The 144,179-nt window shown below is 37.6% G+C and overlaps 4 protein-coding genes and 1 long non-coding RNA gene across 9 annotated transcripts in view; 3 read left to right on the top strand and 2 right to left on the bottom strand.

The window, feature by feature from the left end:
• cnksr3 (cnksr family member 3) overlaps nt 1–59,575 on the top strand; it is a 69,574-nt gene extending 9,999 nt beyond the window's left edge. The window contains exons 2-23 of the mRNA XM_082147765.1: nt 1,943–2,106; nt 9,295–9,497; nt 9,980–10,067; nt 11,493–11,534; nt 13,430–13,549; nt 13,638–13,697; nt 13,882–13,950; nt 16,059–16,205; nt 18,998–19,125; nt 19,627–19,814; nt 20,869–20,955; nt 22,365–22,650; nt 40,424–40,460; nt 44,829–44,865; nt 45,142–45,311; nt 47,933–48,006; nt 50,002–50,073; nt 55,308–55,369; nt 55,505–55,590; nt 56,560–56,698; nt 57,312–57,493; nt 58,598–59,575. Coding sequence (XP_082003891.1) covers nt 1,943–2,106; nt 9,295–9,497; nt 9,980–10,067; nt 11,493–11,534; nt 13,430–13,549; nt 13,638–13,697; nt 13,882–13,950; nt 16,059–16,205; nt 18,998–19,125; nt 19,627–19,814; nt 20,869–20,955; nt 22,365–22,650; nt 40,424–40,460; nt 44,829–44,865; nt 45,142–45,311; nt 47,933–48,006; nt 50,002–50,073; nt 55,308–55,369; nt 55,505–55,590; nt 56,560–56,698; nt 57,312–57,493; nt 58,598–58,843 — 2,687 coding nt within the window. The 3' untranslated portion in view covers nt 58,844–59,575. The remainder of the gene's footprint in view (nt 1–1,942; nt 2,107–9,294; nt 9,498–9,979; nt 10,068–11,492; nt 11,535–13,429; nt 13,550–13,637; nt 13,698–13,881; nt 13,951–16,058; nt 16,206–18,997; nt 19,126–19,626; nt 19,815–20,868; nt 20,956–22,364; nt 22,651–40,423; nt 40,461–44,828; nt 44,866–45,141; nt 45,312–47,932; nt 48,007–50,001; nt 50,074–55,307; nt 55,370–55,504; nt 55,591–56,559; nt 56,699–57,311; nt 57,494–58,597) is intronic.
• Nucleotides 37,013–39,995, bottom strand: LOC309482902 (interferon-induced protein with tetratricopeptide repeats 5-like). The gene has a single exon (XM_082148502.1). The coding sequence runs from the start codon at nt 39,410–39,412 to the stop codon at nt 38,021–38,023; it is 1,392 nt and encodes a 463-aa protein (XP_082004628.1). The 5' UTR covers nt 39,413–39,995; the 3' UTR covers nt 37,013–38,020.
• Nucleotides 59,576–69,228: 9,653 nt separating the features above from the next.
• tiam2b (TIAM Rac1 associated GEF 2b) lies at nt 69,229–122,639 on the top strand. Of its 2 annotated transcripts, none has more exons than XM_082148446.1 (26): nt 69,229–69,463; nt 94,133–94,344; nt 94,543–95,658; nt 96,027–96,471; nt 96,669–96,841; nt 96,950–97,174; nt 97,909–98,094; nt 98,251–98,400; nt 100,934–100,993; nt 102,761–102,931; nt 103,157–103,261; nt 103,692–103,770; nt 106,137–106,226; nt 106,326–106,541; nt 108,474–108,559; nt 112,748–112,921; nt 113,051–113,119; nt 113,212–113,337; nt 113,608–113,716; nt 113,833–114,012; nt 114,776–114,894; nt 114,970–115,078; nt 115,185–115,240; nt 116,029–116,119; nt 116,405–116,492; nt 120,031–122,639. In XM_082148446.1, the coding sequence occupies exons 3-26, from the start codon at nt 94,549–94,551 to the stop codon at nt 120,572–120,574; spliced, it is 4,761 nt and encodes a 1,586-aa protein (XP_082004572.1). In that variant the 5' UTR covers nt 69,229–69,463; nt 94,133–94,344; nt 94,543–94,548; the 3' UTR covers nt 120,575–122,639. The 2 variants fall into 2 exon arrangements, with proteins under 2 accessions (XP_082004572.1, XP_082004573.1); XM_082148447.1 differs by having other exon boundaries at nt 69,230–69,463; nt 102,764–102,931.
• On the bottom strand, nt 76,211–88,750 carry LOC309482933. Its single transcript, XR_014200443.1, has 3 exons — nt 82,556–88,750; nt 81,126–82,506; nt 76,211–81,074 (listed from the first exon to the last, which is right to left on the bottom strand). It is a non-coding gene; the product is annotated as an uncharacterized lncRNA (long non-coding RNA).
• A 3,597-nt stretch (nt 122,640–126,236) lies between the features above and the next one.
• cldn20 (claudin 20) lies at nt 126,237–136,148 on the top strand. Of its 4 annotated transcripts, XM_082148115.1 has the most exons (5): nt 126,237–126,776; nt 128,869–128,916; nt 131,538–131,617; nt 132,261–132,318; nt 132,831–136,148. In XM_082148115.1, exon 5 carries the CDS (start codon nt 132,967–132,969, stop codon nt 133,834–133,836), a length of 870 nt encoding a protein of 289 aa, XP_082004241.1. In that variant the 5' UTR covers nt 126,237–126,776; nt 128,869–128,916; nt 131,538–131,617; nt 132,261–132,318; nt 132,831–132,966; the 3' UTR covers nt 133,837–136,148. The 4 variants fall into 4 exon arrangements, with proteins under 4 accessions (XP_082004241.1, XP_082004242.1, XP_082004243.1 ...); XM_082148116.1 differs by lacking the exon at nt 128,869–128,916; XM_082148117.1 differs by having other exon boundaries at nt 132,261–136,148.
• The last annotated feature ends 8,031 nt before the right edge of the window (nt 136,149–144,179 follow it).

Here is a 144,179-nt window from a genome sequence, read left to right as displayed (position 1 = left end):
GAAAATGCAGCTGTTGTCTCTCAGTGGGGGTATTCAGGAGTCCCTAACTCTGCCCTTTGACCCCTCTTTGCCTCCTTTTCTCACTTTCTCTTTGATTTTAAAAGGGGCTTCTACCCCCCACAAAGAGCCACTTTTATACTGCGGTCCCGCAAACAGAGGACAGAAGGCTGTTTTTAGCTCACCTCCCCTTCAGACAAGAGTTTCAGCTAAAACTGAGAGGGCGAAAACTTTAACTGTTTCTTTTCCAGACTTGGTTTGCAAAAGCCTTCCAGTGAAATGCATTCAAATGAGTCAAAGAGTGAAACTTACCCAAACATGTCCGGGTCATTTCTTTCCAAGATAGAAAGAATGGTAACACTTTAGTTTAGGGTCCAATTCTCACTATAAACTAGTTGCTTATTAGCATGCATATTACTAGGATATTGGCTGTTATTAGTACTTATAAAGCACATATTAATGACCATATACTACATCCCTTAATCCAACCCAATACTTAAACTTAACTACCTTACTAACCATTAATAAGCAGTAATTAGGAGTTTATTGAGGCAAAAGTTGTAGTTAAGACTATAGTTAGTTAATTGTGAGAATTGGACCCTAATCTAAAGTGTGACTAAAAGAATATGTAGAAAATATGCATAAAATGCATAAAGCCTAAGTTGTAATGAAGCCTAAGCTGCAAAAAAAAGGTGTAGGATTTATTTTGAAATGGTTTTCATTCAGAAATTGCTATAAAACAAACGACTACAAAGAAACGGCAAGTAATGCATTGAATTAAGCGTGAAATTTTGAAGTTGAAAGACTGAAATAGTATTATCTTGTAAAACATATTTCAATAATCTTTATTTTCAACAAATAAAAAAAATGTTGCAGTGTTTTTTAAGGATAATTTTGCTTTGTGACGAGCAGTCAATCAAACTTTAAACAAATTAATACATGATATGGCGATTAATTTGATTACTGTTTAATTAAATATGATGGTGGAATTTCAAGCATTAATTGCTCATTTGGTAAGAAAATTCCTTATGGAATTTACGCACAGGTCAGTGGGCACGATTTGCTTTAGGATTGTTTTGTAATTCTAACAATTTTGAGCAATGATTCTAATGACTGTAATACAATATACTATATTTAATTGAAATCAGCATATAACATATACAATGATGAACATTTTACAATATAAATCTTATTTTTTGCATTACAGTTATAAGTGTGAATTTTATATTTTATAATATAATTTTTAAATAATTGTATAATATTTTTATAGTTACATAAAATTGTATATTATTATATATATGTATTATTTAATTATTATTATTATTAGCTTATATACTTTTTTTTAAATTATTAATATAAAATGTAATTTCTTATTACTGTCGTTTTGACTTTTAGGTGAAATATGGCCAACTCTGTGATATTTGTTTGTGATATTCACCCATTTATGCCAACCCTTATATTTATTATTTTTCCTCTCATTTCAGCTGTACATGAGATCATATGAAAGGGTTAAATTGACATAATTTTCTCTGGGAAGTCACAGGCAAAGTTGCCAAGAGACGAGTTTTTCAGCAACATGCTGTGCCGTCTGTCAGACACAACTCATGTGCCGATTGTGTGTTTGTGGAAGTAACGCCAGCATGGCTGCATTTTCTCACACACATGGAGTTCACTCACATAAACCACAGGACAGTGTGATCTTGCTTTATTCCTTTACTCCTATATCACAATGATCTGATCTCAGATCAGCTAACTGGCACTTGTACATGAGAAACACTGAGAAGCGGGACTCTTCAGACTAGTGCAAATGTCTTATATTGACTCAACGTCTCAATGTTTGCACAGACACTTGTGGTGTCAAAACACATGCGGATCCACGCTCACTCCCTGAAAGAGTTTCTTTGTGTTCTGTCGCCCTCATTCTCACTTTCTGTCTGTCTGTCAGGGCTGGACGACAGTCTCCAGCAGTATGTTTCTAACTTCGAGAGAGAGAAGATCGATGGAGAGCAGCTTCTGAAGATTTCGCATCAGGATCTGGAGGAGCTGGCGGTGACCCGTGTAGGACATCAGGAACTGATTCTGGAGGCTGTGGATCTCCTCTGTGCATTGGTCAGTACTTTATCTGCCCAACAGCTCACTCCTGTCCAATCAGATGTTGTTTTCCTGCCACACATCCAATTAGATTTCTCAGAGAGATGGTATATATATATATATATATATTCAGCATTTTCACTGGCCACAATTTTGACATGAGGGGCTTTTTATAGATCTTAGAACTATTGGCGGAAGTTCCCGTTTTTGGCATGTTCGCACCGCAGGAACTAGGAACGAGTTTAGTTCTAGGAACTCCTTTTGGAGTAACTAATTGAGCTCCTACTTCAGAGTAGAGTCTAACCCAGCACTATAGGAACTATCAGTTATGTTAGTGTACACTGATTGGCCGAACGCACGCGAAACACCAGCACCCGCCATTTTTAAAAAGGCAGTGTAAACACTCAGATTATAGCATATATATATATATATATATATATATATTTACTCTACGAACTAACTCTGCGAACATGGAAAACAGTGATAGATGGACCTCTCAACCTTAAGGAGAAAATCCAACACAACTTTGGACCAAGCAAAACATGATTATGAATTTCTGCTCTGTTAGCGACATTGGACATAAACCACACGGCATGCGCTAATACCTTTGCAATGGAAGTGAATCAATCAAAACTAACTTTAGCTGGACAATAACTTTATTCTAGAGCTGCAGTAAAGCCTAAACAATCTGTTACAGTAATTTCCTATTATCACTGTAAGCCTCTTTGAAACAATCCATATTGTTAAAAGCGCTATATAAATGAAAGTGACTTGAAAGTAACTGTTATACAAAGAAAGTAGACAGTATATCTAATAACGTATTTGACAGGACTGTTAAACAGATCATAAACTGATGGAGAATGTGAGTGCTGCATGCTCAAGCTCTGGCGTTCTTAGCGCCGTCAAAATAAAAGTCCCCCTCACGGTCAAAATAAAAGTCACAATAACAAGCGCGGCTTACATCACAGCGGTGTGAATGCAACCAGGAAAATGGCCCTTGGACCTAATGGCCCTAGGTAGATCTGAGTTCCTAGATCTACCTGGTGTGAAAGCCCCTATATACCATGGGGAAAAACTGCCATATAAATATTTTTAATATAATTTGGCAGCAGGTATATTAGGCTGTCACTATTATACCTGCTGTCACTTTAAGAGCTGAAGCATGGATCCATTATACTGTTATACATGCATTTGCTTTCTCAACTGTTTCCATTCATATAAATCAAAACTGACTATGTTTACATAAATACTTGCCAAGACAGGCATTTTGACATTATTTTTTGTATATTTAACTGTTTAAGCGCAAAAAGCAGCGGAAAATAAATCAGTTTAGTACTGAGAGAAACGAAGAAATGAATTATTATATTGTGTGCATGATTTACTTAAAATGAGTGAACCAATTAGTAAAACGCGCGGACATATTAGTAAGTCCTGGGAACGAATTGTTCATTTGTGGCCTCTATACTTTTTTTCCCTGCGTGTCATGCGCTTCAGTATATTTCTGCCTCCGCATAAAAATATAAAAAAGCTAATTGTGACTTTTTATCTAACAATTCAATTTCTGACTTTTCTCTTGCAATTGTGAATTTGTGAGTTTATATCTCGCGATTCTGACTTTTTCCCTCAGAATTGTGTTTACAATTCGAAATTCTATTTTCACGAATTTTTAGACAACTGATCTGCCCGCACACACATGCAGAATTCTGAGTTTAAAAAAAGTCTGAATTGCCAGATGTAAACTGAGAATTGTAAGAAAGAATTTTCAGAGTTACATCTCGCAATTCTGAGAAAGAATCATTGAATCATTGGTCAGATGTTCTTTTGTGTGTGTGAATAATTAAAAGGATCGTCATATGTTTGTGAGTTGGACTAAAGTGGTTGAGCTAATTACAGAGCCTAACTACAGTAAGTCACATGCCTCTAAAATGACCGTATTTTACTGTTAATCAGGCCACATAAATCTGTTGACAATAAACAACTGTTTGAACACAAGTAGCTTAACACAAATGGCCTCATCTAACATTCAAGAGAACTTTCTCGCCAGCGTGAGCTGTGTTATAGGTGGAGACTGCCATGAACAGGAAAGCAGAGATTTCCCAGGCATTCCGATCAGCTGTTCGCTCTCGCTTCCTTCCCTAAATGTCCTCTTGACTTCCCCCACTCTCTTTTTTTCCCCTTTCAGGCAGTTTTAATGACCAGAAAGTGCACCTTAAAAACACATGGTGGACTAGATGAACATTCAGCCTATATTAAACTGAGGATGTGTGTGGATCGTTGTAAGTTGTAGGCAGTGCTGATTCTTATCGCAGAACCCGTGCTATAGCTGTCGCTCTGTCCCAACATTGTGCTGGATATGAATAGGGAGGGTCAGTTGGAACAAATAGTGTCCACTGTGTCCATTCAGAGACCACTCTTTCAGGACAGGAGACTGACACAGGACTTTATAATAGGAGACTGCACCATGAAGAGACACTGATTAGACACTTTCTATTCTATCTCAATTTTTCTGTGCAATTTGTTTGTACGTTCAAATTGTACTTTTTAAATAAGGAAGCTTATATGTAACACTATCAAATGTGTCTTAAAGGGAAAGTTCACCCACAAATTATTTACACACCCTCATGAAGTGATGCACAATTAAATAAAATGTAGCCTATAAACATCCAATTTTGACTAAAAGTTTTTAACATTAACAATAATCAATATAATACCAAACAACTCAGTTTGACTATGATCTCTTTTAGTGCTCCACAGAGGAAAGAAATGCAGGTCATACAGATTTTGTATTTAATAGTCCACTTTAGACATTCTACTGACCATAAGTAACTTTGCAACTACAGGTCAACTTATTCTACTAACCCGAACCCTAATGTCTAACACTTACCTAACAATACCCTAATAAGAGTTAGTTGACATGTAGTTGGAAAGTTACTTATAGTTAGTGAAATATCTAAAGTGGACCAGTGATAAAGTGTTACCTAATAATTGAATAACACTTTTAAAACGAATCTAGAACTAACTAATAATCTTAGAGTGATGCATATTGGTCATGGCATATTTTTTTATTTTAATTTTTTTATTAACTGTTTGCATCTATGTCTGATTTTATTTAAACAATCATTTATTCAAAATGCTTTTATTCAAATGGCTTAGAATCAGCATAAATCTGTTTGTTGTGAAAATTCAATTTATTCAGTTTAAAAGTATAAACAGCTTGCTGTGAAACCAGCAGTATTTATAAAGTTAAAATGCATGAGATTGAAATAATTCATATATATATAAACACTGTGATTGTGTATTTAAAACACATTCCATTTATTAGTACTATTGCAGAACTCTTATCTGTTTCATACCCATTTCATTCATGTATGACTTATAAATATGCATCACATTAAGTGGAATCCAAATATATAAAAATGTAATATGCAATTTAAATATTTTGGGGGGTTTAGTTTTAGTGCTTTATTTTTAATTTGTTTTGACGAAGTAGTATAGATCTTTAATATAATAATATCATAATCAAAATGCTTACATAAAAAGAAGATGAGTGACAAATAAACGATCAGGAAAACACAACCACCAAAGTTGTTTTGTTGACCTTGCTTAGATTCTTAAGTTTTTGTCCAAATGTTGTCCCAACTTACCAAATTGAGTTATCTGAACTGAGGGAAATTGAGGGCTTAAATACACAAGGAAAGATAATCAACGGAACAGGGAACAGGTGTGAACTAATCAGGGAACCATGACAACTAATTAATGAATGGGAACTCAGGCGAAACCACTAGAAACTAAACAGACCAAGACAATTAAACAGAACATGACTATGAATTAAACAAAACATGACCATGACAACATTGATGGACCATTATTTGATGGTGTTTTTTTGGAGTTTATGTTTGGAACCACATGAGGGTGAGCAAATGACAGTGGGTGAACTAATCATGAACTAGGCGAGCTATACATCTCTCCATAATTGCACAAAAGGTGTGTTTCTTTGTAAGAATATGCCTGCAGCAAAGAGTAAAAGGAAGGTTTGTATGTCGGAGCTCTACCTGTTAGACCGGGTTGCTGTTCACAAGGATGTCGTTGAGAAAAGTTTGACCGTTTTTCGTTTATATGTCACCTGTTCTAAGCAGTGGTGAGCGGAGAACCACAGAGGAGCTGTAGCATGAAGGCTGTAACAGACATTGCGGTGTTGACTTTGTGAGAGGTCAGCTATAGCACTCCTGGGTAGGGTGTTCTGGAAGATATCTCCTGGAGAGCAGGAAACAGATGTGACCCACCCACCTGTCAGAGAGCCCCCCCCCCGCCCAGCTCACGCACACACAAACTCATACAGACAAACACACAGTAAGCTAGTGCAGGAAAATATGTCACGCCATTGTTCCAGTAGTTTCCGCCGAGCGGATTGACTCAGCCTCATCTTAGCGCTCTGTATCTGTTTGGTCTCTGGTTATTTTTAAAAACAGCTTTCATAAGCGTTAAGGACGTGCTAAACTCCCCAACTCTCTCTGGCTCGGGTCCACTGCAGGAAAGTACCATGGTTCTTAGGATACGGTATTATGTTTATTAGGCATTGTAATTTCATAGTGTCCTTTGAAGAACCATGGAGTCGCATGTAAATACCATGATGATATAAATATGTTTAATCGGCATCACAGTCATGTTTCCTTTAGGCTAGTAGGCTGCGCATGTGCATGACCACATACTTCTGATGTGGCTCCTGCACAGACAGGGAAGTTTCCGAATAGAAGCAAAAAACTAAAATATATTCAATCCATGGACACCATTTCATCTGGAATCTATTGCGTGTCTATTAATATAAGAGTATGAACAATCCATTCCAAACCAAAGAGAAAAATAATGTTTACAAGCATACAAAAACTAGTTTTTCTCAACAAAACAACTAACAGCTCACCAATAATAAATAACATGGTTAACCTGAATATTTGTATTTTTGTCCTTTTATATATCACAATTTCAACTATATGTAACAATTGCAACTTTATACTGTTACAGCTGCGACTTACAATTACGACTTTTTATATGTCACAATTTCAATTATATGTAACAATTGCGACTGTCACATTGCAAATTTAAATATATCAATTTCAACTATATGTAACAATTGAGACTATACGTCACAACTGTGACTGTCAAAATTGCGACATTTTATAAATCACAATTTCAACTATGTGTAACTATTGTGACTATCACAACTGCGACTTTGTAACAATTACTTTATGTCTCACTAGTGCGACTTAATGTCTTATATTTTCAAATTTACACATCACAATTGGTATTCACTATATTTCTCGAATGTATTTGTAGTTCACAATTGCGAGCTTATCTCACAATGTAACTTAACATCTAACAAAGGTGACTTTATTTCTTACAATGTGACTATATTTCTCATAATTACAAATACAGCAGATGGCTGAGAAAATCTGCCGTGGGCCAGAATCACGCCCGACATCTGTCTTGATGATAACACACCTCATGAGCTTTGAAAGAATAGTTCAAGAACTCGTTCAACATTAAACACACCCAGGAGACTGTGATCCAGGGGAGATTCTGCTTTTACGGCTAATTTCTAGCACAGTTATTTCTCCTCATCTTTGAGGGGGGCAGCATGAAATGAATATTTGGAGGATGGATTACCCTTTATTATTGCTTTAAGAATTCGGACATTATGAACTCATCATAGCTAAAGCTTCATCATTATACAAAAACAACAGGGGGAGATTCCAGAAGTGCACCCATATCATTCCTGAACTCAGTGCTGGTTAATATGTCTCTCAAACACCTGTATTCTGTGTTGTTGTCACTGACCAGGCCAAAGTCTCTGCACTTTTTGGCGGACTTCAAGTCCATGCAAACAGTCAGTCGGTCAGTGTCTGGCTGGGTCTAGAGACGGCTTTCAGGAATTCTTTTGAAGTCGAGCAGTGACCATGTTCATGCGTCGGCTCTGACCAGTGCAGTGGAATGTGATGGGATTTTTTAGCTGGAAAGGTTGTGAGAATGACCCATGTGCTGTAGACATTGTCACATGGCATTACAAATACCAGATACTTCATTTCATATCACTAAAGTCAAGATAAACAAATGGAAACTGCTTTAGCACTTGATAAGCTTGGCATTTATTAGTGGTACTATTAGCATGACTATTATTATAGCTATATTATAGCTTATAGTGTGGTATTTTAACAAACCACTAAGTTATAAACTTCAGCTTGACAATAAAATGGTTAAAAAAAAATACTGTAAACTTACACTGAAGGAAAGCCCCTTGTGCACTTAATTGTATTGAATGTTCATTTGTAGTAAACACAAAACACTGCACTTGCAAATAATATAATATTAATGAAATGAAAGGCCACTTACACAAACCTTAGAGGACACACGTTCACGAGTTACACTTTATTTAATGGTGTCGTTGTTACAGTGTAATTATATGATTAAGTACTAAGCAATAATAATTAACAACATGTACCTACTATAGGGTAAGGATGAGTTTGATTTGTGTTTAGTTGCTTGTTATTATGCATAATTTACTGTTATTACTATAGTAAGTGCATGCAGCAAGGACACTGTAAAATAAAGTCTTAACTTGTCAAAAAAAAAAGTTTCACTTTAAAGTACAAAAAAAAAAGTTTTTTGTGTTAACTAACTAATTTTAACAATGGCGTTATTCAATATTATTTTGAAGTTAATTTGTACACTAAACTGCAACTTCATCATTACAAGTGTGTTATACAAGTTTCAATAAGATGACATTAAAGTATATTTCAGTTACCATAAATGCTTGTCAGTTCATTTGGCGGTATCATTATGAAATGATATAACCCTCAAGTTCTTTCAAACCTGTATGAGTTTCTTTCTTATGCTGAACACAAAAGAAGATATTTTGAAGAATGTCGTTAACCAGACAGTTGGTGGATGAGTAAATGATGACAGAATTTTAGTTTTTAAGTGAACTTTTCCTTTAAGTCCTACTTAAGTGGGTCAAAAAAAGCACTCTTAAGTTTAACTAATTGCATTTAATATACATTTTAAGTATAACACATTTTCATTTAGTTGCAATTAAAACCTGAATAGCAACATGCTAAAAACATCCAGTATCCTAGCATTGTGTCAGTAACCTTTGAACGGAAAAGCACCACTTTCTTTAGAAACGGTAAAAAGTCAATATTTTTTTCTTTGCAGAACTGTGGTGTGGAGACTGATAACTTGAAGACTCTGGCAGGTCAGATGCGAGCAGCATCCAATAACTTGCACAACTGTGCATCAGAACGGAGGAAAAATCCTTCTTATGATGGAGTAAGCCCAAACAAACCACCTAACGTGTTCCTCACCGCTGTGGTAGAGCTGATAGCGGCTGCCAAGGGCATGCTGGCCTGGCTTGACAGGTATGTGAGATTTACACAGACGCACGCACACACACACACACACACACAATTTCTTTCTCTACAGACTCTGTTAGCATTCGGAGCAAATGTTCTGAAAATAACGTTAAAAGAAATTCTACTCACGTTAGGAAAAGTGGAAATTTTCACTGGGAAAGTGGGAATTTGCTAGCTTGACATAATATTTTCTTATTAGCTATGAATTGTAGTACAAGGGTCATTGACAGCGTTTTTAAACACCATAACGGCAAAATAACTTCAGGGTCATTTTTACTGGCAGCTGTCTCACCAACTATTGCTTTGGTTTTGTGCTCCAGTCAAAACACCTTAAATCTTTCCTCGTGACGTCAGACAGACTGCTGGCATTCAGACACACACGTACATATATACTGCACTGCATGTTTGGGCTTGAAACGACACATACCAGAATTCACGAACATTTGATCACGTCGGATGAGTTACACTTCTATTGTCTTTGCATGCAGGACCCCCCTCACAGGAATCAGTGATTTCACCTCAACCAAGAACAAGATCATTCAGCTCTGTCTGGAACTGACCACAACTGTCCAAAAGGTTTGTTACTGTGTTAATGATCCATTCATCTCCTAGTCAAAGCTCTTACCATTAGACACATTCAACAAGTCTGCATTAAACCAGTCAAAAGTACAATCAAAAACATTATTAATGTTACAATTTATCATTACTGTTGTTTGAAATAGAAATGTTTATTTTTGAATTTAAAAAAAATAATGTAATCATTCAGTCTTTATCGAATGCAGAATTTCTTTTCTTTTTTGGTAAATATTGTGTAAAATATTATTACATTTAATGCACATTTTACCGAGGTCATTATTGTTAACTAAAACTAAAACTGCAACCATAAAAAAAAACATTTTCTTTACTTCTGAATTTAAGGTTAACTGAAATAAAATATAAATAACCTTAAACTTATTTTATTTCAGAGAATTGCTGAAGTCAAAATTTTTCATTTTCGTTTAAGCATTTAATCTCATTGTTGAAGCAGTAAAACAAACGAAACTAAATTAAACAAAAATAATCAATTAAAATGAATGAATACTATATAGACTTTTTTTTTTAATGACAACACACAACAAAACTGCTAAAACTTTAAACTTTCTTTAAAACGTTCTTAAAACGGAAAATATGTATAAAAAAACTAATTCAAAATATGAACAAAAATATAACAGTATGTCAATGAAACTAAAAATAATATTGCAACTTGCACAAAAAATATATATATATGCAGAAAAACGATTATTTTCAACCTTCATTCTGTGTAGACAGCGTCAGTGATTATAATGGGTTTTATTTGCTTTTGATGTGACGCTCATATCCATTGTAGTCAAACATCAGCTCTTAAGTGACTGAACGCCAGTGGGTGGGGCGAAAATGTATTATTATTCGTTAATGTCTTGCTCTGGAGACAGGAATATGCAAATGTATTTGCGAGTGTGACGTCACAGGTCACCCAGTATCAAAACAAGCTGTTTTTGGAGTTTGATTAAATAAACGCTTTGTTTATAATCAGGATGTTTTAAGCTATTAAGTTTGCAGGATGTTTAATGATACAAAGAGTGTATTAAGGTATGTCTTTATGAGCTCTTTACACACAGACGTCTCCTGAAGCACAGAGAAACATATGGTTTTACTGAGGCTGTCTCAGTGGGGATGGGCGGCTCATAACTGTGATCGATGTCTCGGCTCTGTTTTTGCTCTTCATAGTCTCAAAGCTCTCAAACACCACAATCCAAACTCTGCAGCAATTATCCCGTCAAACGTGTCTTTAAACCATAATTAAACACAGGCGATAGGCCCTTCTCCATCTATTTGTCAGCACATTCCAGATTTCGAATCCTTATATTACATTTCTTAAATACTTTCTTTGGTATTTTGATTTCATGTTTACCATTCCATATTTTCCTGTGGGAACTCAACATAATGTGGTGTCTCATACGAATCCTCCCTTTTTAATTGCAGGACTGCACTGTGTTTGAAATGGAGGAGAAGATATTAGAAGTGGTAAGTAGAAAGTCTTGGCGTCCGTCGTTTTACAAACAGTATATTTATGAATTCCCATGAAGCAGCAACATTATTCAGGCAGGCAAACTTCTCTCAGGTCAGAGATTCAGCTGTTATCTGTGATGCATTTGGGTTCATTGTAAGTGTGGAGATGTTATCCTCAGAAACCACTGGAGAATCCTGTGTATAACAGTCTCTCACAGTCTTCATCAAAGGAATGTTCTGGATGCAATACAATAATTTGGACTGTTTGTAAAAACTAGCATAAATTGCTTGTGCACTTGAAGTCTATGGGGCAAGGCATTACAAAAAAAATTATAAAAAAAATACACATACAAAATACATTCTCCTACTTTAGCTTGATATGCAAGTGTGTTCAAGTGAAATATAATCAGTGAGAAATTATATTAGCAATACTTCATTTTATTCTTTTGGGATTTGATTGGATGGGATTTGATAAGTTTTGATTTTTGGTTAATATCATTTATCCAGTTCCTCAAGGCCATGGTAATGTCAACAGAATAGAAAAACAGTTTCAGTAATCATGCACAATAAAGCCATGTCACTCCAAAATATGTTGCCTTTTCAATATGTTGACCAACTGACTTTCATTAACTGAGGAAAAACATTGTCACTCACCCAACATTTAATTTCCCAACTGCCGTGAACTAACCAACATAATAAAACCATATTCAGATCAAACTTTAAGCACCACTTTGAAAGCGTTTGCAAAATATGTAGTCTCAGCCTCAGATGTCACGGACCGCTGGCTGAACATCTGATGTCTAAGGCACACAAAATGGGAAACACTTTGGTAGTTTCTAAGTCGTCCTCTGATTGGTTGAATCATCTAGGATTTCCGGAAGATGTGTGTGTTGCGTTCATGAAGACAAACCCCCTCATGGAAAAAGAAAGCCGCCGTGTTTAACTGTATCAATGAGCGCTTATCAGGATCAACTAAGAAGTCCGATGCGCCATTGTTGCAGTAAACTTGCACAATGTTCTTAAATTAATCATTTATTAGATGCACGCCGGTCTGTTATCCAAGGGACATCGACTTAATGATTGGTTGCTTTACATGTCGGTCAGATGTCCTGTTGGGCGGTCACTTGGCTAATGAAAGCTGCGATGGGTCCAGGGCTGTGTTCGAAATCGTCCCCGATACCCTCATTCACTATTCCCTACATTACTCCACTAATATAGTCCACTTGAAGGAGTGAATGAAAACGAGTGAGTGAATTCGGAGACTGAGTTCGCCGGAAGGGATGATGCTTTTGCATAGTTTGTGCTTGCAGTTTAATAATAATTTGAAGCTTAGCAAACTGGCAGCTCCAGTAGTAATGAAACCATTTATCTTGAACTCTGTCATGGAAACTAGCATGTATAAACCTTATTAAACAATTTAATAATCAATCAAAAAGCAATTTATACCTGTAGGATATTACCCTCATTGGACCAGTGGTTTGGAAAATGGATGGATGGATGATTCAGCTGCAGATGCCATCTTCTGGTCAGACGCGGGAATTCATTCGACATGACCCTCAAAGTGCATTATGGGTGTAATGTAGCTGCTTAGCTTGCATAGGTTGTACGCTCGTTATTGCAGTGCATCATGGGATTGAATGAGTGTACTCGATAACGTCCGCTAGGATTTCGGACACCACTACAAATGGCTGTTCCCACAAAAAGTGTCACAAAAAGGGTATAGGGGGTGATTTCGGACACAGCCCAGATCTTCTGCCATCAATCTGAAGGTCTGGGAACACAAAACTACGAAATATGCATGAAGCAACTTAATATAATTTTGCAAAAATGTCGCCATCGTTCTGGATACGTTATCATAACCAAATGATGGATTCTAAGTACCACAACACTGTTCTTTCTGTTTACTTAAGGCACGGGTTTTGACTGGCATTTGTGACTCCACCATGAGAATGACCTCTGACCCCTTGAAGACTCACATGACCATTTTGGAGGAAGTCCCCATCCCCAATATCAAACCAGGCGAGGGACTGGTGAGTGTCAACAGTCTTTGCACACGACCCGCTGGTATGTTTGTGCTCGTTGTGTAACAACTGCATGTTATTTGCTTATTCTTTGAAGGGGATGTATATCAAATCCACTTACGATGGACTTCACGTCATCACCGGAACCACAGAAAATGTGAGCTGAGCTTCTTTAACTCACTATAGATCGCTGTGACTTGTTTTGCTGTTAATGCATTAATGTCCAGCATCATTCACGTCACTTTATAGTCTGTGTATAATAGATTGCCAAGATCCACAAAACAAGAAACAGAGCATTACTTCAATTGATTAATAATGTCTGTCTCTGTTTCACTCCTCAGTCTCCAGCGGACAGAACTCAGCGGATTCATGCAGGCGATGAGGTGATACAAGTCAACAGACAAACAGTGGTGAGCCCATCCATCTGTCACATGATAGTGAGGAGGATCATGGGTAATAATCTGCTCTAAAAGAGTGAGAGGAAGCAAGCTTTTGTGTTGGACTGAGTAAACCTGATCCATGGGAGAGAGAGATATGTCAGTGCTGAAAAGCCTTTTGGATAACCATATTGTTATGGACTCCTTTATCATTGTTTTGGATCAGTGCTGTTTTTTATTCACCTCATATTTACAGTGAAAGCACTGGTGCCGAACCATTTGTGTTTGTACAGCATAAAGCCATTCAGACTGCATTTGTTCAGCTACAGTAGGATCAACTTTCCCCCATTTATGGTCATTTCTGTCCAGGTTGAATTTCCAGTCCAACCTTGTGAAAAAGAAGTGCACTTAATTGTATTTAATGTGCCCTTGTAGTGTACTTCAAATCTTAAAACTATAGTTTTAAAAACTGTACTTGCAGGTAATATAATATTAATGAAATAAAATGTCACTTAAGTCAACTTAGAGTACACTTTCATGACTAACACAACTAAGTACACACTTTAAACATTCACTTAATCTTTTGTCGTGTTTTAAAGAACCGCTTATTTTGATTAACATACTAAAGCATGTGTAAAGTAGTTGATTGAGTACATACTATTTTAACTGTAGTGTGTTATTTGATATTACATTATTAAAGTAAATTTTTTTTTTAAATGCATTAAATTGCAACTTCATCATTATAAATGTGTAATTGTAAATACACTTAAATACATGACATAAAAGTTTCAGTTGAAATTACATGAAAGTATATTTTAGTTTACCATAAATGCTTGTTGGTACATTGGCAAGATACTCTTATATAAACATATTTAAATGACAATAAAAGTAGTTATGAAATATAAATATGTTCTATTTATATATAAATATGTACTTAATCCCACTTAATAGTACTTAATAGTCTAAAAGCTGTTAAGTTCAACTAATTGGATTTAGTATTAATGTAAACTATAATACAATTAAATTTAATTGAGTCAAAATCATTACTTTTTTTTTTGAACAATGTGTTTATTGTTTTTAAAATCATTACATTTATTTCACACTTAAGTATTGTAATGATTATCCACTGAAAACATGAAACAAGAGCAGACGTGACAAATATTTTCTTTTCAAGTATATTATTTCCGTAATAAGCACTCTTTTTAAAAGTATGCTAAAGTTTCCTTTTTGTCACAAGGGTATTTCCGCATCACAGCAAAAAAATAAATAAAATAAAAAATACATAATTGTGAGATAAAGTTCAAAATAAGAAATTAAGTAAAATTTTGAGACATGTCACAATTAGGAGAAATACAGATGTGAGAATTAAAAAGTAAACAATACAGTATGTAATTATGAGAAAGCATAAGTAGAGAAGTTAAGAAATTAAGTCGTAGTTGCAAGAGATAAAGGCACTAAACAAAAAAAGTCAGAATTATTAAATACATTTAATCCCAAAATAATTATAAAAAATCTTTACATTTACGATTTAAATAATATTAGTGCTGGGCAAAGATTAATCGTGATTAATCGCATCCAAAATAAAAGTTTGTGTTTGCATAATATATGTGTGTGTACTGTGTATAATTATATTGTATATATAAATACACACATATGCATGTATTTATTTAAGAAATATTTGCATGTATATATTGTATATACATTTATACATAATTTATATTATATATAAATATAAATAATTTATATATACATTTTTAAAAATCTTAAATATATACATGCATATGTGTGTATTTATATATACAAAATAATTATACACATATATTATGCAAACACAAACTTTTATTTTGGATGCGATTAATCGCGATTAATCTTTGCCCAGCACTAAATAATATATAATTTATTTATACTGCATTACACTAATGAGAATGCATTATGGTAATGAGAAATGTGTGCGATTTTTATGAACGTCGTTCCCCATTGCAAATAAATCTTATTGTCCTAAATTGGTACTGGAAATAGGATTCATTTTCATTAAGTGAATTATAATTTCTTATTTCACAGTTTTGATTTTGGGGTGAAATATGATCTGGACATGTTTTTGACAGGTTTTGTGAGAGTAAACTGATGTAACTTCTTCTCAGGTGGGCTGGCATTTGAAGAGTCTGGTGGAAAAGCTCAGGGAAGATCCTCAGAATGTGACACTGATGGTGAAGAAAAGACCATCCGGCACCTGTGGCTTCACACCCGCACCACTGAAGAACATGCGCTGGAGACCCCCTGTCGTCCAGGTACTGCCCTCGCTCTCCTATAGATAGCTGTCTCTGTCTGTTTAGATTTGGGCTGGATTCCAATTAGCATGCTGTAGACATCAGGATTGTTGAAAAGTAGCCTTTTTGCATGGTTCTGGACTAATATTGTCCACTCTGAGTGGATCCATTATGTCAGCTTTAACCCAGTGACATCAGTTTGATGCTGGATGGGCTGTTTTGTATGCTTTAGTCAGATGAAAATTACACACTTTATTAAAGCTAGGGTGTGCAGTTTCAGAGAGGCTAGCAATAGCAAGCTAGCTTTGAAAGCATACGATACTGATTGCTGTTTTACTATATTTTTGATCAAATAAATACAATTGAGCATAAGAGACAAAAAGATTTAAAAAATGTTACCTGACCCCAAACTTTTGAACACTAGTGTATACTGTTACAGTATGCAAATAGTCATAGCTTGTGAGGTATTTTACAGTGTTTCTCTGTTTCACATTTGCACAAACTCCTTGAACTTTCATTGTTTCAACATGAGTGGATGGGTTTGTATGGGTGTTGCAGGACTAAAACAATGAAACACTTCTTCCCCTCCACATACACATTAACTTGCCTCTGAAAATGCATGTAGATTTCACAGATCTTTCACAGCTGACTTGTGTTGATTATCAGTTCAGATTGCTGGACCAGCAGCAGGGTTTCACATCAGGATGTGTGTTTCCACTTGATTAAACTCCCGGTCCAAATGTCACGCAGCCATTGATTTTAGAAATACTGTAGCTAATATTAGTCCATATGGACTCTCCCAAACCCCTCGCCATTCTTTTTAAAGGTCAGACCATAGACTATAGCTCAAGACAAGCGATTTCCATTTGATGATAAAACATTAATGTAAAAATCCATGAGAAATAGTTTATGTATTTGTGGGGTTTTTTTGTGTAAAATGGAGATTGCGATTATCCCACAATTCTGAAGAAAAAACATTAGACAACCAAACAAAATAACTTGCAAACTAGAGGTTCTGACAGATGGTTCATTGCTTTAGTGTATTTAAAAAATATATAAATTTGAAAGAAATTATGTAAAAAAAAGATTTGTGTTGTGGTAAACAAAGTGTCTTAATGTCTCATTCATAAAAGACTTTCATTATTGGATGAATCGGTGTTTATTAATATATCTTTAAAATGAATGATTCAATGACAAAAACTTTTTACCACCTCCTGGCGTAACAATAAGCAATAGGCTACAATACATACAAGTGTCAAAATACTTTAAAAAGATGATTTACTGTTTATACGCAAACTATAAACTTTACACTTTTATCCCCTGTTATTTAAATATTTGTAACACATAAATAATGATAATGTGTGGTTTGATAAGACTGTTTGTAAAGCTGCTTTATACTGTACATTTACATGGCAGCTGCTCTCTCCTGATCAGCGGCAGCGCGAACGCAGATTCAAATGTTGCAGTGTGATGACTGTACTTTCAAAGGTTAACCAAAGTCCCTAAAGTCTTTGGTTTAAACAATTTCACATTGTAAGCGTCAGCGGAGCGTGAGCAGCATGTGTTTTGTCGTCGCTGCCCATATCAATGAATGACAGCATTCACGTCGGAAGTATGACGGCCAACCGTCTCATTCATTAACATGGGCAGCGACAAATTACGAGTTTTTTTCGTTATTTTTTTCACTGACGCTTGCGATGTGAAACAGATGTAATAGACAAAGCGGAATCGTTGTAATTTAGGAATAAGATCGCGTGGGTGTTTGAATCGAGATCGTGATCTTTTTAATTAATCGTGCAACTCTACCTGAAATCAGGGATTTTTGCCTGAAAAAATGAACTAAAACATTAAGTAACAACTAAGCAACCACCTACAAACTCATAGTACCATCCATAATTGTGGTGATGAGTTTTGCACAAACAAATGTTAATGGTCCTACTCTATCTGCTCCGAGCGGGATTCGAACTGACGTCTTCGGCATGGGAGGCGGGTGCGCTAACAATGACGCTGAAGACTGCAGTCACTAGTGTGCCTCTTGAGATCAGCGGAGTGAGGTTTACTCACACAGCTCTAACTAGCTTGCCTCCGTTACACTCACCCCCTAAACTTTACTCCCATACGGGTCACGGCACCAAATGTAACCCCTCTGGTTTTCGAACTGGCATGGGATGCAGGTGCGCTAACAAGAATGCTAAAAACCTAGCGTCAGTTGCTAGTGCACCATTCAGGCCAGAAGAGCAGAGTTTACACACACAGCTCTTACTATCTTGCCTCCGTTACACAAGCACCACTCACATTTCAGAAAGTGTAAAAATCTAGTTTACAAAATGTACCTTTTAATTAATGAAAGGCCTGCTTGCCAACAAATGTTCTTTTCAATATCTGTTTATGCAATTCATATAATCCATACAGGAACTTAAGTGTAAAGACTATTACCGGTTATTTTAACAAAAGTTGAACAGTACTTTTGGAATGATGTGGACTTAAGTTAATTCTTGCCCTGGCAAAGTCTATGATTAAAGGCTTAAAGAAAGTCTACATTCAACAAAAATTGGCATGTCTTAACAAACAAAGCAAGGCCTTGAGATAAAAAATATATATAAAAAAAATCACTATAAAAGTATGTTATTGTAGTGATTTGGTGTTGAGATCAAAGATTGATGGATTGAAATGGAGTTAAATTGATCCAACTGTTAATCTCATTAAAAAAGATTATGCAAGATGTAATTTAGCAAGGTTTTCTTCACAGTTATCATATGCAAACATATCTTAAACATGGCAGAATGAGGGATTAATAACTTTGTTTGTTTTAGAGCCCATCGTATGTGCCTGCCGCCCAGTCATCCAGAAATCCTGTGCAAATCTCCATCAAGCGGCCGGAGAAACCTGCAATTTTAGATCTCTATATTCCTCCTCCTCCTTCCATGCCATACAGCCCACGGTCAGTATCTATTTCTCTGATAACGTATCGCCATCATATTAAATCAATTACTCTGTGGCTCTGTTTCAAAACATAGTGAATTGTCTTACTGTACTTCCTGCATAGGCAGATGCTTTCTTAGGCATAATAAGCGCTACAAATGATGCACTCTTGATTAATCATTTTGTAGAAGTAGAGTTAAAAAATCTTGCTGAATTTTTTGTTGAAAAGGTACATCTTACTCCAACCAAATGGTCTTGAACGCATCATAAGTCATAATTACACCTTCTCAACTCTTACATACAAACTTCCCAAGAGAACTTAAATGCACCATTAGCTCGAATAAGCACAGAAATGCATAGTGAACATGCACCAATATTGGGTTGAACGGTCATTTTTATTTGTAATTATGAACTTTTTACCTATAGGCCTACTATACTTCATTCACCATCTTAGAGAATTTTAAAATGCTGTCTTGTATTGTTAACACTATAATGCTTCTTTATCTCTGTATGTCTGTAGAGATGCAGAGACGAGTGAATGTGTAGGTGTGAAGATGAGACCAAAAGGTTCAGAGTCGCCAAATTCGTCTCTGGATTTAGCTGGTAGACGGCGTTCAAATGTCAGCGACTACACCAGCAAACCTAGCGTAAATCCAGCTGAGGTCGTCATCCCACAAGCAAGACTGAGACAGCGGACTCCATCTAGAGGTCAGTACCTGTTTAACAAACAGTACTTTATTTTGGCAACATTTCTAAAGTATTGTCAATTAAATTATTTACTCACTCACAAGCCATCATAGGTGAATATGACTTTCTTCTTTCGGCCAAACACTAACGGAGTTATATAAAAAAATATCCTGGCTCTTCCAAGCTTTATAATGGGGGTGAGTAGAGTTTTTGAATCCCAGAATAGCACATCCATCCATCCATCATAAAAGTAATCCATACGGCTCCAGGGGGTTAATAAAGGCTTTAGTTAAGGGTCAGAGGTCACTCATCCGCCAGAACTAGACTTGCGTATGGCCGTTACCGGAAGCCAGTGATTATAGTTTATAAAGTTATAAATATGGATATTTTTATTACAAGAACCCATCGCTTTGCTTCTGAAGGCCTTTATTAACCCAGCGCTTTTTGGGGTTTTAAAAACTTACTAAAGAAAAGAGAAGAAGAGAGTATAAGATATATATATAAAAAGAAGAGAGTCATATATACCTAGGATGGCTTGAGGGTGAGTAAATTATGGGATAGTTTTCATTTTTGGGTAAATTAACCCTTTAAGGCTTTTTTTTTTTTGCGTATCCAAACTTATTAGTTTTGTAGCATGTAGTCTGAACAGCAAAAAAAATTAAATAAATATGAATCCAATGCAAACCAAATTAATATTTCAGATGACAAGTTTAGTCCAGTTCATTATATGAGCCGGTTCTGTTAATAAATGGTACAAAAAGACTCACAAAATCACGGTGTTATTAAAATCAGTCTGACAGTTTAGTCCAATTCATGGATAAATGACTTTTATGAGCCAGTTCTGTTAATAAATGGTTCAAAAGACTCACAAAATTAGAATCAGTCTGACGAATCATTCACTGAATGAACTTACTGAATCAACGAGACTCACTTAACGTACCGTTATCATTACTTTCATTCCGTCTGAATTACACACGTTGTTAGTGAAAATTAAATGACTAAATAAATGTCTTAGCCAGCATTCCTCAAGCAAGGACTCAATTAGACTGATTCTGTCTTTTTGCACATGCTTTAGGAAAGCCACGTCCCATGTCCATGCCGGTAGACACTTGCCTGGGCGCGTCGGACTCTCCCTCCAGACCCTGGGCTCTTGGAAGGAAAGGTAAGGGCAACACCTGCCTGTGTGTAAACTACAGCTGAAACATGTTAATCTCCAGCTGTCAGCGTAAACATTTCGAAAGCCCAATTACATGGGCAGAAGCAGACATCAGTAAACATTTGGAATGTTTTTGCGGATTAGAAATACATGCCAAGTTGTTTTCCTGTTTTACTGAAGAATCTGAACTAAAGTCATAGTGATCATGCAGCATCATGAATTTTCTTTTACACTGTTGCAAAGTTTACTACTGTTACACTTAAAGTATACTTAAAAGTATACTTTTATACATTAAAAGTGGACCAAATTAGTCCCAAGTAGTATTGAAACAGTAGACTTACAAGTACATACTACTAGTACATTGATAATAATATACTTACTACATAAAGTATACTTAAAAAATATACTTGAACTGTTCATAAGTATACTTCATAAAATTTACTTGAAGCATACTTGCTTTTTCATGCATACAAAAAGTACAAAAGTAACAACACATTTCTCTCAGCTTTCAATAAAAAGAGTTGTCCAGCCTGTAATGTTATTTTGTGTGGCATACATAGCTCTAGGGGTCAAGAAATATTCTAAGTATTCAGAATATAGTGTTTTTAAAAGAAAATGAAGGTGTATGTTATTATATAAGAAACTATGTTGAATGCATTACTGTGAAACACTTGCACAAAATAATTATGTGAAAAGTAAAAAAACAACAAAAAAACACACATGCAAGGCCTGGAAGAGAGTGAGCCTCAGCCAGGAGAGACAAAGTAAAGCAAAAGTAATGTTACTAGTTACTTTTTTAAGGAGTAATGCAATTTTGTAACTTTTAAAAGTAACTTTCCCCAAAGCTGAAGGTTTTCCCCTATAAGGGCTTTCGCACCGGAGGAACATTTTCATAGTTCCTAGAACTATTGGCTGAAGTTCCTGTTTTTGGCGTGTTCGCACCGCAGGAACTGGAAACTATTTTAGTTCTAGGAACTCCTTTTGGAGGAACTAATTTAGCTCCTACTTCAGTGTCGGTCTAAACCAGCACTATAGGAACTATCCATGACATTAGTTAGGCTGATTGGCCGAACGCACAGTGTGTTTATCATCTTCAAACCAAACTTGGGTTTAAATCCTGTCGGGCTTCTGCACTTCCGATAATGTTTACACGTTAGCTCAGTAGGCAGAGAGTAGACAGTGTTTTGTGGCTGTTTGAACGCATTTGATCACATGAGCGTTTACGAAAGAATTGCGTTTTCAACTACTTCTGGAAGTGGTCGAAAGTGGACAATTAAGCTCAAATTGTTTTAGACACCATTCACACCTGTATTTAGCGTCGTCCACTTGTGATCCGATCGACCAAAACGCATTTTAATACCAGCTGTAAACGGCCTAAAAGTGTTTAATCCTTGATGTGTCTCGTCTGTCCTCAGGTGAGGAGGTTTTGCACAGGTATCTGAGTAACGAACAGATCCCCACCATCTCAGAAGAGTCGCCCTGTTACCCACTGCCCTACCGGCCCACAGGCGAACGCCAGCTCGTCCGAGGGGTCGACCACATCCGTGGCAGCCAGTGTTTCATCAATGCAAACCTACACGACAGCGCCACCATACCCTACCAGGAAGCCATGGCACGCAAGCCTGCGCCGAAATCTCCCAAGAGACCCCCGTCTGAACCCTCTCTGCTCAGCAGCTGGATCGCACGACTCAAGCTGCTCACGCACTGAAGGCTGCTGGGTGTCTGCCATCCGTATGCAGTATTATCTCTTAAAATCTGGAACGTTCCATAGGATCTGAGACCAGGATCTGTTGAAATTCAGCTCGGCCAGTATTAAAGACCTCCTCGGTGGAACACCTGTTACTTTTCATTAAGACACTACTGAAAACTCTATTTCTCTGATTAATCAGGTCTTTAAAAGGATTTTCACTTGGAACTGTGTTATAAGTTATTAAATTTGTGCATATATTGTATATTATAGATACTGGTCCAACTTATTTTCCACTTGCTAAATAGCTTTCTATTTTAAACATATGCCTCATGCAAGTTAAAGCTATTTCATCTCTGAAATATAGAGAAGAGAAGATAAGAGCAAGAAAAAGCGAAACAAAAAAAGTTATTTGTTTTTTTAAGTGTCCCTTATTTAATAAACATTTCACATTGACATGTTTATAAGGCACTTCAATTCCTAATCATGTTTGGGAAATTTTCAGAATTTAAAACTGACTTCCTTTCAGTTCAGTTCGATTTGGCCATGCCTCACAGGAAGTTGGAATGGACTTTGAGTTGGAATGCCAGGAAGTTGAGTTTACTAAAAATGCAAAGTAATCATTTCAATGGTCCAAGACATTTTGACTAATTATGCCTGATAAGTAGAATCTATACGTTATTCTCAACTGATTAGACATATTTCTCAAAACTAAGTTCAACACTTCACACTCTCAACAGTCAACAGACTCTAACAGTCAATTTTTGATATTGTGTCATAGAGTACCACTATATTGAAGTCGGTAAGGTCTGTATTTTTTTAAAGGAAATTAATACTTTTATTCAGCAAGTATGCAATAGATCAGTCAAAAGTGACAGTAAAGACCTTTTCATTGTTACAAAAGACTTCTATTTAAAATAAATCAAAGATTTCTGAAAATAAATATGTATCTCTGTTTTCACAAAAATACTAAGCAACAATTGTATTGTTATTAATTGTGATAATATGTTACCAAATCAGCATATCTGAAGGATCATGTGACTGAATATTGGAGTAATGATGCTGAAAATTCAGCTTTGACATCACAGGACATTTTAAAATAGTTATTTAAACAGTTAAACAGTAATTTAATATTGTAAAAAAAAAAAAAAAAAAGTATTTTGATTGTTGTAAACTGCATTTTTACATTTTATACCACCAGACCCACCATAAACAACCCTACCCAGCCCCAACAGAGCAATCCCCAATTACAACAACAGGATATCTGAAGAGGGGAGGACAAAAATTCAATAAAAATAAATTACATACATGCATAAAAGCAAAGACACATGCATAATTGAGATGATGATAATATTAATATACAAATATTACATATAAATACATATATACATATATACCCCCACTCAATCCACGTCTAAGGTTTGTAAATCATTAGCCGACCACAAACTTTTGAATGGTACTGTGATGTGTATATATATTTTTTAATATATATATTTATTAAATACAACACCAATAGCAGTTTATTCTGTTCATTCCATTTGAATTTGACTTCCTTAAATTCATATTTAACTTAGCCTACATAGGCTGTTTCAGCATCCTGTTTGCTACCTCAATTCAAATTCAGGAATTGGCATTCTGAACTCAACTCTGAAGGGCAGAGAACCCTGGTGAGAAGATTTAGCTATTTCATAGCGTGAAGTGTCTGCTACATGAGCACAATATAAAGTCTGAAAGCCTTTTTACTATACATTTCAGTGTGAAAATAACTAACTTTCTTAGATAATTTAAATGGTATTCTCTTGTGAACGTTGTTCATGCTTAAATCATTTCAACAGTAACAGATGCAAACAAACTGTTAAAAACAAGAACACTTCTCTTTGAGTCTTAAAACCAGGCTACTGTAACACTAGAGCAAGTCTTAATTTTGAGAAAGATAGGATACTACTTGATACTTGTTTATGTTGTCAAGCACTGTTAATAAAGAATGCTATAAATGGAAAAATCCTCTCATTCCATGGATTCTTGTCTGGAGCAAATGTGGTCAGCTTTTCTATTATGTTTTTCCTCCAGGGGGCGCTCGCGGCTCGGAAAGACAACTTGAGTTTTTTTGTGTATCAAAAAAGTAGTCTATAATTGTTTAAATCTTATCATTCAAAAAATGTCTGCGTAAAATAAAAATAAAAACATTTAAATCTATTAATTCCAACTATTTCTACATAAATAATCTATAAAATTGTTTATTTGTTTAAAAAGGTAATCTTATCACAAGTCATTAATATTTGAGAATGATTCTATTTTTCAAATATCTTACCTGTCTTTTTATCAGTCAGCAAATACAGATATAATAAAATTATCTCCGTCTTACCTGTCTTACTATATTACTATATACTGTATATAACTATATACAGAGTATATCAAACAATATACAAAGAACAGCAAAAATATAAAATGACCAAATAAAAGAATAAATGAATAAATAATAAAAACGGCCTGCAAATATAAATAGGTTTAAAGAAATAATAATAACAATAATTCATTACATTTATATAGCGCTTTTCTCGGCACTCAAAGCGCTTTACAAGGGGGGAATCTCCTCAACCACCACCAATGTGCAGCATCCACTTGGATGATGCCACGGCAGCCATATTGCGCCAGAACGCCCACCACACACCAGCTTACTGGTGGAGAGGAGACAGAAACTAATGGGGAATCTTGAAAAAAGCACTACAAGTGTTGGTATTTTTTCGATACAGAGAGCGTTTCAAAATATTGTTGCAACTTGAGAAACGCCTTGAAATGTGGCTAATGATTGGAGGATTTGCACTTGTGAATATAGGAGTAATCCATCCATCCATCCATCCATCTTCTTCCGCTTATCCGGGGCCGGGTCGCGGGGGCAGCAGTCTAAGCAAAGATGCCCAGACTTCCCTTTCACTAGACACTTCCTCCAGCTCTTCCGGGGGGACACCGATGCGTTCCCAGGCCAGCCGGGAGACATAGTCTCTCCAGCGTGTCCTAGGTCTTCCCCGGGGTCTCCTCCCAGTGGGACGTGCCCAGAACACCTTCCCGGGAAGGCGTCCAGGAGGCATCCGGAACAGATGCCCGAGCCACCTCAGCTGACCCCTCTCGATGTGGAGGAAGGAGTAGCCTAATACATTTATAAGATAAATTAGAAACTGAGAGTACACAAAATCAATCACATACCCTGAAAAACTTTCCCAAAACACTTTTTACATTTTATTAGGTAAAAATTCGCTGGGTATAGAATCTGTGATTAATTTGAAAAATACCTAACTGTTCACACTAAGGTATATATGCGGCAATAGCCAACCATTTTCTCAGTTTACAATATTAGCAAGGTTACTCCAATAGGAAATTACATATGGTTTGGTGACAACCTCTCTGTGAAAGAGCACAAATCGATTTATTACTTGAATGTGGAACAAGACAAGCCTTAACCACTGCTGAGATTATACTTAATTTAATTAGATTAATTAGATTATACACGACTTAGAATTGTCACAATAACACAGATAGAAACAGTCACACCACAAGAGACAAATCAACAAATGGGAATACAGATTTTCCCACTCACCCAGTTAACTCCCCAAGTTAAATAGCTTACAAATACTTAAGTTAACAACTCGATATCAAAATAAACTGATAAAAAAGAAAAAATTTAAATAATCACTTATTACCACACAAGGAACAAAAATAACCCAAAAAATTAAGAACTCACATTAACCATTCACAAAACAACTGACTGATTTAACACAAGAATAAAGGAAAAACTCCAATACCCTTAAACAATAACAAACAATACAGGATGTAATGTAATACAATAACAACAAAACAAAAACTCATATTAACGCATCCACAATTTACCGACTATTGATCAAAATCAGCTTATATCTACAGAATATACACTCAAACTATGATAATTTAGGAACACATACCTTACTAGTGATATCTCCGGGAACTAAATCAGTCAGGCAGACTGGGAAGCTGAGGGCTCGTCCAGTCTATCTGGAGGACAATGTGCACGCCGGAGGGGCAGAAACACATACGCACTGGCCGTGAATGAATCAGTCACACCAAAACCTTTGACTATACACAAACAAAGATGCCACTACAATACGAGTAGATACTTGGACAAAAACACAATCACGGAACGACTTCGACCTAAGAAGAGCAACCTCAACCAAATGCCAGCCACAGGACTTTATCCACCGTACCGCTCTGAAAATAAACTAACATTAACCAAAGTATGCCACTGACAGTGACAACCCAGCCAACAGTACCTCGCCTAGGTCGTTGGTGCCCCGTGCCCCTTCAAACGCCACCAGCAATCGAGTTTGATGCTCTCCTGTACATTTCCTGCAGCCGTCTCCTCCACTCTACCTAACAGAAAGTCAACTGGTAAACGAGACTTCTTCACCTTATACAGACTACAAAGCTGCTGTATGAGCGAAGATTCAAAGTTACGGCCCTGGTCAGAATGTATACGACCAGGAACCCCAAACTTACCACTACTAGAACTACTCCACCACTAACACTTGAGACACTGTTTCTGCCCTCTGATCCCTTGTAGGAACCGCCAGAAGGTACTTTGTGAAGACATCTGTCATCACTAGCACATTCTCCAAACCTGAGCTGGACGGCTCCAACACGATGAAATTGATGGCCAAGATCTCGTTTGGCCTGGAGGCTAGCAAATGCCTCATAATACTGGAAGCAACATCCTTACATCCTTGGCAGATTGGCAACGTTCACACCCCTTGCACCAACGGGCCACCTCTCCTGACTAAAACAAAAAATTGGGAGGGTCAAAAAAACAAGACCCTCCCAATATCTGGATCAGACTCTTGTAATGCCCTCAAATCAGCTACAGAATGGCTTGGGAAAACCTTAAAGCACTGCTTGGGTAGCCTGATACACCGGCTCCACTCCTGCTGCCTGTTGTACAAATGCAGGGACCAAAGTGGCCGGTAACAGCTGCTCCACCCTATCACTATCAGCTGGAGGCTGTCTCGAAAGGGCATCAGCGTTACTATTACTCTTTCCTGGCCTATACCGAACTTCGAAGTCGAAAACAGCAAGCTGGGCAGCCTAGCGCTGTTCTGTGGCCCCCAGCTTTGCTGACACCAAGTGACTCAGGGGATTGTTGTCCATAAAAACTACGCATTTATGCCCCAACAGATACTCTCTGAATTTTTCTGTTATTGCCCAAAAATTCTAATTTCATAGTATTGTAATTTACCATATTGCGCTCAGTGGGGCGCAAACTATAACTGGTATAAGCAATGGCTCAGATCTTTCCCTCCTGCTCTTGAGAAAGAACCGCCCCCAGTCCCCGGTGACTGGCATCCACTTCCAGAATTAACGGTAATGAAAAGTCGGCATATGCGTGAATAGGTGCAGTGGTGAGCTTCTCCTTTAAGGTGTCAAAATTCCTTTGACAATGCTCTGTCCAAGCACTGGCAAACCGTTGCCCGGATGATTTATTATGCCTGCCCCTGACGAACTCTGCCACCAGCTTATGTAAAGGGGCCGCCAACTTGGCAAACCCCTCCACAAAGCGGTGATAATAAAACGAATGGAGATCTGTAACATTGCCTGGGCAAGACCACTTTGCCACAGCCTCTAGTTTACTTGGATCTGTGGCCACCCCCTGGGAAGCAGAGATGTTCACAGGTCTTTCATCTGGAGTCCAAGTCAAGTCTGAAGTCTTTAAGCTGGAGTCCGAGTCAAGTCTCAAATCTTTATCACTGGAGTCTGAGTCAAGTCTGGAGTCTTTTGTCATGAGTCTGAGTTGAGTCTCGAGTCATTTCATACCTTACAAAAAAAATTACAAATTCTCACTCAAAAATCCTATTATTTGTATTATAGACAACATATATGATCTTTCTATTATCTGTTTTGTTTGTAATAAAGGTCCTAAGATGTAAGGGATAGTGTAAATCCAGCTTGTTACTTTCTAATCCATTACTATGTATAAAACAATTGTCCTGGCAACAGTCATTTTCAATACAATCGCTAAGTGGATGCAATATGGCACCAGTCGCGGTTTGTTATACAGTAGTTTGTTATTCAGCGGTGTTGATTGACGACAGTCATTATCTGAAAATATCAAACCTCGGAATGTTTAGTCAACTGAAAACTGTACGCATGCTGATTGCAATACGTTAAGATATGCACTTTAAGTATTAAATGGATTAACATTCTTCTATCTCCTCTCTCTCATAGACATACATTAAGAGAGAAAAAAGCTGAATATACTACGGAAAGGTTGATAAAAGTAAAACATAGTGCTAGGTTTAAAGTCTAGATTTTTTTTGTTAATGTTTTAACAAGTTTGCGATCCAAAGGAGCCATGCAGCTACACCACAGTATAATATGTAATGTGACTAAACTTTGTAGATGCGATGTCTCATAACATTTTAAGTTGTCGTTCCAGTCTTTAATTGTTTTCACACATGCTTTGAAATCTAGCCGATTTGACATGTTAATAAACCAAAATTAAGGAACATATGGCATGGGTGCTCCCGTCATGTTTCATGGGACTTTCATTACGGACATACGTAATCAAATTTTATGACAAGGGTCCGAAGATATTATAAATCCATTCAAATAAAACACAAAATTATTTCTTTATTATATCAGTAGTTAAGGATTAAAGACTTAAAAAATATTCACAAGTATTTGTCAATTCCGAGTCAAGTCTGAAGTCATTTCAGGTCGAGTCCGAGTCAAGACTGAAGTCTATTAAAATGCGAATCAAGTGCGACTCAAGTCAGAGTCTCTAACTCGACTGCCCATTTCTGCTGGGAAGACCCCACATGACCCAAATACTTTACCTGTTGCTTGAAGAATGCACACTTATCCAACTTTGAGGCCTTCCCACTTCATTCGACCCAGGACCACCTCCAACCGTTCAAGATGTTGTGTCACTGAGGAGGAAAATACCACAGTTTTGTCCAGGTACAAAAGCAATGCCGTTGATCACCAAACAACCTTTCCATCAAACGCTGGAAGGTGCTGGGAGCATTACAAAGCCCAACAGGCATCATATTCCATTCGAATAACCCGAACGGAGTACAGAATGCGGTTTTGGGCTTATCCCCCTCATTGACTGGAAATTGGTTGTACCCGCTGGCTAAATCCAAAGTGGAAAACCAGCAGGCCCCAGTCAGAGCATTTAATGTTTCCTCTATGTGAGGCAGCAAGAACGCATCCTTCCTGGTCTTCGAATTCAACTGATGGTAGTCTCCGCACATGCAAATCTTAACATTTTTCTTTTTGACCAGGACAATAGGAGAGGCGTATGGGCTGCAACTCTTTCGAATTATCTGGCCCTCAAGCAGCTGGTTGATGTGCGTCTTCACCACATCATACTCCAAAGGGGGCAAGCACCTATATCGCAGCCAGACTGGGACATCATTTGTGAGGGGAATGTCATGTGATATCAGGCTGGTACACCCTAAATCATTGTCATGAGCTGAGCATGACTGATAGCTCCATAACAGGGTCCTAACCGGACCTTGCTCCTCCGTTCCCAAAGCAGATAAATCAACAGATTCTATCTGCTCCTGCACTGAGGGTTCCACCACACAACCTTGGGAACCCACATTAGGGACCACTTCCTTTACCTTGGTCACCCCTGGTGTTAAGCTAACAACATACACACCATACAGGGTGCCTAACAAAGTGTTTGGGTAAAGTACTGCGTCTAAAATTCCTACATTAACAACCGGTATGTGGACCGTACCTCGAATCACTGGCACTAGGGCAGGTGAGGCCAGTAGCCAACCGGAAGGCCAGAATCAAGTGGCTTGAACACCGTACCCCATGAATACTGTTCAGAGCAGGTAGCGATTATCTTTATCGTACCACCTAGCACATCGTACACGACACCGATGATGCCCTCGTACCTGGTCCAGTTAACTGCTGAGATTTAATTTCGTGACAATGCTGCAATGCCGGATTCACAAAACCAGGAACCTCCACTACTGGTGGAGTATCAAACAAGGTTCCCAGCCAAAGAGTTCCCGGTAGCACATTCATCCCCAGTACCCCAGGAACCTGAGCACACATGCCACCACGGGGAGCACTGACCACTAATATCCCATTCTCAGGCACTATCTTGCCACACAACTCAACATCCAACTCCATGTAGCCAATATACGGAATTGCGAGCCCATTAGCAGCACATGACTGGAGCCACTGGCAAAGTTTTAAACGCTCTCTGCCCCATGGTTTGAAATGTTCCAAAAATCAGCTCTCGGTTATTGTGGATACCATAGAGCCTGTATCAATCAAACAAGGCACCGGAACTCTGCCAACAACAGGACAACCAGACATTAAATGAGACATTGAGCCCCCAATTCCCCCATCCAAGCTGTGGCTCAACAGCCCGGTGGGTACTAGTTTCCTGACCACTGACTTGACCGACGCTGCCCCTCTACCGGCAATGATGTACTAGCAACGGAAGGCTGAGGGCCAGCAAGTTGAACATTACACTCCCTGGCAAAATGGCTAGGTTGATGGCACCGCCTACAAATCACCGGCCCATAACGAGGGGAATGACTTTGTGTACGTGCACCTTGAAACAGCAAAACTTTTGAGTAAGCTGATTCAACTGATTTTGTTGTGCCTTCAACATCTCCTTTAATTCACTCAGCTCTGACTGAGAGGACCCACCCGTATCCGAACGCTGTCCTCCCTGAACTCCATATTGAATTCTATACGATAACGGGACTGACTGGCTATGAGCCCACACACCCCCAGGCATACCCTCCTGTTCCCACCTAATTAGCTCACTGCCTCACAGTGTGGCATTTGGTTGATGGCAGACTAACTGTCTAAGCTCACGGCGGGGATCATTATCTCCCACATGTTCAACAAACTGGTCCCGCAATAAAACAGGGGCATTTAGCACAGCCCCAGGAAACCGCTGTTTAACTTTCTCCATAAGGCCCATCAAAAAGAGGGAGAATATAATAAACACTCCCCTTCCATTTGCCTTCTGGAGAAAAAGGCTTCCTTGAATGCTACGTAGGACCGTAGCATTGAATCGAAAACCTCACGTAATGCAAGGAAAATATTATCTGGATCCCTATGTTCAACATCAGAACGATACCTGATCTTCTCTCGTGCTTCCCCCTCCAAGAGATCGAATAAAAAGAATGCCTGGGGCTTAAGAATGCCTAAAAAGTTACGGACAAATGACGAGCCCGCATACAGGCCTGTGCCTCCTCAATCCATTCGTTGATGCAAATACCTGACATGCCATTAAACTTGGGACATCTCCGGTCCCCGGGTACAAACACAAATCTTTCAGGCTGACTAGTGTAAAGCCTGCCCAATCGGTCCAGCGACGGTTTCTGATAAGCAACAAAGGTTTTTTGCATGTTACAGTCTTGCATGTACCATGTTACAGCGTGGTAAAGTAATTTAGTTCCAATCAAACTTTTGTTTGACTCCATTTTATTATGACCTCAAATTTAGGTTGGAATGCCAATAGGTTATTGGTCATTTTTATAATAGTTTAGCTACACATTTGATTATTCTATTGAACTCTTTACTTTATATTTTACCCATTTATTAGGAATCTATGTCACTTTGAGGTCCTCGCGCCGGCCGTTTAACACAGGTCTCACGATCAAACTCGTCCGTTTTCGGTCACTAAACAGAGATAATTGGCTAATATCTTAGATGGTCGCATTCGGACTTGGAACATGCTTAGTCATACAAGAATGGAGATTGTTCATTCCTTGCAACAGTTTCGGGTGTGTGTGTGTTATGCTGGCTAAGTCACTGTCGATGACATGGTTAAATTGTACATTCTGTAATTGATTGAAGTGCCTATACGTTTTTGATAAGGTGTCTGTTGGTATGTTGAGAAACCCTCCGGTTTGCCAACCACCCCAATAACAATCAGAAAGTTGAAACACTTTGAATTTTAATTGCAGGTCTGCCTCTGCTTTAAAATGAACATCATCAATTTGTGACTGTAGCCATTCATATGTATATTACAGTGTTTTTCCATGAGTTCGCAGAGGGTTGTAAATGACGTATGCTATGCGTGTCTTTGTTAGACTGTCATCATGGGATTAGCTTTACTGTCCAATATGTGTGAAGCTATGTGGATATGTTAGTGTGAAGAGGGACAACAGGTGAGCGAGGGACAAGAGGGACAAGAGGTGTAACACTTTTGGAATCTAAGCCATCTTTGTCTTCTTATGATGTGTAGTGTTTAGCCTGGATAGTCTAGATCCATACCAGGTGATGATGCCGTGAGGGTGTAGTGGTGGAGGAGTGTGTTCTCGGTTCATGTCTGAGAGATGGGTGGAATCTAATCTGTGTTGCAAATTTAGTTCCAATTCTACACTGTGAGGCCATACTTATGTAGTGATGTGCTACAGTGAGGTGTGAATGGCCTCTTGAAGTGTCTTTTCACTCATCTCCACAGTCTGCTGTGTCATGAGCATTAGAGACCCCAATTCTGCTAAATAAATTGTCTGGATTAATCAGAGTTATCACTTATCTTGTTATGAGTTCCAATAGGTTGATGCCCATGGCTTTACTTCAAGTTGCTCTCATTACAGCCAGATCTTTGGGTAGAAATTAATTCACCTGTTTTGGTGTTGCCTGCTTAGCATTTGTTGTTTTATGGTGTTGTTCACACATTTGGTCAGTGCAAGTCTCTTGTGACTGGTAAAGACTGTGGTACTTTTGCATGATGTTTAGCATTTTACACCCTCCTTGTAAATTTACTTCCCTTATCAGATTAAATTTTAGATTGTGCACCCCAGTGAAGGATGATTTGGTTTTCTACTTGTGCCACACTTCTAGCTAAAAAATAAAAGCACATCCCCTCCCCTTTTGGCACTGGGTAGCAGATCAATGAAATCAAATTGTAAGGATTAATGTATCACCTTTCTCCAATTAATGTCCTGCTTAGCGATTATAATATAATGTATATTATAATTTGATTTATAATACAATTATATTATATTAAAAAGAATATAAATTAAATAATATTATTTCTGGTCTCTAAAGAGTCTCTGGACAGTTGCCAAAGAGTTTATTTTGCAAAAGGCAATTCTTGTGATTTGATCCTGCAGTCACAGCTGCACTGTCATGTACATTGTGTGTACAACAATGGTCAGGCTGAAAGCCAATGAGGAACTCTGTTGTTGTTTTTAACACCCAATGAACTGCAAGTACACTCTGAGCACATGGTCAAATCCCTGCTCAAATTTTCTTTTTGAGGGCTAAGATGTCACAGATTACGTTATCATGTCTTAACATTTGAATGGTTGAAAAGGAATTTGGCTCAGGGCTGATGAGATGCACATTCGCCGTTTCTCTTTTTTCTTTTTAGATTTCAAATGCCCATTTGTTTCATTTAGTCTATTTAAAGACTATATGAAGGCAGAGTGGTCATTTAAGCTGATTTACAAGATGTGATAGATTTAATTTGTGTTACTATTTGGCTAACAGCTCCTATGGAACAGGGAGAAAAAGTGTGTGTTCTTAGCCTGGCAAGCCAGACCTACATCAAGATGTTAGGTCTGGCAACTCACCATAGACACGGCTCAATCCGAGGGGCGGGATAAACGGCTGTCTTTCAGATTCCCTCTGCACGTAATAGGACAGCGCTTCAACCAACCAGAGCGTTTTCCCAACAGTGGAGCTAACGTTAGTCGATAGATTCAACTTTTGAATCTGGCCGGCAAAACTACGAACACATCTTCCTTTTTTAAGAATGACTTAAGTGCCGTTCTTTGCTCAAAGGAAAACTTAACTCCAAGTCCTCCAGAGTCGCGGCCAAAGCCGATTCGAAAGACTGTTCGCCAGCAGCAGCAGCCATTCTTTGTTTTCAAGTAGCAGGGAACCGTCGCAACTCTGTCGTCATTATGTTAAACCCGCCCCGCCTACTCTATACACGATGTGATTGGCCTGACCCAATTTAGGTTTTACAGCTCTGAAAGTCAACGGAGAGTTGCTAGACTACCCTTGCTGCAAAATACATTTTGCTGCCGCTAGGGTGCGTCTAGATTTCTAGGCTAGTGTGTTCTCTGAGTGGGTGTACCCATGGGCTTTGCTCTGAACCACTCTCAGAAACATTAAATATAGTAACATCTTTTCATTGATCAAATCACATGTTTTCCAATAGTTAAACTCAGAATTTGTATTCTGCTGTTGGCTATAATTATCAAAGTGTTGCTAGTTTGTTGCAATAGCCAATAAAACAATGGAGAAAGCATTTTGCTGATTTAAAAACTTTAGGCTCTAATTTACAACTCTTCATCGAGTACCAGAATATAATTTGGAAGATGTTATTCCAATTTAGGTTTAATCTCTTGTTGCGAAGGCAAACAAGGAGATCTTTAAAATTCATGTCAATCCTTATTTGCGCTGTCGCTATCATGTCCCTGACATGTCGTTGTGTCTACTTCTCAAGCTTTTTGCGGTCTCCGGTCTAACTGGTTATTAGGGTGCGTCTGTTTTTCCCTCAACACTTCTAAAAAGGCAAAAATAATTGACTTACGACAACGCCTGAAGGAAGAGAAGAAGATCAAACCTCTTGTTGGTTGCAAAATCCCAATATTTTGCTGAAAAGAAGTTGCTCGCCTGTGTTGTGAGATCACCACTTTGTAGGCCTGCCCAATCAGTCCAACGACAGTTTCCGATAAGCGGGTGAAGGTTTCTGCGCGTTACGGTCTTTTCAGCGTGGTAATTTAGTTCCAATTAAACTTTTATCTGACTCCATTTTATTAAAACCTCAAAATTTTGGTTGGAATGCCAATAGGTTATTAGTCATTTTTATAATAGTTTAGCTACACATTTGAAATATTCTAGCCATACATATTCTATTCAACTCTTATATTTTACCTGTTCATTAGGAATTTAACGTGGGTCTCACAATCACAAACTCGTCAGTGATTGGTCACTAAACAGAGGTAATTGGTTAATATCTTAGATGGTCGCGTTCACGCTTAGTCTAAGATATTTTGTATAGCCCCCATGGATCTGTATAGCTACACTTGAATAATAGCATTTTCTATAGTCAGAGGTCATGGCCGCTTCTACAGATATATTAATACAGATATTATAATTCCCTTTTTCATCTTTACAGTCCAAGGACAAATTAATTAGTGCCAAATATGAACCGGAACTCAAAAATCGCAGTTGATGTGCTCTATGCTCCACATAAAACTGGACGTTAGTCCATTACTAATATACAAAGATAATCAATACAAAACATCAAATGCTCAGAGATAAAGAATAAAAGATGTATACCTGACTTAGGAAAATGTATACACTAATGATGAGTGTCTGAAAGACATTAAGCATTACGGGCTGATCTCATTACAAATCGCCCAGAGCCTTTTGAGACATTTATTTATATACTCAGACCAAGACAGAAACCTAAACATATGCTAACAATGGTAATTTGCATTAATTACTTTCTTCAGAGTTTACACCTTTTGAGGGCAGGATGCATGAAAGACCTCTGTAAGCAAGATATCTCTAAACTCTTAAAAACTTTATTACCTTTTGGTATACTTCTTTGGGGAAGAGACCTTTGTACCAGTCGTACTGAGACATTTCAAATGATACCAGACATGTATTGTATGATAATTGTTCACATTAAACCATATAGATTTTTGGGTGAATTTCAGTTGATCAAAGCATGAGAGAGAGAAGAACCGTTGGAAAAGGAGTGAAGGGAAAGAAATGTAAATTAATTCAATACTGAGATGAAACTTGCATCTAGGATGGGAATACTAATTTCGCAAGAGAGAGTTCAAATGTTAATTTCCAGAAACTTACTTTGTCTTCTCGGGGCGTGGTCGTTCCTCAACCAGATGACCCAGCATCTTTCTACTTCCTCAAGTCTTACACTAGTACTCACACCGACTGGATGAGGTGGAACAGGTTCTTCATCGGGCACATTAGAAGATGTTGTCTGCCTTCAACTGGGCCACAAGTCCTCTAAGTTCCTTGAGTTCCTCCTCCATTCTTAAATCAACACTTAAAGGAACGCCACAGTTTTTTTTTTTGAAATAGGGGTTATTCACTGTCTCCCCTACATTTAGATAGATGGGCAAAAGCATTTTTGTCTCATTGCATGCATGGTCTTAGTCTGGCAGCGCCGACGCTAGCTTAGCTTAGCATAATGAATGGAATCCTTTGTTGCCGGATAGCATGTCGTGAGTAAAAGTGATTAAAAAAATATATATATATTAATAATAATTACTTATTGTGGCCTGGGTATTCACAACGAGTACAAATAGCAGTGCAGATTAAGATTAGGCGATTTCCTAGGCATATATTGACCCCATATATTGGGGTGAAGCACAGGCGAAGCACTGCTACTTGGGCGTAGAGATATCAGATATCTTGGGCGCAGAGATAGCGGATTTCAGGTGTTGCGTGATATCTTGGCGCCCAAGTAGCTGTGCTTCGCCAACAAAGGATTCCATTCACCAACAAGGATGTCAACATTCCAGGATGTCCTTCGCCAACAAAGGATTCCAAAACAAAAAGATTTTCCATCACAAGTTTTGCCGTGTTTCTTGTCAAATGTTTTATTTATCAAAGCAAAACAAGTGTAGTTAATGCTGTGAAATTAAACATAATGTACTAACACAGCTTTAACAGAAATAAAATACAACTCAAATATACAACCCAATACAAATACAACAATGAGAAAAAATAAAGAGGCTAAAATGTAAATTAATAAAATATACATCTGAAGACATAACATGTGACATATTCTCCTAAAAAATAAGTACAACAGCAACAACTGGATAAAACATTTTTTTAAGACTTTCTGACTTTGCATTAAAGATATTTGTTGTTTTTTCCTTTCTCCAGATTACATTTATCACTATAATTCACTTTATAGGTGAAGCTACTTTTTTACAAAGATCACATATTCCTCCCACATAACCATAACATTCTATAATCATAAGAACTGAATAAAACAAGATCTGCAAGGTAGAAAAAAAAAAGAAGATTTCAGAGGTAAAAATATCATGCTGCTTAACACATTGGCTTTTGTGCACTAACATTTTTACTAAGAAATCACAATTCATACATTAGTGCGTACTAAAATTCCTTCTAAATGAAAACGAGTGTGCAAGGGAGAACAGACAAGCAGGAAAGGGAGAGAGGTGAGGTTATGCAAATCTCCTTGTTTTAGGCAAATTGTACTAGTTACGAAGACTCACTTCGTCAAGAACAAGGGTAGGAACAAGTTAACTAAATGCGTACGCAGACTACGCACCAGTTTTCTGTGCACATAAATGCGCAAATTAGACCTATTTTTTTATCCCAGGTTATGCATCCTTGTAAACAGTTATTATTTTATTACAAAGACATAAGCTCACAAAGATTGCTCAGGAACTCATCATTCTCTTCATTGCCTGAAATGTCTGAATTACTCTGAAACATCTCACTTTTGTGTTGATAAACTAATCCCATTATCTCACTGGCTTTCCAATCATGTGGATTAACCTTGATACGTCTCTTGGCGATATTCATCAGTTTCTGTGCACTTTTAGTCCCATCAATAGTTTGTGGAGCCATTGTCAAACACTCCTGGTAGTGCAAAATTGCTAAATCCTCACGCCTGTTACAGTACAGCTGGAACTGAGCATAATAAAAATGGACTACTTGTAGATGTTCATTTTTCTCTTTTGCTGTCTTTAATGTTTTGTCAAACAGTTCCTCTGCCTTGAGCAGATCACGTCTCTCTCCATATTGTAATGCAAGCTCACACATTGCAGTGAGAAAGGAATCTTTTAGGGATGTTGCCTTTTCTAAATAGTATATTAATTGTTCTCGAGCCTCATCTACCTCCACCTTGCGCCTTTTTTCTTTCTGTAAATTAATTTTCTTGGTCTTGTAGCACATTGCCAACTGATGATGTATGAAGCTTGAATTTGGTGATCTTTCAAGTGCTTTCATCAGCAGTGCAATAGACCTGTCTACATGTCCTTGATTCCTAAAGAAAATTACAACATATCTCATGACATGCGGATGTTCTGGAGACCCATTCAAGGCTTTCTCAACCAATTTCTCAGAGTCATTCATCAAGCTCTTGGATAATGACAGAAACTTAAGTCCTAGAAGGACTCTCAGAACATCATCATCTGGGTTGATGTCAATGGCCTTTCTCAGCTGTTTGATCGCAGGTGAACCCACAGTGCAAGACTCAGTGTGAGTACCAGTTTCAGTGCGATACAGAGCAATGGCATAACCAGCGTTCCACTCTCTATTTTCTGGATCCAGTTCCACAGCCTTCTGGAAAACTTCTACGGCTCTGTCATAATACTTGTGAGATAATTTAAGTTTGGCCCATCCTTTCTCACCAAGAACCTCTGGAACAGATGAAAACTCTGTTGGAAATGTTTCATTTATCTTCTGAAGTTTCTTCAGGTAACTTTCACACTCTGTGTAGTTCTTCATGTAGTACACCCAGGCAAAATTCCCATAGGTGACAATGAGAGTCTTGTCACAGTTGTCACCGAGATTTTCTTTAATGAGTATCTCAGAATTCAACAGGTGGGCAAGGGCCTCTTCTTTGCGGTCAAGAAGGAATTTTACAAATCCCAAAGAGCATTGTGCTCGTGCAGCTCCTTCTTCCCTCCCTAGATCCAGCTTGGCCTGTTCTTCAAGTCTTATGACGAGGTCAGCTATGGCTACTTCGTCCTTTTCAACGCCCCATGTGAAGTGACACTCCAGCTGATCCAGTTTCATTTTTAAACCGTCCAGGATTGAACTGACAAAATAAAATGAGTTAGCTAAGGCTGGGGCTACATTATATTTAATATGAGCTATATGCTCTTAAATGCTAAACATATTTAAACATGCTTTCATGATATGCTATATATATTTACTCTATACCTTAATCATGCACTGAACAAATCTGGGTATATTTAACTACAAATTAGCCATATAGGGAATGAAATTAGGGGGGAAAATTTTGCTCTGATACTGTAGATACACCATGACTCTTTTATAATTGCGTTCGAGGTATTCACTTTAATTTTATTTATTTATTAACAATTCACATTGTTCCAAAGAAGATTTGCAGAATTTATTTTATGTGTATAATCTAAACAGAATAACTCAACGTTCTAGATAAGTTACTGTGAGTTTTAAATGCATAAAAGTCGCCCGATCTGATTGCAAGCTCTGTTGCATTATCACTTGTCAAATGCTCAGATTGAGTTACAGAAATAAAACAGCACTAACCACTGACATCCTTTTTCTTTTTGCTTGTAGGAAATGATAGCCTACGCAGAGTGGTGTTTCACAAGATCAGTATGCTACACCCAGCGCCGTATACTTTCAGTTTTTATTCCATTGATTTAGTCGCACCCATCAATTCTTGACTCAAAGAGTTAAACCTCTATGGTACGCAATTAATATCAATGAGTCTTGTTTAAAATTGGACAATATAACAATATCAATAAACATTTTCATTAATTTTTACAATGTACAAATTGAAGAATTTGACCTTTTCACATAGAAAAAAAATATATGTTTATTGAAAACATCTATTTCTTTTACAAGACACTTGAACAAACACATTTATCCAGTTTTTAATGTATAACACATTTCATATTTATTAAAAAGTAACATTTCATATCCAGCAGTTGCTCTCAGGCAACATTGAACCATAGTGGAACACTAGTATTACCAAACCATAATTTCATCAAGTTATCATTTCCATCTTCATCCTCATCTGCATCTTCTTCCCTGCAGGATTCACTGTCACTTTGACCTCATCTTCCTCATCACAGTATAGCACCTCATCCTCACCCTCATCAACTGGCAGTTGTGTTTTATACCCTTTTTTAGGTGCTATGGAAAATGTGCAGATCATAATATGTGCAGATATAGTGTGAATATAAGTGCATTAGAAAATCATGCAAAAATGCACATATATTTAGGTAATTTTCACTCTTTTCCTTACAAATATAATGTATTTGTATTCCAACCTAGTAGCCTGGTATGGCCTTATGTGATTCCCATGTGGTACAATGTTGCCTTGAGGCAACACACAATTTTTTGTTATGTTCTCTATAACATTTGATGATATACTGTATAATGTAAAGTTCTTGAAAATACTTCTTTACCGGTGAGTGGGTGATTAACTGGTTGCAAATGAGTGAAAACTGCCCTTTTCACTGGGGAAAATGTGGAGCTATGTGACCTGTGCACATGTGCTGAAACAAAACACAAAATGTGGGTCATGTGACCCCTTTTTTGTACTTTCATTGATTAGTATTTGAGTTCTTCCCCTTAGGTTTGAGCAGTAAATGGGTGTCTCATTTTATTAAAAATAAACTAAAAGAGACTATGTTTCCTGGAGGCAACACCGTGCCATATATGCTTAAAGTCACAATGAAATAAAAATGGAAAATTGAATGGAAAATTGCAGTGTTAATCAATAGGCTATTAATGATTTACACATTTACGGCTGCAGTGAGGGGAGTACAATAAGGACCCTGGCTCACTGCTCTTTAGGACACAGATGACTCTATTTCTGCCGACGTGACAACGTTCTCATTGTACAAATAACTGGTATTTATGAACAACAGCAGAACTGATATCTTTCTGACATTACTTGTATGTTATTATTATGATAAATACTTAGCTTATTACATGCAGAATTTCATTAGTAATTAAATTATAAATGTTAGCAACATTATGTTCATTACCTATGTATGTTTATGCTGAAATATAATAAAATAATATTAAAAACATCTATTGCGTTATATTGTGAGTTTATGTTTTGCTTATGTATATATATATATATATATATATATATATATATATATATATATATATATATATATATATATATATATATATATATATATATATATATATATATATTCCAACATGCCTAGCTTGGCCACCAAGTCCCATCCATGTTTGGGCCTTTACTTTACTCTCTTATTTATTTATTTATTTGAATTAGAATCTATAAAATTCGTACAAACATACAACTCACAACAGATGAAATGAAAATATATAACATACGGATATATGTAGGTGAAAACAATTTATGCCAGGGGTACAACTGCAAGAATTAAATCAATTAAAGTCTTAAAAAAAATTACAAAAATAAATAAATAAATAAATAAATATATTTTTATAAATTGTTTCCCACTTGGCTTAGATTAGGGGTTAGGTTGGTTAGGGTTAGGGTGGAGGAAGAGAAAAAATGACATTGTTCCAAACAACCTTGAAATGAAGAGACATCCATCCCAAATATTCTTGAAAATTGGCTAAACATTGAAAAACATTATTATTATTTTTTATTTTTTTTGTGAAACGTTCAAAATAAAGTCTGTGTGATGTTTTAAAGGATACCTCTCGAACTTTATTAGGGTATAAATAACGTATATTTGACCATATTTTTTTCCAATTCTTGTTTTCATTTATGACCAAAATACTGTTGAACATGTCATACATAACTCTTCTTTACTTTATTCTCTCCCTGTGTGGTATACAGTATCATCCGTATTACCTTATAAAAAAGTATCTTCTTCTTCATCATCATCATCATCTGTGCAATGCAATAGCGCCCCGCAGTGGTCGGATCCTGAAGCGCAGGGAATTGGATCCGACAACAACACACAGCTTTACCAAGTGCTTCTTTTAAGCAATCCATCAGTTTACTCTGGAATACAATGACATAAAAAGATCTGATTATAATGCCTCAAAGTTAAACACAAAAGATGTGATGAAGAGACGCGACTGATTAAATCAATTATGCAAATGAAAGGCGTCATTTGAGGCTCAAGCAAGTCCAACTCAGCCTTCACAGACACAAACACTCTGACACAGCTTGCTTGTACACAGGATCTGGGATGTCTGCAAGAGCGGTTTTCAGAGGGATAAAATACCTGCAGGTTTTCACGTGCTGGTTACAGGTAAGTGAAATACAATAAAAACTACTTAATAATAACTGTAACACAAAGAAAGAGTGTAACAACCGTATGCACTGGTCACAGTATAGTGTAGCATCTCTCAGTCAAAGATGCTTCAAACAAACATCAAACTTACTTTATATTTCTTTATTATTATTATTATTATTAAATTAGAATATAAAAGACGTTGATAATGACTTGTTTTATTTGTTCAGTTGGTAGAAGAGATATTTCTACTGGTCTCCTCTCTGAAGGCAGCAGAGGAGAATCACAGGATGATGAACAGACAGACTGAGTCAGTAAGTGATCACTTTTTCCTCCAGTTGTTGTTTTGGGATCAACAAATGCTTTGACTAGTATCAGAAATATCTTTTGCAAGTATTTCACCCCTGGAATAGTGGCATGTTATTCATCTTTCACCTTTCTGAGGGCCTATTTATTTCCTAACCATTCACGCAGCATTTGTGTCAAATACTTAAAACTGAATCATCGAGTGAAAAAATCCCACTGTCTTAATTACAATATCAAATCAACACCAAATACAGAAGTAGCTGAAAATAATGTTTAAGCTATTATGAAACGCCGCTAGAAAACATCTTAAATAATTGGACAGCTGCCACTTCCATAGCATTACATTTTAATTGTTGTAAGTTTTGCAGATGTTGTGTTTCCTGTACGTTCAGTGTTTTCAGAGCTGATTTTATCATATTTGTATTCTATTTTTTTGCATCATAAACTACTTCCTATTGAACTGTCAGCTGTTCCTAAGCTCTGCTGAAGATTATTTCACATAATACTCAGCAGAATGTGTATCTGTGATTATTGCTTATGTTCAAACACTGTTAGCTAAATTTGGAAACCTTCTTCTTGATACTTCCACAAAGAAAAAACTAAATAATGCTTTTTTTCTAAACCTAAAAAGGGTTTAAGTTATCTGGACCTCTTGTCTTGTCACAATATTTCTGAATTTAAATAAATGTTTACTCAAGATGTACAAAAAAGGTTTTAAAACTCAAAAAATGTGCATTATAAACCGGCAGTAGATTTTAGAAATGCCACTATGTGGAATAACAAGTCAGAATCAGTATCAGCTGCTAAACTTGGGGTATGTTTACACAACAATGATGTACTAAAAAGTTTTTTCTTTGCGTTTTTTTTTGCGTACAGACAACAATATTGTCAAAAACGATCCCCATTCACACGAATCTGCGAAAATAATTAAAAATGTGTATTATTCTTCCAGGCCAGTAGTTGGCGAAACTCTACGCACCTACAGACTGAACACGTAATACACATGCGCATGACGTCACTGTTTTCACAAATTCGCGTTTTTGTAGTTTACACAGAGATGATAATGGTATCGTTTTCAAAAAAGTTTTCAGGCCCCTAAAATGCTGTTGTCGTGTAAATGAAAGGCCAAAACACATACAATTCTCTGTTTTTAGTTGAAAATGGCGTCGTGTAAACAAGCCCTAAAGTCATGATGAAACCAATCTTTTCGTCCATGTTGTGACGTACATCCAAGTTAAACGGATTATCGAGAAAAAAATAATAAGAACATATAGGGCAGTGATTTGGTTCTTAATCATCAGTTGGGGAAGATCCAGTTATGACATTTTAACAAAAAATTACGAGAACAAAAAAAGATTTTAAAAATTAAATTGAAACTTGAATTGTTCATAATAAGATCTAAATATGCATTTAGAAAATAGATTTGAGTCTTTTTTTTAATTTATTACCATTCTTAATCAGCTTTTCTGCAGTTCACTTAAATAGTCCTGCGGCGTGACATTAATTTTTTAAAAGTCTGAATATTCCATATAGCCTCTCAATGAATATGAACTCATAAAATATGAATGTATAATAACTAAACAAGAATTAAAAAAAATTAAAAATGTTTTCAAATATGACAGACTGCTTCGCACGTCATATCAACTATCTGATTAGGGTAGTTTCAAAATTATCTTCAGAAGCTTTGTGGTAAGTCTCCATACACTGTACATAGCTATATATAGCATTTATATGTGAATGCATTTATGAAAGTGAGAGAGAGGAAGGATCTCAGCATTAGTGTGTGCGTGTGTACTTGAACTCTCTTACTGGCATCATGTGTGTGTTGGTAGAGGGAAGTGAAGGCTGTGTTATTAGCGCTGTCTCTCGGAGCTGTGGGCGCTGATGGCTGAGCTCACTGTTTAATTTACAGTCTTTCTTTCTCCTTGTTCTTTCAGTACCCTCTTCAAGACTTTGCTGCCGAGAAGCCTCAAGGTAAGCAGGAAGAAGTGTTGTAACACACGATTATTATTGTCAAAGATAAGTTATAGATGTTTTAAACTTGCTGAAGGAGTAAAATGTTCCTGTTTTTGCCAGTACACAATGTACAAAGATAAATTTGGATTCTGTTAACGTAATCATGACCTTTTTGACTGCATCATGCACTATTATCTTTGCTATTGATGTACCAAAGTACTGTTAAGTGGTGAACCCAGTGAGAATGGCACTGTTGTTGTCTTATTGTCATGTGTTGGTTTGTTTTTGTGATAGGAGATGGTGTGATGAGCCGCAGAAGGGTCTCGGTGAAAGACCTGGGCCAGGGCGACTGTCAGGGCTGGTTGTACAAAAGGAAAGAAAGCAAAGGGCTCTTGGGCTGGAGGTGGAAAAAGTTTTGGTTTGTGCTCAAGAAATGTTCACTCTACTGGTACACATCCGACACGGTAAGTCGTGTGTGGTTTTCCCTTGATAATGCGTGGCGTCTCTACGGAAAATGTGAACAAGTGTGTTTATGTCTTGAAATATCATTTATTATCTCATTTTGGAAATGAGAAGCCTATAGCACAAAGCTGGTTGAACTAACTCTGAGGTTAGTGTTAGCATCACTATAAATGTTCTCTGTCAGCTGGGTTGTGCGGGTTTGAACCAGAGTTGAATGATTTGCTCTGGAGCGTGCACACCTAAGTGCAGTGAACAGCCAATCACACCAGCAGTTTGATTCATTTCTCATTAAGAGTCTGGACTGTTAACTTGTTACTTGCGAAATATGAAATTTTTCGACAAAAAAACGAAGAAAGCGCGGTCTGAAGAGTGCAGAGACGGCTCTGCGTGAGTGTTATTTACGACAGAATCGTTAAATACAAGTACTCCACAGCGACTCTAGGGGTCACTGTTTGAGAAAAAAGGAAACTGCATCGTGTGCCTTTAAAGTGACAAGGCCTTGAAATATGACCAAGCGGGAAGGAAGTTGACCGGAAGTTGAAGCCGGCCGCGTGCCACCATCTTGTAGCAGAACTTCACCTGCTGTTAGCATCCCATTGACTCCCATTCATTTTGGCGTCACTTTGACAGCGAATAACTTCACATTTGAGGCGTTTAAAGACTCCATTTGTCCATTATTTATTTCTAAAGAAACACGACAATGTATAACATGCTCCATTACCTTGTAGCTTATGTTATGGCCCCGTAGAAGCAGTTTTTGTAAAAGTAGGCTAACAATTGCGTCATAACCACGCGACTCTCTGTCGCACCGTAGAGAGATTACCGTATGGGCAGGAGGAGAAGCTCGCTGGCAATCGGGGAGACGTGGAGGCACAATGACAAAATAATTAATCAGAATACCTAGCAAAAGTTTCTCCTGCTCCTAGCTCGTGGACACCTCGTACTCACGATCTCCGTCTCTGTGAGATTCGTTAGGGAATGTTTCAGATTTCTTATGCCACAGCTACTAGAAGACAGACGGGTTGCTCACGTCACATCTACGTCGTCAAGCTCGGTTTGAGTCTGCGCGTCAGGAACGGAAGTCCTAAAAAATCGCTAAAAATGGGCTTCACTTGTTTCAATTGAGTTCCAATGAGATGGCTCTGTCCACTTCTTATACTGTCTATGAATATGACACACTGCCCTAACGAAAGTCACATTTTTAGCAATTTTGCTGTATCAGCCCTTTTTATTGACCCTTGAACTTGTCAAATTGGACAATGCACAACTGTATTGCACCATCAGCCCATTTCACGGGGCAGTTTCTCGCCCGTCATGGTGAATGATTAGAGGTATATTAGTCCCTAAAATTTTGAGCAAATAGATCTTTATCAATTTCTGCGCATCCATACTCTCATTTTAGTAAAATGGCAGTGATGCACAAAGGAAATATATGTAATAGATAGGATACAAAATGGAAATTGTAACGCAAGCACAAATAAATCCTGTGCGCATGTGAAAAGTTTCTCGTGCAATAGTTTCTTGTGAACACGTGAAAGTCTGTATATTTTTTTATTTTTTTTGCAAAGGTCCCTTTAGGGGCTCTGTAAAAAGGACTATGTCTTACAGTTTTTACCGAATACGCAGTTTTTTTTTGCGGCCATTTAGTGAAAAAGGAACAAGGAGCCATTTTGAAACTGAATAGAAAAAACTGACTGGCAGTCTGTGACATCATCAAAAGGCACCCCGAATGTTTTTGTCATTCAGTGCAATGCAAATTCTCTGTTATACCACAGTTTCATCCATTACACTGAATGACAGTATCACTGTCTAGATAACAATTTACAATTTAAGCATTTTATTTATATTACAGATAAATAGCACTGACAAATGTGTAAAATTTTAATAAATATGACTATTTTAGTGCATTTTTATTTTGTTTTATTTGTGTTATTGATTTATTTTAGATGCCCATGAACAGAGAGAGTTGCTAGGCACTGTAAAATGCCAAAAAGTAAATGCAAATCAAGCAGCTTAAGGGCTCCAAAGATTTTTAGAACTTTATCTTTAGCGTTTTTAGTTATCGTTAGTACTTGGTGTGAACGGGCAAGCAAAGGAAAGGGATTGAGAATGGCAAATGTCAGAATAATAGCTTAACAATATTTCTGAACCAAGTTCTCCCTCACTACAGCATGCCACAAGTTCAAGAGAGGCCATTGAGGGGATTCTCCACACAAAATACCCATACTATTAATGTCATTGTCAAATTAAAAAAAAAACTTTAAATAGGGTCTTTTGATATTAGCATATCTTGTTTTAAATATGCCTGATAAGACCTCTTTTCGTCTTTGACCCAAAATGATTGCACTGTGAAGCGCTTAACTTTGGAGCAACATTGGGGTGACTTGTCAGAAAAAAATATTTTTGCTCACAGCTGATTGGTTAAATTTTGGTTTGCGATCTTTTACCCAAAATAAAACCTGCTCCAGAGCAAGGCTACATTTCTCAAAAGCATAGCTATCTTAAGTAGATTGTATAGAGATAGACCATTGGTGCCTGTGGTTTCTACGATGTACTTGGTTTTACGATGCTTTTAGAAAGCGCAGCCCTTTTCTAGAGATAAATGATCTCCATTTCCTTTCAGGCAGAGAAGGCCGAAGGCTACATCAACATGAGGGACTTCATCGTAGAACAGGCTACCGAATGCAAGAAGAAGTTGTGAGTTTGTCTTCCTTATTTCGATTTTTGACTGCTTGTGGTTTGTAAAAAACCTGACCTAGTAACACAATGCCTATTTGCATCGTATCAATGCATCTTATCTGTCTTTCTGAAATTAGTGCATGTTGGATGGTTAGTGCAGTTTGCCTATACTTAGCAACATAATACTTGGTCAAATCCCTAACCAAAAGTATTACTCTGATGTGAAACTCGCCCCTTTGCAAATTAATTATACCTTAAAATATGTGGCTAGTTAAGGAGAGGCGTATTACAATTTTTTTTTTTTATGATTTATGATTTTCACCTGGGGATGATAAAATGAACAGAAATATTCCCAGAAAGGGACCAGAATATCATAGAGAGATGGGGAGCTGTTTTTACCTGGGCAAGTAAGCAATCTCCTACCAGCAATATAGCAATGCCATAGGAACCACCTAGCGACGCCTTAACAACGACCCAGAATAATGTAGCAGCATTAGAAACACATTTAAAAAATACTCACACCACCTTTGGAACCACCTAGCAAACCGCATGCAACTCCCAATGAGCTTCATAGACACTCCTTGTCATCCACACAGAACATCTTAGCAACCTCCCAGAACATCCTAGCAACATCCTACACCCTATCGAGAACCCACTCGAAATGGACTATCAAACCTCGTAGCAACACCATAGCAACAACTTAGCAGTGCCTTAGAAACCAACTAGCATTGTCCTAGAAACCACACAGAACACCAGCAGCCACAGAAACACACTAAAACCACTCAGAGAACCTTAGAAACTGCATCGCAACCACCCAGACCAATATAGTAACAGCATAGAAACACCATGGCAACTACTTAGCACATCCTAGCTATAGCATAACAACACCCTAGAAACCTCCTGCAACACCCAAACAACTTCATATGAACTCCTTGGCATCCACACTGAACGTCTTTACAACTGTATAGCAACCAGCCAAAACACCCTAGCAATGATCTATGAAACCATGAAGCAACTGCATGGCAACACCATAACAACCGATACAAGTGCCTCATTACCAACTGGGCCGCTTTACGCAAGCTGTTCTTCATAAAGACAGGCCGTGAACACTTGAACAAGTTGATTGTGCGTTTGTAACCATAATCGTATGCATGTATGAATATCTCGAGCTACAATAAACTTCAGCTGGTGATTTTGCTACAGTAAAACAATACAACCAGATGAATTTACTATGGTTTTAAAACCTGTAATGTTGAGTTAAAACGCAAACCAACACATTCTCTGTGAAACCTGTGAAAGGTTATCCCATTTCTTCAGGATTTTCTTCTAGTGTTGTGGCATCTTGAAAAACGTTTTACACTGAGTGACGACTGCTTCTGAAATGTTGACGGTTCCAAGATGGTGGACACATCGACATGTCTGGAGCGGTCGAATGCGGCGTCTACGTGTACATATCTATGTTAGTAATTGTCATAGAAAGCACCCCGAGCAAACTAGCAGCCATAGCAATGCACTAAAAGCACTCCTTAGCGACTGCATCGCAACCTAGCAAAACACTAGTGACAGCAAAGAAACACCCTGGCAACTACTCAGAACATCATAGTTAAAATAGTTATTGGGTTGTCATTTGACTGTTGCATTTAGAACATGTGGTGTGTTGTCTCAACCTATAAATCAGATTTTTTTTTTTTTTTTTTTTTTAGCACTGGAAGGGTGTCATCTGTACCCCACTTAATGTGCGCTCACAGCAGACAGTTTCCTGTTATAAGTATGTGGTCTGAACCGCTGTGTTAAGACTTCCTTCTTAAAGGCATACAGTGATGGTGCTTTACTTTGATAACAGTAATTGGATGTAGATAAGACAGAAGACAAACTTTGGTGTCAAATACATGTTTGTTTTTTGTAATGCTTCCACTACGTCATGTAACCACACAACCCCCAAATATATCATCCTTGAGAACTGCTGGGGTTGTGTATGTTTTTATTTGTGTTGTCTTATTTCTTCTTTTCCAGTGCAATGAAAACAAGCCACCTCCACATGGTGACACTCTACTTTGCAGCTGAAAACTTGAAAGACATGAACAAGTGAGTGACTTTTTGTTCTGGTGGTGACATGTTTGCACTGCAGTGTGACAGGCTGCATTGACACCTAGCTGTGGCCAAATCTCTCTGCTGCACGCTATGCAATTGAGCACGTTTGATGAAGATTTGCAAACACAGGGTTTTGCAGACCTCCAGTGCTAAAAATACAGTGTGGACTCCTCAATTGAGGTTTATCTGATATCATGTGTCCAAAGTTCTGCACACTATTTGAAGTATGTTATCAAATATTACACTTAAGGTGAGACACGGCAGGCAAAAACATAGTTTTCTTTCACTGGTCAATTTTGAGATTTTGGGATATTTGTCTTCAATAACATGTCTTCTTTCAGACTTGTGGTGAAAAAAAGTCAGAAATACACATTTAGGTCTTTATTTTACTACACTTCATCGGTTTGCGTCTGTAGATTTCTCATAAATTCAACAAAAGTTGGCGTTCTAAATGATCCCGCTGCTCCGCGATCACTGCCTGCACCCTGTCATCACATAGACCGTTAGAAAGCTCTCTCTCTCCTGTACAATGCTGTCGGATCCAAATATGGTCATTTATTTTTATCAGCGACCAATCATGAAAGTAAAAAGGGGGGATTTAACTCTAAATGCGCAATCTCATTGGCTGATATAAATCTTTAAAGCCCGTTTTATCAAAATGACTTTTCTCTCATACTCCAAGTCTGAAATCTCCACTTCAGTAGCACCTATATACACCAAACTTTCTAGTCTTGTACCTAGTTATATTATGAAGACATTTACAGAGGGATTTGTAAATGTATATTATTCCTAGCCTGATTTATATAACATTTTATTCCAAAAAACATGACGAAAAATTAATTGTTTAAGGCTATTGACAGTATATTCTGATTTACAGGATAACAAAAGTAGATATCCATAAATCCCTCTGTAATTTTTTTCCCATCTAATATGTGAACACAATGAAAAAATAATTTTGAACCTGGCTTTATCCAATACTCAGATTTCGTTTTTTTATATATATATATGCAAATTTGTGCATATTTAATTAGATTATGCCTAATTTGCATATTTAAACATTAAATTACAGAAAACTTGTATACATTTTTTTTTTTTTGCTCATCTTAATGTTGGTAATCAACTGAGAAAATTTCATGGTGACATCTGCTAGTTAAAATTTTTACCCTATGTAGTGTCTCGCCTTAAGGGTGCTTTCACACTTGGTTTGATTGCATTCAATTTGATTGCGGAAAACTGCATTTACAAGTGCTTGTGTGAAAATATCCTAATAGAGCAGTCACACGTACCTTTTTTTTACCGAAACGTTCACGTTCCTGTGCGGGAGCTGGCTCTCGGCCAGTTCTCAGCCGGGCGAACTGGAGCCTATTGTGAACTGGCCATGAGTTTCCACAGACTTAAGAAACAAACGATGACGTAACGGGTTTCTTTGCTATGTGTTGTTTATCGGACTACGTAACCAGTTCAAAAACCAACATGGCCCATGAGGGTGTTTGTGTACATCTGTTGCTTATGTTTTAGAGAACGTATTTGAATATAATCCTGTGTTGAGCTCTCTAGTTTGTCTTTGATCTCCGGTGAAGACCAAATTAGACTGTAGAGGGCATGTTTCCTCCGTACGCCACTGCTGAACAGAAATGTTGTGTCTTTTTCCGATAAAGTTGAAACTCGCAAGAGATGTTAGCACAGTAGCTACACTGTAAAAAACAATTGTTGTTACATGGTTGCCTTACAATTTTGAGTTCATTGAAATAAAAAATTTGAGTTCATATTTTGAGTTTCTGTTGATTAAACCAATCTCTTTCATTGTGTTATGTTATCTGAACCACATTAATTATCTAAGTTGATTTGATAAAAGAAAAAAAGTTGTGATAACATATCATGACATTTTTTTTTTTTTACAGTATAGAAACCAAAACGGTTTAGAAAACTTTCACTTTCAAAACTTTCAGACGCTACATTTCTCCGCCCCTGAACTGCCCCCGTCCCCTACGTCAGTGGTTCCCAACCTTTTTTTGTCTGAGACCCCCTTTTTCCCAAGAAAATATTTTAGGGCCCACTTCACATTTAATGATATTTTCGCTCTTGTAAGCTTGCAGCAAGGATGACAAAATATGTTGTTTTCAAACAAACGGTATGTTTACTATAAACAGATGTTTATGCACAAATAATAGCCTACAATATTGAAAATACAATAACAAAAACATTAGTAGGCCCTTTGTAATTTAAAAACGTAAGCCTATACTAGGAGTAGCCTATAAATTTTCCCTATTTTAAATGCAATAACAAAAATATCAGTATTCACACTTGTGTGTAGGTAAAAAAAGAATGAATATAGGCTATTACTAAATGACTTCTGTCTGGGGCCTCAATACTTGCATGTTATTTGTGAGGCTTTATCAATGTGAGGCTTTATTTTTTAGGCTTTTGGCGCTATAGGGAGCAATAATAAACTTGCGTTTATTAACAGAATAATGCGTCTTTCGGAAGAACATTGTAGCCGGAACTACTTCTCTCTCTGTGTGCGTCTATGACGAGTCACGCAGGTACTGGGCTACTCCGCAGCGGCAGCAATCCGAACCAGGGTAAAATAGTCCCAATGTAATCACTTATTATAGGTGTACCATAGTGATTCAGAATAAGACAAAAACACGGTTTGGAAAATGGATTCATGATGAACTCGCTCATTATATACATTTTGAACAGAAAAAAAGTTAAGGACTTTTATTTAATGCAAATTGCTCAAAACTTTTCAAAATATGACGCGACCCCCCCACAGAGCTCGCTGAGGCCCCCTTGTGGGCCGCGACCCCCCTGTTGGGAACCGATGCCCTACGTCACTAGTTCTGGGGTTCCAATCCAGCTTGAATAAAGTTTTTTCGGGGCTGGGGTGGAACCGAATAATTTATTTATTTATTTTTTGCAGTGGAAATGCACGGATCAGTTCGAAAACGGACACAGGCCGGGAACCAATTTCTTAAAAAAAAAATGACCACAGACTTTTGAAAGATAGTGTGTGTATGTGTAAATATATATTTATAGCTTAATAATGGTTATAACTTATTTGTCGTCTGCTTTTATCCACTATTAATACAAGCCTGCTGTAGCAGACCTCGTCCGAATGATGACCAGAATATACTGATGAGTTCAATTAAGTTTATTGTACATCACACAAAAGATGAAGCGTTAGTTTTACTCCAGAAAATCACTGTTAGAGCAGCTAAATAAACACAGTATAAGATGTGAGCATTTCAGTCTTATCCAAAACTCTCTCTCTCCCTTTCATTAGCATGGAACATACACAGCGACGTACACAAAACACTCGTTACAACTAACAGTAAACAAATATATACACACCTTTTCAGTCTGTGCTTAATAAACTGGTACACTGTATATCCGTAAAACTATTTGATGAGCTGTCATAAAGTGTGCGCTCTCACTTTCATTTCTGCCGTGATCAGTAACATTAGGCCTATCGCTCCGGAGACTGTAAGCTGGATCACGAACAGTTGGTACAGATCCATCTTCGAGTAACAACGAGAGTAAATGAAGACTGCTATGTTCATTCTTACATCCAACAACAAAACACCTCAATCGCTTAGGAGACATTCTTGTCTACAGCTGCTCAAGCGTCGAAACAATGGCGGACTGTGTCCCGCTCCCTCAGGGCGGGTCTATGCTCAAACTGCAGTGTCAATCAACAGTCGTGGGAGGGGCCTGTGCAAAGTGACGTCACATTGCCCTGAATCTGAGAACAGTTCATTCTGAGACAGTGCTTATGATTTATGGGGATTATAAAAAAAAGCACTGGGTGGATTTTTATCATTATAGGGTGGTTGTGTACACACACTGCCAACACACATTTATGTTCAAACACCATGTAAAAGTGAATTTTAAATAATAGGTGCCCTTTCAAGAAATATTCTCCCAGATAATGCTGTAAACTATACTGAGGATCTTCTAACTTGCAACATTCCATACATTAATAAATACAATAACTGCACTAGTCGTGATTCTTCCAAATTAGAGATACAACGATCGACCCGGCCACGGACCGGACGATTTTCCGCATGATCGGCTTGACCGGTAACCGGACGGTCAGTCTCACGTCTTTCCGATTCCGAGCCGGTCCATTTTGTTGCCAGCGGCACAGGGAATAACGTCAGATGCGCGTTCTCGCTCTCTCTTCTCTTCGACGGCGAAGTGACACACACCCGCCTCCTCTCACTCACTCGTCTCATTCGCTCCGGTTAAATAGTGCTTGTATTGCGCATGATTTCACTAATTCTCACGGGTTTCGCGCTCACACCAAAAGTGCACACACCCGTGATCTATATGAGCGCACAAGCCGCCTCAGTCTCAAGCAGCTTGAGTCGCAAGTACCAAAATGAGTGGCTTACTGCGCTTAAGCGGTCAAAATCCACATCTTGGCGAGTATTCAGTTAAACACAGTTGTGTAGCAGTATATTGGATCTGTGCATAAACTCTTAAAGTGACAGCAGTCTAATAAACCTGTGGCTGTATGTCATGTTAAAGAACAAAAGACAAAGAGAAAATCACTTGAATCTCTTGACTGAGTAACCTTTGTCACTAATTGTAAGCATTAATCTACATTTAGTTTTTACATTGAAGACTATTCAGTGTTATTTTACATTTGATTACTTTAAATTCTGTGGTATTACCTGAATATACCGTATACCCTCCTGAAAAACTTAAAGCTGTGTTTATTTTATATCACTCTTTATTCTATTCTATTGCATCTTTTTACTTGTTTTTTTTTTAATGAAAATAAAATGTTGCATTGATGAAAAGTAGATTTCTGTTTGTATCAGCTGTCAATTATAGTTATTTGAGAAAAAATCTGTATCGGCAGGTCACACTTACAAAAAAGAAACGGAAATCAGAATCAACCAAGAAAATTGCAATCGGTGCATATCTATTCAAAATATCTCCTTTTATGTTGCATGGAAGGAAAGAAACTTATGGGTTTTGAATGAGACAAGTGTGAGTAAATGTTGACAGAAATATCTTTTCTTTTTTTTTTCTTTTTTTTTTGTAAAACTTTCCTGTAAGGGTTTGGTGAAACATAAATAAACCTGTGAGAGAAAACTGTGGGTGTGCTGCTATTAAACTGTGGGCAGAGGACACACATAAGATCCATTACAATCATTCCACCGATCTGATAAGTGTAGGTTTACTGTTATTAATGTTTTGTTTTATTTTAAACCTAGATGGCTGGCTAAACTCACCCAGGCTTCAAATGAACCTGAGCCCACAGACTCAACGAACGGAGGTAAAGATTCACACATATGCCAACGGAAGCCTAGTTAACACTGAGCGTCTAATTCAGTCCACATCTTCCAGCAAACCTAACCTGACACTTTTATGGCTGATTTGTCATATTGAAACTGTGATTGTGTGAATATAGAGTGCTACAGTGAGGAGAGCGATGATGATGATGAAGCTGAGGTGTCTGTGGAGGACACGGATCAGCTCACCCCCGGCTCTCTGCGTGTGAGTAACCACACTTTATCCAGACATGCTAATATTAATAGCTTGCTAACCGTAATTATGAAACGGCAGCATTCAAATCCTCTATTCATTTATATGTGTTGTGAATGTGAAAATGGGTGAAACAATGACGCAATGGTGCATTTCCACATGCACTACCATTCAAAAAATTAGGGTCCAATTTAAAATAAAAAAAAAATGTATTCAGAAAGAACACATTCAATTAATCAAAAGTGACAGTAAAGACATTTATAATGTTGCTAAAGATTTATATTTCTAATAGTGCTTCCAAAATAAAAGTTTGTTTATATAATATATGTGTGTGTGCTGTGTAGAATTATTTTGTATATTTAAATACACACACATACATGTGAATATATTAAAAAAAATTAAAAATATATATAGAATATATTTATATACAATATTACATGCAGGTTTTCTTTTTAAATATATACATGCATATGTGTGTATTTATATATACAAAATAATTCTACACAGTACACACACACATTATGTAAACACAAACTTTTATTTTGGATGCGATTAATCACGATTAATCGTTTCCCAGCACTAATTTCTAATTAATGCTGTTCTTTTGATTTCTCTATTCATTGAATAATACTAAAAAAATAAATGAATCATGGTTTCCAAAAACATATTAAGCCGCATGAGTCATTGATAACAATAATAAATGTTTCTTGATTATATTAACAAATCAGCATATTAGAATGATTTCTGAATCATGTGATCCCGAAGTCTGGTGTAATGATGCTGAAAATTCAGCTTTGCCATCACAGGAATAAATTATTTTTTTAAAATATTAAAATGGAAAATATATATATTTTTTAAATTGCAATATTTCTCATTATTACTGCATTTTGACACAAGTTTCTGTTTAAAAATAGTATTTCTTTGAGATTTTGAAAGATTGCTGTTATATTTGAGGTCTATCTGTGTGTGTGTGTGTCTTAGGGTTGTCTCCTGCCCCCCCGCTCCTCTTCCTCTCCATGTCACCGCACAGAGACTCAGAGCGCAGACAGTGAGTCGTGGCACGAGATCAGCTCAGAGGACGACCCCATCCTCAAAATACAGGAGTTCAAAGGAAATGACAGTGAGTGAGCGCTGGAAAAAGATGTTTTATCCTTCTAAGTGCAAATCCAAATTAAAAACGGTTAAAAGAGATCATAATTGACCCACCTTCATGTTGTTACAACCAGTCATTAGCCAATCATAACAGTGGCGTTTACTGACCAGCATTAAAGAAGCTGTGCCTTAAAAACAGATCATTTCAGACAGAGGGTCAGAATGAGGGTTGAAAATAATTTGTGCAAAAAACTTGATTAATATTATAAGTGAACCTCAAAGAACATAGTAAATAAAATAAATAAAAATCCATGTCATGACCCTTTAAAAATACCAAGAATTTCAGAACTTTTTTTTACTAAAATGTGCCAAGCATAAATTAGATTCAAACTTATGTGAATATCTCTGAACATAAGAAAATAGTAAAACCATTAAAAAAAACTAATTATAATTATTCTCAACTCTAAAACTATTTGTTTTTGTCTAGAAATTGTCTCTGTAAAATTCTTCTTCTTTTTTAAAAAAATCCTTATCCAGTTATTGTGAACTCCTGGAAAAATCATGGAAATCCATAGTTCAAAAAGCGTGGTAATCCTGTAAATAGTTTGGTATGTAATGCTCCTGTGACACTGTTTCATCAGGCGCCCCGTCAGACGAGATGGAGATGTTGTATCTTCACCTCAAGCATGCGAGTCTGTCGCCCACTGGAGCCCCGCAGCCGAGCACCAAACGTGACTTCAGGTCCTCCTTCATTAGACGCTGCAAAGATGAGAGCGTTAATGACAAACTGCACCTCATTCGAACTTTAAACAGTACTTTAAAGGTGAGATTGTGCTCGTTCAAATGTTTTACTGTTTGTCTCAATGGTAATGAATTTGCTCAAATGATCTAGATTCAGTCGAAATAGAAACTATTTGACTATTTTCCTTTATTAAGCCAGACAGTTTTTTTTCTTAAAAAAAAATGGCTTCTTGATGTTATGTTGCTTCATAACATATGTGCAAAACATTGTTTTGAAGTAGGTTTATTTGCAAAATGCTTCTGAACACTAAAATCGAATGGATGTTAGATTCAATATGGAACATGTGTCATAAAACTGTTACTATGGTAAAATTGTGACGTTTTAGTAACGATCATGACTTGTAGTTGTAAAGTATGTCATTTATGTTGGTGCAGTGCACTGTTGTGTACTCTTTTCGTCAGTGCTGTTTTTCATAATTATATATTTGACTTCCTCTATATACCAAGAGAAGGCTAGTTGACTTGCACATTCTGTAGTATAAATGCGTTTAGTCAGAGGCAGACGGTTGGCCTGTCCCAACACCCACACTTTCGCAACTCGAGAGCCCATGTACGCGACAGGAATTGAGTGTGCAAGACTGTCCCAGGGCGACCAATGTGCAGGACATTTAACAGACACTAAAACCACACTATCTTTAATAATGCTTCAGAGAGGTATTTGACGCTAAGCGTATCCCATCATTCATCACGATCAGGAACTTGTGTGCACTTATTTCCATTGTGAGTTAAATTAATTGGATATTAAATAAAACTTTGTAGTAAAATGTAAAGTGTTTCGAAACTATTATTTGCAGTGATGAGTATTGTGTAAAAAAAAATTCAACTGATTTTTATCACTTAATTAGAAGCCGACACTTAACATTTCTCAAAATATATACAGTACATATGTATATTTACAGTATATATATTTTTTATTGTGAAATAATGACTAATATGTATTCTACATATAAGGAACTGTTATTAGTTGACAGTTCTGTTAAAAAAAAATCTGAAAACACTCCTGTCTGTCATTGACCCTAGTCTACAGACACTAGATGGCAGTATTGATATAACAAACATAGCAGCTTCAAGTTATATTTAAAGTTTCAGAGAAGAAACCAACATGTCATTCTTTGCATTATTTCAGGCTAAGGAGGCTGATCTGCAGGCCATAGAGCAGGTCTTGAGCGAACCGTCTCTGAGCGCTTGTAAATACAGACAGTGGCGAGATGCTAATGTGCTCCTGCTGCAAGAGATGGGAGAGAAACACGAGAGTCCCGTGGAGTCGCAGGCCCAGAAACCACTGGTTCAAACTCAGCCCCAACGCCTGTCACTCTTCGGCCCGAACGCTGCGTTCCCTGCCGTCCCCGTCTACACGGAGTCCAGCCTGTGAAGACGAGACACTGGTTATAACCCGAAAAGACCAACTCAACCAGATGTGTGCCTGTACAACACTGGTTTCCTTCTGGACACACATACAGCTCCTCTGAAACACTTCATTCAGATTCAGGCCTATAAAGGAAGAACGCTTAACTACATCATGAAACTGAGAAAAATGATGAGTTACTGAGTTTCGCCTTTGTAGTTCAGAATCATTTTATCTGATGTATTACTTGTCATTCAGTGTTTTGATGAAAGCGGGAGAACATGTTTTTAGATGTTCTGTAATGCTTTATTACATATGTTTGAATTAAATGGTGTTTTTAATTTGGTTTTATTAATCATTCATGACATTGGTTGTCTGGATTGACTTTTTAATGCAGGCTATACATTATTTCACCAAATTCACTCATACTGTACATGCACATCTCTTGTTCAGCCCTTGTGTTTGTTACCAAATCACTCCATTACACACACACACACACACACAAACTTGTTTGTGCTTGATCTTTTTAGAAGTGCATTTTTTTAACATGACGGTCTCTTTTAAGATGTACATATTTTAGCATTTTACAACTGTAATTTAATGTCTTAAGTATTGTACATTTTTGTATAAATGTCATATGATTAATGATTAATGTGATATGATTAACTGTATAAATGTTTACTTGGTATTTTATAATTAATTCATGCTCAAAGAGTGCAAAAGGAAATAAAAATGGCTGTTTAATAGTTTCTTTCAAAATTGTGTTGTCTATTTGTGTGTATTTGAGAAATTGAGAGTGGTCATTATGTACTGGACCCAAAACGTAAGGACTGTAGACACTTTCTATTAGTCAAAATTGGTGAAATTTGCTTATAGTTGATGTGATGACCTGTGGTTCGTTTTGAGGGGATCTGACCAGAGGTTTAAAGGGTGCCTGGAAACCAGTCACCAATTCTAATGCGACTTGATCAAAAGTCTAACCCTTGTTTTCAGACGAGGCTTAAGCCTAGTCCCAGACTAAAATGTTTTAACTGAAAGCAACTTGCACTGAAATATCTTAAAATGTCAGTGAAAAATAGCATGAATGTAAGTGCACTGCTCAGTGTTTATGTCTCTTCATTTACTTTTACAATATTTTAAGTAACTTTTTGAGGTGTGTTTTGAGGCTATATTTTGGTATCTTGGACTTGCGATGGATAGGTAATGAGATTAAACCATAAAAATGATACTCATTTGTGCTTCTAAGATGATTCCGAAGAAAGTCATGGGTTTGGAACAACATTACGATGAGTAAATGATGACAGAATTTTCATTTTTGGTCCCTTTAAAATTTTTTATTTAAATGAAAAGAAATGCGAAATGTCTTTCGTGGAATGACGCTCGACACAGCTGCGGGTCTCTATCATGCCATCTGTGAGGGACGAGTATATGAATGTAAACAGAAACTTTTTAAGAAAAGTCCAGCACACCGATCACACTCGGCCATCTGCTGCTGCCAGCTTTTGTCCTTCAACACAAAGAGAGTTAATCCGGCTGCTGTCCTGACACTCATTTACATGAGAATAAGACTCCGGGCACTTTCAGCTGAAGGCCTGTAGGGAGCACCATCGAGTAAAATGTCTAATTTGACAGATGAATGTCCTTATGCTACTAAATTTGCCTATATTATGCACTGAAACAATGGCTGTGTCTCAAAAAGCTTAGACAGCTGATTTTTGCAGCTGCCCTATCAGGCAATGACTTTGCAGGCAATGACTTTGCAGGCAGCGTTTGCGCACTAAGGTAGGCTACCTCACTAAACTGATTTTGGACGGTTTCATGATCTACTACAGTACAACAAAACAGAGAGAGCTTTGGTGATAAGCAAATATCAGATGAAGAAGGTATCTCAGTACTTGACTGGTGATGGGAAAGTACATACTTTTGGATACATAGTTAAGTAGTATGTCATTACTTTAACATGCTAAATTATGTTTTGATACCACACACCCTTTTTGTTATCAAGCGAGGACACTAGTTTTGTTTGCGTGTAAATGTTAGCATTTGGCTAATAAATCCCTTATTTTCGTAACTTTCAAGTCTGTACATTTACAAACGGCTGTGAAAGCGTTTGACCATCAAATTCATTTCTATTTTTCAAGTCTGTCACAAACTTTTTGGCTTTTGTTATGGGTAATATTGGCCCAAACAGAGCCCGCCCACTTTGTAAGCAACTGTTGCGGGAGTATTTTTCCCATACAGATTTTACAAAAAGTCTTGAAAAATGTATAAACTATGAACCAAACCAACCAGCAAGAGGTGAATCATAACATTTCCACAACTTTTATTTGAAGCAAAAATGTATTTGAAAATAAAGACAAAAGGACTGTGTATTTAAAGGATTATGCCCTTTTACGAAGTCTTGATTGTTAAAAAAAACGCATTATTTTTCACATATTTTACATTATTACAGCTCCTCTCTCCCCAGTTATGTTGAATGTTTTCATTGAAGCCCCTCCTTCCGAAATACGAAATGTGCTGTGATTGGTTAGCTGGCCCAGTGTGTTGTGATTGGCAGCGTTCAGCACGTGCTCGGGAAATGTCTCACCCCTTCATAACCGCGAGCTCTACTCAGATGTAAATATTAACAATGGCGTTTTAATTTTTGGTAATTAAATAGGCAATTTAAAACCATTTCGAGCCCGATTCAGACCCTGACAATGTTAACGAACAAGAGGATGTGCAGAGCGGATTTCATGCACGGATTTCACATTATGTTTCAGAGTGGTATGGCTTTTTTGTAATTTTCTGGAGCATTGCATCTGTAACAAAATATGCATCTGATCAATGTTTGAAGGCAGCATAGATGTATCCTTAGCTGCCTTTGATATCCCACAATCCTATGCTTTCCGTTCTGTGACAGTTGAGCTAAAAAAAATTAACTTGGCATCTGAAGGTTGCAGTTGGTGGTCAGTTTATGTAAATGTACATTTTTGATGAACGTTTTCCACTTGTGGTGCCATTTCTAGCGAGAAATTGCTATTCTAGTAATTACATATTTGCTTAGTTATCACCAAAGCTCACTCGCAAATGCTGCCTAAAAAGTCATTTCCTGATAGGGCAGCGAGGCAACAAGTCATGTCAACTTTTCAGACGCAGCCTATGTCTTATGGCGCAATTTGTTTGGCGCAATTTTCTGATTGGTGGAGATTCTCTGTACAATCATGGGTAATGTAGTTTTTCAACAGGAATTCCACTTTTGAACACAGTTATAGAATAAGTTAAAATAATGCAAGCTGATGGCTTTAACAAAAGCATATTCCAACAATGAATAGCCTCGTAGCTCACAGTATAGGTCTGCCTTTAATGGTTTATTGTTCAAAATCAATTATCCAGAAATCAATGGAGAAAATGAATGGGATTTTTACTTCCTTGACCTCACTGTTTCACTGTAGCATGTACGCTTAAAACATCCTCCAGAAAAAGTATGCACAGCACCTTTAGTGTACTGTTTATATTCACTATACATTTTGGGGTGCACTAATACTATTTCAAATGGATATGTGAATTGAGAAGCAACGCAGGCCTTCGGCCATGTGTAAAAAGGCACACTGAAAACAGGTTATTGTTTCTTGTGAGGTGAAGAGAGGGTAAACTCATGTCTCCTGGGCTCAAAATAACAATGTTACTGTCTATTTACGCAGCAGACAGCGGTTTAACTCACAACAGAGGTCAGACAGAAGGCAAGACACTCAGTGTAAACAGAAGAAAGTGTCTGTGTTGGACGGAGAATGGAATACTACGTATTTTTATGTTTCCTATAGGACCATATTTCTTCAGAGCGGTCATATGTGGCCAGCCCAATGAAACTTAATGATAATGTGCTGTCCACAAGTTCTTAACAGTGTGTGTGTGTGTGTGTGTGTGTGTGTGTGTGTGTGTGTGTGTGTGTGTATTCTACTACAATAGCATCCCTAGAACAGAACCAGGACCTTAATACACTCTTAAACAATAAAGGTTCCTTCTTAATACACTCTTAAAAACAGGTTTCAAGAGGGTTTCTCAGCAATTCCATAAATTATAAGAACCATTTTTGGTTCTCAAAAGAACATTTCAGTGAACAGTTCTTAAAATAACCACTTTTTTTCTTTTCTTTTTTTCTTACTGTGAAGAACATTTTTAACTGTTTTCCCCTCAGAAGCTTTTGTGCAATGGAAAGGTTCCATGGATGTTAAAGGTTCTTCATGAAACCATTAATGTTAGTAAAGAACCTTTATGTATTTAGAGTGTATGTGTCATTTATGATTTGGCCTCACGTTTCGATTCATTTTGATTCTCAATTCATCACAACCTCCAATTTTTTCACTAGTGTCACGATACTAATATTTCAGTAACTGTTACAAATACCAGAGATATGAAACAAATTTCAATACCAAAGATGAACAAAAAAAGCTATTGAACATATTTTTTTTGAACAAACTGTTTAACCACTTAATTAATAATAAATAAAAGACTATTAACTTAATTTAATTGTTTAATTATAAATAATTTTTAAAATGATTACAAAATAATAATAAAATAATTTCAAGTGAATGTTTTAATTTTCAACTAAATATAGCATCAAAACATACTAGATATTTTGAATCAGTAATAACAAAGCTCAAAGAAACAGATTACAAGAAATAATCAGTGTCTTCAGTATCAAGAGCAGTGAGTGAATTTTCTCTTTTTCTCAGCATTTTTACACTTCAATGACACATGTTTGATTTTGACATTGATGGTTCTGTTTGCTTTCACAAGCGATTCATAAACGGACCAACATTTGTTGATATGAGTAAACTGTCCTCTCATTGGTCAGAATGAACCTTGTTTATGTAATGGGATTCTGCTCATCCATCAGGATGGAGACGACAGCTTCACAGGCTTATTGTGGTTTTCTTTGTAGCTGTTTTTATATTGTTTTGTCATTTTGAGTAAGAATTAAGGCTTCTTATTTTTATGTTTATGTTGTTGTTCTGAAATATGGTCATCCAACCAAATTTCAATTAGGCATTTTACTTTATCTTTGCTCCAGGTTAACCCACGATTAATTTGCTGCTCCAGAGTTCATTTTCAAGCTGATATATTCTACGCCCTTGCCTAGACCTACCCCAACCCTAAATATTACACCTGTGGATCAGGAAAGGTCCAGGAGCTGGTTTTGAACCTGGTAACAATATGCGTTGCACCACGTGCCACGGTTGATCCGTCCGATCAAGGACACCACATCATATTTTGAATATTTTTTATTTAAAATAAATGCTTCTCTAAGCTAATATGCAATGGTAAAAGGAAAAAGAATGAGATCGGAAAAAGGAGGATTCCCCGTAAAAAAAAAAATTATATCCACTATCCTTACTCCACTGCTTCTGTTTGTCTGGCTCAACCAGACAATGGTGGGAGGAGTTAGTGTAAATAGCCTCTGCCCACAAGGTGGGCTATTTGTAAATAGACACTGCATTCAAATTACTTTTCAACTTTTGCCGCCCACACAGTACACAACTCTTATTTTACACTACACAACTGTCTGTTGTCAGTTCCAGTCAAAACACATTGCTGGTGTTGGTTCGCAGAAAGAAATCCAAATATCCAAGTACACATTGGAGATTCTTACAGAATGTCTTTGTAAATTAACTCATGGCGATTATCACTCACATGAACAAGCACTGATTTGCCACCAATTTCCGGCTTGTGTAGGCAATTTCCATTAACTGCTCATTAAATTCAATTCCATTTTTCCCATAAAGTGATTTAAGTCTTTAGATACATTTACTTGTCGACGATCCTGTATGATTCACTCTTCCACTTCTCCTGAATCAGTTTCTGACTCAAACATGTACGGCTTATTTCCACTTGCCATTGTGTAGCGTTTACTACAATTGACTGAGTGGATCAGGTAGTCCGAGCTGGTGTGATTGAGTGGAGGCGGGGACTAATAATGTGATTTGCTTGCCATGACTCTCTAACTGGTGTAATTTTCTGTACAACATCATGGGTAATGTAGTTTTCACAAGGAATTCCTCTGTTAAACATGATTATTTTCAAAATAAAAGTTGAAATAATGTGAACAAATGGCTTCAACTGAAGCATATACCATCAATTAACAACCTCGGAGCTCACACAGTTCTGTCTTTAAAGGTTTGTAAGTTATCAAAAAAAAAATTTTTTTCTTCCCTATGGAGAAAATGAATGGAGTTTTTACTTGGGTTAAGGAACTTTGCACTCTAATCTGTACCCAACCTGACACATTTAATATAAAGGACAATCCGAAGTTAATATAATGCAGTCCGAACTGCAATACTGTACATATCATGCATATCAGGGAGGAAGTTTTAAAGGGTTCCTGCACAGTGCAGCTGTTATATAATTTACGATTAATATACGATTACGATAAATATGATTAAACATAATCGCAGACAGAGGTGACTTAATACATTCAAAATGCTTCAAAAATGTTAATGAAATAATATAAACAATATTTGACATTTAAAAATTGCCCACGCTGCATCTGTGCTTATAGATCCCTGACTCGGACCGCAGATGTCAATGTAAATATTTATCCATCTGTTGCATAAACTATTCTCAAATGAAAGTAGTCCTGAAAGTGTTCATTTTCTAAAAGTGTAAGGATTTAATTTGGATCATGTGACCGTCTCAACTTGAATTGGTGACATTTCCCAGTTCTATGTAGATATTCAAGCATTAGAAAATGCTCCACAAACTAAAACAGAGCTTCACAAAATGTACTGTACGTTCTTCCTCCTACAATGTGGCTTCATTCTGTGGATGTGACATTGGCTCATTCATTGGCCTGCTGAAGGTAGGTTTTGGAGAGATGCTGAGGTTCCTGTGCATTCCTTAGAGGGAATGTGGTTTTGAGCTGTGACTCACTGTAAACCACAGTGCAGCAAACTTACTCGCGACTCATTCTTCTGGTTTGACTCATAATAGTATAAGAGAATACATTGCTCATTCTAACTAAACTATAAAAGCCTGTGACGGGTTTGTTCATTTTCCAGGGAATTGTTGTTGAAGCTCTGTAATTATATGGGAAGAGTTCCATGGTTAAGGGTGAGTCTCCATATAGCATACTTCTTATAATATTCTCTCTTTCCCATGATCATTTGTCTTTGGCTGTGTGTGTTCCATAACACACTTTTTCCCAATGTAAAATTCACTCTGTCTAGGCATAGGAATGATACGGAATTTAAAGTCCTCCTGTAAGTCAATAATTGTATCCCTTTAAACTCATCTTTGATCACCACAATTACATATTTAAACTTTTTGTTTTTTTTCCTGTGAAAAAACAAATTCTTCATGCCTTAAAATAGCTTGAATGCAACTCTACATCCTTGCTTAATTTACTATATGCGGAACCATGAATATGCTAATTAGCCCCGCCTCCACTCGCTCAAACCAGCTCAGAGAGTCACTCGCCAACTTCCTGAGGTAAACGCTGGTTGATAGTATCGCTCTTTACAACGTCGTACACAACGTTAATAAATGTGATTAGCCTTTTCTTGACTATATTTTCAAATAGCTAATAATGTGTTGCTAATGTTACACAAACCATGTTCTCATTCGCCAGTCAAGGCAGCTGCCTTCTAACAATCATCAGAAACACTTTGAACAACCCAGAACGTCAATGGAGAAAGGCATATAGTTCATCATAACATCGTAATATTCATCATACTCCCATATTGTTAAATGTACATGTACAATACGCTCTGTTTTTTTTCCCCCCGTTTCATTGCAACCAAGTCTTATGAGGCTTAAGTATACATGATTTTTAGGCAAATTCAAGTATTTTTGACCGATTCATTAAAAAGGTCCAGATCTAAAGAGTCATTAATTCAGAAATCTGACCATGCTGACCATGCTTGTGTGGAAGTCTCAATCTTTGTTTGTTTTTTTTTTAGATTTTTTTTTGCAGATGTCATTTTAGGCGATGCATACAATTCCGACAATCAACTCACAACTCAGCTAAAACATTTTTTCTCTATAGTGTAACGTGTCCACAGTGTATACATTAAAGAACCGTTAACCTAACATCATGACTTTTTTTAGAACATGGAACTGTTTCTGAATAAGAATTATTCCACCCTTCTGGGGCCTTTATTAAACTTCCCTAACAACAATTCCTTTAATCCGTCTTCAAATCCCACTGTGCAAACTTCAATCTTCCTTTATCCTCAGTGTCAATAAGACTCATCATGAGTTTCTTTCTGCCTCGGTGGAGTAAAACATGAATAATAATTCGAATTGGCTATATCTACTGCGGGCGGTTTGTTTCCCATGAGGTCTCTTATGTTGTTTCCATTGCATGATATGATTATACGTCTCTGCTCTTGAGATGTCTAACTCTCGGGCCCCTCGGCTATGATTCGGTGTGCTGTGTGCGATCGACATTAACATTAACAAGGTGTGCAAGATGTGAAATGTTGCACTCAGATTGTAATGTGGTCAATCCAGAGTGGAGGCCTGGGGTAATAGTGTTGTATGTAATGGTGTTTGTGTGATCAGCGGACACTGCTAGGGCTGCAGGCTAGGACAAAACACACGTGTGTATGTGTGAATGAGGACGACCCTCTTAACAGACATTGACCTCAATGAAAAGAAATGCAAAGGCAGAAATAACAATAGACCATTCCCAGCAAAAGACTTAACCAGTCAAGCATGGACAATATTAGTCTGGCTGGCTGGCTGGGTTTGAATCTCTGTGAGACGGGAGGTCAAAGGGTTGTTTCAAGATACACATTTTTGCATATGTGTACATGTGTTTTAAAAATCGAAATCTCGTTTTAATTTGTTGTTGACCATTAGACATGACAGCAATGCAGTTTCATTAACATTCTTAAAGGGGTTTACGTGGGTTTTGGACAGAACAGTCTGGAAGTTGTTTTGAGAGAGCCTGAAGTGTCTTGTAGAAATTGAAATCAGGCTTCTCTTGTTAACACATTAGATATCTTAATATGTGTTTACGGAGACGTGTGGATTGTTCCGTCTCTACACAGCCAGCCTTTAAGAACACAAGACATTAAAGAAATAGGTCACAGCATATGCGTTTCTCACTTCTACTGAAGACAAAGGAGAATTTTTAAAGAATAATATTGATGATGATTTATCAATAAAACAAAGATTAATGAGTTTTAATGCTGTTGATGTTCTTTAAGTCTTCATAAGTCATACAATAGTGTTGTGTTATGCCCAGAACACATTGTATGATTTGATGAAATGAAAGATGACAAATCGTGGCGATTTCTGTGGTTGTGGCTCCTAAACAGTGAGAGAGGTTCAAAGACGGACGTTGTCACGGTCTTGCGACTAAAGATAGCCTGAGATCATTTTCAGACAGTGTCATAAATTTAGCATGATCATCTCACAGTGTGTTTGCTGATACGACCGACGTCTACAGACTAGCCAATGAAAATGCAACAGGAAATGGCTTATTGATCAATGTGACATCCAGCTAAAACTACTTACTTCAAGCTCAATTTTGAAAATTGGCACACCAAGTTGGCCTCTTTTACCTAGCTCCGTAGTCTATGTGATAAGCAAGTATACTATTACTATACTATACTACGCGTCACTATTTTTTAAAGTAAATTTGCATTTGTCCTTAGACAATAAATGACAGTAAAATTTACCTGACAGTAAAATAAACCACAATAAAGATTCAGTGGAGAAATTATGATATACCGTGAAACCACCAGAATCTTAAAAAAAATACCGTTTTCAATAGGTGTCTTCATCGTACAGTCTATGTACGTTTATTAGATCCATGTCATACAGTGTGATTTCTAATGATCTTATAGGTTTGCCAAAATCACATGCTGTAGCAGGCATAAGGAAATAGATTGGATTTTAAGTTCTTCACTGTTTTTTTTTTTTTTTTTTTTGGACCACAGAAGAAAGTAGGTCATTGTCATTCAAATTTGGAATGACACAAGCGTGAGTACATGATCATAGAATCACATTTGTGGGTGAATTGTGGGCGGATGGATTGGTCAAACAAAAAAGAAAAAAGGCGGGACTTAATTTTATCCATCAGGAATTGATTGGATGGTTGTGGTTTGCTATTGGTGAATCTCATTATTACGAGGGCACGTGATTTAAAAAAAAAAAAAGATGTACAGTTCACGGATACATAATTTAAATCATTTTATACAATATAATCATCAAGTTTGATTTCCGCCAATCCCTCTCGGACCACTACAAATAAAATTGACAATAGCTCACTCATCGCGTCATAAAGAAACGATATTCCTTCGAGATCAGTCTGATTTGGTGAAATGATCCATCGATTCATTGACAGTATTCAATCGGACATCGCTGAGACAGTAAAGAAACAGTGTGTTGTTAAGTAACATCATTCACTTGAACAGCAGCTGGTTAATAAGTGAATAATATCGACAGGAATGCGAATAACAACTCAATGTTCTTCAGTGGGCTGTTTTAAAGAGATTTTGGAGAGGGTGGAGGTGTGGTTTCAGCGCGCGCTTTGGCACATGATGGTCAGTTGGCGTTCTGTGCTCGAGGAGAGAACGACGTGTACTTCAAGATAAAGCCATATTAAAGGATGGTGTTTCCTAAAGATAATGATCAATAGTTGTCTTCATTTCAGCTGTGGTGAGTGGATAACTTTTCTTAATAGTTCTGCAATGCGTTTGATCTTTGGTTCAGCGCTGTGAAATTTGACATTGAAACTGTCAAAGTTGAGCGTAGCCAACAACACCTTTATATTAGCCTACGCACATTTTTTGTTGTTGTTTTCGAAAACAGATTATATTTCAGTTTGTGTATTATGCCTATAACTAATTGTTAGATGTATCACTGTTTGACATGTCACATATTATGAAACAGTACGCGCCATCGTAGGACCGTGTAAAGTAGCATCATTATTAGACACCTATATGCATAGTAGGCTACTCATTTTGCCACGGACCTCTCTCTTTCTCTGCCTCTTTTTTTATTATTATTAAATGTACAAACAATAGGCTACTGAGCTCTTATTTTTCCTCTGTTACTGTAAGAATAGGCTATTGCACAGCAATAACACTGTGGCCCCAAAACATTTGGACACTTAAACTAAAGTTAAAAAGTATGATATGTCATTCATTAGATACCTAAATATCAAACCAGGTGTCATTTATTTTAAAGAAATACAACACGAACACACCTACACCATAATATGTCCAAAAAGACACTTTACTGTTTAAAATGAAGACAGCATATTTACACACTTTCTGGGTGTCAAATTAATAGCAAAGTGTTGTTTTTTTTATTAACTTTTGTTTCTTTTTGATTTTAAAGTCGGCAGACTCGGCATGAAACAGAAGTTGTGTTAGTCTTATCTTCGCTATTGTGTGACTTCCATCTTGCGGGACTTGATTTTGTCCATGGGGAAATGATTGGATGGTTGTGGTTTGCTATTTGTGGATCTCATGTGAGTGACAGGTTAATATGTCATCAGAGAAGAGATGTTGCTGCAAGAGAGATAATTAAAGATAAAGAGGGCACATTACTTTAAAAATAATAATAATGATGTGCTCGGATAAATCGTTTATAATGATGCAATATTCCATAAAAAAATAAGAACTTTCAATTTTTATTACATGGTGACTTTAAATGTTCTATTATTTTGTGCATCCTTACCAGCATAGCAACATTGCCTCCGCCAATGCTTAAGATTGGGGTGAGACTATCTGTTTGCTCTGCCAAAGGGAGTGTTTAGGACACCTGTTTGGAAACGTTTGGTTAGTCAAATTTGGTATCCACTAAATTTGAAGAACCTTTCTACCGTTGACAAAGTACAATCTGTAGATATGCAGGAAGAGGAAGAGGAAGAGCGCAGATTAAAATGTTATAGGTCTTCTCCCAATTGCCTCAGTATTGAATAAAATGTTAATAAGATTTTCCTCCATTTGTATTAATGATAGATAGTTAAGGTCTAAGTAGCGATGCTGAGCAATATAATCTCATTCTCCACCCATATATATTTTAATAACAGGGGCCTTAAGTTCATAGGAGAAACCTATTAATGATTTACACCGCGCAAAATCCACCGCATGTTGCCCCCTTAGAGTCCTCATGCGTCTTTATTGTGTCTTCAAGAGCCTTAACCACCCCCATCCGCAGGCTGTGTGTGTGCTTCTTTGTTGCCGCCGCCTCTAAGTGTTTGCTATGGATCTCAAGATCTCAAAGAGCATCCAGAGACCAGCTGGATTCCCAGAGTGCAGCTGAGGTGAATGGGGCTCAAAGCATCAGCTGCAGATGAATAAAGCCATGGATTTGGTAGAGCGAGCGTCTTCAGCAGCAGCAGCAGAAGGTTTATACCAGATTGGCTCTGTCATAGAAACGCCATACCATAATCACCACCACACACTCCTGCAGCTTTCAACTAAACCGGCTTTTTGATCAGAGCGGCCACATCATAATGGAATGCGCACACTGATACTGTATAATGAGCTGTAATTGGACTTTTGCCTGTGATGGTACGCATCTGAAATGCTATATTTGGGTTTCTCATCCAAAAATGTTTAGTCTGCTGAACTAAACTTAACTGTCTGTGATGTTTTTGATCTTAAAGGTTAAAAGGATGTGAAAAGATGGTAACCAGGGGCTTTCAAGCTCCATAAACATATCTTACTTGTGCACATTATTCCAAGTGTTCTGAAGTCTATGGGAGCTTTGTATGAGGAACAGATCGATTAGTTAGGTCAATGACATGCTCTTTATTTCTCAGTGCGTTGCTTTCACATTCATGTGAATCGCGCCATTTCGAGTGCAAACAAACTCAGACCAGGTAGTCTCGGGTTTGTTACCCCAGTGCACTCTTGGCATTACCAATTTTTCCATGCGAACCTTCCCCAGTTTCAAACTAAACTGCCGGGGTAGTTTCAGTGACCTGAAAATCTTGCTCTCAAATCTCATTCACACTTGGCTCCTTATAACGCATCAAGCCAAGTATGACATCAGTGTACGTCATTGGTTCTGGCGTGCCTTTAACTGTTCACGATGCATTCTCATTTCCCTTTTGGCCTACTGCAGTCACTACACACTACATTTAGTGCTGACAAGCGGTTTGATTCCATCTCTTGATTGTGACAAATTAGCTCTGTTGTTTGATTTCAATTGAGCGTAAGAGCCAGGTAGCTGCACCTGGACATCTGACAGACTGGAAGCAGCGTGCCAAGTTTACTCAGTGATGCTAATGCACCTGATAATTGTTGGTAAATTGTAAGCACATGGAGCTGAGGTTGGTCTAATGTTTCAGAGGTTGAATTCTGTCCAGGCGTCATTCGGGCTTGTAATGTGTTTGTGTATCAGATCTCCATCCAATGTTTTAGTCAACAAACCAATGCATTCCAGTGAGTGTCAACCAAGCGCAGTGAATAGTAATGATTATTACCGTTTGAAAAATGACCTTGCTAGTTATACATGCGCTGTCTGCTAATCCATTAGTTCTGGTTATGCTTTTCGACCCAGATTTTACATTGGACATCAATTGGCAACCCAATGTACCAACATTGTAAAACAATAGCAAAAATGTTCTATGAATCAAAATAAACTGTAAGCTTCTTCCCCTCCATTTGAACTCTTTTCCCTCCATTGGTGGAATTTTCTGGCAATCCATATTCACTGTTATAGGATAGGGGGCGCTACCTAAACATCTCTAGGTAGAAAGATTACAGAATCTCCGGATCCAAAAACAAGTGAAAAAGAAACAGAAACAAGCGATAGAAGCATTGCTTACACACATGTAAGCTAATGCGATCATCAACCATTAAACATATAAATCAAAATTGTCTAATGTTACTGTATGAAATGTCAAACCCATGAAGAGGTATAGGACTGTCCAAGTTTTGGGGGTGTTGATGGACTCGTTCTGAATCCCATCTGGAAGTAGCCTTGGACAGACATTCGATTTTCTCAGCTTTTTTGATAAAAATTTAGCCCACATTCAAGTGTTGATTAAAAAAAAGAATGCACAAAGCTAGAATAAAAAGTTTAGTTTTTTTCTGTTTTAAAGGAGGCTTTTATATATATATATGTATGTATGTATATATATATATATATTGTATGATATAGGCTATATATTGTACAAAAAATTCAGGGGGCCGTGAAAGTTTTGTGAAAATGATCCAAAATGCTGGTGGGTCAATGACGTGGCGTGTCAATTCTGGTGTCCAAAGCATATTCATAATATTAAAAATGTATACATTTTTAAATGCACTTCATAAGTGACTCAACTTCCCCCTCTTTAATTACTCATGTGAGAATTTATTATAAATAATTAATCTTTAAGGAACTATTGAGCTCAAAAGTCCTAAAATGTCATTCTGGGTAACTGTCCCGGCTTAAAATCTGAATACAAAAATACGACAAAAATGAAATAAATTTTTGAATAAAAGTATTTAAAATCTACTTGGGCATAATTGTATTGATGTTTTCAACGATACCTACAAATATAGTGGTAATACTAAGCTTATTTTAATTTTTATGACAGAAAGACTTTTGTCCCCAAATTGTGATTTCTCTAATGTCATTCCTGGATAACAGACATCAATGACCATTTTACACCATAATGCATTTTGGTATGTCATGTGACATAATATTGTATCAAAAAGAAGACCCTGAAGGAACACCAGAACATGTGCAAACGTCAGGAAGCGTCTCTTAAAATGTTGATATTTTGACCTTTTCAGTCACTGGTGCACTTTGTAGCAATATCATGTGTCCTTTTGGATAACACTGATAAACCATTTATAATGTTTTTATATTAAAAAACTATCTATTTGATCTAAAAGATTACCTTAAGCGATGATAGCTAAATTGTAGTTTTCCATAGGTGGTTAAGTTAGTGCCTGATTATAAAGAAAAATATTTGTTTTGTCATTCTTGGATAACAACATGTCATTCTTGGATAACAAAAAACCTCTGTTAGCCAGGACATGTCATCCGTTATCCAGAATGACATATGCATAAAAATCTAGTTTTTAATTAACATTTGTAAACTTTTAGGCATGGTTATTATAGTTATATTATTAAAATTAACATTATTTACATAATTGTATGTTTTTTGCCATATTTTTGCTGTCATTCAACTTGATTTCATATGATTCAATGAGTCACATGGGTCTTTATCATTGAATTAAATCATTGTAATGTTAATGGTCAGATTATGAATAATGTAATCAAATTGATTAATTATCAACATTTTATTAAAGCTTTAGTATAGCTTCTGGTGTTTTAAGGTCAATTCTGTCCTGCCAGATGCCTCTGTCTAATAAAGAGAGGCAGAGACGGTTCAGAGCCAGGATAAACGCAGATGCAGAAACTAGGGCTGAGTATCTTGGACAAAAGAGAGCAAGGTATTAGAGTGATGACTCAGTGGAGTGATAATGTATCAGTCAAACTTGAAATATTAATCGAAATAGGTTCACACTCCTATAAACATTCCTATAATCTAAACACGTAATACGCATGTGCAGGCCATCAGGTTCGCGTTTTTAAAGTTTGCGCAGAAAGAACTTTAGGGTTTTCTGTTAGAACGGTGTGTGTTAGCGGCCCTTAAATTAATAACTAATGATCTTTGCGACGGAAGTGAATCAATCAAAACTAACTTTAGCTGGACAATAACTTTATTCTAGAGCTGCTGTAAAGCCTAAACAATCTCTGTTCCTTTAATTTCCTATTATCTCTGTAAAGCTGCTTTGAAACAATCGAAATTGTTTAAAGCGCTATATAAATGAAGGTGACTTGCCCTATCTTGCACCCAGCGCAATTGACTTTGTACACCGACACATGTATCATTCCTATTTTGCACCTGCGCACAGCGGACTTTTCCCTCCACAGACGCACTTCTGTAAATTAGGGAATGAACTTGCGCTCCCGGGGGCGGTTCAGCGAAAAGAGGAGGCGTGTTCCGGCGCAAACGTTCCCTGGTGCTATTTTGCAGTTACAGAAAACAATTCCTCCACTGACCAGGAAAAACCTAGTCTAAAGTCAGTGGCACGTTATTCAGATGCTATTTAAGGGCGCATGCTTGGCCATAATGTAGCGTGAGCACAACGCGCATACACTTTGATTCTCTCATCTACACAGAAGCAGCAGTTCCCATTTTTGCAAACCATACATTATTACAAGGAAAAATATTCCACATGAGGGAAATCATTGTTGTGTCCATGAAGATGTGAAAAAATAGACATAAATCTAGCTAACACATTTACCCAAATTATTATACGCCTGTTTAACCGAAGCTAATTTGGGTGGGTTTCTCCATTCCCATACAATGTCTCTTTTACGGCCCTGACGAGAACGTCGTCTCCTCGGCTGTGAACCGCTCCTGGCGTGCGTCTGGCAAATCCGCCGTTATAATAGCAATCCGCCATGGAACAAGCGCGCCTGCTCTTAAAGGGAATGTGAGATGATGCTCTGATTGGTTTATTTCACGTTATGCCCAAACCACACCTATGAGTAATGAAGCGACTTCAGACCAACACATTTTAGATTTGCGTCGGGATCCGCGAGATCCGCCCACAAAGTTACTTGCGTTTCGCGTTTGATACTTGCATTTCAGATCGTTAAAATAGGGCCCTAAATGTTTTAGGTGTATAATGTGTTGGACTATACCCGTGGCCATTGTTTATTAAGCATTATAATTTTACAGATTTACTATAAATTTTACTGATTTTTAAATCATTAAAAACTTGTCAGTGTCTCTTACTTTGTTTCAAGTTTGAGTGTTGGAAAGAAAAATGATACTGATGATGGTTTTTATGGTAATCCTGAAAAATATTGCAGAATGTCCTTCCGGCTAACAGTATGTCATTCCGGCTAACAATGACACGGGCAATTCATTTAACCCATATTTGTGTGTTAGATTACACAATTCAGTTTTTTGGTGAGTTAATGATAAAACAAGTCTTATTTACTTTATTGGAAAACATTTTTAAACATTTTCCAGTTTTTTTTTTTTATTTGGTTCTGAATTTTGAGTTATCAGCAGCCAAAAATGAGCCCATGTCTATATGAAATCCCAAATTGATTATATTAATTGTGATTAAAATGTAGTTTTCCGAGCACTAATTGTTTGTTGAGCTCCAAATATAGAGATCAGTACATTTGTATATGCCAACAATGGTAGAAATGTAGTTAATTTAAAAATTCATTACGTTACCCAGGAATGACATTTTCATGGGGAAAAAGATCTGATTCACCAAAAAAATGGTTAATTACATTCTTGAAATATGTAAATATCATTGCATTACATACACAACACTCTAATAAGTATAGAAAGTCCTACAATTTGAATTTTTTGCCAGTTTTATTTTTCTTCACATTTTAAATCCTTATCCGTCATTCACCCTGGTGCTGGCAACTGTTTTTTGCTCTCCTAAACTTGCATGCTTATATAAATAATGTTTTATTAGCATTTAATATTGTTTCCCTGCTGTCCATGACCCTATCAGAACAGACCTGCGGCCGGTTTTTGGTTCATACACAACAAGCTGAGGAAAACTGTGCCAGTCACATCTGTCCCGATGAACAGAAACTACTTGAAAGGTCAGGAATAATCATGTTAGCATCATATAATCATAATCACATTTCTTTACAATCTGTACATTTGTTAAATTTATAACAGAGGATTATGTTGGTATATCTTGTTTGCCTGTATAATGTGGCATACTTTGTTGACCTTTTGAGCTGCATAGTTCATGCCGCCCTTCCGTTCGAATACTAATGAAGCATTGTGAGCTCTCAGCTGCAAAGGTCAAATTACACGGATCGCAAGGGTAGTGGGTTTTATTGTCATTGTCTTATTGATTTTATAGCACAAACTCGCCTAATTAGTCTGCATTTGGGCAAGATTGTAGCCAGAAAATTGTATTTGTTGAGAAGTCAAGTCACCTTCATTTATATAGCGCTTTTAACAATATAGATTGTTTCAAAGCAGCTTTACAGTGATAATAGGAAATTACAGTAACAGAGATTGTTTTGGCTTTACAGCAGCTCTAGAATAAAGTTATTGTCCAGCTAAAGTTAGTTCTGATTGATTGATTCACTTCTGTTGCAAAGATCATTAGTTATTAACTTAGGGGCCGCTAACACGACACCGTTCTAACAGAAAACACTCAATACACTCACAGTACACCACATTGATGATATCCCCTACACTTTAGCTTACTTTTTACAGAAATAATATACAAAATAATATGTGTAATGCTGTAATTTATGTAATGCTGTTGAACACTTAAAATTGAAAGAAGATGTATTATAGTTTATATTAATATTAAATGCAATTAGCTGAACTTCAGTGTGCTTTTTTGACCCACTTAAGTGTGTCTTTTTATGTAAATTCATAATTACTTCTATTGTCTTTGAAATATGTTCAAAGTGTCAAATGTACTGTAAAGCATTTATCTTATGGTCATGTATTTAAATATTTGTAATTAAACACTTCTAATGATGATGTTGCAATTTAGTACATCTAGGTACTTCATATGCTTTATGTTACTCATCAAAATTAGTGTACTTCTTTAAAGCATGACAAGATTATTGGGAACACTTTAGTTTAGGGTCCAATTCTTACTATTAACTAGTTGCTTATCAGCATGCATTTACTAGGAAATTGGCTGTTTATTAGTACTTGTAAAGCACATTAATGCCTTATTCTGCATGACCATATTCTACATGCCTTAAGCCTACCCAATACCTAAACTTAACTACCTTACTGACTGTTAAAACGCTGCAATTAGGAGTTGTCACAAATTGGTTGCAATAAGAGAAAAGGAGAAAAGGATCTAAATGCATTTGCTTTATTAACAAAATAAACGCAGAAATAGAGAAACCAACTTAATGCGAAGTAGAACTGACAATGAACTGAAAGAAACACAGGGTTTAAATAGACAGAACAAACCAATCAAAGAAATGTGAAAACACCTGTGACCACTTAATCAAACCATTTGTAACCTAGACAAACTGAAACAGAAACGAGAGAAAACTGAAACATAATACAAAACCCACCTAAACAAACTCAGATTATCCCTAACATGTCACCCCCATCAAGGTGCATCTTCACGCCTTACAAATAACAACAAAAACACAAGAGTTCAATAGAGGGGGTGGGAGGGGCCTTAGGTGGGGGCCGTGGAACCATGACAAAGTACAGGCAGGGCAGAGATGAAGGCAGGAGAGGGAGGGAGGAGCCATGGTGGAGGCTTGGCAGCTGGAACCAGGGGGATGAGTGACTGAGACGAAGCTGGTTGTGGAGACCCAGGTGGAACCACGGGACTGCAGGGGCCGGGCACGACGCAGGTGCTGGAGGGCAGGGCAGAGCTGCAGCGACAAGCAACTGAGGTGAAGCCAGGGTGCCGGAGGACTGGGGCGAAGGCAGAGCGACCGAGGACCAAGGCGGAGTTGAAGGGAAGGAGGAGCCTGATGGAGCCAAAGGGGTGGAGGGACAAAGCAAAGCTGAAGCCATGGTGTAGACAGAGGGACGAGGAAGCCTGTAGGAGCCGAAGGGATGACAGCCCTAAGTGGAGCCGAGGGAGGGAGGCACCACGGTGGATCCAACTGCTCGACAGACCTAGGAGGAGTGGCGTACCGTACCGGAGGTCCTAGGTGGAGCTACTGGGTCGACCCACCAGGACTGGACCGACGAATTCTCTGACTGAGGCCACCCAATGATGATCAGAGAGGGAGCCGAAGGACTAAGGAGAGGCAGTGCAGGCAAAGCTGGAGTCCTGAGCAGTACAGATGGGTAAGAACAGACAGGCAGAACAGGGTAACATGGAACAGTCATAAAACCCAGGAACTGGTCTCTAGCACTGAATTTGCAGACTTGGAACAGGCAGTTTAAAAACAGGCAGGGGAGGTGGGAGTGTGAGACAGGGTGGGAAAATCAAAACTAAGAGTTCAGTACTGCCAACAGGGACAGGCTCAGTGCAGGGAAGTAGTTATAGTTGAAGGTGTTGGGCTACAGACATCACCTTATACTCCACCAGTGCTTCCAGGGGCAAAGGCGATGTTGCCAGCTCACACACCTAATCAGACGTGATTGGCGGTGTTGCTGGGCTTGTGGTAATGGCTGACGCTCTGCTCTCCAACCTGCTCTTTGTAGATGGTGAATGGGGAACCGTTGTGGAGAAGTACCCACTCCACGTACTCCTTGAAATTCCCCAGAGCCCCCTCTCCCCTCTTAATTCCCCAGACCACACCCTAGTCCTCTCTTTCAGGACTGCCCGGAAAAACACAAACAGGCTTGTGTAGTCATAGTGGACTAGATGTTGAAGGTCCAGGAAAGCCTATGTGTGTTCCTCTAGGGACTGGTTCTCCTGGGAGAGTAGGAGGATCTGGATTTGCTACTAAATCCATATTATTTGGTCAGTCACAAATCGGGTGCAATAATGAGGAGAAAATGGTCTAAATGCTGCAGTCTTTGTTTTATTAACAAAAGGAACTCAGAAACAGTGATTATATAGACAGAACAAACCAATCAAAGAAATGTGAAAACATCTGTGACCACTTAATTAAACTATTTGTTACCTTGGAGACTAACTGAAACAGAGAAACTTGAGAAAACTGAGGCACAGAACTGAAACATAACACAAAACTAGAGTTGAGCGCTGTTGAACAGATTCTTAAACACCTCTGATTGGCCATTGTGTTGACACGTTTAAAAGCAGGGGTCTATCGATCCCTAATATATCCACTGATAGATGGATCTGCTGAAAGACGCCGTTTTCAAACGCTCCCATGTGTATCTGTGTAAGAGCTCGATGAAGGGCTTCAAAGATGTCATTGTTGATCATTGTAGCCAATCACAGACATATTTGTTGAGCGCTTCAACACAATGGCCAATCAGAGGTGTTTAAGAATCCGTTCAACAGTGCTCAAAATGCTAGAGGGAAATGCTGGTATCGTCACATTTTTTGACAACTCTATAAACCCATCTAAACAAACAATTTTTTTATGTTTATCCCTAACAGTTTTTTATTGATGCAAAAAACGTAGTTAATAGTTAGTTAATAGTGAGATTACAGTTTTTAAAAGTATAATTTGTACATACAGGTGAAATTTACATTCAAAATGTAAACTTTACAATTTAAAACAAAACAAACAAAGAACTGTTTTTCCATTGTAGAAGCAGCAGGACCGTTCAAATCACTAAATTATTAATGATAAGTAAAAACAAGTTTAGAGGTTAGAGTTGGTAAGAAGTTAAATGTTATGTATGAACACACACAACTTATACTGAAATTAGTAAGTGCTTTAATTTTACATAGCAGCGTGCTTTCTAGCCTATGAAATTAAAATTGAAGATAGGGTATAATTTATAGATTTTTTTGTAAGGCAAAATTTATTTTGTTGATGTGTGGATAATTAACTTACTGGTTAGACTGATTTGCCAAATGTCCATCAAACAAACACATATGGCTTTTTGTGTGAAATGCTTTCTGTGTTAGCCAGCTGTTTGTGTTTGTTTTGCTTTGGAATAGGTCATTAGTGCCACGCCGTTTAACTTTTATCAGAGAAAAAAGAGGAGAGTAACAGATTGGACCTGCATCACGTGTCTCTCCTGTTTTCATTTTTCCACTGCTAGTCATTGCGGGCTCTCAGCCCCAATCCACCCTCTAAAGTGCCTTGATGTCTTTGTGCTGTGGGCTGGAAGAAGGACCCTCTGTTCCCCGCTGTCTGAACTGCTGCCGTACGGAATTTTCACAGGATTTTCTCCCTAATTAACCCCCATTTTTGTGTGCAGAGACCCAGTTTTTTTGTGATGGAGGAATGCGATAGGCATTAGTGCTCCTTGAGTTCTGTTGTTTTTTGCTAAGCCTGGCTCAATCTCAACATTGGGCCGCTTGTTGGGGCCCAGCAGAAGCATGTAATTGCACAAAGGCCATGGAGACGGTACAACACTGGAGTTGGCGTGATAACATCTTCACAGCTTATTTTAGCCCAGCTCAACTCAATTAGTGTCACCACATGCCCTCGGACCAGCACTGCCAAAATTTATAGAGGCCTGCTCCTTGAACAGACTGGCGTTTCAAACTTGTGACTGAAAATTTGGGTAATTGAGTTGAGTGCCTTATGATCTATCAAATCTGAATTGATGTTTGCACATTACATTTAATACATCGTAAACTAGATTTGCATTTCCTGAAGGAATGCGTTTCCTGCAGGTCTTCAAAATTGATAAAACATTTAGAAAATACACCTTTTAAGACTGAAAACCCTCTGAAATATTGTTAGTGGTATAAAAATTATCTTTAGGCCGCAAGTCCACCCAAAAAAATATGCCAGCGAATTTTTTTCTTGTTTTCAATGGGAGTGCCGCATATTTAAAAACGGAAGAAGCATGACGAGGCGCTGAGTGTCTGTTTCAAGCTGAGTGCTTGGCAGTTTTTCCAGACACAGAGAGTTGAAATATTTTTACCATTGGGTAAAACGCAGCGCTCATCACTGTCACTTTTTACCCAACCATCCAATCACAGTGTAGGAGGAGGGCCGGGACAAATACCACAGCGACCAACCGCCACATCCTGTTGTACAATGACAACAGACAACAACAACACGCACAAAAACGGAACAAAATCATTTAAAACAAGAGCCAGAGCAAATTCTTTACACTGTATTGACATTTTTATATTTGGAAATAAACTATATGCAAAATCAGACACCAGTAACACTTCCCAGATATTCCATACCTTAGCAACCAAAGTGTCTCAACTGAAAAAAAACGCTGCGCCACCGAAGCACTCTCAAGAGTCTACAGCAAGGCGTTTTCAGAAGAGAGCCTGCTCTTTTCAGCTGGCTAAAAACACTTTGGTGGACACACGGCCTTAAAAGGTTAGTTCACCCAAAAATTTAAAGAAATGTCATTAATTACTCACCCTCATGTTGTTCCAAACCTGTAAGACTTTCATTCATCTTCGGAACACAAATTAAGATATTTCTTATGAAATCTGAGAGATTTCTCTCTCCATTGACAGTAACACAACTACCACTGTGACGCTTCAAAATGTTCATAAAGACATTGTAAAACTAATCCATATGAATCGAGCGGTTTAGTCCAAATGTTTTGAAGAGAATCACTCATTTTGTATAACAAACAGATTTAATTAGGCTTTTATTCACATATAAACATTGATCAGCAAACATAAGCAGAACCTCAACCGAACCTGCTTGACGCATGACAAAAACCCTCATTGGTTCTTGCTGAAGCTCAAAAGTGTTTCTTAACACACAAGAATGAACCTCATTGATTTTTGCAGAAGCTCAAATGTGTTTTTTAACACACAAGAATGAACCTCACTGGTTCTTACGGAAGCTCAAATGTGCTGCGTAACACAAGAATGAACCTCATTGGTTCTTGTTGAAGCTCAAATGTGCTGCGTAACACGAGAATGAACCTGATTGGTTTTTGCGGAAGCTCAAACGTGCTGTGTAACACGAGAATGAACATCATTGGTTCTTGCTGAAGCTCAAACGTGCTGTGTAACACAAGAGTGAACCTCATTGGTTCTTGCTGAAGTTCAAACGTGCTGTGTAACACAAGAGTGAACCTCATTGGTTCTTGCTGAAGTTCAAACGTGCTGCGCAACACAAGAATGAACCTCATTGGTTCTTGCTGAAGCTCAAACGTGCTGCGTAACACAAGAATTAACCTCATTGGTTCTTGCTGAAGCTCAAACATGCTGCGCAACAAGAATGAACCTCATTGGTTCTTGCTGAAGCTCAAACATGCTGCGCAACACAAGAATGAACCTCACTGGTTCTTGCACCTCAAGCAAACATGCTTGAGCTTCCGTTTACCACAACTGATGTGTGAATTGCTAAATGTTTATATGTGAATAAAAACCTAAATTCAATCTGTTCCTCATATAAAGCGATTGAGTCTCTTCAGAAAATTTGGACTAAACCACCTGATTCATATGGTTTAGTTTTACCATTTACTTTATTAACTTTTTGAAGTGAGAAAGTGGTAGTGGTGACTGTTAATGGAGGGACAGAAAGCTCTCAAGATTTAATTAAAAACATCTTCATTTCTGTTCTGAAGATGAACAAAAGTTTTACAGGTTTGGAATGACATGAGTGTGAGTAAATTATGACATAATTTTCATTATTTGTGTGAACCTCTAATGTAATTTACAGAGGTCTTACATTTGAAAAAATAGTAATGCATGTTGACTTAAAACCTAAGCTGTATTTAGCATAAAATCTGACATAGTTTCCATTCTTCTCATTCAACACCAGTATGAAAGCAAATCCAGCTCAAGCACGTGCCTCCCTTCAGCCGAACACCCACAGCTCTGCAAGCCAAAGAGCCATTGAACATCCAGCAGGGATCTGATGTGGAAACTCAACACATGGGGAAAGGGAATTCACCTTAGTCCAAATCAAACAGGGCTGACATTGTCCTTGGCAAACCTGAACCCCCTTTTTAATTTTTGGGCATGTGTGGGTTGAGGTGAATTCGCTGATTCTGGAATTTGGATCAAACCCAGTCTGACCACTTAAGTGAAAAGGTGCAAATGCGACCGAACGCAAGATTAGTTTGAGTTTAAATAGTCGATACCTTTGCTTCTGTTTAACCTCCTGGCCGTCACATAGATGTCCCTGTTTATAGCCCTTTTTGAAGAGGACTAGGTTTTTAACACAATCTGCACACAAAAAAAAGACTAATAGCATGAGTGTAGTCAGTTTCATGAACAAATGTCTCTTAAAAAGAAAATTAAGTCAACAAAGGATGATTCTCACTTTAAATAACTCCTTTCCTCAACTATATACATATGGATATATGGATGCCTTCACTTCACCCTGCATAGTTAAACATGCCTTGTGTTTGTTTGTGTCATGTGAACACATAGCTTCCTAGAAATGGGGAGTTTTAGTCATGTAGCATATGAAAATGAGGAGTGCTGTGTGCCCATGGCTGTAATTTTTGGAGCCGGAGGTCGGTTAGTCTAGGCGTCCGTTTGGGTGAGGGGGGCACCGAGCGGTTTGGGGGCTTGCTGTGGTCACACCACACTGGAAACTCAAGGATTCAGAATCAGCCGCTCTGCTATTTAACAGAAAAATACGATCTTATCAGCATCCCACTTCTGTGTTAATAATGGACCTTGGGAAAGCCATGCGCCAGTGTGTCGTCTTTGCGACGCACATCAAATGATTGTAGTATGATGCAGTAAATTCGCAGAGATGACCACGACTTCTCAGAGAAACGCTTTTGTCTCCAGTCAGAGAAAAGGAACAGGCATGTGCTATTTTAACAGTTTGTTTTCTCTGGTTTCTCTAATGAGATTTACCGCAGAGTAAGAGCTGGTTTGATTCCCAGCCTGATCCATCCCTCCGGCGATAAACAGAAACGTTTTCCCATCCCTTACCGAACTGCTAAGTAAAATGCAGAACGCTACGTTCAACTCTTTTAAGATGGGCTCCTCATGACATCATCCACTTTTCCCAGGCCTTCCCCCCAGTATAATGATCGGCCTTCAGCCGCAGCTGCTTTTAATTACACATGCAGTGTTTCTCTTCAGTTCCCAGGACTGATGATTCTTATTCACTCCCTTATCCAGACAACTGTTTATCAGGACTTTAGCTTGCCTACGGAAATATGATGTCTGCTGGAAGTGCAGGGTGTGAATAAGGGTGTTTGCAACAGCATTTTCAAACAAACCACAAAAGTTAGGCTACAAGTTCATATTTTTACTCGACACCAAAGAAGAGAACAGTCTCTTTTACCTTTGACGGAAACCACAGCAACAGTTACTCCAACGTTTTGCATTAAAACTGGTATTAAGCAGTAGCCTACACTGACAAAACTAGAATATTGTTTAAAATCTGAGAAATGCCTGTTTTAAGGCATTAAAAGCCAATCTAAGCTAAGCCACAGAGTCTTGACTAGTGGAACGGTAAACTGGTAACTCTCAAATCCTATAAGATTAAGGATTTAATGTGCATTAAACAGAGCCCCTTTTCCCACAAAGACTTTCTGTGAACCTCTATGACCCATAATTCACAGTAAAACTAGAAATATGAGTGCTGTTTGACCATGCAGAAGTTGCTGGGGTATTGTGGGTGGTTGCCAGGTTGTTACTAATTGGTTGTTAGGGTGTTCTGGGTTGGTTACTTACTGGCCTAAGTCAAAAGAGCCTTAATTCTCAAGACAAACAATCTGAGGTATCATTAATGTCCTTAGCACAAAGTGCTGGACAAGTAAATTTGTTCCTAATAAGTTCCTAACTGTAGATGATGCATAATGTGTCTGTGTTTTTTTAATCAAGATTCTTTCTGCGTTTAACATTTCAAACTTTATACAGTGGCCTATATGTTATATATATTTAGGGAAAGGGGATATTTTAGATCATGACACCATTTCAAGTTTTTACCATTTTAAAACCCCCTTTGCAAAAAAAAAAGTCATAATGACTTAGTTAAAAGTACAGAAATTGCATAAGTCTCTTAACTATTATGAGATCATATAAATACTTGCTAATTTGCTAAATTAGAGTAGTTTTAAATGGAGTATAGCGTGTTACATTGCACTGTCAGAAATAGGGGTACAGTAGGAGTCCATTTCTGTCCCCCAAGGTACAATCTGCATAGGTTAGGTTAGGTTACTTTTATTGTACCCGTAGGTAAATTTGTTTTATAAATAAGCAAATTGTAAATAAGCATAGGGCTTATTATTGGACCTCAAGGTATATACTGTATATGTACCTTTTTGAGGGTCAAAAAGCATTAAAAGGTACATATATGTACCGTTTCTTTTAAAGGTTATGGTACAATTTTTTACCCTTGAGGGTACAGCCCCAGTGACAAGCCATTGTACCCCTAAAGGTACAATTATGTACTTTATTTTCTGAGAGTGTATGGAAAACGTAATATCTCGTAATTGTGACTTATTTCGCGTAATTGCTACTTTATTTCTCGTCATTATGACTTTTTATTTCACAAAGGGACCATATGTCACAATTGCAACTTTATTTAATGTAATTGCCACTTTTTCCTCATCCTTGCCACTATATCTCACAAAATTTCTGTGAAATCCATCATATCTCACAATTGCGACTTTATTTTGTGTAATATTCACTTTTTCTCACCATTGTGACTATATTTTATAAGACGACTTTATATTGGGTTTCCATAACATTGAAAGACATCATGTAAACATCTATGTGCAGTTGTAATGCTTGCGTTAGCAAACACCACTACCCAATGATGCATTCAGGAGACATGAAGCCTGCTAAAGGAGAGGCTCTGATTCAACGTGCTCTCCTCTGACTATGCCTATGAGTCTTTCTCCAACAGTATTTTCCGTTCTGTCCAGCGCTCGTGCTGTGTTGTGTAAGAGGCACGCCTCTTAAATTCCCTGTGGTGAGATCAGATTTTTGGTGTAGACAGGAACCACAATATGCAGTCCTGTTATGTAAGAGAGAAGGGTCTTTTGGGTTTGTTTACATGTTCCTTTCAGCCTAGAGGAGGTTCTTTTGTAGCAGAGGATGACTGAATGTAACAACTACAGCAAACGTTAGAAATGAAGCATTTAATGAGCACCAGCCAACAAGGGTGCGGTTGAATCCAAACATCCATGTGACACCATCAAAGGGGTCTTTTGGGTCAGAAGATGGGGTTTCTTATAGGACCAAAGTATACTTTCCTTGTCGGTGTTTCGCTCTGGCTTGCTGACAGATCTGATGTCTATGCACACTGTTCGCAGCACTGTGTGCATGTGTGAGTGATTTGAGTGCTCAAAAACAAAGGTTCACTAGGTAGTGTGCACTCGCCAAATGTGTCCATACTCATGGTCAATGCAGTGCACTTTTAAAGGCTTTCACACTCAAATTTGCACTAGAAACATGGAAAATGAAGTATACTCAAGCAATTACAGTGGATATTCTCAGGTAGGAGGAATATTCCAACCCAATTCTTAAGATGCAAAACTCCCAGTGTGAGTTTCGTAAGGAATAACCCTTCAACATTGTTCCCATGCATGTTTGACCCAAACTGCCTAACCGGAACTGACATGGATGGGTGGACTGATTTCTCTATGACATTTGAAAAGAAAAAGGCCTTTCTGATTGGGCAGTGGCACTAGCAGGAAAGGGCTCAAGAACACTGTATGGCCAAAGGAAATGACTCTTTTCTTTGTCTTTATCAGTGAAATGAATGGGCAGGTCATTTCCGTACCTTGGTGAAATCTGTCTTTAGTGTTGAGCAATGCCATGCTTTACTCAGAAAAGTGCTTTTTTTATGACAAATTATGTTACATCATGGGTAAACTTAGTTATATCAAACAGTTTTGTATTTCCAAAGATATCAGTGATCTCCAAACCATTATGAATCTTTGCAGTGTAAGGACAACTTGACTCACCTGTTATTATAAATTATAAATTGAACAACAACAGGTTTTAAACTGTGTAAAGAAGAAAAAAAGCGTCTGATTGAAAAAATTTGGAAAGCACAGAACATCTCAGATTTTTATGGAAGCTTGTTTCCGCCACAGAATGAAAAATAAAAAAGGTAATTGTGACTTTTTTATTTTACAATTCTGACTTTTGACTCACTTCTGACAATTCAATTGCGAGTTTACATCATATAAAGTCGCAATTGTGTGTTATAAAGTCAGAATTGCATGATATAAAGTCGTAATTGCATGTTATAAAGTCAGAATTGTGAGAAACTTTGCGTTGGCTCGCAAAATGCTTTGCGTTCCACCGACAAACTTTGTGTTCAATCGCAAAGAACATGCAATTTTTGCAAGCAAATAGAAAAGCTTTTGCGAAGAAAACGCAAAGGTTTTGCAAGCGAATGCAAAGTTTCTCAGGGGAATGCAAAACATTTGCGAGAGAATGCAAAAGTATTGAAACTGTTCTCCCTTGTCATATATTTGTTCACCACCATGTCACCTTAGGGGCTCTGTACATAACAGTTGTGGGAGAATCACATGTTGAACAGTGTATTTTGAGTCATGTTAAGTGTTAGTTTTTTTTAAAGTTTGACCTTTATAAACATGCACCAATGCACTGACGTAAATTATGTTTGTACTCACGAAATCAGAGATCTTTTGAAATGTGATCACAAGGAGACACATTTGAGACATGTTACTACCAAGTGTAGCCTAAACGACAATGTGTCTCTCTGAATGGATCACCTGAGAGGAATGTTAATAAGGTCTTAAGGCTTGTACTCTGCAACAAACAATATTAACAAATCATGTATGTTTTCTTCATGAGTCTTTGGCAAGGCTTTGTTTACTTAATTGTATAGTGTACATTACAACTAACTTTGTTTATTCCCTGGAAAATATCAGTTTGTCATTGTTAACACTATTATTGAAGTCTAAGCAAAAAGATAAAAAATAGGAATTTATTGAAGAAAGATGCAGTTGGAGCTGTATTGATTTTGTGTGTTTCGGTGTGTTTAAGGTGTAGGATTGCCGTGTTTACTCGGGCTTAGCTGTAACCGCAGCATCCTGCCCATTAGTGGGCAGCAACTGTGTGTTTGTGTGGTTTGCTGGTGGGAGTCAGGTGCTAAAATATGGCAGTGGCCAAATGTTAGTCCTCCAGAGAAAAGCATACAGACCCAATGAATACAGCCTTGCAGTGTAAAATTGTCATATAAAAACATTAGAATACTCCCAAAACTGCAGAACGAACCAGTTGTCTTACTGCTAACTCTAACTGTGACATTTTTTATGTATGCATCTTTTGAGACTTGGAAAACAGAACGCTGTGTGGTCAGAAGTCTCCGTTCACTTTTAATGTATTTCAAATCTGACAAGCATTAAAAACTGTACTTGGAGATATAAATTTGATTAAATAAAAGGTCACTTTAGTATACTGCAAGAGAGAATACTTTCATTACTATGTTTAAGTAAACTTTTAAAAAGGGAACTTTCCAAAGTCAAATTAGGTTTTATTTGAAGTACATTATAAAACATTATGGGCCCTATTTTAACGATCTGAAATGCAAGTGTCAAGCGCAAAGCGCAAGTAACTTTGTGGGCGGGTCTTGGGCGCTGTTTCTATTATACCGGCGGGATAAATGACTCTTGCGCCAGGCGCAAATCTAAAATGGGTTGGTCTGAAGTAGCTTCATTATTCATAGGTGTGGTTTGGGCGTAACGTGAAATAAACCAATCAGAGCGTCATCTCACATTCCCTTTAAGAGCAGACGTGCTTTTTCCATAGCGGATTGCTATTGTAACGGCAGATTTGCCAGACGCGCGCAAGGAGCGGTTCACAGCCAAGGAGAGCAACGCTCTCGTCACGGCCGTAAAAGAGAGGTTACATTGAAATGGAGGAACACACCCAAATTAACTTCGGTTAAACAGGCGTATGATAATTTGGGTAAATGTGTAAGCTAGATGTATGCTTTATAATAAATTGTCTATCTATCTATCTATCTATCTATCTATCTATCTATCTATCTATCTATCTATCTATCTATCTATCTATCTATCTATCTATCTATCTATCGTAATAATGTATGATTTGCAAAAATGAAAACTGCTGCTTCTGTGTAGATGAGAGAATCAAAGTGCGCGTTGTGCACACACACGCTACATTGATTATGGCCAAGCATGCGCCCTTAAAATAGCATATGAATAACATGCGCAACGCGCCACTGACTTTAAACTATTTTTTCCTGGTTAGTGGCGCAATTGTTTTCTAAACCTGCAAAATAGCATGAGGGGACGTTTGCGCCGGACCACGCCTCCTTTTTTGCGCTGAACCGCCCAGGGAGCGCAAGTTCATTCCCTAGTTTAGCGACGTGCTTCTGTGGAGGGAAAAGCGCGCTTTGCGCGGGTGCAAAATAGGAATGATACATGCGTCGCTGTACAAAGTCAATTGCGCTGGGTGCAAGATAGGGCCCTATATTTTAATAATCTTTTGTTGTGCTTTAAAGTAGGCCTACATTTATTTTTGATAAGTGTTTTAACAAAACATAGTTACTTGATATTTTATTTAAAGTTAATATACAATGTGTAATCATAAATGCTACTGAGGGTCCCACGATGGAGTAGTGCAAGCCAAATGTTTGTAAATGTGGGTTTGCCAAACTGCCCTGCTGTACTGCGAAATCTTATGTACAGGTGTATGTGCAGGCTTTCGAGCTCGGCGAACAGTATCATCACTGCATTGACCAACCCTGGACTAAGCTCGGTGCGATACTCTTCTAGTATTTGGACTCACTGGCTTATGAGCCTATACAGGAGATAAATGTATTGTTTTTATGTGTCTCTTTTTCTTTGTAATATGGACCATTATTCACGTGTCTGAAATAAATTAAATATATATATAAACAGTATTTAAATACATGGCATAAAAGTTTAAATTGAAATTACATTACAGTATATTTTAGTTTACCATAAATGCTTGTCAGTTCAGTCGGTAGTACCATATTTTTTTTATTATTGCATTTAATATAAATCTAAACTATAATACTTTTTCATTAAATTGCAATTAAGTGTAAGAAAATATTACATTAAGTTAATGTAATTAACTTAACACACTTAAGTATTCATTTAATGTATATAATTTCCATATTAAGTACTTTATTAAGGTTTTGGGGGATGAATGCTCATTACAAAGCAGAAGAACAGCGGAAGCAGATTGAAGAACTCTCCCATTTCAGTGTTGACCCTATGTTAGGCTCTGCCTTTCTGCCCACAAGCGGGCTATAAGAGTCTATGTCGAAGAGGGAGGAACAGGTCCAGCCATGCTTCCTGTGTCCTAGTGCTGTTCTCTCCAGACCTGTCTTATCCAATCATCCCTTCATTTTCCCATGAGAAATATCCCAGTGCACAAAGACCTTGCCCTCTTTATATATCTACCCTGTTTCAGCATGGTCTTCCTGTGAGCTATACCACACATTCGCCTGCAGTGCTTTCCTTCCGCTCTGGATTGTTCTGTGACGCACACAACTGCTTTCCTGTCAGGAAAAAGCTTGCAACCCCCCTTCAGCCCCTTATTCCTTTTTATTTAATTTCGATTGTAGCCTCTAAAGTACCTTTCGAAATAATTAATCAAATAAATTTTGGGCGAAAGCTTTGAGAACATTTATATGCTAGAGTAGGCTACACTTAAAAATAGACAACATTAACTTTTTGCACTTTCATACATCCTCTTCCTTTCCCTTCCAGGAAATCAGAGCAAAAATAGTGATGACTTTTGCACTCATGTGCGCATCCAATTTTTTGTCCAATCAGTTGCTCTCTAGATTTAGAATGTCCCTCCACCTAATGCCACCTGCTGTGACTAGCAATAGCAAGGTTCACGAATGTGATGTAAACTAAGTGCACGCAATACATCCATAAAGGACAACACCAGACACCAAACAAGGGAAACGCAAAGACTTACTGTAAATACAGACAGGGATGAAGGCCAAACAAGCATAACAAAAAACCTGGGAACAATCAATGAAACTAATCAACAAAGAAAACTACAAAACTACTACAAGTTAAACAGGAAACAGTAACAAAACCGAAACACAAAACATGAGTCCCGAGCAGGGTTTGTGACACATGATGGCGAGTTTTGCAAGGGCAAACACCATTAAAATTGTGTTCATAAAATGTAAATTATTTAGTGAACATTAGACAAAGCTAAACACATTTTTACCAGCCTGACATCAACAAAATCTCTCATGGAAACTGCCATCGTTGCTTTTGCTCAGTATTCTCACAGATTGCTTTTGAATTGACTGCCGTCTAGCGCCAACAAAAATTTTTGGGGGGAAATTGGCAACAGTTTGATGCTCTGTTACAGTATATTCAGTTAGTATTGATGGTGGTGTGTTACGTAAATGCTTCTGTATGTCTGATAGCCCACAGACCTTGGCCCATCACATCTCATCATCAGTTACAGTTGACAACAGCAACCAAAGCAAATTGAAAATCTATTTCCTGTATTGCCTAGTGTTGTATTATGCTGTGATTTCCCTTGTGAAAAGAACTACACTTAAACATAGTTTTTAAAAAGAGTACTTATTATGGAAATTATATACTTTAAAATAATATATTTAAGTGCAAAATTAATGTAATTTTGGTGGACATTTAATTGCATGCTATTTACAATTAAATGAAAATGTAGTATACTTTAAATGTACATTAAATGCAAGTAGTTGAACTTAGGAGTGCTTTTTGTCCCATTTAAGTAGAACATGTTTAAGTAAATGTAAATTCATAATTACTTATGTTGTCTTTGAAATTTGATTAAAGTGTACTGCCGAATGTACTGACAAGTGTACTCAAGTAGCCTTTTATTGCATTAATATAATATCATCTGCAAATACAGTTTCTTTTTTTTAATATACCTCTAATTTAAAGCACACTGTAAGTGCACATTCAGTAAAATTAAGCACACTTCTTTTTCACAAGGGTTAGTCTACTCTTCTACGAGCCGCAAATTACCCCTATGTTCCAGAAAATCATCTTGGAATCAAACAACGTGTGTGTGCTATGTGTGCAGTGGCAACTCCACACTTCCTGTCTGTTTCTTTGATCCAACCCATTACTTTTATCAAGCGATCACACCCCTAACACCTGGAACCAACAATGGTCTCTCTCTCTCTCTCCCTTCTCCTTGGTGCTCTGTGTTGTCTTTGGTGTGGTAGTTTGTCTTAAACGTGGTGTGCTGGTAGTTATGGCATGCTGGGTCAAACAAGAGGCCCAGTCATGATGGTCTTCCAGGCGGCCAGCTGCCTCTACCACCCAAAACTACCCCTCCCAAAACCGCTTAGAGTTGTCCTTTATAAAAATACATACTTTTATAATGCCTTCATTCTTAGAGCCAGGCAGACATAATCACTGTTTGCTGGGTGTAATGTGTGTGTAGATGTGCATGTGTTTTATATCAGGCTGCAGGACTGTGATTGCTTATTGGTTTGGAGAAGCAAGACTACATTCACTATGTCTTATGCATATGTGCACCTGGTAGAATTTAAAATGAGAACAATAAATCAATAAAACTGTCCCACTTTACCTTATAACTAAACATTTATAGTTACCTGGCAAAAATCATAAGTTGGATCACCAAGTTGGAAAAATGAATAGCAAAAAAATCACATGACTTAAGGTTTCATTAATGTCCATAGAGCATTATTCTTACACTAATCAAAAAAGTATCATAAGAGTAGTCCATATGATTAGTGGGAAATATTAGTGGCAGACATATGCTTGACTTTTAATTCACGAAAGGTCTGTGATGCTTTGTGTCAAGAGCAGATGGAAAATACCTACACATAACATAAACATGCATCCTTCAACAAGTGCCTTTGGCTTATCACATAGCTGCTCCTGGCTCAGGCTGTTGAATTCTAGTAAAGTTTGGCACTGCCCAGTCTTGTGCTTCTTTTTGGAATGAGTGAATTGCACGGGTCGAGGGTGACTGATCTCACTCCTTAGGGCAGCAGATGGCCAGTGAGATGCACAAAGAAGCTCACAATGTGAGCGACTGCCATTCAGATCATCTTTTCTGAATGGGACAGGACATACATCCCACAATACCCTGGTTCAGCCCTCTGCAGCCCGGCGTCTGGAACCGACAAAGCACATTGGCTGCTTCTGTGTTCCGTGTCTTAAAAAGCCACAGTGTTCGAAGCATATCACACCGCCTGCTGGTACTTATCATAATGAAGCAGCCGTCCGCCTCCCTGATGCATCTCCAGCGCACTGTTCCTTGCTTCATTGAAGCTTGGTCGTGTGAAAGAAGATGGTGTTAGTGGCATTCAGTGCTCACTCCCGGGTTAGAGGTCATGGTTAGGGTGGTGTGTTTATAATCCTCCCCCAACCCACCATATCCATATCCTCTCGAGCTGCTTTGGCACCCCAAAGTTCCTTCTCACCCTTAACCCCTCAATAACGTTCACAGGATATGAAAGTTCCCAAGCAGCCAGCAGCACTTCATCCTGCCACTAATAAAATGTTCATTATGGATATTTTCAAAATTTAGCTTTAAGACAAAACAATGGTAACACAAACATATATTCAGTCCAAACACTTTGCTTGGAGGGGTCGAGTTACTCAACCATTATGGTTCAGACAAAAAAATAAAGAAAATTGTGAGGAATTTCCTAGCCTGAAAATAAACAGTGAGGTTGTATGAAGTCTACCCTTGTAAAAGCTTGTGGTGCTACGTCATGGAATGTGGCAGCAGGACAGAAGCATGAGGTCTGTTTAGATTTGGGGTTGGGGGTTGGAGTGGGGCTTCCCACTGCAGACTGCACACATAAGAGCCGACTGTGTGTTACTGACACATGCCCCTCCCTCCCTCTGTTTCTCCACAGATGAGCGATGGAGAGAGAGGGGGAACAGCTGTGGTAGAGAGACAGTGAAGAGAGAAGGATCTCAGTAAGAGTCAGATGCTGCACAAGGCAGGAACAGAGAGAAGTCGGCCATAGAGAACATTGGGAAAGGAGGATGACCACTGCAAAGGAATACGTCTAACAGAAATATGAAGGAATATCTTTGTGTGCTTTGACAAGTGGCATTATAACAGGTAAAAGTAACTCTACTACTATACAATATTGTTGTTTTAAATGTGTGTGTTTGTGTTTAGGTGGATAGTTGGATCGATAGACTCATGTAGTCAGATTAGACAGATGTATAAATATAGTAAGGTAATAGTAAGGTAGGAAGATGGATGAATGGGATACTTAACTTTCAGCTTGATGTTTTGCTACCATTTTCCTCACAGATCAGAATGGGAAATACAGATAGTCAGTACAGCAGTTTCATCATCCCTGGTAAGGGAAAATCTAGCTCCCTAAAAAAAAAAGAGGAGGTACTGTCCCCGCACTCTTGGTGGAGGAACTCTGAGAGCACGTCTGGATACAAGGCCAAAAATGTTTTTTCACCACACAAGAACAGCCAACCTTACATCTCCCGCCATTATGACTGCATTAAGGGGAGATCTAGTGACAAAATATGTGCAGAGAGCCACCAAGACAACATTTTATTCCAGGGAAATGGTTTCTTTGTTGGCTGCAGACAACAGACTGGAGGCCTCCAGGCCCCTATGAGGAGCCCCAGTTCTGAGCTTAAAGACAGTAAGAGCAGTCCCAAAGTTCTTTTTCGTGAGGATGGAAGTCTGAGGGTAGAGTTTACCAATGCACGGAAGGAACCGGATGTTGAACTGTCACTGAGCAGTTGTCTCAGTGGACCTGTTGATGCTACCCAGAGGGCCAGTAATGGGAGCTCTCTTAGCTCTGAGGGCTCATGGTATGACTCACCCTGGGGGAATGGAACAGATCTTTGTGACAACGTCTTCACCACCAGCCAGCCTTCAGACAACAGTAGTGGATATACCACACTCTCATCCACACGTACAGTAGACCTTGGATGTTTTAGTGGGTACACTACAGAACAGTCTGAGAATCATATGGGTAGCCTCGCCTGCCAAACCACAGTTCATGCCAGTCAGTACGCAAGGAGTGATTCCTATAGCAATGGGTTCAATACCAACCACACTGAGGGGGACAGTGGTATTGGGGACTCTGTGCTCCTTCATTTGGAACATAATGGATTATCCGATCTATACACAAATCCCAACATGACTTTGCCATTCCCTACCGTGGGCATCCTAGTGGCGGATCAGCTTGAGGACACTCCTCAGCTTCAAGCCTCACTGACCTCTTCCCTGGATGCAAACTCCCAAGACGAGAGTCAGGAAACCCAGCATTACACCTCACATACTCTACCATGCAGAAAAGCAGTTCCTGATGGGAACACAAGGAAGGACTCACTCAAAAGTCGCATCCGCCGCCTCAGCGATTGGACGGGAAGTCTGAGTAGGAAGAAGCGGAGACTGCAGGTGAGAAAATAATTTTTTGGTGTATTGGGCATTAGCACATGTCTGTCAGCATAGGAGATCTTCCTGTTTGACTCCAAAATCATGCTGATGTTATCATATTGAAATTCCATCTACTATTCAGTGTTCTAGTTTAAGTTGAAATTTTTTTCAATGCTGTAAAACATTCTAAGATGTTAGACCTCTCTGAAACAATGATTTACAGATGTTTTAAAAGGGTATACTTGTTGAACTGACCATAATTTGACCATGAGTTGTTAAGAGAAAAAGTCAGAGGAAGGGTGTAAAAGCTTTACAACATTGTGTCAACCTTGTAACACAAGTACATGTTAAGTACATTTGTCATCCTCTTCTCACTTCATGTGCCTCAGGAACCTCAGGAACCAAGTACTGTGGACTTTACAGAGGTTTTCAACTGTGGAGCTGGGGGTACACTAGAGGAATCCAGACCATTTTGGAATCCCATGTCCTCCCAGACAAAGTTGGACTGCTCTGGGTCCTTAACGGTCCCATTTGGCCATCAGAGCCAGGGTGCGGCCCTGAGGCAGAATATCTATGATAACTTTATGCAGGGCCTGGAGACTGGCAGTTGCAGTGGAACTGCTGATGGACCCCAGTTCTGGGAATGTGAAGGGGAGAGCAGCAATGGCTCAATGGGCTCCTTGGAGCAAATGGACTTCCTGTTTGAGAAGGAGCAAGGTGTTGTGCGGAGGGCTGGTTGGCTGGCTTTTAAGCCCCTCATTTCCCTCCACAAGGATCGCAAACTGGAGCTGGTAGCAAGACGCAAGTGGAAGCAGTATTGGGTCACGCTTAAAGGTAAGATAGTAGTCTTGAAAACAAGCGGAAACTAAATGCAGATTAACACCAATGCTGAATTTTCATCAAGTAAAACATGCATGGCCAGTTAAATTGAATCTTTCTGTTCTCAGTCTTAAAAAAGTAGCTGTAATAGATAATGTGTCCTCTACATTATTATAAGCTCTATCTCAGATCTGTTTTCCTGTCTCCTGTAGGCTGTACACTTTTGTTGGGTGAATCCAATGGAAAGACCTCCCCAGAGCAGGAATGCACACCACATTATGCAGTGCTTGCTGAGGACAGTATTGTGCAGGCAGTTCCTGAGCATCCCAAGAAAGAGAATGTTTTCTGCCTCAGCAATGCCTATGGAGATGTCTATCTCTTTCAGGTATGCCTCCTTTATCATATAATATATTATACAATACACCATTTCCACATTGTTGACTCTTGGCTGCATGTTGTCTCTCACCTCACACCTCTTGCCTCTTACCTGCAGGCTGCAAACCAAACAGACCTGGAGAACTGGGTGACAGCCATCCACTCTGCCAGCGCATCACATTTAGCTAAGCGTCAGGGGAAGGAAGACACTCTACGTTTGCTGAAGAGCCAAAGCAGAGCTCTCCTGCAGAAGATCGACATGGATGGCAAAATGAAGAAGATGGCAGAGCTGCAGCTGTCCGTCATCAGCGACCAGAAGAACAGGAAGGCTATTGAGAGCCAGGTAAGGAACAAAACGGATGTGTGTGTGGATGTTTATGCATACGTGTGTGGTTTGTTTCAAAAGATTAAAGGCCAAAATCAAGTAGTTCAGAAAGAGTGGTTTGCTAAATTGGGCACTTTGGTCATTGATGTCTGTGTCTGAATAGAAACCACACCACGTGCCTTCAATATATCCGAGTATGGTACATGCATTTAAACCTGAAACCCCCATTCATGTCCTGCTGTGATTCACATTATTTACATTTACTAGATTTTTACGTGATATGGGTGTTGTGGGTTGTTGTTAAAACATTGCTTTGCTAAGATGTTCTGTGTGATTCCTAGGGCATTGCTAGATGTTTGCTTGGATGTTATAGGTAATTATTGGTCATTGCTACTGTGTTCTGGGTGTTGCTAGAGCTTTTTTGTGGTAAGTTTGGGTGTTCTCGGAGGTTGGGAGATTGCTTCCTGGCCCAAGTCAAAAGAGCCTAGGCCAGGTCTCCATGATATTCTGATCCCCACATATAGTTCATGTCTTTGTTTCAAATTAAAAATCTCCCAGATTTTACCTTCTCACATTTCTCCTTTCCTAAATAAGCCACACAATTTAAAATACATCTAGTTTTCTAAATATGTCTAAGGTGCAAATCGTGCATGACAAGTAAAGTGCCAAAGTCAAACTTCAGTATTATTTTAAAGAAATTTCTATACCAGCATGCACATCACATTTCTCTCTCCTATATCTCTGACCCACAGATCCAGCAATGGGAACAGAACCTGGAGAAGTTTAACCTAGAGCTCTTCCGCATGCGCTGTTACCTGGCTAGCCTGCAGGGCACAGAGCTGCCTAATCCAAAAAGCCTGCTAGCCACTGCTGGACGCCCATCTAAATTGGTGCTTGGTCGTCTGGGAATTTTCTCCGTCTCATCCTTTCATGCGCTGGTGAGGATCCGTCACATGCTTTCAGGGTATTTTGTAAAATACCAAAAAAGACCTCATTAAAACAATGTACCTTTGAGACACACCACAAAAATTCAATTAAGATGATGGAGCATTAAGATTCTGAGAAATGTTTTAAATGAGCTTGTGTTTGTGCAGATATGCACTCGTGATGAGGCCACTCTGAAGAGACGATCTCGCTCTCATCCTCGAGGTATGCGGAACAAACGAGGACTACTGTTTTCTTCACAGAAGGGATTGGACAGTCTGACCAAACGCAACTGTGAAAAGAGACAGTCCCTGTCCCAGGTAAAACTGAAGTTAGTGCTTCTCTTTACAAGTCTTTAGTCAGATTGTAAAGGAAAGTTTGGCCAGAAAGTTTGGGAACCTTGTATTTTGAGACTTGCCAAAACCAAACAATAAAGGATATAATTAGGATAAATAAAAAAAGGAGCAGTTTCCCTTAAATTCTGTTAATCCTAATTGAAATGAATCAATATGTACAAAAAGAAGTGTGAGTTTGGATTAGGCGTTTACTCTGAGGTTTACTGGCCTGTGTTTTTGACTGCAGCACTGAATACTCGTTTAAGACATAGGTCTGTTTTACTCATTTAGTCTCACAGTAGCATGTTAATGCTGTCCACAGGTGTCAGGGTGGGAAACACTGTCACACTCACCGGATAAAACAAACAACCACTCATCAAAGTTTTCTCTAGAGGTCAAATGGCAGAAAAACACACAGTTCCTTTCTCCCGTCGAAGTGTTTGGGGGCTGTTTTGGAAATACTGTTTCTGGATCAGTTCTTGTAATTAAGCCCAGATCAGCATTCCTTCTCTGAAGAGCTTTTGTTAACACAGAGCATGAGCTTTAAATCCACATGTATGATTATGTAGACGGCCTCACGTGAGATCGGAGCCAATCGCTCAGCGGTTCCAGCCTCATAATGATCCATCCTTAAATGGACCAAATCTGGTCAAAACAGCCCCTAATAGAGCATGATTCCAAAGATGGGAATTACCACAAGCTGCATGAGGTTAATTGCTGCAAGCTGGGAGCAGTCTGAGAGGAGAGACAGCTTGCGATTTGAGTGCACAAGACTTCCACCACACAGATGTAGTGTCTGATGCTGGGTGATTCAGCAGGGTTACAGGGGGCAGTGTGATTGTTTCCAGAGGGGTGAGATGCTTTAGTCAGAGTCAAGTCAGAGTTGTTGTCCCACAGATAAATGGCTCAGTTGTGGTATTGCTACTGTTCTGTGGATGTCCAGCTCTTATAGGCTTTTCGTAACTTTCTGAAGTATTAATATCATTCCATTATTGCACCTTTGAGTAATGCCTATCGTGATTTGTACATTGGCGATGTTTGCGATATTTCAGTATAACTTGCAATCCTAACGTCAACTTAAGTTGTGATCACATTTACTGTTGATCACTGAAATTTTGCAAGTGAAATGCAGTCATTTTAATAGGAATCTGCACAATCGCGAGTTTTGAATGAGGGCGAAATAGTTCCTCACTGATTTTGCCTGTGCTAAAGTTGTGGTCACACAAATTTGCCATGTTCACTAATGGAAAGCTGCTTGGTTTTAAAGTGACGTGTGAACGTTGCTACATACAATACATCACTACAGACCTTTTTTTTCCCCCCACAAAATATAGTTGAAATTTCTGCATAGAAATTAGCTTTGTAAGATACGTTAACCACACTTGTGAGGATAAAAGCTATTTCTCCCATGTAAATATGAATTTTTGTTGTAAAATAAAAAGCAACAGGACATATTTGTGTTGGTTACTTGGTTGCTTGCTGAGTCAGCCAACCAATAGTGAAATCCCAGTCCTATATCCTGTTCCTCATAACTTATTTCTGATGTATATTGAACATCAAATATCTTATGATTGTATCACATAATTGTATAGTTTGTTCAGTGTGGACAGACAAAATAGCTTGTCATCTGTCACTTGTAATACAGCTGGTTTGGACATGGAGCAATGCATCCAGAATGTGCAACAAGCTTTGTGAATTTTTTTTTTTTAAGATAGCCGCTGGATTTCGGATTGTCAGATTGAATTCAGTGCTAAAAGATATTGATAAAATAGTATTTTCATCTAAATAAAATGGATGATTTAGCCAATATTTGTGTTATACGTCTGTTTTGTATTGTGTTGTTAGCTTAGCAACATGCTAACATCAGATTATGTTGTAATTGCAAGTAAAAGTCGAGTTTCTTGTGCGCATCAAGAGTAGCACTATTAGCGTGAAGTTAACTATATTGTTGCTCATGAAGAGTGTTTCAATGAGGTCCTTTGTGAGGTTTAATTTAAGTTAGAATACTAACTTAGAAAGTAGCTAGCTGCCTATGCAGACAGTGATGCACCTCACCGCTCAAACAAAGCTAATGTCAATTTTGATATTTCAGGTTTTTCTTTGAGGGCAAGGCATACCCTTGTCTGTTTGTATAGACTATATCCTTATATAAGTATGTGTTTGTACACGCACACAGTGTTTATGTGTTAGCATGAGGACGCATGGGTGTTTCGGGTGAGGGGAAGCCATGTCTCCCACTCTGCCCTCAAGATTAAGGCTGATCCATCTGTCAGCTTTCATAGATGTATAATTTTAGCATCTTCCAGACCTCTCATTATTTCCCAGCAAACCTCATGGTTATTTCTGCTGTGATCTACAATCAGAATAGTATCAAAGCTGGCGCCTCAGATCGATGGCTTCTAATTAAGGCACAGAAATGCAGAACATTCTTCTTTTTTTAGCCCAGATGCTGCTCTGCATGTCTTATGATACGTGCGTTTAATTTTTCTGTATATGTGTGTTTGTGTTTGTGATGCAGATATTTGAAGGATATTCCTCTGGATCATTTGGTCATCCATCCACGCAAAGCAGCTCAGAGGTAATTACACCACTTTAACATTACTACACATCATAATGTAACAAGTGAGAATCCATGTTAGCCCTTGTGAAAATGAAGTGCACTAAACTGCATTAACTGTGCACTTAAAATCGGAAAAGTGCTTGCAGATAATATAATATTAACTTAAGAGTCCACTTTCATGATTATATTTCATATCACACTTACAATTTTAAAAATTGGAATTTGCTATAATGTGATATTAAAAGATTTACTTTAAAAGTACATTTTAAATAATCATATTTGAATAATCTTTTGTTGTGGTTTAAAGAAGTACACTTATTTTGATGTGTTGACTAACATAATAAAGCACATGTAAAGTACTTGATTATAATTTTAACTGTAGAGTATTTTTTATATTATATTTATATTGATATTACATTTAAAGTTAATATTATAAAGTATTTAAATATATGAGTCATGACACAAGTTTCAAAGTATTTTTTAACTGACCACAAAGCGGCAGTACATTCGCCTGTACACTTTAATCATATTTCAAAGACAATAGAAGTAATTATGAAATTACATATAAGGATGTACTGTAGTCCTACTTAAGTACGTCAAAATAGCACTTAAGTTCAACTAATTGCATTTAATATAAATTTAAACTATAATACATTTTAATTTCACTATAATACAATTGCAATTATGTATTTCAGAAAACATTAGATTCAGTTTACACTGAAGAATATTCTTTTAAAATATATTATTTCCATAGCAAGTACTCTTTTTGAAAGCACTTTATCTCATATGCAATCACTGTAATTAAATTGTTTTGTTCTTGATACTTTTTGTCCATGCAAAAAATGTCACTGTTTTTTTTTTAGCAGAAAAAAAACATAGGTATGGCTCTGATTAATTGTATCACCGCACATATGTCCCCTTAAATTAGCTGCTTTTTCATAAAGAGTGGCTTGACTGTTGTTTTATCTTATCAGTAGATTGTCCTTAGCAAGCAACAGTTTTAAAATAGCATTGCAAAGTCTGTAAAGAAATCTTATGCTTTTGCACTGTCAAATCCCCATATTGAGGCTGCAGCTGAAGGACAATAGAATTACACTGAAAGATCCTCCCCCATTTCTGGCCATTTCTCCACCCCCTGATCTGTTTGCACTGCATAATGTCAACAGATCAGCAGGTTGTTGTGACAGCTGTGTGAGTCGAGTCAGTGAAAAGGGACATGACCCCCCTTTCTCCCTTTCTCCCTCTCTCACAGAATAAGGATCCACAATAGTGTTGTTGGCACCTGGCTTTGACCCAGCATGAGCAGAGACAAGCTTAGGAGGAAATTTTCCCTCACATTTTGTTTGCAGCTGTAAATGTAACACGGTGTTCCAGCGTCAAGTTACTTTAATGTCCTTACTGAAAGAAAAATGCTGGGTGAAGTAATCATGCTAAGTGATGTTTTATACAACTTGCGCACTTGAGTGGGATTTTGGACTGATAAGATTTCCAAAAAACCTGTGCAATATTAACAACCTGTTTTGTAGTGAAATATTTTGTTAAATGGTGCTGTTCTTGACATTGTTTTGACTTGAAAATCTATTTTCATATACACAGGGAATGAAAACTGAAAATTAAATTCATTACACCCAACACACTTTTAAAAAGAACACTTATTATGATATAATTTAAAAGAATAAGTGAGAATTGAATGTAATGTTTTATGTAATGTTATGTAATTGGACTTTACCATCTATCTATACTAGAACTTTAACACTTTTGGTCCTTTCTATCTCTATGCATCAGCAGAAGCTGGACGTCTTTACCAAACTGCATTTACCAGCGCCACCTGAAGGTCACCAGTGGGACTGCAGCCTGGAAAGCCGGGCTTATATGCTCATGCCGGACGGTCAGGTCATCAATGTGCCGGTCAAACGGGACTCTCTGGTTTCTGATGTTCTCTCATTGGCGTGCAAGGTAATTAATCAGTCACACCTGGACACATGAACAACTAAAGTTCATGCGTTAGAATTTTCTGTCGTTTGTGGTCTGGTTCAGACCTCGTGAAGTGGCAGGAAGACTCCACACTAGCTTGAGGACGTCACAGGATGCATATGCTTTGAGATCATTCAATAAATCATTACACATTATGTGCTCCATAATGCTCACCACATGAATATAATAGTGGATGTTTTTTTTTAGGTAAAGCAGCTTGACCCGGCTCTGCACTGCCTGCACATGAGGAGACATTTGGGACACGATGTGGAGAGAAGCACTCCAGCGCCAACAGACCTGCTGAGGACCCTGGTGAGACTAAAACACACTTTATGAAGCAGATTGTTCAAGCTAAACTCTAGCCACTGGTTTCACAGACAAGACTAAAATGCATGTTCGAGCTGAAAGTGACTTGCACTTACATATAAAATATTTGGTCTTAAGATGCACACCAGTAATGTTTAATGTTTTCTAAGGCATGTTTATTAAAGGTATTAAAATGTCTTAATTAAACTAAGGTCTAATCCTGGCTTATTCTAAGCCCTGTCTGTGAAACCGGGGCTATATGTATTAGCATTGACTGCAACAATAACTAGACTGACATTGGCCATCTAAAACTAGACTGGAAGTTAAGCAGGTCCAAACTGGTCCAAAGTTGTTGTTTTTTTTCCTGTTATACACACTTATTTCAAAAACCTTGCTGTATTACACCGCACAATGATGTTCTGCTTTTGTTTAAAAGGTCTATGATGAACTGGAAATTTGGCCTCTCAATGTGTTGACCTTAAACATGTCCCGTCCCGACACAACCATAGACTTTGGTAAGTAACAACATGATCAACAAGAAAAGGAATAGCTCATCCACAAATTAATATCATTTATATAATTTCCTCCCCCTCATATTGTTCAGAACTTGTATGACATTCTTCAGAGGAACATTAAAGATTTGCAGAATATGCAAGCTGCTCTATTCCATACACTGAAACTGAACTGACCTTTCAAAAAAAAAATCTAATTTGTGTTTGTTTAAATACTGTATGTTGTGTCATGATGTGTTGCTCAGCCCTTGTGAATAAAGGCCCATTCACACCAAGTACGATAACAATAAAGATAACTATATTAACGTCCATATGTTCAGTTTATTCTAAACGTGCTGCAGTTTATGTCGTCCGTTGCTTTAAATGCTTGAGCTCTTTAAAGCCGGATGGATTCTGATTGGCTGTCAATGTTTTTATTGTTCATCAGCTGGGAAAAAAACATTGTGAAAGTAATTCCAACGATATCGTTCCTCTCTGCCATTATCGTTGAACTTATATTGTGGACTCTGCAATTCTATATATTTAGAAAGATTTTTAGAATTATATCTTTATCTTTATAGTTTTAGTTATCGTCTTTGGTGTAAATGGGCCTTAAAGGTGTGGTTCGGGATTTTTGACATCGGACCTCATTTTTAAGTCAGCCTGGTTGTTATTCATCAGTGGAGAATTTTTTTTTTTCAAAATTATCCAGTCCTTATATTTGGATAGTTAGCCGATGCTAGGCTAGCGCGAGTCAATGGTATATGTTAGCCAGCCATTAAAAACCGTTTTACCCACTCCACAGTGCCCCAAACGCAAATCAATTATAACACTAGACTATCGATGTATATGTCCGTTGAGAGAATAATGTTAGAAATCAAACTTTCCTTTCATCACATTGCATTAGTTATAATTTGTTCCCTGTAATCATAAGCCTTGTCTACAGCAGCAGCGGAGTGATATTGATTACCTAGGCAACCGAGTGAGCCGGTACACACATGACGCAAGTGTATTTACCTGCCGCGACTTTGATATCGCTGAGGAATGCTAGCTAACGTTAGCTGGATGTAACGACTGTAGTGCGCTTCTGTTCTGCGTTTACTTTTTGCCGCATTACTAACCGGAGCAAAGTAAAATTCCGCAGCTGCTGAGAAACTAGTTCCTTTGGGATCATTGAGATGAAAGGTAAGTTTGATTTCTAACATTATTCTCTCAACGGACATTTGCATCGATAGTCTAGTGTTATAATTGATTTGCGTTTGGTGCACTGTGGAGTGGGTAAAACGGTTTGTAATGGCTGGCTAACATATACCATTGACTCGCACTAGCCTAGCATCGGCTAACTATCCAAATATAAGGACTGGATAATTGTGAAAAAAAAATTTCTCCACTGATGAATAACCAGGCTGACTTAAAAATGAGGTCCGATGTCAAAAATCCCGAACCACCCCTTTAAGAAGTGAGCTTAGTTTGTGCACTTGTTGCGAACTTCAAATGTTAAAAGAATATCTTTAAAAAAACTGTACTTGCGGATAATATAATATTAATTTATAAGTGTAAGTACACTTTCATGACTGTTTCTTAACACACTTAAGTACAATCTTAGTACACTCTTTTTTTTTTAAGTAGCGGTTAATAAAATAATTTAAATCATTATGTTTTAATGATCTTTTGTTGTGGTTTAAATAAGTACACTTATTTTGATGTGTTGACTAACATACTAAAGCACATGTATATAATTTTAACTATATTGTGTTATTTGACATAACATTTAAAGTATATATTTTACATTTCAACTTCATCATTACACAATATTTTTAAATACATGACATGCAAGTTTCAATAGAAATGCCACTGACTGAAGTATATTTTAGCTACCATAAATGCTTTTCAAAGATCGAGTTAAAGGGTTGTTATGAAATTACATATAAAATGTACTTAAAGTCCTACTTGTGTCAAAAAAGCACTCTTTAAGTTCAAATAATTGCATTTAAAATAAATTAACATTTTAATTTAATTGCATTGAACATACTATTAAGATTCCAAAAACATTAAATTCAGTTCACACCTTAGTATATTCTTTTAAAGTATATTCTTTCCGTAATAAGTACTCTTTTTAGAAGCATGCTTCTTTTTCACAAGGGCACGTTTAATGTCAATGTCAAGAAACATGAAAACTGCTGATGTTGACACAACATAATTGAACAATTGCAGGCCAAAATGAGTTTTAAGTGCAAAAATTACTCAGCTTTGGCATCTCCTTTATGTTCAAAGTGACATACATGAGTAAATGATGATAAAAAAGTATATTTTTCTATGAATTCTTTCTTTAAATTTGCCAGTGTGCTGATTGGTTAAAGATAAATAGATGAAATCTGACTTCTCTGCAGGTTTTGCGGTCACAGGTCATGTGGATGGTGCCAGGAGAAGTCATGTCTACGTGAGTGAGGTGAATCCTGAAGGCCTGGCATTTATTGAAGGTAACATTTCAATATTTCATCCGCCTCGATAAAATGTCAAATGTTCTGAATGATTGATGATGCTGAGATTTATTTGTATGATGTGTTTTGTCTTTGCAGGTCTGAGAGCAGGAGATGAGATCTTGACTCTTAATGGCGTGAGTGTGGCCTCTCTCGACCTCGGTCTCATGCAGAGCTTCTTCAGCCAACAGGATCTCCATCTTGTCCTCAGACGTGAAGAAAACAGCTCAGATGAGCAGAGCTCTGTTTGGCCAGACTGTGACCCCAGTGAACCGGATCCGGGCCACATTCTTCACCTGGAGCAGTGGACCACTGGTAGGACAGCAGCTGTCTGTATAATGCACTGTAAACACTAACGTTCAAAAGTTTGGATTTGGAAAGATTTTTTTTTTGGAAAGAAGGTCTCTGAAAGGAGCTTCTTATGCTCACCAGGACTGCATTTATTTGATAAAAAATACAGTAAACAGTAATGCTGTGAAATATTATTCAAATTTAATTTGTCATACTTTAGATTAGGGTCCAATTCTCACTATTAACTACGACTTTTGCCTCAATAAACTCCAAATCACTGCTTATTAATAGTTGTTAAGTTTAGGTAATGGGAAGGATTAAGTGATGTAGAATATGGTCTTGCAGAATAAGGCATTAAGATGTGCTTTATAAGTAATAATAACAGTCAATATCCTAGTAATATGCATGCTAATAAGCACTTAGTTAATACTGAGAATTGGACCCTAAACTAAACTGTTACTGAGCTTTTTTCTCTTTTAATATATTTCAAAATGTTAGGGATGCACCGATATGAAAATTTTGGCCGATACTGATAACTGATCATTCTTTATATTTGAAAGCCAATAACTGATATATTGGCCGATAAACCTAAATCCAAATTTTTATATAATTTTTGAGAGCCTGATTACAAAAACAAAAATCACACCATTAACAACCATGACCCAAGCACACAATTATGATGTTCTCATTATAATTTTATGTAGCCTATATGACAGACTTGCGCTGCACATGTTGCACTTAACTGTATTTTCCTTTATTGAAGTGATTCCAATCATATTTCCAGCAATTCAATAACCGGTCTGTTATTGTTGGGACATTGACGTTAACTGTGATTGGTTGCTTCACATGTCATTCAGACGGCCTCTCTCGGTCCTTGACCAATGAAAGCTGCTCTGGCTACACGAGAATATTGATTTAGTGCTCAAAGAACATTTCTTATTATTATCAACATTGACAACAGTTGCATTTTTGTGGAAACCTTGATTTAAAAAAAGATCTGGATTCTTTGATCACTAAAAACTTCAAAAGAAAACAATCTTACTGACTCCAAACTTTTGAATGGTTGTGCCAATTATTGTACATCTTTGCACATTAAATCGCATGTGCCCTGCTATTGCTGAAGAAACCCTTTTTTATGGGGGGTGGGGGTCTATCAGTGGTCGTAATGTAGTGCCCTTTTTCCTAATTTACTGCCCTTTTCCTTTAAAAAAAATGATGAATATATGTATTTTTTATATTTAATTTAAAATTATTTCCTTTTATTTTATATTTCCTTTCCTTTTATTTTATATTTAATTTAATTTAATATATTTTTTATTTAATTTAAAATCATATTTAATTTAATTTATATTTAATTTAATTTCAATTTTTTTTTTTTTTTGGAAATAGCATTTCAAATCAATTTGGCCAGCCTTCGATCTGAAAGCGCCAGACTGCCTGCAGGGCTTGTGGATGTCTGAGACTGTGGACGGCCCCTGGCTCTTTATACACAATGAAATGACTCCCGCTGTTTTTATGATGAGAACCTAATGACGGACGGCTTGTTTCACAGCATGATGCTGTCAAAATGCCCAGACATAAACTATTATACCACAGGGCCGTTCACAGACAACAAGGATGTTATTCCCTGCAGGATGGTGTTTCCTGTAGATGAGGTTTGTAACATTATTCTAACCGTAAGCATAGTACATGTTAGGTTTTCCCATTTGACGCGATGCCAAGCTTTGTAGAATACGACACAAGAGTCCTGCTGAAGTGGACCTGTGTGCAGATTTAGTGAGTTCAGATCAATGGCAGCTAATAAAGGTCAAACGCTCTCATGGGTCGGCCTCTCCCAAGAGAGTTAATGATCCTTAAGTGTGTTTATTTCACTCTCTATCACCGTGACCCACCATGTCTTACTTGGGTTAACAGCCTACTCTTTCAACATCTTTTCCACCTCTTTCTCTCCCTCAGATCCACCTCAAGATCAGGAATTTCCTGAGGGCTCCGTGGCGCCTGCTTTGGAGGAGGCGAACGATAAGGCCGAGCGGGGCGGGAAGGTAAGCCGAGGGAATGTCAGAGATTTAGGAGGTGTGTGAGCTGCTTGTGTTGAGAGACTGGCTGGTGTGATCGGGATTACGGTGGGCGTTAATGAGGTCAGATGGAGAGAGGGCCGTGCTCAACAGAATTCCACAGCTCTTACTGCACACTTGGCATCTGCAAACAATGTTATTTGACTTTAATTGCATTGGCAGGTTTAAAATGTACACCTTAGGAATGGACTGTTGGAGACATTTCTAGGCTTAGCAACAGTGGACAGTGTGTTTTGGTTCGGTGTCATGTGTTCATGTGTCGTTCGGTGAGTCAGAACAGTGCAGATGAAGATGAAGGGAATTCCTGTCCTCTTCCAGCTGTTATCACTTCATCAGACCCTTAAGGAGATGTTGGTGGGGCTGCTGGGTGACGTGAGCACGTGTGACATCATTTCTCAGGCCTTTTTTCTTTGTTTTTGTTGTTATGATTGCGTGCACACAACTATAAGCAAGCCATTTGTAGAATGCATTTGGGGCAGCAATTTCTGCATATTCGTATGATTTCTGAATGATCATGTGACACTGAAGACTGGAGTAATGATGTTGAAAATTCAGCTTTGCATCACAGAAATAAATGATATTTTAAAGTATATTAAAATATAAAACCATTTTTTAAAACTGTAATAAGATTTCACAATATTACAGGTTTTTTTTTCTGTACTTTTGATCAAATAAATGTAGGCTTGATGAGCATAAGAAACTTCTTTTAAAAAAATATTTAAAATAGTATTGTTTCCAAACTTTTGAGCAGTACTGTATATAAGACAAAATGTATTTTTCCTGGAATATTTGCCATTTTAGTGTGTATGATTAAAAAATGTTTTGGCTTTGCTTGTTTGCAATTTTTATGAAATATATATATATTTATAATATATAATATAAACTAAAATATATATATTGTTTAATTTTTTATATAACATCTTATAATTATTAGATTTACAAAAGATAATTGTTACAAAATATATTTATTAAAACTACAAATAACTAAATTTATAGATTGTATAACTTGCGTTTCTGCCTATTGGACACTCAAAGACTCTGGGCCATTTTATCTCATGTTGTTGTGTTCTAGTGGTCTATAATTACTGTAGGCCTTGAAATGATCTTAATGAATTGTGCATTGTGTGTTAAAATAGGAGAAACGTTCACAAACACACTCATCTATGACCTTAAAAATCTCTCCATTGCACTTCATTATGATCGTGCACTGTATGATTGTATTGAGTTTTGAAAAGAGTGAACATTTCATATGGTTTTTTATAATATGTTTTTTTCCCCATCCTTTACGTGCAGAGAGCAGCTCTGCAGAGCCGCCCAGAGGGATTCATCTGTTTGTCAGCACTTTATTACACTCTGACAGCACAGATTACGATGACAAATGGCTTGAATTTTCAGCGGTGATGCTGTTTTTTATGCAGCGCGGTGAAGGTGCACCACATGCGCTCTGGAGATAAAGCCTTCAGGAGAGCGTTTGCATTTTTGAGTCAAGCTTTGAGTCAACATTTCTTGCCCTCGGGCACTGCTGGAGCCTGTTTCTAATGGTTCGGTTGTTTTACTCAGCAGTGGTGGATTGTATTGATTAAGAACCAGGTTATTGATACAGCATTGAGTGAGTGAATGTGGGTGAGAGCATCATTCAGCATCATTCATTTGGGTGATGGCCCAGACACAGGCTGTGTTAAAATCCCTTTTATTCCAATACAGTTTGATTCAGTCAGCGTATAAAGTTTAAAACACACCGTTTAGCATTTATTAAATATAAATATATGTCTGCTTTTTTAATACAATGAAATTGCATAGAGGCTGAGGCAGAGTAGCTGTAAAGATTACATTAAATCACCATAAAAGTAATCTACATGGCTCATGAACTACACAAAAAAAAGAGAGATGGATTTACAAGATATAACAATGTACTTCGATTCCATATCAATCAGATAACGTTTACATCATTGAATTAAGATTAGTGGTGCACGATATATCGGCCGATATGGTCATTTTTTTACACATCGGTATCGTTCCGATGTCAAAATATGGCCGATGTGAACAGGCCGATATTTGACGTGTGAAGTTGAAGATGAAGTTGACCATGCTGACTCGATCTTAGCAGTAGTGAATGTGCCTGAGATAAATACACATTTCATACAGATGACATAAGCAGAGAACAGTCTGTTTTCTTTCGTTTTGAATTGTTCTGTTTAAAAATAGACATTTCAAGCTTTCTAAATATGTCTCCGGTCTGTGAGGCAGGTAGATTTCGGTTCATTTATGAGACGCGCTCCACTCCCTGATTAAATATTTTCTACTATACTTCTTATTTAATTCAATCCAGGCATTGGTTGATGAAACATTTATCAAAATTAAGATACAATTAATACAAAACGAAATTACATTTAAAGACAGGCTTTTTGTGCTTTCTGTTTGAGGTCTCTGTGAAAGTTTTAAAGCAGTCACTGGCGCTTTCAGAGCGCTCACGTCAACTGTCCCGTCCGTAACATTGTTAACGCAGTCCAGTGCGACTTATGTTTTTTTCCTCTTCATGACACATTTTTGACTGATCGTTTTTTGACTCGTAGATATTTTAATATATTGCTTGATATTTCATACCCGTTCGAATTAGATTTTTCTCAAAAGTGACAGCACGTGTGATTTGTGGATTACTGATAAGCGCGTGGAGAAACAGGCGTTTATTGATTCATTCTCAGTGTTGAGAAACGTAGCCTTCATGTGTTACGTTATTGTATTAATAATAACTAAAGTAGCCTACCTAATTATGTTACATATTTATTTTGTATGAAAACTAGCGCGTTCGTTACTTATGGATTAAAAAGTAGGCTACTGTTGTATCAGTGCTGCGCGAGCTCTCTCTCTCACAAACACGGACGCGCGCACACACAGAGAGAGAAGATAATTGTAAAATGAAAAATTGACGGGCTTTTAAATTTTGTTCTTGCTTGTTTTTTTTCGGTCAAAATATCAGAAAGTATTTTGTATTATCCATCGTGTTTTTAAAATTCGTTAAATGACGGACGTTTTACTGTTAACACAGCCCATGTCGGAATTGTCTTATAGCCTAGGCTACTTGTTATTATTTTTAGAATGATTCGTTATGCTATTATTGGACTCCTGTCTATTCATTGTCAACTATTTTCTATAAATATGTTTGTATTGGCTAACATTTATTCAGTTAATGAGTGTCCTGTTTAAAATGTGCAATGTTCAAACGCAAAGACGGCACGTCACAAATAGAAGCCCTTTTCCCTGTGGTATTTTTTAGTATCATATTTGGATATTGGAATAATAAATAAAGTAGCCCATCTTAATTTTACACAATGTTCCTGTTTTTTTATTTTTATTTTTTTTACTGTTTTCTAAGGGTTTCTTAATTTTAGACAAGTTGACCAGCACACATTACTGTATATGCAATGCAGTATAATGCATGTGTGTCGTATGTGACATATTTTGCACACAGGTAAAGGTGCCCAATATCAGTCATTTCTAAAGTAAAAAAAAAAAAAAAAAAAAAAAAAAAAAAAAAGTGTTTTGGAAAATAGCTCTTTATTTGATAATCATTAAAATTTGTTTTCTATACAGAGATATCGACATCGGTAAATATCGGTATCGGCCATAACAGCAATTTTAATATCGGTTATCGGTATCGGCCACAATTTTCACATCGGTGCATCACTAATTAAGATATTTTGAAGTGACCAAATTAAGTAATAAAATAATCAATGTGATTTTAAGAACTAACAAACATTTAGCGAGCAACAGCACATATTAGCATGCTAAATGCTAACTCTGCTCAAATACTATGTTTGAGTAAATCTGACAATCTGTTTTCCCATTTTTTCAGTATACATTCTGCGTCGTCTTAAGTCACACCACAAGAAACATTAAAAACGACTTACCTGTGATGGCGTCTGATTTTCGGTCCCGTGTTTCTAGGGAATATCCCGGATGAGCCCCCAGATCTCTTTTGTTGTTCACAGAGCTTATGGAAAAGCCAATGGAGAAATCTAATTGGCTTTTTGTCAAGGGAACCAGGGTGATGTGAACTTCCGAGTTGGCCTACAAAAACACATCATCCCTGCAGCACTCTATTAAAACACAGAGAACTAAAAGACAAATGTTCTTCTGCTTTTATTTACCTTGTAGAACCCAGAAACGGTGTGTCATCTCTACCAGACGTTCCCTGAAGGATCTGTTCACAGGAACCCTTACTCCACTGAAAATGCCCTTGCCAGATCCTCCCCCCGACACATGTCCGTCACTGACCGCCTGCGCATGGTTATTCAAGAGCTGGTGGACACGGAGAAATCTTATGTCAAGGTATAAAATCACAGCTGTGGGACTTTAAATGTGTATTCATTGTTTACATCTGGGACATTCATTAATGCTTAATGCATTGTTCTATATTAACATTGTCATACTGTATCATGTGCGTCTCACATTGTTTAGGACCTCGGATCTCTGTTTGAGATCTACCTGAAGCCATTACAAAAAGAAACATTCCTCAGTCATGATGAGGTACGTTTTGAGGTGTAAAATGATGTTGTATACTAAACTAAAACAGCGTCAGAAATTAGCAAATTTTTGCAAATCATGTCCTTTTCTGGTAGATGGAGTCTCTGTTCGGAAGCCTGCCCGAAATGCTGGACTTCCAGAGGGTTTTCCTACAAACCTTAGAGGAGAGGACCACTTCCTCACCGGACTACCAAGCACTGGAGACGCCAGAGAAACTTAAGGTAAAATATAGTGGTGACATCAAGCCAGATTTTTATGATTAACTGATGCAAGAAATATTCACTCTGGATCACTAAAGTTAAATCACAAAAATAAATGCCAATTCAAAATATTAATAAAATATTAATAGTGTATAAATAATACTAAGGTTATCACTTACTGTACAGACACCACGAAGGAATTAGACCTTTAATTTGATTTACATCTGACAAATGAAGTGTTTTTCGGTTTGAGGCACATTTTGAGTCTTTCTCTTTCAATCTCACATCCAGAAACTCCTCTTCTCCCTGGGCGGATCTTTCTTATACTATGCAGATCACTTTAAACTTTACAGCGGCTTCTGTGCCAATCACATTAAGGTGCAGAAAGTTCTCGAAAGAGGTAAAACATGAACATAAGCCTCATCTGACATGACTTAATTGCATATTTTAACTGCCATCTTGAGCCAAAAGAAGCAGCACCTGGTTTATTTCATTCTCTGATTTGTCTGATGGCAGCAAAAACAGACCGGGCGTTCAAAGAGTTCCTGGAGGCGAGGAACCCCACCAAACAGCACTCGTCCACCTTGGAGTCGTACCTTATCAAACCCGTGCAGAGGGTCCTGAAGTACCCGCTGCTGCTGAGAGAGCTGGTGTCTCTCACCGACCCCGAGAGCGACGAGCGCAACCACCTCACAGGTGTGCGGACACATAGTTCCCCCAATATTCACGTGACTTTCTTTCTTTTACTTCATCCCAGGCACAATTTAGGGCTTTTCACATTTGAACTGGGTTCAATCCTGGGTTATCTTGCTTCACGTTTCACATTGTTCGCAATGTACCCAGGGTTAATAGTTAATCCTGGGTATTCATTAGTTGCCGTTTCACACTGTACATTCCTAAATGCTTATTTGCATATTTGCGGTGTTAGTGTCATTGATTGGATGAATGCAGCATGTGACTTGTTTACATCATAAAGGCTCTAGCATAGCACATCCTCAAATTGTATATTGCTGACTGTACTATCAAGTTTACACTGAATGGATGTATAAAGGTGAGAATGAAACGGTCTCTTCTTGAAGGGATAGTTCACCCAAAAATTACAATTCTGTCATCATTTACTCACCCACAACAGGATGTTCCAAACCTGTATGAATTTCTCTCTTCTACTGAACACAAAAGAAGATATTTTGAAGAATATGCATAACCAAACAGTTGATATGCTATTGACTTCTATACTATGGAAGTCAATGGGGCTCATCAACTGTTTGGTGTGAAATGAAGTGTGAAACGTTGCTTTACTCAGGGTTAAAAGCGGTATTTAGAATGATGGAATCCCGGGTTTAAGCATAATGTTAAAAGCCCTATAGTGTTTAATCCATTATTGATTCAGTTATGAACTGTCGAGTCAGTTATTGGTTTGAAATAAACAAATTTCTGTGTTTGTTTTTTTCTGGTGCAGAGGCATTAAAGGCCATGGAAAAGGTGGCCAGTCACATAAATGAGATGCAGAAGATCTATGAGGACTACGGCACAGTGTTCGACCAACTAGTGGCAGAGCAGAGTGGCCCTGAGAAGGAGGTGCGTACCACTCTAGAATTACTTTTAAATCAATAAAAAGGATCATATTATATGACAATGTGTTCTGCGTCTCAGGTCACCGAGATCTCCATGGGAGAGTTCATCATTCACAGCTCGGCACTCTGGCAAAACCCTCTTCCCTCTTTGGGCCGCATGAGAAAAGACCCTGAACTCACCCTCTTCCGTAAGTCAGACCGGATGCATTGGAACTATAAAACCGTTGCGGTTTATGGTGTGCAATATATGTGTTATTAAAAGCTCAGTGCACTAATGTGTTTTTATTCGTCCAGTCTTCAAGAAAGCGCTCATTTTGGTGTATCGGGAAAGCAAACTAAAGAAAAGAATGGTGAGTTGTGGAATGTAGCACATTGTGTATTTTTATTAGGTCTGCCAATTGATAAAAAACTTGGTTGATTATTTACATGTTAAATTAATTTAATTACTCACATACATAAATTTTTGCAGAGGGAAATTCCCCAATTTAAGAACATTATTGGAGCAGATTGATGTACAGTAGCATTGAATAGACAAAAACATTAAGAAGTCTCTTATGCTCACCAAGACTTCATTTTATTTGATCAAAAATACAGTAAAATAGTAATATTGTGAAATATTATTACAATTGAAAATAACTAGTTTCTATTTAATATATTTTAAAATAAAATTTATGAATTTTTAGCATCATTACTCCAGTCTTTAGTCACATGATCCTTCAGAAGTCATTATAATATGCTGATTTGCTGCTCAAGAAACATTTCTTATCAATGTTAAACAACAAAACAATTATTTGATGTATTGAAAGTTCAAAACAAAAACGTTTATTTGGAATAGATTTTGTTTGTAGTAATGTAAATGTCTTTACTGTAACTTCTCAGCTTTGCTGAATAAAAGTTTTGTTTTTATATTTTTCAATGTATACACAAATATGTTACTAGTTTTATTCAGGCTAAAGGATGAAACCTCAAGATTAAATCACAGAATTTGCATGCGGGTCCGAGGTCATGATTAATAGTGTTAGTTTTACTATCTCACAAAAGTACAAAAGTAACATTAAATTGACAGCCGTGTTTATGATGTTTGTATGCATTATACTGACAGCTAATATAACAGGCATTTGAATGTTTTTCCTACTAGACTTCTTCAAGGCCCGGGGATCTGGATCCTTTTAAATTCCGCTGGCTCATTCCTGTATCATCCCTTCAGATCCGACCTGGAAATTCAGCAGGTGTGTGTAACATGATCTTCCTGTGTAAACTAAGAGATATCTCTGTTGAACATGAGTTTGACATGGATTAAACAGAGGAGGCAGAATGTAGATCCAAGACAGACCAGGAGAAACATGGTATTCAAAGGAGGACTTCAAGAACCTCTTAAAAACATCACATCAGAGCTCATCATTTAAAAAATGTGTATCATTAAAGTCTCAAGCCCTTTTAATAGACCCAAACATTGCCAAAATGTAAAATGCAATCCATAACGTGCTTAAACTCCCTTCTCTTGCCTCTTTCAGGGTCAGAGAACCCTTGTGTTTGGGAGGTTGTTCACACCAAGTCTGAAGTGGAGGGACGGCCAGAGATGTTCTTCCAGCTCTGCAGCAGGTAACCGATATAGAAAGTCAAATAAATAAATAATACTAATAAACTCAAATAGAATACAACCTAGAGAAACTTATTTACCCAAAAATGAAAATGAACACTTGAAAACGTCATTGATTATCAGAACTTATATTTTGGGGTCAACTATTGCTTTAAGGCAGTTTTACTAAATAGTTTTACTATTTAAACATCCCTTAAAGGAACACTTCGACTTTTTGGGACTTTAACTTATTCCGTATCCCCCAGAGTTAGATAAGTCCATACATACCTTTTTCATCTCCGTGCGTGCTGTAAGTCTGTTTGACGCACCCACCGCTAGCCTAGCTTAGCACAAAGACTGGATGTAAATGGCTACAGCTAGCATACTAATCCCAATAAGTGACAAAATAATGCCAACATTTTCCTATTTACATGTTGTGATTTGTATAGTCACAGTGTGTACAAATAACAAGGTCATATGAGACACAGCCATTTTTTAAACGTTTAAATACTGGGAACTATTTTCTCAGAAGGCGAAGCACTGCTACTTGGGCGGAGTGATTAGCGCAGCACCCGAGAAGCACCGTTCCGTCAACAAAACCAACGTGACTAACTAGCTAGTAGCGAACGTGATTCGTGATCATGGCTGACTTTAAGGAATTCTCAGAGGATTTTTATTTGGTATCAAACCAAGATCCAGAACCATATCGTTTTGAGCCAGAATACACAGACGAGGAGTTACAAACTTTGGAAGCTGATTGACAAGATGCCGAACAGACTGAGGTCGAGGGGAGAATCAGAACGGGAGTAGCCTACTATTTCACAAACAAGGTCACTGTTTCTCAAAAATGAAACTGCCCATCCCCCCTCCAATTCATTAGCAAGTTGAAGGCTACAGTCCTGAAAGTTACCTTTAGCGCCGCTTATTTGTTACTGGGGCGATAGAGCGCGTTTGTGACAACACAATACTAACATTACAGGGGATACATGGAGCCCGGGAACAACTATAATAGTAGTGAGCACCCTATTCATGTAATAGTGTCACTAAGGTTACATTACATCTAGCTAATGGCACTGTAACAGTAGGCTAGTCATCTAAAAACATAACGGAACACTTAACGTTACCGCAGCCGCATGGTATTATGGTATTACCTGGTCTCCCTGGTTAATTGTCGCAGCTCTTTACAATACAGCGAACACCCATGATTGTAAACTTTGCATTTACTATCTAGTAATTGCTGACTCTATTACTCCAACTCTGAGCGAACTCTCTGCTCCTCACCACGGCGCTTCTCGGGTGCTGCGCTAATTACTCCGCCCAAGTAGCAGTGCTTCGCCTTCTGAGAAAATAGTTCCCAGTATTTAAACGTTTAAAAAATGGCTGTGTCTCATATGACCTTGTTATTTGTACACACTGTGACTATACAAATCACAACATGTAAATAGGAAAATGTTGGCGTTATTTTGTCACTTATTGGGATTAGTATGCTAGCTGTAGCCATTTACATCCAGTCTTTGTGCTAAGCTAGGCTAGCGGTGGGTGCGTCAAACAGACTTACAGCACGCACGGAGATGAAAAAGGTATGTATGGACTTATCTAACTCTGGGGGATATGGTGAATAAGCTAAAGTCCCAAAAAGTCGAAGTGTTCCTTTAAAGTGTAACTTCGCCGATTTTCCACCCGCTTTGTATTGTTACAATGTCGGTGGTATATGTAGATAAACATTGTTTACTCGTTCTCCATGTTACCTGAATTGATGAGAAATTCACGTTTATTTGACAGCTCCAGGGCTTTCGTGAATGAAAACTACAGATTATACTTCCGCATTTTTGTATCCCCGCCCACGGGCAGTCGGATCGACAGAGGGTTATTAACAGAACAGTTATTGTAAGGGTAGGTTTATCTCTGAAATTTGTACTGTACTATGTCTACTCTTGAAACAGTGTTATAGTAAAAGTGGAACACTATAGCAACAGCTTTCTTACCTGTACGCGACGGTGTTTTGCTTTGGGGGTTTGGGAGGAACTGACAGAGCGGCTGTTTCTTTCAGTTTTTTCCCCTCCGTTTGGCCTAAAGCACTGTCTTTTCATGCTCATTTTGAAATGTTGACCACAAATACAACGTTTTTTCAGGTTTACGAATCTTTGCAGTCTTTAGCCGCAGCCTACAATGCGCTGGATCCTTCACTGGATTATAACTCACTCCCGCTAAACGTTTACTCTTTGAGTTCTTGCAACCGGGAACAATACAAGTCGACCACATTATGACTAAAAGTTTGCTAAGTATTTTCTTCTAAAGCAAGGGGGTATTCGATAACAGATACATTACAGACTGGTTGAAGTGGCCTTGGACGGCAACATGCCGGGTGCATTATGGGTGTTGAAGTTTTCCGACCTATTTGGCAAAAGGGAAGACAGCAGCATTTTTTCTCTAAACACGTGATGCGCATATTACTGTAATTTCCTATTATAACTGTAAAGCTGCTCTGAATATATTGTTAAAGCGCTATATAAATGAATGTGACTTGATTTGACTTGACTAAAATCACTGTAATCCCATAAGAAAAAGAGGTCAACTTTAGCATACATTTAGAAAAGAGTACTAATTATGAGAATAATATTCTTTAAAAGAACATACTTAAGTGCAAACAATGTAATGTTTTCAGACACTTAATAGCATGATCATTGCAATTAAATAAAATGTATATTAAATATATTTGTAATTACACATTTGTATGTATCACTTAAAATAAATCATCTTTAAATGTAATATTTAAACACTCATAAGATGACATAAGTTTATTAAAGCCTTTTAAACTCCTTTTTAAAAGTTTAGATAAGTGTGTTCAGAAACATAGCCATGAAAGTTTATTCTCTTAAAGGACACTTAAGTGGCCTTTTATTTCATTTATATAATCTGCAATTATTATTAATTAATTAATTTTAAATTAATAAAAATATATACTTTTAAGATTTGAAATACACTACAAGTGCGCATTGTTAAATACATTAAAGGGATACTTCACCGATTAGCATTAAGCTTTGTCTCAGTAGAAACATTTTGGAATGACCGTGCTTCCCTCCCTCATGTCCCCCTGAGACGAGAGATTTCTGTATTGTGTGTCATCATTTTGCGTCATCAGAGGCTTTTTTGGCCAGAGGCTAGAGACTACAGTCAGTAGTAGGAGCTCGTTCCGCATGTTTTCAACCCGCCCATAGGGGGTGGGATCTCACGATAAAATGGCGTCTTTTCAGTTTCGAGTCAACTAGTAGCCTAGTTGTATAATTTCTTCCGATACTGCCCTCTGTAACCAGTAGGCGTGGCTTGGGAGTGGCCTCGTAGGGCAGCGAAGCAAGTGCATTCTGGGAGTTGTTGTCTTTCACCCACATGAGCCATACATTTTCTGGCTTTTCTCAGTCTAGAAGGCACCAACTTCTAAAATAATTTCACATTTCTACTACATAAATGACCCAATTTAAATACACACTCATCTTTCCACCGGTGAAATATCCCTTTAAGCACATTTCAAATGTTCTCTGGTCTTGTTTTGTTTGTTTGCAGTAATCTGGAGAACAAGGCCAGTGCAGTGAGGACCATCCGCACCCTCTTGAGAGAGAACGCCAAGCGGACGGCTCCGGTTGAGCGCCGATTCAAAGATGTAAACTCTAACTTCACCTTCCCCAGGAGGAGCCACCCAGGAGCACTAAGAACAAACTCCTGGCAGAGGCTGCCGCCACAGCCAAAGACTCGAGACCCGGACGAGGGCCGACTGCTTGACGGATACGCTCATTCTGAGCCCCCCATCCCGAGCCGAGGCGAGAACGCTACTCTGAGCAAGAGCTCCACGCTGTGCTCCCTGACCAGCGCCTTGGAAGCTCAACTCCAGAGACTGAACTTTGTAGAAGAACCGCAAGGAATGAGCAAGAGCAGTTCCAGCAGCCTTCAGGGCAGTCAGGTGACTCTGCTGGAGGACTCTCCAGGGCTGGACCTCAACACCCTGCTGGCCAGGGACTACAGCGTGCAGAGCCTGGGATCGGTCGTGAATGAGGATTGTTTTTATGACACGGTCATGGGCATCCAAAAAGCTGCCATTCCCAGCCTATAGGGGAAGTTGGTGCTATGAACATTAAAATGCACTAAAACGTGATTATCATGCCTTGATATGAACAGGTCTTACCCAGACAGTTTTATATCTGTAGCTCTGTTGCAAAATCTAGTGAGCTGACTACTTAGACGGCACATGACTCCTGAGGTACTTTGCTTTGCTCAAGTTCTAAGGCAGCATCACATGTGTCCTTCAAGGAATATATATACATTTAACACTGAGAACAACACTACCGGTCAAAAATGTTTGGAAGACTTACAGTAAGATAAGTAATGTTTTTGAAAGAAGTCTCTTATGCTCACCAAATTTGCATTTATTTGATCAAAAATATAGTAAAAAATCCAGTAATTATTACAATTTAAATTACTTTTTTATTCATATATTTTTAAATGAAATTTATTGCTGTGAAGGCAAAGCATCAACTCTTAGACTGGAGTAAAGATGCTGAAAATTCAACCTTGCATCACAGGAATAAATTACATTTTAAACTATATTAAAATTGTAATAAATAAATTGTTTTAATTTGTAATAATATTATAATACGTGCACTATGCAATGATGTAATAATATATGTTTTACTGTATTTTTGATCAAATAAATGCAGCCTTGCAAAAACATAAATTATTTAATCCCCTCAACAATTAAGAACCAGGGATCTTACAGTCTTGGAAAACCTGGATATATGAGGATACATAATTAAAAAAATAATTTTTAGACCTGTAAAAGACATTTTTTTATAAAGAATATACATTCGCCAAGCTCTAAAATATTTTTTTCGAGTAGAAATTGTGAGTAAATAAAAATATGAAATGCTAAAACATTAAATCATGAACGACTGGAAAGGTCATTAAATAAATAAATTGAATTAATTCATTGGTTTAAAAGAGTGGGATCGCTGAATAACATTCAGCTCTTAAAACATTCGGAGTTCTGAATATTATTTTGATTATATTTATTTTAATTATTTAATCTCTGGACACTATGGAAGCTTGTTTCTGCCACGGAATTAGACTTTTTTTTTATTTCTTGCAATTATGACTTTCTCAGAATTGTGAGTTTATAAAATTGAGAGAGAAAAAAAGTCAGAATTGAGATAAAAAGTTGAAATTACATATAAATTACAAATTATAATATTTTTTTAAATAAATAAAAAATAATTCACTTGCGGACACAAGCTTTTACAGGACACTCCTAGTTTTTGCGAATAAAAAAAAAAAAGTTTTAAAAACAAAACTTTGTCTTTACAGCAGATGTACCAGAGAAACCTGTTGGCGTACATGGGGGCCCTTCAAATAGAAAGGTTTCTGTCCCAAATCAGTCACTTATGAGGTTTCATCTGGTTAGTCAGCTCACTGGGGTTTGGAACAGAGCCACTATGTGAATGAACATCCTGATAATCCTGCATTAAACTCAAGGCACTCTGGCCCTCGAGGTCCATTTTCCTGCAGAGTTTCGCTCCAACCCCGATCAAACTCACCTGAACAAGCTAATCGAGGTCTTCAGGATCTCTAGAAAGCTACAGACAGGTTCCATCAGAGTTCCATCAGGGTTGGAGCTGAAGTGGATCTCGATGGCCAGAGCGTTCCATATGGGCTGACACATGTATTATTAATACACGAGCAAAGACTGTTTCACTGTATGTAAATACTGTAGCTTTACACGTATTGCTTTTTCGACAAAGGCTTTTCTCAGCTCAGTACTGAAATGGCTGGGCAAGTTTTTTAAACCCGAAGTCTGAATATGAAATGTTTTTTTTCTAAATTATACTTGTACATGTTTCTTACAGACATTTTGTTTGCACATTTGTAATGTGTGATTTTTTTATTACTATTATTAAAAGGCATGTTTTACATTCCTTAAGTTAAAAACTTAAGTTTTCTTTGTTGTTTAATTAAGCTTGAAAATACTGTTATTACTGTTAAGATATAAATGTTGATATACTCTGTTGTCAGTTTTGGCCATTGTAATTTATTTGTAAAAATATATGACTTAACTAAACAAACCTTGTGAAAATGATTTTGTTTTAATATTTAATAAAGACGGTGTTCTATAATATTTCCTGATAGCATGAAGGTCTTGCTAGTCTTGATATCCTACATAAAAATTAAAAAAAGCAGCAGCAATGCAACAAGATTACAGCGACCGCTGCTTTTACTGTCCAAACTAAAAGCAAAAACGCTGACACAACACAATCACAGCCAATCAGATTATGCTTAACACCTAGAACGAGCTATAAAGATAACTTTAATGATTACTATAACGCCCACATTGGCAGATGATAATGTTCGGTTTATTCAAAGCGCCATGCAGTTTAATCATTTGTCGCTTTAAATGCTCGAGCTTGTTAAAGCAGGATGGATTCTGATTGGCTGTCAATATTTTTTACAGAAGATTGTTTCTGCCACAGAATGAAAAAAAGAAAAGGTAATTGCGACTTTTTATCTCCCAATTCTGACTTTTTATCTCAGATTTGTGTGATATAAAGTCGCAATTGCAAGAAATAAACTAGAAATTCTGACTTTTTTTCTCAAAATTTTCTCTTCTTTTTCTCAGAATCGTGTTACAAAGTAAGAAAAAAGTCTGTTTTTGAAGTCAGAATTGCGTGATATAGGGGCCCTATTTTAAGGATCTAAGCGCATGGTCTAAAGCGCACAGTGCAAGTGCACTTAGGGCGTGTCTGAATCCACTTTTGCTAGTTTAACGACAGGAAAAATGGTCGGTGCTCCCGGCGCATGGTCTAAAAGGGTTGTCCCTATTCTCTTGATGAGTAATAGGTGTGTTTTGGGCTTTACGTGCAATAAACCAATCAGAGTCTCATCTCCCATTCCCTTTAAATGCCAGTTGCTGTGTGTTTAATAAGCAGAGTGTACGCACGTTCTGGACCCGCCTATAGGCGCATATTACTTTATTACATTGCGCTATTGACTAACTGAAACCTGGTCTAAAGTCAGTCTATTTCAGTTGCCTCAAAATAACAACGCGCCAACAATGCGCCTGAACACACCTCGTTTTCAGACCAGCACGCCCATGGGCACACAGATGGGCGCAAATGCATCTGCTATTTAAACAACGTGGCGCAGGATGTGAAAATGATAACTGCGTCGGGCTGAAACTAGCAAAAAACACTTGCGTCGCGCCTGGTGCCGCATTGCACCGGGTGTATGATAGGGCCCATAAAGTCGCAATTGCAAAAAAAGAGTCAGAATTGTGACTTTATATCACGCAATACTGACTTTCTATCTCGCAATACTGAGAAATAAAGTTGCAATTGAGAGACAAAAAGTCGCAATTAGCTTTTAAAATGTTTTATTCTGTGACGGAAACAAGCTTCCATAGTTTTTAGCGTTCATCAGCTGGAACAAAAAATGCTCTGAAAGTGATTCCAACGATATTGTATATCTGTGTCGTTATCGTTAGCTGTGGTGTGGACTCTGCTATTCTTTAATATTTAGAAATATTTTTAAAACTATATCATTATTGAATGGCATCTTTGGTGTGAACATTGCCATGTTTTTAGAAAGGTTTAGAGATTCTATCAATCGACATAAGAGAAAAGCGGCTCTGTGAATTAGTTCTTTCTCAGTCACTTTGTTTTAAAAAAACAAGAGAGAGAGAGAGAGAAATGAAATGACATGAAAAAAACCCCCAAAAAAACATGCTCAACTGAGTCATAATTACGAGCCCTTTTCTCTAGTTTCCTTTGTTCAGGATTTTTGTGGGCGATGTTAATTGTGTACGTGGGCTTTTTGATAGCACATTTCTTTGTCTCTTAGATTGAAAAGAGGGATGGGAAAAAGAACATTTGCATTCCGAGAAGTTGTACAAGAGCTTGCCTAAAGAACAGTGTTAAAGTTTTAGGTAAGCTTAGGTTTTAGTTTTTTGTTTTGTGTACATAAAATGCAGTTGTCTTTGCATTTTTGACAGCAATTTGCAGCAACAAAGTGACTGGAAGTCATTCATTTTCAATAAGAATTGCTAATTTGCGGTGCCATGAATGAGTTAAGTTTGACTTTATGCAAATGAGCAGTGAAGTAAGTGAAGCTCATGTGATCCATCTGGGAGATAATGTAGTCATGTGAAGGCAAGAAAAAGGAGAAGGTTATTGTAAGTGAAGGACTCAATTGTTTTGTCTCTTCAAATATACAGCAATATAATAAAAAAAGAGTGACAATAATCTGACCAACAACAGCATGTTCTCGCACCCTCTAGTTACATAATTTCTCTTAGTATGAATGCAGAATAAAGAAGCGTATAGACAATTAAATACATGCCAGAAAGAATAGTCCAATCATGAGTCACTATGCGAAGAAATGCAAGAAAGAAGACCAATTGCAATTCACTATGCAAATACAAAAGTGAGGACATCCTTGATTAGATTTTGAATGGTGAACATTTAATCAATGTAAATCAATGGGAAGTCTTCAAACTTTCATCTTAAAAGTGAATTCTTATTTTTGTATTTTTATCCTTATTTTTCTGGCCAAGCTGTGATATAAACTAAATGCTATTGGCTATTTTAAAAAAAGGGGAGGAGCTGCTCAATATGTCCCGCCCTGTCTTTCTGTTTCAGTGGAAATTACGCGTTTCAAGGCACTTATAACATATAACCAGTTCAGATGGAAATGACCTCAAGCTGACTTTACAGCAGCTTTACCCATTAATAGAAACAGTACTTCCTTGAAAATAAATTCAAGCACAGCTTTACAACAACCAAAATGAAATGACCCTTCACACTAGATAATGTTTACAATGAAGAACTACATAGGGCAATGTATCTGTTCAATATAATACCTTACTCGTCTGTTGAGTAATAAAAGCACATCTCTGTGTCGCTTTTACAACATTTCAAATCCCTTAGTTCTCAACATCTCTGAAAAACCAAGCCAATGTTGTTTCTTGTTTTATTACGAGCTCTGTCGCGTTCTCTTTTACCAGCAGACTCTCCTGTGTTCTGGCGTTTTTAAAAATGGGTGATTACCCAGAGGTTGGAGATTAAGCTGCTTTATGTCAAACTTTCTCTCGCGTTGTGACAACAAACCTCTGCCACTCACACACCATACACGCGTTAAAGTAGCCAGATCAACTTTTTACTATTTACTAATACAGATATGACGAGACGCATGGGTGAGTGACGCATGTATGCAGTTTCCCACAAAAAACATCCTGTCAGGTCTTAAATCGCTTAAAGGCTTACCATGGGGAATCAGGGTAAGACAAAAACACATTTTAGAAGAAGAATTGATTATGTATTGACTCATTTAAAGTTTGTTAATTTTGAACAAAAAAAGTGGAACTTTAGGTGGAAATCTCTCAAGCGGTTACAGTTTAATTAAACAGAAATATGTGGGCTGCTTTGCAAGCACGGTGATTCCACTTGACCTTTTTTTTTTCACGATACATTTGAAATGTGTTTCGAAATCTAATATGACTTAAGTGAAATGTCCAAGTATGCCTTTTCAGAAATATGAATAGAATACTCATAGGAAATGGCAAAAATAAAATGGATGTTGAGGAAATGTCAAAGCAGCCCCCAAGCTCCTGTTGCCACAGTAACATCTGTGTGGAGGACCATAAAGACGGCCCACCTCTCCAACACATCAACTGTGAATGAGACTCCATCCTTATCAACACAAGCAGCCGGAGGACGGGAGCAAACACGGATCTTTATGAGCGTGAGTGCACTGACGGAAGAGCGTGGGAAGTGTCTCAGATCCCAAGGCTGGACTTCCCCTGCCCTCTGTCTGCTCTGAAATGAACTGACAGATTGCTGAAGTAACCAAAGCAGACTCTGCCTCATTCCCACTCTCAAAACCATTCAGAGAGCCTGTCGTTGGGTTTCTCCGGTTTGCTTTTTAGCCTTGTCATTCTCTGAATCAGCTGGTTTGGATCTCATTCACAGTTCTTGGACCTTCTAGACTTTTAGACATGGCACAAGTTGCATCCAGAACTGGAGATATCGAAGGGAAAGTCTCAGTCCAGAGTCTGGCTCTGGTACAGTAAAAGCAGTAGTGGGAACTATGGGATTGGACACGGATGACCGTCTGCATGGAGCTCATAGGGAATGTGCTGCGCTCAGCCTGACATCGACCCTGTGTCACATTTAGGGCACCCCACTCTCCCACTACCTGGACGTCACACACGTGTGCTGACCACACGTGTAGGTGTGTTGGCATATTCTGGCTGTAGCTGTCAAGACATACAGGTTAGTGAGATATTGTCTTTCTTTCTTTCTTTACTATAAACATACTTATACAGAGAGTAATTAGCTACTAGTTAAACATATATGGGAGACTACAGTATATATATATTCAGGGACCAGAATATCAGAGACTTAATTCTGCAGACGAAACAGCGTCATTTCAGTTGGAGTAAGCATGATCTGGAAATGGATTGCTAATTTGCCATAATGATCACTATACACTGCCAGTCCAAAAGTTTGGTAGATTTTTTTATGTTTTTGAAAGAAGTCTCTTCATTCACACCGAGGCTGCATTTATTTGATCAATAATACAGTAAAAATAGTACCAATGTGAAGGTAATGTGATACCTAATTTTATATCATTTAAAATGTGATTCCTGTGATCAAAGCTGAATTTTCAGCTTCATTACTCCACAGTCTTCAGTGTTGCATGATCCTTCAGAAATCATTCTAATATGCCTATTATTATCAATGTTGAAAACAGATTTCGCTGTTTAATATTTTTGTGGAAACAGTGTTGCATTATTAACAGGATTCTTTTATAAATAGAAAATTCAAAAGAACAGCACTTATTTGAAATATAAATCTTTTGAATATAAAACAGTATATGTCTTTACTCTCACTTTTGATCAATTTAATGCATCCTTCCTGTATAAAATCTATTATTTTATATAAAAATCGAATTACTTTTGAATGGTAGTGTATCATGGTTTCCAAAAGAAAATGTTTTCAACATTGATAATAATAATAAATGTTTATTGAGCAGTAAATCATCATATTATAATGATTTCTGAAGGATCATGTGACACTGAAGACTGGAGTAATGTGACTGAAAATTCAGCTTTGCATCACAGAAATAAATTACATTTTAAACATGTTGAAATAGATTTTTTATTTTTTATAATAATAATAATATTTCACATTATTACTGTTTTTACAGCATTTTTCAATCAAATAAATGCAGCCTTGGTGAGCATAAGAGACTTCTTTCAAAAACTTTTGGCAGGTAGTGTAAAGCTGCTAAGTTTGGAAATGAGTATGCAGGGCTTCATGAATCATTACACCATTAATGGCACTTTTTTGCCTGCAAAGCTAATTTGACCGTGCCTTTAGTGAAAGTATTTTGAGTTGAGCTAGAACGCTACATAGCAATGCTAATCTACAACCTCGTAGAATTGCACTACAAATTACTCAAACCACCTTAGCAACCACAATGACGTTAAAAACTAATCCAAAACCTTAACAAAAGCATTGTGACACACAAAAATCTACTCAAAACACTTCATAACTGCACCACAACATGCTAAAAAATTACTCAGGGTATGTACGCTTACACGACAACGATGCACTAATAACGTTTTTGTGTACAGCTGACATCGTTGTGAAAACGATCCCCGTTCAAACGGATCCGTGAAAACGGCTAAAAACGATGTATTATTCATGCCAGGCCAGTAGTTGGCGATGTCAATTTGTAAAGAAACACTATACTGAACACATATTTTTATACAGTATTGTTTTAAAAAACTTGCACTTTGAAACCTGTTATCAAATGCTTGCGTTTTCAGGCCCTCAAAATGCAGTTGTTGCGTAAATGAATGGCCAGAACATACAAAGTTTTCCATTTTTAGTTAAAAAACAGTGTAAACGCAACCACACAGCTGTGTGTGACAAACCACTCAGAAGACCATTTCTACAACACATCTGCACACTAAAAAGCACTGTGAACATGGTAGCAACTGCACAGCGGCGTGATAAAGAGAACACCTTGCATCGGTACAAGATTGTGTTGAAAAACCACTCAAAACACTTTAGCAACCAGCCAACCACATAGCAACACGTAATAAAAAAAACACTCAGAACACCTTAGCAACCATAAACAATGTGCTAGAAACCCACTCAGATCAACACCTTGCATTGTGGTGGCAGTTCTCTCTCAAGCAGCACCCACACTCTCTTCAGAAAATGCAGAAATCAAGTATAAATCTAGAAAGAAAAAATTAAATGGTTAGTCATTCATTTTTAATCACTGCAATGATTTTGAGTTTGTCAGATGTCTTAATTATCACCGTCTCAAAGACATTTTTCAGAATTTTAGACAACACCACTTGCTGATCAGGAAAACAATGCTGCTTGTGATGTGACGGTAGGTGACAGCGAGAGAGTGGTTTCAGTGATGGTGCAGGGTCGTGCTGGAACAAGCAGCTCTCATTGTTTGCTGACAGATATACAGTCTCTGTCTGTGCCACTGATCTGTGGACCACGCTATTTTCTAGATCCCTTTTCATTACTGACCCTGTTCACCTTAGATTTCAAGATGTTTGAAAAGCTCTAATAAACTGTATTGTGCATTATTTTAACAGAGAAACTGTATTCTGCATTATTTATATATAAATAAATATTATATAGCCTATAGAAAAAAAGATTAAGCAGGCTTTTTTTTTTGTGTATTGGTGTGAACTGTAGGTCAGCATACACGCCGTTCAAAAGGCTGCATTTAAAAAAAAAAATAAAAAAAAATAATAATAATATTGTGAAGAATTATTATTTAAAATAACTGTTTTCTATTTTAATGTTTTAACAAGTTATGTATTCCTGTGATCAAAGTTTAATTTTCAGCATCATTCCTCCAGTCTTCAGTGTCACATGATCCTTCAGAATTCATTATAAAATGCGGATTTGATTCTCAGGATTTTTACAAAAGATTTCAGATAAATGCTGTTCTTTAGAACTTTCTATTCATCAAAGAATCCAGTTTTTTTTTTCAACATTCATGATAATAACAAATGTTACTTGAGCGTCAAATCATCATATTAGAATGATTTCTGAAGGATCATGTGACACTGAAGACAATGATGTAGTAATGATGCTGAAAATTCAGCTTTGATCACAGGAATAAATTACATATTAATATAATATATTCAAATAGAAAACAGTTATTTTAACTTGTAATAATAATAATAATAATTATTATTATTATTGTATATTTAATCAAATAAATGCAGCCTTGGTGAAGAGACTTTTTAAAATCATTAAAAAAATATTTTTACAAATAAGTGTATAATTTGTAAACTGTATTTCCTCATATACAGTATTTGTTTTGGTGGCTTATGCAAGGAATATTTCACAATGTGTCGCCACCTGGATAAAAAATAAAAATGTTATGCATGCTAGATAAACTTCTGATATAAATGTATTACTGAGAAAGATTATTCTTGCAATTCAATTTAAGCCATGTAATCTCTACTCACCAAAGCCATTTTACTTATTTTAATGTTTAGTAACATCTGAATCATAATAAAAAAAGTTTTACAGTCCATATTCTCCATCTTTTTCCATTAACCTTTTCATTTAGTTTCTTTACTGTTACACGTTTAGTTGAAAGGTCAAATCATAGTTTATATTACAGATTATATGATGACCAAGTGAGCTGTGGTGAGCGAAAAAACATCCCTCTGAGAAAAGTGAATTTCCATTTTATTTTCCCACGCCCTACAAACATCCAGAGGCTAAACATGCCGCTAGTACACATGCTCAGTCCTGGGACTCAAGCCTCTCCTGACCAAAGAGACTATAAACATTTCTAAATTAACCATAGCAAGGCACTTTTATTTCTAAAACATATTTTAAAAAGCCACTGCAGACACTGCTGTAAAATCAAACACAATTAGACAATAAAATACATAAACTGACAAGATAATACACAAATTAATGTAACTGTTGAAAACCCCTGGTGGTGAAAATCAAGTTTTTAATGTTGTTTATATGTCTATGTGGTGTTTTTAATATGCTTTAAGACAAATCATGTGCAAATTCATAAGTCAACACCATTACCGAGTATTTTCTCCTTAAAACTGCAGTGAAAAAAAGTCTCAAAAATGCGGTTTGAAATGGCTGGTGAAAGTTCCAAACCTGTATGAATTTCTTTCTTCTGTTGAACACAAAAGAAGATATTTTGAAGAATATGGGTAAACAAACAGTCGAAGGGACCCCATTGAAAAAATACTATGGAAGTCAATGCGGACCAGCAACTGTTTGCCCACCAACATTCTTCAAAATATCTTCTTTTGTGTTCAACAGAAGAAAGAAATGCATACAGGTTTGGAACAACTTGAGGGTGAGTAAATTATGACAGAATTTACATTTCTGGGTGAACTATCCCTTTAAGTACAGTGACAAAGTAAATGGTATTTCATTACTGTCCACCACTGAATACTATGAGAACATTTGTAAATGCAGGTCAGCATAACATTATAATTGGCTTATAAAGTTAGATTACTATGTCCTGTGCACATTATATACGTCTCTCTGATGTGAGGAATCAGACAAACTGTACACTGACACACACACTTGGTAGCATGAACACATTAAATGTGTTGTTTTGAGGGTTAATACAGTCAAGACCACACAGTACAATCATATGATTTATATGTGATACTGTAGTGGAGTGTAGTCAAGACTCATCTACATGATTTGTATCTGTCCACATACAGCAATATAATAGAAAAAAAGTAGAAAACAGTGTCAGAAATCATAGCCATTCCTGCATTAATAATCATTAATCTTGTTCAAAATATGATGTATCATGCACTGCTGCAATTTACATACAAAGACTTTCCTCTGCATTATGTCATAATTGTTATCAAATGTTAGCAATAAAACTGATTCATTGTCCAAATAGAATGATCTCTCTCTCTCTCTCTCTCTCTCTCTCTCTCTCTCTCTCTCTCTCTCTCTCTCTCTCTCTCTCTCTCTCCTTTTTTACAGGCAATACATCTCATTGTTATCAGATCTTCAAAAGCCATGGCCAGTCGTGCAGCCCACCAATAACACTAGAGAATCCAGCAGTAAGAACGCCTACTAGTAAATAAAAATGCAGCAGTGACCTCCAGTGATAAAACTGCTGTTTGTGTGATCATGAGATTACAAGACATAAATTAATAAATAAATTATTTTATTGTAGGTTCTTTGAAGGACTGTCTTTGTCCATTTAGCAGCTTTCTCTTAGCGTGGTTGAGTGACAGAGAATACGTTTTTTTTTTAGCAGTCCTGTAACAAATGTCCTCCTTTGCTACTTATCAAAAATGACCCAAATCAGCAACCCATTTCTACTGAACTGTGTGATAGTGCTGCCATAGATAATTGCCTGCCACATGTAATAGAAATTGATTTTCTGCAGAAAAATCATGCATTATCATTTTCATCACCTCTTCTTGCATATCACCTGAAATGACATTCCCTTTACCCTGTGTTTTCTGACTGACCTTCAAGAGGGTTGTCTAGCCTACAGTGATTACTGATCACATGCTGAAATATCCAGTCACTCACAATCAGGAACGTATGGGGGTTCTTTCATAGGACACTGAAAAGCTTTGAGACATATGCTGGGTTGCCAAGGAGATGTTATTTGAAAAGAAAGAGGCAGTTTTACAGTAGTTTTGCCTGTTTTTTCTTCATTCAGTAATTCATTTTTCATTCTCTTTTCTTCAGCAGCTAGAAGAAATCTCTTCAGAACAGCTTGACGCATATATTGCGCACCAGTGAAAGGGTAAGTAAGGGTTTTTGTTTGTTCTGAGATAAATGAAACAGAACGTACTCTCACAATGCACTTGTCTTGATCAATTCATGAGATTCAAGGACAACAAAAGATAAAGGTAATTTTCATTCCCTTTCTAATTTCCAAGCTGTCAAATGGTTTGCACAGATAAGGGAAAAAATCAATTAACTCCAACAAAACAGCCACCCCTGCCCAGATAATTGGCTCAATTTCTACCTTACAGCAGTCATGTGCCATATTTATGTATTCTTGTAACAGCATAACCTATGCCAAAGGGTGTTTCTGCAGCAGTGAAGTCAAAAAACAATTAGCCTTTCAACACACACTACAGTCACTTCCCCCCAAAACGCTCACTGGTTCACTTAAAAAATAAATGTCCCAAATAAGGATAGGGTGGGACAAAAAATTGCGGCTTTCCCTTCCACTCATCAGACCCCATGCCTCATCTGTCAGACCGTCACGCTTGTTCGCTCAGTTCAATTCTCATTCCGTTTTTATCGCAGCCTAGCGGAGCCGGTGCGGAGGAATTATCTGCTGTCAGCTCCTGCGCCGGGCTGATAGGGAAACGCAGCGCACCGAGGGCCACCGCAAGGTGAGAGGGACGGCCACAGGGGGAAGGGAACCAAAAGTCCGGGACCGATGATGCCGTCCTCCACTATGCAGATGTTTGCCTTCATTCTGGCGTTACTGGGGGTCCTGAGTGCTACGGTGGCCACACTGCTACCCAACTGGAAGGTGAGTGCGGATGTGGGCAACAATATCATGACTGCCATCTCGCAGATGCAGGGACTGTGGATGGACTGCACCTGGTACAGCACCGGAGTCTTCAGCTGCTCGCTTAAGTACTCGGTCCTGGCATTGCCGGCTTATCTTCAGACTGCACGCACCACAATGGTGCTCTCCTGCATGATGGCGACAATGGGACTCTGCTTGGCCGCCCTAGGGCTGAAATGTACTCGATGGGGTGGCAGTTATCGCTCTAAGGGACACACGGCTATTTCCGCAGGGGCTTGTTTCATCGTAGCAGGGGTCCTGTGTCTGGTGCCCGCATCCTGGTTCACCAATGAGGTCATCACTACGTTTATGGACTCCAAAGTGCCCAAGAGCAGCAAGTACGAGCCAGGGGCAGCGGTGTACGTGGCGTTCGTCTCGGCAGGATTCCTTTTAGCTGCAGGCGTGATCTTCTGCTTATCGTGTCCTGGAAGGAGAGGCGGTACATTGGATTCGGGCTCATCCCACCCAGACAAGCCAAAACAGCAGAAGCTGCGCCAGGAGCAGCCGAGCCGTGACCAACAGAAACAGCAGCACTGCGAACAACAGAGTCAGACTGAACCGCCGGAACGAGAGCAGTCTCATCGACTCCAAGAAAAGCTACAAGCGGATGATCGTCAGCAAGAGAAGTCGGTGCCGGACAGATTGATCCTGGAGAAGGAAAAGCAGTACCAGTCTCCATCTCGAACCCGAATTCAAGATCCCAAGGCCGTCTATAGTCTGCACGACTACGTGTAAACAACTGTCATCGACTCCAGGAGCATGAGTATTTAGGATGTTCTTGATTCTCAGACTGCCTTTCTTTGTGAGCGGCGAAAAGAGGAGGGGAAAAGCAGTGGAGCAGCAGGAGGAATAATGACTTTGATGCCGTTATCAACCCTTCTCATCTGTGCTTTGGCTTACAGCAAGCGAAACACTGGAGGTATTTCCAAAGCCCCCGGAACAGACAAACTAAGGATTGTGAATCTTCGGGAACATGGTTTTAACTGCAACGGCAAGTAAAAAGGGGGACCAAATAGTGACGCATCATAAAAATGCAACATAAGAAAAGTATCATGAAGATACTAATGCAAGGACAGTTCTGAAGGTGCATTTGCTTACTAAAGGTTTGAAAAAATACAGTTATTGTTGCCCTATCATTTCATTACCATGTCAAAGTAAAACGCAAACTCTCAAGAGTCAATTTTATCAGCCTTTTGGTAGCTGGAACCATGTGTGATAAGCAAGTTTTAATTCAGAAGCTTGTAGATGATTCATTAGGCAGTATGTGCATGCTGTTTGTAGATAATGCTGTTAATAATGCTGCAAACAGATAATCAAGCTTGCACCTGAGGATGTTCACAACATCAGCTGTCCATTAAATGGTGCGTGTCCTTCAGAAAAGGGATTTTGAAATGTCCAGTCCATATTTTTCAAAGAATGGTGTGGGGGGAGGCACAGCAGCAGAGATCAGTTGAGGTAATGATGCTCTTTGCTTTTCCATTAGGTTCGCTACGGATGGGTGCACGCTGCTCATTTATTGCGAGCAGACACACACACACACACACACACACATAAGCTTTCCTTCCCTCCCTCGTACTCTTGCTAGAAGGGTAATGGGGGCTTGCACCCAATCATCATGATGCTGTGCGCCAGTGTGTCGTGCCTGCAGGAAGTGCAGTTGGTCCTGTTCTAGGGCAAACAGGACGCAGTAACACACTGTTCACACTTTTGTCGAAAAGTAGAACCAAGGTGACGGAAATCTCAGCGGTGGCTTCAGACTCCCCCGCTGGGCAACAATTACACCTTTGGTCTACGTCTCAATTCAGTCAAACCATCCACAGTATTTTCTAATTGCTATGCTGTTTTCACTTAGTCAAGCCATTGAATGTATTTTCAAAGAGTCAGTGGCAATGTGCAATATAATATACAATATTTGGCTGAAGCTAATGCTAAGTGTCATTGTCTCTGTGGTTTCTGTCATAACGATGGTCAAGGGCTCCTAATATCTCCAGAGGACGCCACTGCTTTTCATTTCTATCTCACATATAAGTATAGGCTACATACTGTTCTTTGTGTTTGATTCGCATGTAGAGAATGCTTTAGAAACTGATGCAAAGGCTGAGAGGGACAATGAATTTGAACAGATGTCAGAATGTGGCAATCAGAGGTCACGTTAGACTTCTGTATTCATTTTGAGGACATGGTTGTAAAAATTCCATCATAATTATTACCTGTCATTTTAATTTTCATATTTTAATGATAAAAAGCCACTTAATAGGCTCTGTTTTGTCCACATTTTCATTTTTATTAACAAACTTACAGGACAAATATACAATATTATGCATTTATTTGTTTATGAAGAGAAAGTTGAGCACAGACATTAGGTAGCTTTTCAGGTTTCATCATGAATGTTTGTCCAACAAATCACAATAATGTTTGTGCTTTGTTACTTTTGATATGAAACAAAGTCTCAGCTTTCAAATTCTGTACATTTTATCACAAAATTCTAACAATAAATACCATTTTGGCGCTCTTTGATGTGGCGCGAGAGATCAACTCCTGAGTTCAAGCGAAGCGGAGCGCGTGTGAACGCGATCAATTCCGTTCTCTTTACGTTACAGAACGAAATAAACATACATCAACATCTAACAAATATATGAAGAGTTCAGATGCAAAAGCCTCTAGTGCCATCTGAAATTTTCTTCAAGAATGATCATTTTTATCAAGCTTGTATATTTAAGTTCAGTAATTTCACTTAAATGGCAATGAAAATGACCTATTAATTGTCATTTAAGTGAAATTACTGAACTTAAATATACAAGCTTGATAAAAATAATCATTCTAGAAGAAAATTTCAGATGGCACTTAGAGGCTTTTGCATCTGAACTCTTCACTGTAAAAATGAATACGCTATATCTAATCAATAAAATTGTGGCAACAGATTACAAGCAATATTATTAATCAAATTTAACAAATTAGAATTGAGTAATAATTCATCAAATTAATTCCTTAAAAGTTAACCATTTAAAATGAGTAAAATTTACAACAAATTTTTTTTAAACAAATGTTTTTTTTATTGCCAACATTGAAGACACCTGCTGAAGGAGAAAACCGTAATTTTAAGTCACCATTATGGTGATCCGTGTTTGTTTTAGTTGGGCTCTTGACCCTTAAATCATTTACTTTACATTTTGTTTGACTGCTGTACCTGAGTTATAACAGCCAGATGAACAAAGAGAAAAGGTGATCTGATGGTGTTGGTTGTGTTTTAACATAATCATTATTTCACAATCATTTAACCTGAATCACTGAACTCATATAGAGCCCAAATTCTGAGTTAGGTTTACTTTATTAATTATAGCAGCTCTGTCCTTGTACAGCATAATATTTTTTGCCTTTTCAATGAAATCCACATGATCAAATCAATAAAAATAAAAAATAAACGTCAAAAAAAAGTTTTTATGTAGGCACACACAGACATCAATAATTCGCGTATGAATCTCAGCAATGGTGACAAACAGATCACCTCTGATCATAAGCTCATTATTTATTCATGCAGCAATGTATGATGGGAGCCATGAATGAGTTTTGATTGGTGGCACCCAGAATGCACTGCAACATGCTTTATAATTGTCACCATTGTTGAGATTCACAAGCTGATTATTGATGTCTGTGTGTTTAAAAATGAAAAAAAAAAAAAATATATATATATATATATTAGTTGTAAATGAGACATGTTTAAGAAATCTTTGGATTAAATTGTAAAAGTTCAAAATATTATGCTGTGCAAGAACAGTGCTGCTATAATTAAAAACTTAAATTGCTAAATTAGGTTCCCAAGTAAATTGGGATCTGAGTTCAGTGATTCAGGTTAAATGATTGTGAAATAATGATTATGTTAAAGCACAACCAACACCATCAGATCACCTTTTCTCTTTGTTCATCTGGCTGTTATACCTCAGGTACAGCAGCCAAACAAAATGTAAAGTAAATGATTTAAGGGTCAAGAGCTCAACTAAAATAAACACTGATCACCATAACGGTGACTTACAATTACGGTTTTCTCCTTCAGTGATTCTGCTTGTTAACATCATGGTGTCTTCAATGTTGGCAATAAAAAAAAATATTTTTTAAATTGTTTTTGTAAATTTTACTCATTTTAAATGGTTAACTTTTAAGGAATTAATTTGATTAATTATTACTCAATTCTAATTTGTTCAATTTAATTAATAATATTGCTTGTAATCTGTTGCCACAATTTTATTGATTAGATATAGCGTATTCATTTTTACAGTCAACCACAGAAAGACTTCAATAAAACAGTAAACAATCATGTCAGAAAAGTAATTCGTTGACCATTAACTTGATAGTTACCAAGAGCGCACTCGCCACCAAGTGTACAGAACAGAGGTGAGAATTACAGTTACAAGTTACAATACATCAGCCTCAGTGTAAATCTGTCAAAATGACGGACGGTTTTCAGATTTTTCCGTCACTGATAAAAAAAATCAAAAACTTCCGTCAATGACGGTTAACGCGACTTCTGGTGCCAATGAACCACATTTTGCTTATAGGCTTGATATCGTCACTGAGGTCCAAAAATCTGAGAACACTGGTGAAAATGCTGCTATTTTGCATTATTGCTGCTATTTGCATCATAATATATTTTTCATAATAAATTATGTAATCAGCATAACAATTTGAGTAATAGGCTAATCTTTTTTTTTTTCTTACATCTTTATTTTCAGATTTGAATGAAAAAAAAATCCCAGATATCCATTATGGTCTCAGACCTTTGGACCGCACTGTAAACAGTAGGTTACGTCACTGCAGTCGAATGTGCCTGAAATCCAGTTACTGTGATGTGACACATATGAGTTTTATATATAACTGTTGCATAAATACCTCATTCTTTGCTACATTTGTAATTCCTATCTAGCTTATTATTTTAATATGTGAATATTAAATATAAATTATAATTTTAATTTTTTTTGTTGCAGGTGTGTATAGAATGGGATTGTGATTCTTGTGATGTTTAATCTAACACAACATTTATAATTTTAATTTACCTTATACATTTTTTTATGTTGTGCCCTTAAAGAATTTCATTTTATGAAGCATTACATAGCAGAGTTCGTTTATATATTTTCTATTATAGCAAATAATGAAATATATTGATGTTATGATGAACCAGACAGTCCAGTGTCTGATATGGGTCACGTTTAAAAGATCAAATTCGGAGCTGGGTTCTTGTGGTATGAATGCTACCACACGTACATTACATTTGAGAGACAATGATGGACAAATACTTATATTTGAATAAAAACTCTTCTTCTATTATGACACAGCAAAGGTTGACTATATATAAGACTGTGTTCGATAAAGGTGAAACCCATTTGCCATAATATTATGTAGGCACAACAAACTGCTTTATTTAATTGCATTTGTCATTTTGAATTCTCCATTTTGACTTGACAAAATAAGGGCTTTGTTTAGTCTATTTATAAACTGATGTGTGGCCAGTTATCATGAGGAATCAAATCCAATTAAAGCACATGTACAGCAGAACTTGTACGTTTGTTTTTGTCATGTACCGACTCCAGAAAACACAGCAAGTGCAACACCTTCTATTCTCTCATTTCTGCCCATTATGAGCTAATGCTAACATCAAGGACTTTTTGTACAACTGGCTTTCCTATTTCACATCATCCCCTCTTTGTTGTGAGCTCGTGATCAGACTGCAAATGCCTCCTAATAATGTGTGTGTGTGTGTGTGTGTGTGTGTGTGTGTGTGTGTGTGTGTGTGTGTGTGTGTGTGTGTGTGTGTGTGTGGTACAAGGTGTCTTGGTTGGCTGCTTTGGCCAGGAGTCATGCCGGTCCAGATGATAATCTGCATACTCCTCTGTGAGTGAATCCAAGCATCAAATAAGCTCCATTTACACAGCTGACTGCCCGTCACACAGTGTGGCCACTTCATGATAAATCCAGCCACACTTCACACACCCCCTCTCACTGATCACACTAAGGTTAAATCAGCTGTCATATTCATCTGCTGCTTTACATGTGCTTTGTTTACACAGATGGAGACATTGTTTATTCTCGATCACGACACTGAAATTGATTCTACAATTCAAATGCTGAGAGTAATATTCATCAAAAGAATAAAAGCTGTGCCTCATTGTTTTTATGAGCTCTTGGGATCAGAAACAGTGACATTCATTTTCTGTATGTCTTTATTCTTCTTTCCATGAATAGAGTCAAATTTGGTGCTGCATACTTCAAATCTGAACCCTAAAAAGCAGCATATGTTGATATGTGGGTTTCTAGGGACTTAATCATTAACATGATCCATTTTTCTTTTTTTTTTTTTACATATGCCTGAATGTTCAACAACCTGGTTGCAAAAAACAATGACAACAGCAACAAAATGTTTTTTTGTTGTTGTTTTTTTAGACTGTTTATTTCATTTCACTAAATCAATAACAAACCATAATTTGGTACCAAAACAAGCCCCTACCTGCGAAATGTAGGCTAATTTTGCGACACTGATATGTGCACTATATATATATATATATATATATATATATATATATATATATATATATATATACATATACACATACATATACATATACATATACATACACATATATATTTTCTATTTATATATTATATATATGTGTATATATACATATATACACACACACACACACACAATTTCTGCTCTAGTCTCAATCTCCCTATTTCAGATTTGTGGTGTTAGCAATACATAAATAAATAAAAACACCCACTTGGTGGCAGAATAGATGCAGGAATTGATTATTTCCTGTTATAATTAAATTCCTGTTCAACTATAAATTTAATTTCTAATGGTTTATTTATTTATTGGTCATTTTATTTATATTCAATTGTAAAAAAAACAACTATTGTTTATATACAGTCTGTTTAAGATGACCAGTTTGCACTTTTAATGAAACTATGTAAACACAATCTAGTTGTGACATATGAAAATGTTTAAATGAGGGAGCTCTGCTGTGAACAGCTCTGTCGCTTCAGACACGTATGAGAACGGCTCCTGCGAGACTCAACACAAAAGCTCCTCCATCTGTCTCACATAATGAGCTAAATGATCTAACACATTTAAAAGGGGTCACTTTGCAGGTGTGCAATGTTGAAGTGGTGTATTTTTAGTGCTCAACTTGACATTATGACAAATGGCGTTTGACTTCCCTGCAGGCGATAACAGAACAGAATCAATTCCTGCGTGTATTCTGCCACCAAGTGACAGTTTTCCCCCCTTTATTCATCTATTGCTTTATTGCTATGGGCAAAACCTTACACCACAAAACTGAAATAGGGAATGAGTCTAGAACAGAAAGTGTATTTTTAACTACAGTAGGCCTGTTTGAAACCACCATAAATAACCACTGTGACTTATTGTATAGGACAAGGATGGGCAACGTCGGTTCTGGAATTTTGCTCCAATCCTAATAAAACACACCTGAATTACCTGAACAAGCTAATCGAAGGCTGCATCCGAAATCCCCTACTATATAGTTGGCGAAAAAAGTATGTGAAGTCACTGGCTTCCGGTAATGGATACGCGAGTCTAGTTCCGGCGGAAGAGTGACCTCTGACCCGACACATGACTTATTGACAAACGCGGAAGCGCAGAGGATAGAGCAAAACAAAACACCGTTCACGAATTAAAAGTCTAAAATGAGAATTTTTACAGAGAAATGGAGGAGCTTCAGTTTGTTGCCCAGCTCTATTTGATTGAACCGCAAGAGTCGTCTACTCTCACCTAAGCTTAAGCTACTCCTACATCATACATCATGTGTCGGGTCAGAGGACACTCTTCCACCGTAATTCGACTTGCGTACGGCCTTTACCGGAAACCAGTGATTATAGTTTATAAAGTTATGAATATTAATATTTTTCTTACAAAAACATCATTTCCATTTTTGGGTCAACTAACCCTTTAAATCAGTAGGCAGTAGGCAGGCAAGTCTAATAATTGCATATAATAAATCTAATATTATTAAAGTCTTATAAATGCATTAATTTTATATGTATAAAATATTTATACAGATGGCATTCAAATAGCCTATCATTTTAAATAGCTATAATGACTTATTTTATTCTCAGAAGTAAAAAAAAAAAATCTAGATATTTTAAATAAATATTTTTAAAATATACATCCTTATTTTCATTCTACATTGTGTTATATTTATCATTAACGGCAAATAATCACATTAATTGTGTGATTAATTAATTAGTTAATTATTAATTTAAAAGTCTTTATGAAATGTTTTATGGTTAATCAATGGTGTATTTTATATGGTACAGTAAATGTAGGGGGAATGTAACTGAATTGACCATGAATACTAAACAAATAAGACAGTCACCATGAGGATAACAAAGAGAGCATTCCTTACCAGTGGTAATGGCAGAAACATCATTAGGATTTATTTCACACTAGATAACCATGATTCTAAATATGACAATCATTATAACGAAAAGCTGTGCTGTTATATTTTAGTCCTGTCACACCCTACTAAAAAGGTCTTCCATGACAAATCTGTCCTTGAAACTAGAGGATATATACAGTACCTTCTTCAATCTCTGAGAGTGACTGTGCAGATGAATCCACTAGAGGGCGCTATTGACCGCGATTTTAAATGTACTTTTAAATGTATTATATGACAAAGCTAACAATACCTCAATCCTGTTTCTGTTGAAATATTGTGATAGGCTATTAAGTAGCCTATTTACTAAAATATTGTGTGTTCACTGTCTGTTGGCTTTTGGCTAGCTTAGTTGGGGACATTTAATATTCAACAATATTATTGATCTGCCTTACTTAAAGGTACAATATGCAAGAATTTTTGCCGCTAGAGGGCGCTACATTCCAAACAACAACAACGGCGTAGCTTGATGACGATGTGAAGGAGCGTGGAATGATGGGAACTGTCGTTTTAAACTCCACCGTGGATGTAAATCAGTCAGACGGGAATCGAAAAATCATGTTCATGGATGAGGCAAGTTCTATTTTTATAAATGTTGCGTTTAATGACATGCTTTTTGTGGCGAGGGGGGCGTGGTTCAGCGCGGTCTGTGATGGGAGAGAAAAGAGACGAGCAAGTAGGTCAAGTGCAAATGCACCTGTGTCTTATTGCAGTGATCGGCGTGGAGAGACCGCTTATAAGCCGCGCTGGAACGAGAGAGAGACTGGAGAGAAAATTGGACGCAGAGGAAGAAAACCGGTGGATCCAAGCTCTCATTTTTGAACTGTTTTGTGCCGTCGCGGTTGCCACAGTGAATGAGCGTTGTGCGCGGCTTTTGTTTGTTTTGCTTTAATTGAATAAAGTACGAGTCCCAGTCACGACGACGCGTCTTCTTCCTTCCTGACTCTTAAACCTCATCACACTTTTATTTCATTAAAATGAATTAACCGCAAGAAAAGTAAGGTTTAATACTTCATAGATGTTACTGTATTTGTTGAACTCATTGTTGTGATAACGCTGCGCAGTTTTACATGTTCTAAACAATTGTTGTAAAAGTACATTCGAACATGCCCACATCATTTGCCAAAATACTGATTAATCTTTATGTATAACACATGCTATGTTTATTTACATGGCCATAAACACCAGATGTGATAAACAATGTCAATAAACTAAACACAAATCTAAAGCAATAATACTTTCCTTACATAAACATAACTATTACCGAATGCTACATTTGGAAAATATAAAATTAAGCATGCTTTGTCGACAGAACCAGCTGCAATCGGTAAAGAATAATTGTGTCCCATAACGACTGCAAGAAACAAGCTAAAGTTTGTAGCTTGATAGACGCTACAACTACAACTTTCGCATTTGTCCAGGACTCCACGCAGTACGAGCGGAAACCGAGGGTAACGCGGATATGACGCAATTGACTGGCGACTCCCAGCTCACCCCTGTTCTAACGCCCCGTTTCCTTGGTTAAAATCGCAATTTTCTCACGATTTAAAAATAGTTGGAAACATTTGGGATATTGTAAGTAATCAACTTAACAAAATATATAACACTGGCCTTGAGATTTTGGGATATTTTAATGCAAAATTCTTACATATTGTACCTTTAAGGTGGATGATGACGCAATTTTCTTCTAGAAACAAACTTTGTTGTATTATTTTAATGCTATCACTTTGAAGCTGCTTTGATACAATCTGTATTGTAAAAAGCGCTATATAAATAAAGGTGACTTGACTTGTACACTTAGATTTTAGAAGACACCATAAAATCTCTATGTTGTTTATGTTCATTATTACTGTAATGTTATGTGCTTTGAGACATGAGGTAGTTTAATGCTGTGTCTTGTGACGCTTTGCAGAGAGCAGCTGTGTGTGTGTGCCTTCATGTGTTTTGGAGGAAGCGTGGCTTTGGATGTCGATTCGCAGGGAGGGTGGGATCGTATGCTTTTAATGCTAGCAGGCTAATGTTAGCATTTCCCAGATCACCAACTGCACCTTTAAACTGTCTAAAAAAACAAAAAAACATCTAAATATGTTCACCATAAGCCGCGTTTCCACCGCGGGAACTTTCCCCAGGAACTAGGGACTTTGAGGTGGTACTCTGTGTGTTTTGACCGCAGGAACCAGGGTCTAAATGACTTTAAAAATCGAAATGACTTAAAAATATATATATATATATATATATATATTATTATTATTATTAAATGAAGTTCCGGATACAAATTTCCCCCTCAGAAAGTCCCTGCTGGCAGGTAGTACTTTATCAAAGTTCAGGACTTGGGTAGGACTTGGGCGCTGAACATGCTGATTGGTTGAGTCCACGCAGCATTTTATATCAACCACCGTTTTTAAAAGTCTGTTGCGGTGGCGTGCAGTAAGAGCTGTTTGCTATTCGAATCAACAATGGAGTTTAAAAAATACGACCGATGGACAGACAACGAGGTTCAGGCTTTATTAAGCTTAAATTCAGAGGATTAAATCCAGCGGGAACTGGAAAGAAACAGCCTTCGTCGCGCTACAGTGACACAATCGGCCTTCGAATGCGGCCTTCAAAGGATGCAGCCTCAATATCATACAT

The sequence above is a fragment of the Leuciscus leuciscus genome, assembly GCF_965113295.1.
Source record: "Leuciscus leuciscus genome assembly, chromosome: 19".
Taxonomy (NCBI): domain Eukaryota; kingdom Metazoa; phylum Chordata; class Actinopteri; order Cypriniformes; family Leuciscidae; genus Leuciscus; species Leuciscus leuciscus.
The sequence above is the reverse complement of the archived record's forward strand: the minus strand, read 5'-3'. Positions and strand labels throughout refer to the sequence as shown.

Coding starts and splice junctions, on each gene's coding strand:
- cldn20 (XM_082148116.1), top strand. CDS start 132,967: ATGATGCCGTCCTCCACTATGCAGATGTTTGCCTTCATTCTGGCGTTA.
- tiam2b (XM_082148446.1), top strand. CDS start 94,549: ATGGGAAATACAGATAGTCAGTACAGCAGTTTCATCATCCCTGGTAAG. Junction 103,771..106,136: donor CGACACAACCATAGACTTTG/GTAAGTAACAAC, acceptor ACTTCTCTGCAG/GTTTTGCGGTCACAGGTCAT. Junction 115,241..116,028: donor GCAAACTAAAGAAAAGAATG/GTGAGTTGTGGA, acceptor TTTTCCTACTAG/ACTTCTTCAAGGCCCGGGGA.
- LOC309482902 (XM_082148502.1), bottom strand. CDS start 39,412: ATGAAACTGGATCAGCTGGAGTGTCACTTCACATGGGGCGTTGAAAAG.